Source organism: Pipistrellus kuhlii, unplaced genomic scaffold, assembly GCF_014108245.1.
Source record: "Pipistrellus kuhlii isolate mPipKuh1 unplaced genomic scaffold, mPipKuh1.p scaffold_m20_p_10, whole genome shotgun sequence".
In the NCBI taxonomy this organism is placed as follows: Eukaryota; Metazoa; Chordata; class Mammalia; order Chiroptera; family Vespertilionidae; genus Pipistrellus; species Pipistrellus kuhlii.
The window spans coordinates 25,616,573-25,760,751 of NW_023425405.1; the positions used below are offsets into that span (position 1 = coordinate 25,616,573).

Here is a 144,179-nt window from a genome sequence, read left to right on the forward strand (position 1 = left end):
CAGGCTGACACTCTATCCACTGAGCCAAGCCAGTTAGGGCCTCCCTCTTCTTTTAGACATGAGCAGGCAACCAGCTATGTGAGGATGGTATCTAACATGAGGAAGTAAAAAATAAACAGAAAATGAACTTGGAGGAACCAGATTGTACAATCAGTTATCAGAAAACCTGAAATTATTCTCAGGGAAAATATTTCTTCCATGAAAAAAACAATGAGATGTTATAAAAAGTAATGTTTGAAAATGAAAATAATCCTTGGGTATTGGAAACACATCAGAAGTGAAAAACACAAAAGAAAAGTTGAGTAAAAATTCCAAGAAACTACAACAAAAGAAAATAATTGAAACTAGGAAACAAAAAGAAGAAAGTTATGAGTCCAGGAGATCTAACAGCTGAACAACAAAAGTCCCAGAAAGAAAGAACATAGAGAACATGGAGGAGAGGATACTTTTTAGAGCTTAAGGACATGAATTTTGATATTAAAGAGGCCAATGGTTGTTGAGCACAAGGAATGAAAAACTACCTCCAGCATAATTGTGAAATTTTATTAGCTTGAGAATAAGGAAGATTCTACAAACTTTCATAGAGAAAAGATAGGTTGCATACAAATAATCAGCAATCAAAGGGGCTTTGAACTTTGAAACAGTAGCACTGGAAGGCAGAAGATTGAGGGTGAAATCAATACTTTTCAAATATGTGAAGGGCACTTAATTCCAACCTAGATTTCTAAGTAAATCAAAATATGAGTCAAGTGAGAGGATGCAAAAAAAAAGATACAGTCAAATATTTAAAAAATTGCAGCCCTAGCTGTTATTGCCCAGTGGTTGGAGCATCGGCCTGCACACCAAAGGGTTCCGTTCCCAGTCAAGGATAGGTACCTGCTCCAGTTGAGGCACATGTGGGAGGCAACTACCGTATTTTTCGGACCGTAAGACGCACTTTCCCCCCCCCCAGAAGTGGGAAGAAAAAGTCCCTGCGTCTTATGGTCCAAATATAGCCTACACATATACTTTAAAAAAAAAGTTTTTTTACTTGCCCGGCTCTGTGTGGTCTCTGTGTGCTTGCCCGGCTCTAAAATGGTTCTAAATGCTGCTGTTTACTTTACAGGGCTGATTACATGTGTTTATGACTGTGATGTTGGGTTTTAATGCACATAAAATATTTTCGGACACTGTTTGTTTCAGAATCTTTTTTTCTTCATTTCCCTTCTCTAAAAACTGGTGCTTCTTATGGTCCAGAGCGTCTTATGGTCCGAAAAATACGGTAATCAGTATCTCTCATATCAATGTTTCTCTCTCCTTCTCTCTTTCTTTCTCTCTCTCTCTCTCTCTCTCTCTCTCTCTCTCTCTCTCTCTCTCTCAAAAAAAAAAAAAAATCAATGGAAAAAAATATCCTCAGATAAGGAGGATTAACAAAAAAGAAAAATTGCAAAAAGTTCCCCTTCTAAGGAAGCTTTTAGAAGATACACTCTGTACAAATGAGTGAATAAGCCAAGAAAGAGGAAGGCCTGGAATACAGAAGATCCATCGTTTTGACGAAGGGAAGGGAATCTCCTGGAGAGTGATAAAGGGAGATCCCAGGATGACAATTATGCTTCAGAAATAGAGAGCAGTCAGTGCATATTGGAACAGCATGACTCAGGAGGTAGGTTGAGAGCTGCCATTGCCAAGTCTTCTGCCATACCAGTCTTTTAAAAAAATTTATTATTGTGACAAAAATCACTTAATTTTTACCATCTTAACCATTTTTAAGTATACAGTTCAGTAGTGTTAAGTATTTTACATTGTTGTGAAATATTATAGATCACCCCAGCTTTCTCATTTTACAAACCTGAAAGTCAATACCTATTAAACAACTCAAAAGAAGGATTGAGTAAAAAGTTGAGGAAACTCCACAATTCTACTTTCTGTTTCTGTGAATTCAACTGCCTCATATTTGTCTTCTGTCACTGGCTTTGGTCTCTTAGCATAATGTCCTTAAGGTTCATCTTTGTTGTAGTATATGACAGGATTTCCTTTTTTAAAAAGGTTGGATAGAATTCAGTTGTATGTATATACCACATTTAGTTTGTCCATTCATCTGTTGATGGATATTTGGGTTTCTTGCACTTCTTGGCTTTGTGAACAATGCTGCTCTAAAGCAATAAACACAGAAGTACACATATCTCTTTGAGACTGCTTTCAATTCTTTTGGATATATACTCAGAAGTGGGATTTCTGAATCATGGTAGTTCTGTTTTTAATTATTTAAGATACTGCCATACAATTGCATCATTTTACAGTACACTAATAGTGCACAGGGTTCTAATTTCTCCACATTCTTACTAACCCTTGTCATTTTTTGTTTGTGTGTGTATGTGTTTAATAATCATTATAATAAAATATTTCATTGTGGGTTTTTTAAAAATGCATTTTTTTTATTGATTTCAGAGAGAAAGGGAGAGGGAGAGAGAGAGAGAAACATTAATGATGAGAGAGAATCACAGATTGCTTGCCTCCTCATACTGGGATCAGGCCAAAATGGGCAGTTGGACATCCCTCTCACAATCCAGAACTGCTGGCTCCCAACTGCTCCCCTAACTGCTTCTGTCTGCCAGCCTGATCACCCCCTAACCACTCCCCTGCCAGCCTGATTAATGCCTAACTGCTCCCCTATCAGCCTGATTGCCCCAACTGCACTCCCCTGCAGGCCTGGTCAGCCCTAACTGCCCTCTCTTGAAGGCTTGGTCACTCCTAACTGCCCTCCCCTGCTGGCCATCTTGTGGTGGCCACTTTATGTCCAAATGGGGGCAGCCATCTTTGATCACATGGGGGCAGCCATCTTGTGTGTTGGGGTGATGGTCAGCTTGCATATTACTCTTTTATTAGATATGATTTTGAAGTCAGTAAATATGAGTTTTCCAAATTTGTTCTTTTAAAAAGTTGTTTTGGCTATTCAGGGTCCCTTGAGATTCTTTAAATTTTAGAATGAATTTTTCTATTTTTATAAAAAATGCTATTAAGATTTGAAGGAATTGCATTGAATCTATAGATTGCTTTGGGTAGTCTGAATATTGTACCCATCTTTTTAGTTGCATAAAACTAGTAGAAAATGAGTTTTACCAAAGTGATGGTATAAAACAATAAAGTGGAAGATGAGAGACCATGGGGAATTGATAGATTACCTAATGGGATTAGCTACTGGAATACTGTACTGAGAGGCCATTGGACAGTGTGGAAGAATTATAGGTATAATTAGGTATAAAGGTATTCAAGCTAATTAAAAAACATGGTGATTATTAAATTTGGGGGAATAAAAACAAAAAGGGAAGCATTATCATACCACATTATAGTATTTGGCTATGATTAACATTTGCATGGATATATAGTGTAAATATTGAATATTTAATTAATCAAAAGTATAATGTATATTAAGTTGTGAAAGAAAGCACAGTGTTAGGAGAGTTAGACCTTCATTCGCCCATAATAAGAAGTCAATAATGAGTTGAAAGACAGCAGTATGGTTTGTTTAGTGCTATGCTATGCAATATAATAGTTGCTAGTCAGCACTGGATATGTGACTGGTACAAATTGAGATATATTGTTAGTATGAGCTACACATTGAATTTTGAAAACTTACTATAAAAAGAGAATGTAAAATCTCATTAAGAAATTTTAATTGGTCACATGTTGCAATGATGTTATTTTAAATATGTTGAGTAAATAAGACATTAAAATTCATTTGCACTTGTTTATTTTACCTTCTTTTAATGTGGCTAGTAAAGAACTTAAAATTGCTTATGTGGCTTACATTACATTTCTTTGGACAGCATTGGTTGGAAATAGGTGATGTGTAGATGCACAAGAAACAGGACAGTGAGAAATTGTGGAATAAGAAATTACTGTGTTTCGTTCTAAGCCTTTTAACATAATTTGACTTTTGAAATAAGTGCAAATAAAGTTTCCCCCATTAGTTCACATATATTTATCTGTTCTTTTAGAAACTGCATAATATTCTACTGTATGAAGATACCATAATTACTATATTAATTTCTTTTATTTATGGATACTTAAGTTGTTTTCACATTTTTTGTTTTGCTATTTCAAATATCATTTTAATAAATATCTCTAGACATAGATCTTTGCCATATTACATCTTCAAGATGACTATCTAGAAGTGGGCTTCTGAGACAAAGGGAATGTACATTTAAAGTTTAGATAAATTATCAAGTTTCTCTTCTGAGAAATTATGATATTTATACTCCCAGCAACAATACCATCTACTCAACACATTGAACAACTAGCCAGCCCTGCTAAATTCATGGCTAATAACAAACTAATTTGAAGAAGAAAGTAATTTTGTGGCAAAAAACAGATTATTTTTAATTTTTAGATCTGTGCTACCTCTTTATCCTATTAACATCACTCTAAGTTTTCTTAATTTGTCTTCAATCTTGGCCTTAAACAAGTACTGTATCATCCAGTCTGAGTATTTGCACACACATACTCCACTTTTATTAAAAACAGCTGTGCAAAGTTCCCTCCTCCACATTATTCTTTCCCTTTACGCCCAGCAGACGGCCTTAGGGGAGCGGCTACTGTAAAGACTGAACATTGAAGGATTGATTCAGTGAAAATGGGAAGGCTGTATGCAAAGCCTTGATAGTTCTCATTCTGCTAGGGGAAAGAGTTGTTTCTGATATAGTCATAGATAAGGATAACTTACTTAAACAACTTCCCTTTCTCCCAATTTAATGATAAAATAAAGAAGAAAAATGTGTCACCGACTAGAGTGGTATGTGATGGTGCCAGTCAGCACAGAGAATAGCAGAATCTAAAAAGTATTTATCCACTGTGTATAGAAACGCAGGATCAAAAAACCCCATAGAACGTCAGCAAGCACGTCTTTGTCACTAGGGAGGTTTCTCCTCAGCCACGGCAGGTTTGAGTTCGCACCTTTCTGCTCTTAAACACCTTTGGGAGGGCTTCATTACATCCTCAGAAAACCAGGTGCCAAAACCGCCTGCAAGTCAGAAGGCTCTTGCTTCACTTAAGATCATTTCCGCTTCTATCCTTTATGAATATAGAAAGAGAAGGGACCACTCTTCATAATCTAATAATTTTGCACAGGCTTCTTGCATCACTTCTATTCTGCTTCTGCAAATTAAAAAATATCCTTCTCTGTGATATTTTCTTTATTACATCCCCAAATAATGTCAAAGCTCATTTCTTTGTTGTTGAAAGTACTACATGTCCTCCTTTCCTCCATTGACTCCTTCTAGCCCACCCCCACCCCTGACCCAGGCCGTCACCACCCTATTGTCGGTGTCCATGGTTTATGCATATATGCATACTCAAAGCTCATTTCTAATTTCTCCATCTGTATGACACTAAAATTATTCTCTTTTATTGTTGAAATTTGTAACTGAGCACTTAATTATTTTAATGTAACTGGTGGGAGAAATGGAGAGTGATGGTGTTGTTTTGTCATTGCTAAAACTTCACTTTTTTGCCCTATCCGGTTTGGCTGGCTCAGTGGATAGAGCGTCAGCTTGCCAACTGAAGGGTCCCAGGTTCGATTTCTAGTCAAGGGCATATGCCTGGGTTGTGGCCTCAATCCCCAGTAGGGGGCCTGCAGGAGGCAGCCTATCAATGATTCTCTCTCATCATTGATGTTTCTATCTCTCTTTCCCTTCCCTTCTTCTCTGAAATCAATAAAAATATATCTTTAAAAACAACAAGAAAAAACTTAACCTTTTTCTTTCCTACCTCCAACCTCCAACATCCAGCCAACAGTACCAACAGCCCGATTCCTGTAGTTATAATATAAATTCAACAAAATTTGTTAATGCTGGCATTGTATCAGAAGCTTTTTCTTAGGAAACACTAGAAAATAGAATGATCCATTGCTTCAACAGCATTTTGTGAAGATTTGCCAACCCAGGCACAAGAATTTTGGCGTGAAGTCTGACAGGGCTCATTCAGACACATGGAGGAACCTCTATCTTTAACCTCTGAAGAAAACAAAGGTCACTTGAGATAATGGGGTATATTCCATGGAATTAGAGTGTGATAAAATTGACTGTGCAGTTCACTCCAGCTTAACTACATACCACACATTACCACTGATTTGCGGTAAGGTGCTCATACCAACTTTCTGTTCCTCCTGCCTAAGGCATTAGTGAATTAAGTCCCTACCCAAGAAAGGTTATTCTGGCTTAGATCTCTCATCTGTGTTCTTGTGCTGTGCTAGTTAGGGTGAGGGTAGCCAAGATCTAGAAGGCAGAATATATTCTCATCCTCTGTTTTTATACTCTGTCAAAGTTTTTTCTAGAGATTTTGCCAACCGCGTGGCTAGCCTCCCATCAAAGGAGTGGTAAGCCCGTTGCTTATCACTTATTATTGAGAAATAGCTTCTCTTCTCTTTATACATAGATAGCCTTGTTTTGCTCCTGTCTCTTCCTCTTGTGATCCAGCACTGTTCTGTCCATTCCCCGTGGCTGGAAAAATTACTTCCTGCTTTATTTTCCCTTTTTCTTAAGAATGAGACTTGTCCTCCCTATTTACATTCATAATGGAGAAAATTTGGAAAACACCCAAAAGCACGAGGGAAAAAATATTCATAACTCTTCTCTGCAGAAGTCAATAGTCTTAATATTTTAGAATATGTAGACATATATGTATCGGATGGGGCAAGAGTAGTTTTACAGTTGTGTGTATAGAGAATATTATAATAATTAATAAATAATAATACAAGAATAAACACTGGTTCTGGACAGTATGGCTCAGTTAGTTGGGCATCACTGAAAGATTGCCAATTCCATTTCTGGTCAGGGCACATGCCCAGGTTGCAGGCTCCCTCCCCAGTTGGGGATGTGCAGAAGGCAGCTGATTGGTGTTTTCCTCTCACATCAATGTCTCTTTGAGTCTCCCTCTCCCTTCCTCTCTCTATTAAAAAAAAATCAATTAATATGTTTTTTGTTGTTAATCTTCACCCGAGGATATTTTCCCATTATTCATGTAAAAAATATATTTTACAACATTTTTATTGATAGATTTTATTAGCTCAATTATATGGACATAGGTTATTTTTATTTTTATATTACACTAGAGGCCTGGTACACAAGATTTGTGCACTGGAGGAGGGAGAGTTCCTCAGCCTGGCCTACGCCCTCTTGCAATCTGGGACTGCTCACTTCTAACCACCTGCCTGCTCACTCCTAACCACCCACCTGCTTGCTCCTTACCACTTCACTCGCTGCTCCTTAGCACTGTTGCAGAACTGGGAGAGGCTCCTGCCACCACTGCTCCACTCACCAGCCATGAGCCCAGCTCTGGCTGAGCGGTGCTCACACTGTGGGAGTGCACTGAGCACCAGAAGGTAGTTCCTGTGTTGAGCATCTACCCCCTGGTAGACAGTGAGCATCATAGCGACCAGTCCTTATAGTTGCTCAGTCATAACAGTTGCTGGGCTTTTATATATATAGATAATAGAGGCCCATTGCACAAAGAGATTCCTGCAATAGGACTTCTTTACCTTGGCTTCCAGCACCAGTTTTCCTCCGGCACCTGGGACCCAGGCCTTTGCTCCGACTGGAGTCTGCCATCTTTGTCTTTGCTGCAGACTCTGGAGTCTGCAGTGTTCGTCTTCGCTGCAGCCAGAGTGCCATTCCTGTAGATCCCTTCAGCCCTCCCTCCCTCCTCATAGCAGGCGTCTTGCCCCACCCAGCCACTCTATGCCTGGAGCAGCTCGGCAGCAGCCATCTTTCTCCTTCTAATTTGCGTATTCCCTCCTTATTGGCTGATGGGCTAGTGGAGTGATGGTTTATTTGCATGTTTCTCTTTTATTAGTGTAGATAATGATTGCATAGACATCTTTGCACACACTTGACATTTTCTTCAAAATAAAATCCTAGAAGTGAAATTGTAGGGTCAAAGGCCATGTACATGTTAAGGCTTTTTCTTTTTGCATATTTTTATTGATTTCAGAGAGGAAGCCACACTGGGGCTTGATCCTGAATTCAGGGCATGTGCCCCGAGTGGAATTGAATTGTGACCTCTAGGTTCATAGGTAGATGCTCAACCACTGAGACACACTGGCCAGACCATGGTAAGGCTTTTTATAAACATTGCCCTTTTGCCCTTGCTAAAGGTAGTACCAGTTTGCTCTCCCACCAGCAATGTAGAAAATTGTCCATTTCTCAAGTCTGGGGTTAACAGCAGATACTTAACTTTTTTTTTCTTTCCAATTTGATAAGTACAAAGTGCTATCTCAGTGTCATAACTCTACAATTTACAGTATTAAACATTTTAAACCCTGATTATCCCACTATTGTGTAGTTTATTGCACTTTAAAAAATTGTAACCTGAGGTATTCTCTATAATTTAGATTCTTCCCTGATATTTTCTTTTCTCCCTTCTTTGTTTCCTTTTTTCCTTTTATTTACCAAATATTTACTGAACCCCCAGCAATGTGACAGGCACTGTCCTAAGAAACTCTTAGCTGGGGTAGGATTTGGGGAGAGAGTCTTAGCTCATTTGTTAGGATTGCATGGCACAGAGGGCTGTTGAAGTAAAGAGATGGCGACCTAACACCAACAATTCTTCCTTCCCTCCCAAGAACATAGCACTCACTGTTAACTTGTCATTTTCACTAAAAACCCCATTTCTCAAAGAATACCTCACCCTAAACTGGTTACTAATCCTCCCCCTTTATTATCATAATTAAAAAAATTAATGAATCATGTGAATGGTTTGCTGTCATCTCCCCATCTCTTTGTCCACTTCCTCAATTGTTTTGAGGCCTTTGACACCTGAAATTCATATTCCTACCATATTTTGGGGGAGCACTGGTAACAGCATAGCTGATCCTCCTAATGATCTTTTTCTTAGAGGCCTCTGCAATGTTCTTCACCACTTTTCCATTTCATCTTTTTACACCTTTGGCCCCGCCTTGGATTTGTCATTCCTTAGGGCTGCTTGGCCCATGATGCCTTAAAGGCCAAAACCTCACCCCAATCACAGATTCTTATCTCTCTCCCTGTCACTGTCTTTTTCATTACAGCAGCTTGGATATCACCAAGTCCTTCAGCCCTTCCACTTCAAGTGGATCAGTCCTCTCTTGATTTCACTTCCCGGCCAACATAGGCCTTATTGTGCATCCATTATTTTGTGTGTGTGTGTGTGTGTGTGTGTGTGTGTGTGTGTGTGTGTGTAGGAATGTATGCTATATTTTGTTTTAGGTAATTTGTTTTTACTGATACAGAATTCACATGTGGTAAAATGCACAACTAAGTCTTAGGTGTGTAGCCTGAAGAATTTTTACATATGTGTTATCTATGTAACTACCACCAAGATCAAGATGCAGAACATTTCCATTACACTATAGAATTCTGTCCAGCTACTTTCCAGTTAGTAACCACCCTCGGGATGTAACCACTGTCATGACTTCTAATCAGCAGACATCAGTTTTGCCTATTCTTGAGCTTCCTATAAATGGAAAAGTCACTGCTTCATAGAAACCAAGATTTAAATAATTTTTTACTGGTCACCACATGGTGGGAATTAAATATGTTCCATTAGCTCCCTATCCACCCCTAGCCCCCACACACTTACATACAGCTATTGTAATAAAGAGGAAAAAAAATATTTTTTTGTCTGTCCCTGGAGATTGTCCTGTCACTCTTGCTATCTTGCGTGATTTAGCTCAAGATCTTGATGCTTAGGTCTCATCCCATATCCAGCTCCAGAAAAGGGGATCTTGTATCTTTTTTCTCTGGCTCCACCCTTACTCACAGAGGAATGCCACTGGGCCCAAGCCAGGACATAAAGGGTGCTTTTTTGGAAGCCAAGCTCCTGTATAGACAGGGCAAGTATGTTGTACCTTGATTTGAACACAGAAGGAAACATAGTTTACTGTAATTTTGACTGTGCATGTTCCCTGAAGCCTTCCAATATAATAATGTTCAAGATATTATAGGTCTAATTAGTCCAGGACCTGTGAAAGAGAAGATACAGTGTCCAGATCCAAAGGAGTCATCACATTTATTGTTTTTCTCAGTCTGCGTAGTTTCCGGATGAGTTTTTATGAGCTCTTAGAAACCCACTCTGGGTCCTCATTTCCCCTCCTCTACACAATGTCCCTGTGGAATTTCATCATCATCTGCTGTGGCTTTAGCCATCATGTCTGTGAGTGTGACTCCCACATATGTTTACTTCAACCCAACTTTGGACTGAGCTCTTGACCCCAGGCCATCCTCCTGGATATTTCCATGTGCCTGTCCCACAAGCATCTGCAATCCAATCAGTCCCGAAATGGACTCAGACCCTCCTCTTTTTCAAATGTGCTCACTCTCTTGCAGTCTATGAATTGATGATTTGAGTTTCTCCATACCCTCACCTGTGAATTCTGTCTCATCCATGTCCCCCCTCTCCACTTGCATTTCACTGCCCTAGTTCAGAGTCCACCATCTCCTGCCAGTTCTTGGCTTAAAGCCTCCCTATTCTCTTTTCCCAATTCTATTCTGTTCTTCCATTTTGTAGCAACTATCCTTTTTTTTTCTTCCCCTAAGTGCAAGAGTAGTTCTCAATCTTGGGTAGTTATTCCCCAGGGGAAAATGTGTGGGGATATTCTTGATTGTTACAATGACTGGCCGGGACACTCCTGAACATAGACCGAGTCCTGATCAGTCCAAACCAAGCAGAATAAGACCTTATTTGCCACAGATTTATATTTATTTATTTATTTATTTATTTATTTATTTATTTATTTATTTATTATTGTTTAATTCTCACTCGAGGATATGTTTATTAATTTTAGAGAGAAAGAGGAAGTGGATAGAGAGAGATAGAGAAACACTGATGTGAGTGGGGATTGAACCCACAAGCTTTTGGGGTATGGTATGGGGCAATGCTCTAACCAACTAAGCCACTCAGCCAGGGCTTAAATTTGTTTTTAAATCAAAGTATCACATGTACACAATTTAAGGAGCTGGAATGTTCTACAAGACTTGTTAAGAAAAATAGAAGTTCCTTACTGGAGGACCCTCTTTCAAAATTTTAAAAGGGAATTCTTTTAGAAAAACTTACATCTATATTTTTAAATAACCTCCTTATAGTAGGTATTTCTCCATTTTTTCAGTGTTAGGCATTCTCCATTAACTTCCCACAGTGTTAGATGATTTTGTTCTCTTTCACTCCCCAACCCCAATATACACTCTACCCTTTCAACCTCCTTATTATTCCGATATAATTTAGTATGTAGTGATTTTTGTTAGATAAGTGGTTAGTGTTTATTTATAGTGAGTCATCCCATAAATCATGAGTATTTTTCCTTTCCTACACACCTCTATTTCTTATGTACTGAATAAAAAAATCTTGCTTTTCACCTTTGCTTATTTTTATTCACTTACTAGTAATCAAACCTTCAATTTTCTGGTGAGTATCTGAATTTCCTCTTTTTTTTCCATTAATTTTTAGGGAGACTAGAAAAGAGAGGGAAAGACAGACAGAAACATCGATGTGAGAGAAACACATTGATTGATTGGCTCCTGCATGATTCCCCACCAAGTCCTGGGCGGGAGAGGAGCCTATAACCAAGGTACATTCCCTTGACCCAAATCAAATCCAGGACCCTTTGGTCTGCAGGCCGATGCTCTATCCACTGAGCCAAACTGCCTAGGGCCTGAATTTCCTCTTAAGACATTCATACACATCAGGTATTTTAGCAATTTCATCTCTTTAAAGAAGTCTCTCTCAGAGCCTTCTGGCTTATTCTAATGTGGACTGGTTACCCTCCACACTCTGTGCCCAGGTACCATCTGGGAACCTCCTTTAAGATTGCCTGGAGATGCCCTTCCTTTTTCTCCTATTTCCTGTATCTCCTGTCTCTCTCTTATTTGGTTGACTCTATTGTTTTAGTGATGCTCACCCACAGTAGCTTCTTGAGAAAGGCTGTATAGGAGGTAAAATTATGAGTGTTTTCAAGACTGTATCTTTGTTCTGCCCAGGCTTGATTTAAATCACATTCTAGCTTCTAGTGTTGCTATTGGGAACTTCAGTCATTCTGACAGCTATTTTTTGAATGTGACCCTTTTTGTCTCCCTGAAGCTTCTCTTTTTCTTAAAAAATCTTGTAGAACTAATCAACTCTTTAAATGTGTCCATGTATAACTTTGATTAAAAAAATTAAAAACAGTGTGCTGCCACTGGTATGTTCTTTAGTTCTGAAATGTTTGAGGATAACTTTAAGAGAGTGATGTAAAGGTGATCCAAGCTTCCTGAGGTTGATTGGACACAATTCCTTTAGATTTTCTTCCAAGCCTGCAGTTTGACAGCTAACGATTTTCAGTGATGGGACCATCTATTTTCAAAGCAGTTGATTTCCCATTGAATTGTGGAAAAGTTCTTCCTTAAATTGAAATATATAATACCTACCATTTTTTCTAGTTTTACTAGTTGGGACACAAAGAACAAGTCCAATTTTTCCTCATTATTAGTCCCTTGAAACACGATTAGACTGTCATCATTGACAAACTATCCCTATTTCCCACACCCACTTGGTTTTTGGTCTTCTCACATCCTCTTCAACTTCCTCCAATTGCATTCCACTTCCAAAGAGTATGTGCGTGCTCAGAACAGAAAGGAATATTTCAACTGTGGCTTGACTACAGGACACTTTTCCTTCACTATAAAGCTTAGCAATTAAAAGAGGAAAATTTAGAGCCAGCCTGTCTGGGTTCAGATCCTACTTTGACACTTCCTAGTTATGCATCTTGAAATGAGTTACATAATTCCTTCTGTTCTTTAGTTTCCTTATCTATAAAATAGGACAATGTCAGCATCTTTCTCACAGAGTTGTGATATATGCCCAGCGCCCCGAACAGAGACTGACATAATAGGTGCTCAATGAATGTTAGCTATTAACTTTTTCCCTAGAATCATTCTATTAATATAGCCCCAAACATCCATTAATAAGAAATAAATCAAGTAACAAATTATTTCATGAGTCCTTACTCTGCACTTGATGCTGGAAATAAGGAGAGTAAGACCAATCCCTTACTGGAGTATTTAATAGTCCAACACTGGGTTGACTCATTGAGTTAATTAAAATTAAGTTCTGAAGTTCTTTACACTTGTCTGATTTTTTTTATCTTGAAAAAATATAAAATATTTTTTAAAAATCAATTATTTTTTCAAAGGTACACATGCATATCATTTAGAAAGTTAAATAGTATTAAAATGTTTATAACAAAACATAGTGATTATTTTCCACTCGTCACACTCCTCCAGTGACGAGGCAACCGCTTTTGATTCTTTTGGCCATTCCTTCTGGAGGATAGCAAGTTCTCACTGAATGTCGTGGATAGGTTATGATGGATAGCAAAATCAGTCACCATAGGCAAATTGATAGAGACAAGTGTTAAGTTCCTACGGCATCTTATCAACTTTATAACAAAACGACCTTGAATGAAAGGACATTATTTAAGGACCTGCTGTGTTCCTGTTAGCACTTCCAAATAACACGATTGTACTGTTTTGAATTGTGACTTTTGGACATTTTCTATCACCTCTTATGGTAGATGAGTACCCAACTCTCTTATACCATCTTTCACTCTGTTCCTGTGCCCCATGCTCCCAATATAAGACTCTTTTGATTAAATCAAACTTCTGTGCTCACATAACTTGTCTATGCAAACACAATTTATAGTTGAGCATTGTAGACTATGGTTGCTTCCTTTCTTCTTGATTTTCCTGAAATTAATTGTTGACCCTCCTCCCCTTGCTTAATTTTTTTGTATCTACCTTCTAATAGACATAAAGTCAACCAACATTAGGTAATCAACCAGTCTCTTTCCTTCTCTCTTGGATAGAACCCTTTATCCCCACCATTCTATCTGGTTGAGTGCTCTCCATGTTTTTGCACACCAGTTGTCCTGGGACTTTCCTTCACTATCAACCTTGTAATTCCCTATTTTTTCTACTGCATTGGATTCTTCATCTCTTCCTCTTTCATGGTTTACTCTTTTGTTTTTGTGGAGAACATCATCTAGTAATCCAGGCAAAAAGGATCTTCCCTTTGTCCCCAGTGTTCTGAAATTTCACGTAATGTTTCTTGGCATGGGCCTATTTTAGTCCATTATGTTGGGCTCACTGTATTCCTTTTGGGAAAATTAGAAACTCAGAACACTGTTCACTTGTGAGAAATTTGCTTGATTATTTTACTGATGATTTTTTCTTCTTGATTTTTGTTCCCTCTTTCTGAAACTCTTGCTAATTTGATATTTGAACTCCTGAACTGGTCCTCTAATATATTCTTTTTTCTTTTCTGTTTTCTTTCTGCATTTACTCTCCTTTTTAGGAAAATACTTCAACTTTACTTTCTGATCGTTGTTTTGAGTTTTTCATTATTATAATCATATTTATTCTAATTGCCTTTTTTGGTAACTGAATGATTCTTTTTATGGTTTACCATTTTCGTTTTAAGGGTATAACCATTGTCTCATTTCTTTGAGAGTATTAATGACACTTCTTAACTTGTTTTAATTTCTGAGTATTTTGTTTCCTCCATGTTACTACTTGTTTTGTTCTCTAGTTTTCTTGTTTGTTCTAGACCTTCCTTAAAAATTTGGTAATCATTCTATAGCTGCTTAGCATTAGAGAACTAAAAAGCTAATTGAAAGCTCTGAGTTTATAGATAGGGCTTGTTGACTTCGAGCTTCACTCTAGTGATCTGGAAATACCGTTTGTTGTAGGAAACCTCTGAATCAGTTCTTTTCTGGCCTTTTTTTTTTTTTTTACTGGTTACAATGTCTGGAAGGAAACTTCTAATCTTCCAATGTTGTAGTTAAATGGGGGGATAGGAGCAGAAAAGCAGGGCTGGGAGTCCATTTTATGGTAACTAAACGCCCTAGTTTGTGGTACTCTTCTCAAACCAACAACTGAGCCAGTTGATCACCAATCTGAAAAGAGTGCCTTCGAAGAACAAACCTGGTATCTTTATAGGGTAGGGGAAGAGCAGTGTGGTGACCCACTGGTGAAGAGCAGGGAGGGTACTGAAGGCCTAACCTGAACAGCCTCAGCCCTCTTATGTTTTTTGCTTCATCTTAGCTCTCAGTTTCTAAAATAGAAAGGACTGCCACTTCTTGAATCTGAGAACTCTGCACTGAAAATTGCATTGGTTTTTACTTTTTACCATTTTTTGGCTTAGAATTCAACATTCTGTGACATACTAAGTTGCCTCAGCCTTCTCTCTATCTCTGTTTCTTGATTTTTCTTCCCGCTAGGGCAATCCAGCATCAGAGTCAAGATTCCATACTCTGCGCGCAATGTGCATGACTCTGGGGGTTCCGCTTTTCGCCACTCCCCTGGGATTCTGCCTCACAGCCCCGTCTCCCCCTGCCTGAGCCTGGATCCCCAGGGTCTGGCCCAGAACTGGTGCTCAGCGCTGCTGGTTCTGGGGTTCAGCCCAGTCCGGGGCTTTTATTTCCTTCCTGCTAGGGAATGCCAGGCAGGCACCCAGCCTTCTCTTCCTCTCCTGCTCCGTCCTTTCCGTGCGTGCGCACATTATGTCTCCATACCTTAGGCTTTTTTAGCTCCTCTGATTTTCCTTCTGGTTTTCTCTTTCCTTCTTGTAGAATTTTCAGTCAATCGACTACCTATAGCTCTGGGCAATGTCCATTTTATATTTTGTGTCATTTATGTGTGTGTAGAGTTGTTATCTGGTATGGTCTGACAGTGACCACTGGGTACACTGGCTCTTGGGTCTCCAGAGACGTGCAAAGTCAGCTACTGCCTGGGGCCATCCAGCAGGAGCTACAGAGAGATCTGCAGATTTCTCCTCTTTGTAATGGGTTTGAAAGTGCCCAGATGAGGCAAGGCAGGCTGGTGTTGGTGCCGGGTCTTGGGCCTTTTAATGATAGGTCTGGGGTTCCTTGACTCAGCTGCAGCTTGTTTGACAGATTTTACCCTAAGCAAGGAGAGGCCACTCATTTGCAAACAGCTTGGGTGAGGGTTGTAAATTGGATAAGGTGATGTCTTAGGGAATCACAAGGGAGGAACAAACAGAAATGGCTGCCAGTCAGCCCTGCCACCTGATGGAGGAGGTCCTAGCATAGGAACAATGATTGCGAGCACCCCTATATTGGAGAAAGCCACCCCCAAGTTCCTGCCCCAATGATAGACAATCCAGTTCCTCCTTGTGTGTATCTGTGCTCCCCAGAGTCTTGTCCTGGTGCTAGTGCTCAGTGGAAATAGGCCTTGTAAGTTCAGTTTGTGGTGCTGGCCTTTTAAGAGGAACAGCAGGGTCTCCAGCAGCTTCTGTGTCCCTGAGCCCCAATACACACTGGTTTTACAACTCATAGTTACGGGGACTTCTTTTCCCAGCACTGGAGCCTGGCTGGGGTCTGATGTGGGGCTGGACCCCTTGCTCCTTACAGGCAGCCTGTGTAGAGATTATCTCCCTCCTGATTAGAAAAGTGACACATGTGATGTCAGACCATCCTGTTCAGCACTTCCACACCTCCTACCAGTCTCAGTGTGCTTTCTCTGCTTCTCTAGTTGTAGGACTTCCATCCACCCAGCTTTTTGGTGGTTCTGGATGATAGTTGTTTTGTATTTTAGTTGTAATTTTGATGTTGTTGTGGGAGGTGGCAAGTACAGGTGTTTACTTATGCTTCCATCTTGGTTCTCCTTCTCCTTCTCCTTCTCCTTCTCCTTCTCCTTCTCCTTCTCCTTCTCCTTCTCCTTCTCCTTCTCCTTCTCCTTCTCCTCCTCCTTCTCCTTCTCCTCCTCCTCCTCCTCCTCCTCCTCCTCCTCCTCCTCCTCCTCCTCCTTCTTCTTCTTCTTCTTCTTCTTCTTCTTCTTCTTCTTCTACTTCTTCTTCTTTCTCTCTCTCTCTCTCTCTCTCTCTCTCTAAAGAAATTTTAAATTGATTTTTAGATAAATAGGAAGGGGGAGAGAGAGAGAGAGAAACATTGATATGATATAAAACATTGAATGGTTGCCTCCTGCACTTCCTTAGTGCAGACTGAGCCCATAACCTGGATGGAAATTGAACCAGCAACCCTTTTGGTGCATGGGGTGATGCCCAATCAACTGACCCACACCAGCCAGCTGACTTCTTTCTGTTCATCTGTTTTGGAATATTATTTCAAGGGTACAGCTCTTCTCAAATGTCTTGGTAACTTATTTTTAAGGGAGAGGAACTGAAATGCTGATTGGATGTTTTGTTTAGGTGATGCTAATTAGCTGGTGGGCTTTTCTGGTGAGGGATGTTTCAGGCCTCTCGATTTTTCCATTCGAAGACCTTTAAGTGTTGGTATATGCAGGTGGTTGGGGCAGGCTTCTCTTAGGGTATTTAGTTTCCCAAGAGAGGATTTCTTCAATGTCTTGCCTGGAGGACATAAACCTGTCTTGCACCAGCTGAGCCTGAGAAAGGTTGTCCAAAGGGCGAAGTTGTTATTGTGTATGTATGTACCTGCAAGCGTGTCTGATCATCCAGTGGAGCCTTCACTTAATCTCCCTGTTTTCTGTTGGTATTTCACTCTGCCGTCCCATGTGGCTGAATTCCCTTGGCTACTAAGGGTATTTTTATTTAACAACTCCTTTTTTTTTTTTTTTTAGAATACCATTTTAATGGGTTTTGAGAGGGAATATACAAAATCTTAAATTCTTTAAGTGAAACTAGAAGTTATGCCTTTATATTTATTGTTATCTACTCTGACCAAAACTTGTCTTCCCCCTGAACGTGTATAATTGTTTACATGGAATCTCACTTCCCTGAGTCTTGTTTAATCTAGGAGGGCCTGTGGGATTTGGATTCTGCTATTTAATACAAGAATAAAAGTACTTAAATATTGGACTAGGCTCCTTCAGGAATAGGGACTATGGGTCAATATGCCAGTTTCTGCAGAATAGCTTTGGGGAAGAGAAAGATGACTGATAGAAGGAACAGCACGCATGCTATGTGTGTGCAGCCACAACCAATGTGGGTGGGACCCAAACTGATGTGTGTGCCATGCTCATGCAGCACATGCTTATCTTCCCAGGAACTATCTGTGCACCTCTGGGAAGTTTTATATATCACTCATTTGCTCTTGCAGATTGCCAACTGCCCATTCATCCTGGAGCAGGGTTCCTTCTTAAAATCTTGTATGCAACTGATGCACTAAGAAGAGTTTATAACATAATTAAGATTGAGTGGCCAATTGTAAATATGACAATTCAAACTGGGCAGAAGCCATAGCTTTTATGTTGGAAAGGGAGAATTTTATAAAATGAAAAAGAAAGCTGAAAAACTGACAAAAATTTTGAAGAAAAATGGCTTCTATACTCTATTTGGACATTTTAGAATGTAATGAATGCCTATATTTAAAGTCTTTCTTACCTAGTCACAAGCAAGAGATAGCCTACCTTAGAGTTACAGTATGTTTTTGAAAGTAATACAACTACTTTTAAAACTGTCCTATAAATGATGTTAGAACTACAGGAGGTTTTCACTAATTCAGACAAGGATCCATATTATCAAACAGACTCTAAGCTTTTATATTGAACTAGAGGCCTGGTGCATGGATTTGTGCACTGGTTGAGGGCATGGCCTGTGGGGATTGGCCCACTGTGGGTGTGCTCCTCAACCCTGTCAGCTGAACAGTTGTAGACCCGCCCTCTGAGCAGTTGCTGAATGAGAAAATTAGTCTGAGCTGATATTTTGGGGTAAAGTCTTGGATAAAGGCATGTTCTGTGTTCTGGAGAGCTTTGCAATCCAAAGTCACTTGGTGAATGTCCTTAATGTATGGTGCCAGGTTGGTGACACCATCAGGGATGTCCAGGGCAGCCATGCTCCAAGATCCTCAGCCATCAGGACAGCCTCCCCAGGGGGTCCACAGTCATGTCCCCCTCTTGCCATCTGCTTATGCAGCTCCCCATGCTCTTTCTAGAACACACCTTAGAGGCAAGTCTCTGCATCAGCTGATGGGGTTAGGCCAGAATCTGGATCCTCTCAGGTATTTGATAGATGCAGAGACTTAGCCTCACCCTGGGCTTGCTATTGGCTGTGGCTGCTCCTGCAGCTGCTCATCCCAGTCAGCCGAGTGGTGCACCGAATGTGGGAGCACACTGACCACCAGGGGGTATATCCTGCATTGAGTGTCTTCCCCCTGGTGCTCAGTGCGCATCATAGTGACTGGTCAAATGGTTGTTCTTTTGTTGTTCCGCCGTTTGATCTCTGGGCTTTTATATATATATGATAACAGTGGACACATTAATAGAGCATGATGGATTTATTGCCCACTCTCATCCAGCACACAGGAAGCTGGTTTAATAACAGAGCTGAGCTGAAGTATTGTGAGGTAGGGATATGATAGCACTCTGGTCAGAGTGGCTTTGAGTCCTCTGCTCTCTGCCCCCATCTCCTTCGTGTGTCCACCAATCTTCATCTACAAGGCAGGAAATAATGAAATGTCCACTTGTTCTGGCCTTCAGTGTATAAAACACATCTGCTAATAGAACAGTTCACAGTGAGAAGTAGAATACTTATGACCCTGAAGTTGTGTAGGTGGAACGTGGAGTTTTTAGAACAGTTCCTAAGAAGCCAGTGTACTTTCACCCCATTGTTATCTGCAAGCATGCTATGTATTATTATTAACTTTGTAAATTTTCAATGGATTTTTTGTGTGTGTGGCAGTCACATTTATAGAATTCATTTTCAGTGTTTTACTTATCTATGTTATACTTTAGACTTAAGATAGTTATAAAATCCTTAATTGTTGTGTTGCAAAACTCAACTACTATGACATCATCATTTTTAGACATAAGAATAAAATTGATTTTCAATAATAATAGTTTTGCAGTTACTAATGTCCTTAGAATTTCCCCCTTTTAAAAAAATTTTATTGAATTTATTGGGTGACATTGGTTAATAAAATTACTAGGTTTCAGGTGTACAATTCTATAATACATCATCTGTACATTGTATTGTGTGTTCACCACCCCAAGTGTTCTTCCATCACCATTTACTCTCACTTTATCCTCTTCTACCTCCTCCATACCCTATAACCTTTGCCTTTTTAAGTTAAAAGTAAGAACATCAGAATTCCTGTTAATATATAATTTCCTTCTCGGAAAAAATGAACATTTAATTTTAATCATGGTGAGACAAAGTTCCTTTATGAAAGTATTGATGCAATATAAGATTAAAAAAATTTGATTTCTACTTCTAAGGAACTGAGCAAAATGAGCTTGGATTCAGGGCAAACTCAGAAAGCCTGGAGCTCATCTTTCAGAGGTTCCCTAGTTGTGGAGTCTTAGGTGGGGCCGAAGAGGAGAAAGTGAAATAGGAACTGTGCTGTGTGTATTTTCTTGATCTTTTTGCTACTGTTTATTATGGAAAATTTCAAGGCTACACAAAAGTAGACTCATATATTGAACCACCATTGCAAAATTTTATTTTACTGTCAACCTGAGGGCGGGAGGGAAACAAAGTGGCAAATATAAGACGTCCTTACAAACATGGTAGATCTTCAAAACCATGGCAAGGACATATTTCCTTGGCTTCCCAGGTCTACTCTTTCTCCAACATAATATACGAGCATATATAAATGCCAGCATAATAGAAATGCCATTTTTTAACAAGAAATATACTTTCTGAATTTTGACAGTGACCTATTTTTTAGGGCTCACATTGATTTGATAGAGGTCAGGGCAGGCTTTTGGAATGGATCTGGGCACCTGACATCACCAGCTACCTTGTAGTCAGTCAGGTGTGGATGAGTCAGTAGTAAGAGATACAGCAGGAGAGTCACGTACTAAAAAGGCACGTGTCCACTGTGGCCTGGGGAAAGGTACCAGATAAGGGACATGAGAGCAGGTGGGGTGCAGCTGGAAGCTGTACTTGGGCCTGGAATTCCCATTCACCTTTCAGGCTCTTAATTGCTACTGTGCAGGTGAGGGCTTTGGGGAGCAAAGGCTGCACATTCCTGTTTTAGAGGAATGCTACTGTTTAGTTTACCAGCATGAAAAGCCCTAAAACCCCCTGGGCCTTGCAAAAACAGATGGGATTAGTCAGTAGTGACATTTACTGGGTATTTTTTCTACCCTCCCCCTTCTCAGGAATGACAAAAGTTTTTCTTCTTTCTACTTAGTAAACTTATCTCCCTTGAGGATTTTCATCTTACGAAAGAAAGACAGGTTAAATTCTATACGTATTTACTGAATTTTATTGTAAACTAAAAACAAATCTAAATTGCATAACCAATTTGGGACAGTGTTTCAATTAAGTTGATAATGGAACTGGTATACATGGAAGCTATCCATTGAGGAAAAAATGGGGTTGAGTTAGGAAAGTGTTAAAACGAGTGAATCCTTTGAAGTAGTAAAAGCCTGAAAATTTTTCAGCTCTCTATTTGCAGAATGACTGCTTTTCAAACAGTAGAAACCAAAGAAATTTTTATATAAATACTGCAAAATTCTCGTCTAACCACAGTGGTAGGTATCTAGGACTCACATTCATAGAACTGTGAAATGTAACCACATGTATCTGGTAATAAGGATCTGCTAATTGAAAAAGAAACTCAATGAGAGGTAGGGTGCCAGTAACCAAGGGTAAGGCTGGGATGCCCATATATTTGTCTGCTAGTTTATTCCTTTCTTCATTCATTTATTCACTCACTCACTCATTCATCCTTTAATTTTTTTTCTTCTTCCCCACTGCAGAGCCCTTGGTCTCATGAATACTCCTGGTATAGTTACTGCCTCCTCTTCCTTCAGATCCAGCCAAACTTCACCTCCTTATCCTCCTCACTTCCACCTCCACTTAACAGGTGGGCCAGATTCTTTCTGAATTACTCTCTGTGGTGTATAATAGATACTCAGTAAATATTTATTGAATAAATGAACAAGTTAATCCATTCATCCATGCCCTTTTCCCCTTTGTTGCTTTACTAAGCAAAAATTTACTAAGCAAAAGCTATGTAAGAGTCACTCTGGATGGAAAGCAGTCTTTCAGACTTGAGAGCTCAAGTCAGGACCTACCTTCTTCAAACTCCAAGGGAGCTGAGTGAGGTGGATTTCAGTCTGAGTCTAGGAGTGGAAGGTTATAGAACTAACCCAAAGGGACAGACAGAGATAGAAAACAAGTTTAACACTGTGCCAAGCTCATGTGACTCCTCGAACCTGAAGTTTAATTTTCCTGGTAAGGAAGCTATGACCTAGAGAGAGATGAATGGGTTTACTTTTGAAGTTGGAAAACTGGTAACCTTGGGTCACTGGGATTTCTTTGAACTGATTTGAAGTAATTATAGACTGAATGAACCTGAAGTATGTTTTGGTGCCTTGGATTAGAAGGGGACAACTTATTTCCAGGTAAGTGAAAGGACTCAAGAGTGTGGGCTTGTCTATGCTGGGATGGGTGGTGGGAGATGAGGGAGTAGCAGGAACCCAGGAGGAGAGCATTTGGTGAGCTACTCCTTCAGCAGTTGATTTATCTATTGCAGAATTTTACCAACAAGTAACAGTTCCTCATGGCAGCGAGATACGCATTCCATTTGGCGTGGCTGGCCCATTTAACAGGCTGTCAAGATGTGTGCTTTTGAAATAACTGCAACTCACTTGCAGGGTTTTTGTGGACACAAAGCCCTTTCACATGCATTAGCTTAGTTGGCCCCACGTCATTACTGTGAAGACATTAAGATTAGAGAGCTGTGGTTTACAGGGCAAGTTATTGGAAGAACAATGGTTGACCGTGGTCCCTGACTCAGTCCTACACTGTATACCACAGGTGGCTCACAGGAGAGGAAGTGTCTCTCCAGCAGCCTGGAGACACGTTGAGAAGTTTTGAAAGCACTCAGATTTTATTTTTAATATCAGTCTGTGTGCCCCCCTTCTCAGAGGCCTGCCTTACTTACCTGGAGCTTTTTCTTCTTGTCACACACCACAGCAGAAGGTGATAGAGGTGAGCAGCAACCTGTAAGGGTAATGATTGTTAGCAATCAGTTATACGGCATTTACATGTAGCCGATGCCAAGTGCTACATGTACATCACTTCATTTAAACTCACAATACATCTGTGAGTTACGTGTGTAGTGATCCTCAGTCACCTATGTGAAAACCGAGAGTCAGTGTTTGAGGTGTGTCTTCTTAATCACCACGTGCTTTTTTTTTTTTAACCTATTGACTTTTTACTTATGAGATTATTATGCCGTTTGAATTCAAAATATAAGCTTCACTATTACATTCTGGAAAATATCTTGAAAACTCTGGGTTTCCCCCAAATAATTCTTCTTTCTAAAGTAATTTTCTAGAAAAATATGCTTCTTGAATAGGAATCCACTATGCACAGTACAACGTACAACCCTGAAGAGTGTGTAAAAGGTTGGCCTCCTCCACTCCCCCCAGCTGCTCTTCCCCTCTCTGCAAGCATCTGCCGTTAGCAGTTTCTGTTGTTGAAAATGATACTTTGGAAATTTACTTTCTCGTTTGTGCTTGGACTAGAGAGAAAGGATGTAGCAGGGGGCCCACTCTGGCCTTAGCTATGTCCTACGTCTGGATCGAAGCACATCTGGGCTGTCTGGCATGCTGGCAGGGCAGCTGGTCAGAGGGTGGAGAGAGGGGCTCTTTGGGAAAGATGTGTGTCTCCGGGAGAAGCTTGGCCCCTCATTAAAGCTTTTAGGTTTGGGGGAGGTGAGGGAGATTCTGAGGAAGAAGTTGTGGTTTCCTGGACTCCCAAAGCAGAGGCCCCTAGCGGTCTAACCCCCACCCTATGGAGTCATTTCTGAGATCTTTTCTGGAGGGAACACTCTGGGTTAGCAAGCGCCTGCAAGGGCTGTTTCTTTGAATATTCCGGAAGGCATGGAGCGCTACGTGGGGCCCCTCCCTCATTGCAGGTCCCGATAAAGGGGGGGGCCTTCTTCCTCAGATCACCCCAGATCATTGGACAATGTCGGCGCCCCTGAATGGTGATGGGGGTCACTGGAGCAGTAGTGCCTTGAGGGGTGGCCACACAGTGGGTGCTAGAGGTATATTTCACAGGCCAGCCTCTCTAGGGGCTCCAGAATATGAGAGGAACAAAAGGGCAGCTGCACATAAAAGATGCATGTGGAATAAAAAGGATTGCTCATTGGTTCTTTAAGCATACAATTCTCCTTGCGTAGATTGGTCTTTTCTCTTCCTTTTTCCTGTCAAGTTCCTGCTTACCCGGTCAGGCAACTTCCATCCTACATCCTGCCCCTACTGCCAGGCCCTGGCTCTATGTATCCGCCACTAATTGACTTGTATTAAAATTGTCTGCAGTGGGTCTGTCTGAGACTAGGGGTGGTTTTGACCAGTTTTGTAGTTCCGGTGCCTGGTTTTCAATAATTATATTGAGGAAGTGTTGAGTTCCTCCTTTGAACTACACAAAAGGTACCATTCATCCTTGCAAAGGTTCCTCAATGACAATTTGGGCCATCTAATGACCTTTTTGCATGCTTAGCAGACTAGAGAATCTGTCTTTTGGTTCAGGGTGGGGCTAAAATGTCTGCTAAACTCTGAGTGATTTTGTTTTCAGGTGTAAGTATATCTGGAACAGACTGCACTGGAAAATGGACCACATCAACATGTCACCATAACCATTTTATTATCTTAGATATTCATCAAACTACTGGCTGGATTACTAAGTTTGGGTCACAGAGAGAAAATAAGCCCAATTAAGAAATCTCACTGTTTCTGCGAGGGAACTGGACTGTGAGAGTGTGTTGAGATAGTCTAAAAAAAGGCTCTGTATCATTGTTATGTTTTCACCTTTATGGTATTCTTTTTCTTCTTCTAATGTCTTTCTCCATTCTAGACATGGCGCTTTAAATAATTTGACACGGGGGCAAGATTGGGATATGGAATACAGCCAGTGAGGAGGGACTAAGTAAATGCCTAATTGTTTCTAAGTGACAGAGGAAAAAGCGACCATAACTGGTACAGTTCTGGCAGGTAATCCTTTGTTCCATTAGAAGATTGTCAGGAAAATAGAGAAAGAGTCTGAGTTCTCTGGGTAGGTTCTGCTTTGTATAGTTTCAACTAGATGAACTCAATTTGTGCTTCAAGTTTGCAACTCTACATCTAATGGTGCAGGCTGTGTAAAAAAGGTCATTCCCCCTTTTGGAAGGCAAGGAGATAGGAATGGGAAGGTTGGGTGGGGGAATCAATACGTCGGTCAAAAATTTGAATTTTAAGCGCAATCTTCTTAATCATCACTTTCATTTCTGTCTTCTAGGGAAATCTGACACAGCTAGAAAGCAATGGAAAATACTAGGGTTGCATCAGATGTTGAAGAGGAACTGATCATAGTATGGAGATAAAAATGGTCTCTTTAAGGGGGATTTTTTTTTTAAAGCTTGTTACTTAGAGGCAGCAGCCTTTTGGGGAAAAGCTAACAAGGGTTCCAGAGGCCAATTTGTCCCCTGTTTGAACATGAGTGGATGTGTTTCGATGCCTTTCCTCTTCATCTCAATGTAGATTTGCAAAAGTGGGCTGCAAATATTTTTTAAAATCTCTTTTCAGGATGTTTCCTTGTGGAGAAGGTTCTAGATCCACTAGGTAGAAAAATATCCAAAACAGATTTAATGTAGTTATGGTTTTGCCTTAATTCTGTTGGATAAATGGATTTCTTTTATTCATTATTAACTCTGCATCTAATATTAGCCTACAGTGTTATGGCACTATAGGCGATCTAGGGGAGAGTAGAAAGGAAGTAAAAGATGTGGCCTCCGAGAGCTCATGGGGAGAAACAACACAATACTAACCTTCGTACAACACTTGAAGATGTAAAAATCACTTCCCATGATTTTACCTCATAGTTCTCTCCACAAACTTGTTGTGTAAACTTTACTACCTCTGTTTAACAAGTGAAGACAACTTGGAGTAGTTAAGGGACTTTCCTAGGATCACATTCCCGTAAATGATGGAGTCTCAACTTAGAAATAGTATAAGGTGACGAGACGTCCCGCTTTTGGTGGGACAGTCCCAATTTTTAACAATTCGTCCCACGTCCTGCGGCATTTTAATGAAGTGACTTTTTTAAAATGCCGCGGGACGCGGGATGAATTGTTAAAAATCAGGATTGTCCCTCCAAAAGCGGGATGTCTGGTCACCTTAAAATAGCTTGTCTCTAAAACTGTTAGATTCCATTGAAAACTGGAAATTAGAGACCACTATTTGTACAAGTGCATGCTGATAAGGCTTGAGAAATGGTAAAAGGGGAAAGGAGTTTCTCAGGGTGGTATCTTGGGGAGGATAGTTTATTAGAGTCACAGGATGCCTGGCCAGCATAGTTCAGTGGTTGAGCTTCAACCTATGAACCAGGAGGTCATAGTTAGATTCCGTCAGGGCACATGCGGACTATATCCCAGTAGGGGGCTTTCAGGAGGTAGCCGATCAATGATTCTCTCTCATCATGATGCTTCTATCTCTTTCTCCCTTTTCCTTCCTCTCTGAAATAAATAAAAATATATTATTTTTCAAAAGGAGACCTGCTGTGGGGACAGGGGTGGAAAATGACATAGGAGGAGGACAAGGGGAGAAATGAGCTGAACAAGGGATAAGGGGAAGGAGCCAGCAGAAGAATCCTAGTTGGGAATAATGAGAGACACGTCTAGGAGACACTGGGGATGTGCGTGAAGGGGTAGGAAAAAGTAATGCCTGGAATTTCCTTTCCATGGCCTCAGGGAGCCCAGGCAGAAGGGCTCAGAGCAGCGCTAAGAACATGTTTTGTACTGGTGCCTCAGTGGGTAGAAAAGGGGGTTGCCAAGTGAGTTATATATGGAAGTTGTACAAGGGAAGTTCTTATGCAAAATGACTAAACATGCTCCATTGCTCTGGCTGGTTACTTATAAACATTGTGTATGTGCAGAAGTTGATGGGAGTCCAGACATTTTAATCTCTCAGAGAATAAAATGAGAATAAAGTTCTTCAAAAAGGCAGAGGGCTTCTGGGTTACCTGCAGCCATTTATGACAACCTGTTCCTCTGTCACAGTAGAGACAGTTTTAGCATATTCCATCCTACATTTCCTGTATCTAGCAATGGCACTTTGGATACTGGGGGAGACTGAGTGAGAGAACCTCACTCAAGGGAGGGCCTGAGAGCTTGGGGGTGGGGAGGAAAGAGAGGCCTGATGCAGACCTGGATGCTCTCTACAGTTATGCAACTTCCTAGCCACAAGTCACTTACTAAAGCGCTGCATTCATAGGACCAAGGTCACTGTGCATTTGGGTCACTCCAGTTACCTTGAACTCTGGCACCCACAGGCTGGGGAGACAGCTGATCATCTCAGGGAGATTCCTTGCACAGCATCACAAGCACAAGAGAGATCTCCGAATTTGTGGGTAACAGACCCTGGAACACACAACAATCAAGTGGGAGGTAACCAGACCCTGGAGAGGAAAGCAGGTTACGTAAGTTCTCTCCTTTCTTTCTCTGCAACTTCCAGGTGGGCTCCAAGGAACACACAGTGAAAAGAGACTTTCTGAGAGTTAGTGCTTGACTGGCTACACCCAGAGTCTCATCCAGGGGGGATATTTGTCTAATTCTAGACAGAGATGAGAGTTTGTCTTTCTGTTTTGATTAAAAGCATAGACTCTAGAACCATAGAGTGTGCAAGTGTACTAAAGTGCTTGGAGCTTGAGTTTCCTTGGTAAAATAAAGATAAGAGTAATGCTGGTAAAATTGTGCTGAGGTGCAAATGAGACAATGCATGTGTTGCAAGTGGAGTTCCTGAGGACACAGATTATGAGATGGAGCTTTGCATGCAGGAAGGTTACTGGAGAGTCCTCTTGAGATCAATACCTTTGGGAAAGTGCAGATAGCATTACTGGGCAGAGGGACAAGGTGAACCAGATGCAGTTGTAAGAAAGGCCTCACGGGCGGTTGTACAGCTCAAGATAGTCCTGCAGAGCTATCCTAAATTGAGCCAAAAGGGATCAGTCTGACATCCCCACATTGACCAGTCTCTGGATGTGAGCTGTCCCCAGGAAGGGGATTCAATCTTAGATGAAGACACATCAGCAGAGGGCAATATATTCAGAGGGATTAGCTGCCAGGACTCCCAGCAGGTGAGGGGAATGAGTGCTTGAGCCCTGTGGATGGGTGTTGCCCCACACATCCTCTGCAGTCCTCCCTGCATTGCATCTTTACTTGCTGCATGTAATAAGTTCTGGAAACAGCTCTTCCATTCTGATGGGCTTTTTTTCCTGAGGAAACTTACAAGAGGAAAGTAAATGGAATAAATTAAAACCTTCACCACAGTAGCTGCTGTTAAGGCTGCAACTGAAACTCATTGTCTTTCTTCTTTACTACTTATTCTAGCTTCTCCTTACCCTTATTTGATCCAATTGGTTATTTGATGAGTGCAAATGAGGCTGTGGCTGCTGTACTAATCCATTTCCATTAAGAGACACAAAAGGCCTGGGTGCTAAACATAGTCTTTCCTGCTTCCCATCTGTAGAAGCAACCCTTCACTTCCTGATTTTCAAGGTCAACTTCTTAAAAAATTATATATATAAACCCCCCCCCCCCCCAAAAGAGGAAGGGCAAGGGGGAGAGAGACAGAAACATCAATGATGACAGAGAATCATTAATTGCCTGCCTCCTGAGCACACTCCACTGGGGACTGAGCCTGCAACCTGGGCATGTGCCCTGACCAGGAATAGAACCTTAACCTCCTGGTTCATAGGTCGATGCTCAACCACTGAGGCATGCCAGTTGGGCAGGGTCAATTTCTCATGGCAGAATGTTGACTCCTTTCCTTGTCTGCTATTTTCTTGGTATGAAGAACATGAACAATTTGGTGGCAGCAATATCTTATCACTTAATGGGAAACTTACTGTGTTCCCTGGGGGAAGCAGGCCACCTACAATGATGTGAGCCACTGAATCTTTGTAGGGCTTATCTCCTCCTATTTGAAGGATATGGTATTAATAATGCCTCCAGCATACTTGCCACTTCTTGCTTCTCAGGTGCAAATAATGTATGTCATCAGTATAGTGGACCAATGTGATATTCTTCAGGATGTTCAGGTGGCCCATATTTCTTTGGACTGTATTTTGATAGAGGGTGGGAGAGTGAAGACAACCCTGGAGCAAGACTGTAAATGCCTGCTGTCCTCTACAAAGTGAAGGAGAGCTGATGCTGATCTTCCTTTCCTATGGTGACTGAAAGAATGCATTGGCCATATCCATACAGGCAGCCGATGCACCTGAAGTGATTTAATCTGCTCCAGCCAAGGCATCACCTCTGGCATCACTGCTGCAATTGGGGCTAGTGCATAATTGAGTTTGTGCTTGTCCATAGCATTCCCCAGGATCCACCTGGCTTTTGTAGAGGCCAGGCTGGTGGGATAAATGGCAATGTGATGGAGATCATCATCCCTACATCCTTTAGATTTGCCATTTCCCTAGGGATGTGATACTGTTTTTGATTTACTGTCATGGCTGGAGTCCGGAAGGACAGTTCAGAGGCTTCCACTTGGCTTAGAGGACTGCTGGGACTTGATTCTAGTTATAGAGCTAAAAGAAAGAGGTGTTGTAGAGGTGGGTACTGAGGAGAATCAGTATTGTCTTTCATGGAGCTGCTTCAGAGAAAACATTATAGTTTCTTTGGACAATGCGGAGCCAATCCCCTCAGACAGAGGTGGAAAGGTCTATACTAGGGTGGAGATGCTGCTGCCACTGGGCATGGGGAGACTAATGCCACTAGGAGGTGGAAAGACTTCTTCCATTGGGAGAAAAAAATGATCAGAAATTAGGAGCTCAGTGTCCCTAGTCTTCCCACATGCCCCCATCCCAACTTGCAGGATCCCATTCTTTCCCAATCAATGTCCTCACTTTAATAGTGGACTCCCTGTGAGTTTGAGTGGTCAACTTGTGTTGGAATTTAACCAGTTACAGAATGTGGTCTTATGCTTGATTTTAATTAAGCAATTTCAGCTCTGTGGCTAAAGGAAGTAGGGTTTACTTCAGGGCACACATAGTAGCTCGTAGGTTATTTATGTAGTGCATTAGCAGGGAATTAAAATATTTCACCACTTATCCAGTGACTTTAGGACCAACCAACTAAGGTAATTAAATTAATTGGTTTTCCAAAACGGTTCAAAAGTATCACATACAGAATCACTTGCCTTGTTACATCTTACAAGCGGTTTTATTAGGAGTATTCAAATATTTAGCATATCTCTATAAACTAGGGGTGTCGAACTCAATCAGAGAAGGGGCCAAAATCTAAAATCCAGCCTAAATCGCGGGCCGAATGGTTTACTGAACAGTCATAAACTGTCATTGTGATGGAAACACAGCGGAGTGCAGTGATGACAGCGCGGTGCGGGCCACATTGCAAGGCCTGGCGGGACGGATTTGGCCCGCGGGCCTTGTGTTTGACACATGTGCTATAAACAGTTCATGCCTGGACTATCAGTGCTCTCTTTACTTCTAGTCATTAGCATCTTTAGGTCTAATCCTATTAGAGAGCCATTTTCAGGAACCCTAGAACCAGTTACGGCCAGTGTAATTCCATTCTATGTAATAAAGATGTAATATGCAAATTAATCCTCACACTCTCACAAGGTGGCTTCTTACAACCAGGCCAATAGGGGGTTAGTGAGGGATGACTAAACGACTGAACAACAGGTTGTATAAGACGACCAGGCTGGAGGAGGGGTCGTGAGGGGTGACCAGGCTGGTGGGGGGTGGGGCAGTTGGGAGCAACTAGGCCAGTAGGGGGGGCAGTTAGGGGCGACCAGGCTGGTAAGGGGGTGCAGTTGGGTGGTTGGGGGTAATTAGGCTGGCATGGGGGGCAGTGAGGGGTAACTAGGTCGGTGTGGGGAGGCAGTTGGGGGTTACCAGGCTGGCACAGGGGCAATAAGGGGTGACCAGGCTGGCGGGGGTGGGGGGGTTGGGGAGGGCAGCTAGGAGCAACCAGGCCAGCAGGGAGGGGGCAGTTGGGAGCAACCAGTCTCGCAGGGGGACACTTAGGGGCAATCAGGCAGCATGCAGATGCAGTGAGGGGCGATCAGGCCAGCAAGTGGGGGATGGCAGTTAGGGGCGACCAGGCAGGTAGGCAGGTGAGTGATTAGGAGCCAGAAGTCTAGGATTGTGAGAGGGATTTCTGACTGCCGGTTTAGGCCCGATCCCAGGGATCGAGCCTAAACCGGCAGTCAGACATTCCCGAGGGATCCTGGATTGGAGAGGATGCAGGTTGGGCTAAGGGGAATCCCCTCCCCCTGCTGCCCCTGCATGAATTTCATGCACCCGGGCCTCTAGTGTTATATAATAAAGTGACAATTTGTATTACCTAAAATGAAAAGCACCTATCATAACTGATATCATAATGCCAACTGATCAGGGCCATTAAAATGTAGTGTGTAAGGTGATGAATTGCCAAAATAACTTATTACTACAATTAGCATGTAATTTACACAGATTGGTAGGTCTCTTGTGTGCCATCTTTAAAAAAAAAAAAGAATTGATCCAAAGCATAACTCATTCACTTCAGGCCTTAACTACCTAGAATCACAGGGAAACTTGCATTTTAATATTCAACCCTTACTCAAATAACTCCATGCTTGTTCATCTTCCAGAAAGAAACTGGAATGAGGAAATAAAAGTTTGATGACCATTGGCTAGACAGCTGCTTGCTTCTGGCACTGGTCTGGATGTACTTGCACTAGAGGACAGGTACTTGAACTACAGGAGGAGAAAATAGCCCCAGGGGGGAGGGTGAGTCAGGGTAAGTTTCAGGAGAAGGCACTGAAGAGATCAGAAATGACCACATATAGAAGATTCAGCAGCCCTAAGAGATGAAGGGAGTGAGATGACGTCGATGTGTTAGCCTTGGGTGACTGTTCCTCCTGAATTCCTATGAGATGTTGCTGCTTTGCCTGTGGCAGCTCAGACAGGGAGGTTCCATTCTGCTGCTGTCATCTGATGTATTTGTCACTGCATCTCTCTGCTTCACAGGTGGATACCTTTTGACACCTGTTTAGCTCACAAGCCAATATATTTCCTGTTCTAGAAATTGATCCTTCTGTCCCTTATGGTCCACAAGCAGTTAGGGACTGCTGACAGCTCCTGGCCAAAGCTGGTGAGCGCAAGCGCATAACCCAGACCCAAGCCCGACCAATTGTTTCCTCTTTTGGGAATTTGTAATCTTAACTGTGAAAAACAGGTGTTCCCTATAGTTCCATCTATAGCTGGTGAACTTGGGAGCTATGGAGGGGCATCTTCTGTCCACCATGAAACTAGATAAGCAGAAAAGGCCAGTCTGCAAAAATCACATACACGCAGCATCTGTTACCCATTTTATCTTTGTCCTTCATTTGGTTACTCAGTCACATCCTGGCTTGCATTGACATTACTGTTTTGTATTTGTATTGCTTTTCTCCCCAAATATGTTTGTCCCTAAGGCTTTTATTCCCATGAGTTAGAACTTGCTCTTGTTCACAATCAGCAGTCAAGTAGAATCATCAACTAGGATGCTACAAATGCTGTTATTTGAGCACACAAAGGCAACACTATAGCTGGGAGCAGAGAGGGGCTGTGGTGGCTGGGTTTTTTTTTTTTTTTTTTAAATAAGTATTCTCTCATTTTACCACAGGGGCCCACTGTTCTCACATTCACAAGTTTTGTGTTTCACTGTATTTGTGTTTATTCTCTCTGCTTTTGTTGTGTTGCAGTCTTTGTGTGTGACCTCGCTCTTGTACTTCTCTGGAAGCCCAAGAAACAAGGGAAGGCTCAGGCTCTTTATGTGAAACTCAGTAAGAGAAAGGGAAGGAAAGTTGGCAGACATCAGGTGTGCTTTGGCCTATTTAAATCTGAAATGATTTTTTTTTTTTTATAACATCAAGAAGATTAGGAAGATTGGAAAGGGAGCAACAATGACTAGGGGAGTCCAGTGTTCTGGGCCAGGAGTTTTACAATAATGAGAAAGGAACTGATGCTTAGTCCTTGGCTTGAACAGACCTATGCTGTGGTGGTTTTGATTCAAAGTTTGGGATCACTGGAAACTGACACACACACCTGATAATAGGATGACTGGTATTTAAAGTTATTATAATATTTAAATAAAATTTTATTTTAAGATGGAAATTAGGCTATCATAGTCACATATAAGAGTAGTATCCAACTAAATACCTTAATTTGCAATTATTTCTACAATTTTTAAAATAATTAAAACAATTTCTATTTGTATTTTTTTCTGGTAATATAAACTTCTCAATACCTATTATCCTACTTTACACAATGTGTGTTAAGTTAATACTTGCATCTATATATGAATGAATACCTAAGTGGTAATTTAGAAAAGTGATTTTCAAATTTTAATGGGCATTAAAATCATCTAGTAAACCGATTAAAACACAGCTTCCACTCAGTCAGTCTGGGCGGGGCCTGAGGGTCTGCATTTCTAACAAGTTCCTAGGTGATGCCTACACCATTGCTCCATGGACTATATTTTTAATAAAAGGATTTAGAAGTTTGGGAAGAAAAAGCTTCATACAGACCAACACATTTGGTGTTTTCCTTCCTGTTTTCAAGTCAGTGGTTTGATGAGTTGAGTGGTGAATGTAGTTGGAGATCTGAAGACCTAGTCCTAGTCTCAACCCTGTCACTAATTAACTTCATGTCTTTGGGTAGATCACTTACTGTCTTTGGATTTCAATTTTCAGCCCTTAAAATAAAAGAGTAGGACTGGACCATATTTTATGCTATCCTGAGGAACCCTATAGCTCTATGGAGATGCCTCAGTACTCTCTCCAACCCACACATCTCTCCAAGAGAAGTGTGAGGCTAGTGTGAGGAGGAAGAGGAGCAATGAAGGCAATGGGGAAAGTCATTATTTAGAAAGGAGAACAACCAGGAATGTATCCTGCCACTTAGAAGGTGGCTTGAAAAAGGATGTACTAGTGGATTGTGTCAAATACTCTTGTTCTATTGTCATTCAGCACCGTATTTAAGGTGGCATGTTCCCCACTTCTGGGGTTTTAATGCACGCATAGTTCTAAAGAGGCCTGAAAATTAATTCTGGACCTGACTCTTGACTCATGGTATCCAGAGTATTTAAGGCCATCCTTAAAGGCAAAGGGAGAGGAAAGGGAAATGCCAACTAAAAGAGTCAGCCGCCGCCAAAGCTGCACCACTGTCCCAGGGTCTGACCTACTCTCCCTTCCTTCCTTCTGGTTTTCCCAGGAACCGCCCCCCCTCAGAGGATCCTTGGGAACAGGGAGACAACTGATTCATTCAGCTGTCACTGCTTGGCAGAGATCCAAGAGGAACTTAGGGTCAAGTATGACCTGGGCATCATGCTAAAATGCTTTTGATGTTCTCTATTTCCAGGAATGAGAAAAGGGAGGGCGAAAGGAAGTTTTTCCAACAATAAAACATTTTTATAATTCGAAACCATTTTTTTTTCATTCATAGCTGTACACTAGAATCACCTGACCACCTGTAATATTTTAAGGAAATACTCCCTAGAGGTTCTGATTTCTTGGTGAGAAGTGGGACTCAGGCACTTCTTGTTTGCTTGTCTGTTGTCTAAATATCCCCCAGTAATTTTAATGGATAGCCAGGAATGCAAACTGGTTTAGCACTTAGGCTCAGTGTTTCTCTTGTTCTTTCAGACTATCCAAGGGCAATTTGCTCTGAGTCCAGAACTGCTCAATAAGAAGCCTGTGATGGATTATTTTAAGGTCTCCTTGATGTGGACAGAAATATTAACTTTCTGTAAAAGGAATGTGTTTCCAGGCTCCTGAAATGTTCCAGCCTTCAGCCCTAGGTGATCTCTATCCTTAGGGACTGATGGCTCTGTTGGGGGAACTCCCAGGCAGAACAATAGTTTTTAGGTGGCAATGGTTTTAAGCTGGCGTTGTAGGGACCTAGTAGTGCTTCTACTAACTTTGTATACACAGAAGGTGTAGCTAAGCCTGAATTCCCTGGATGGCAGGGAGTGTGTCTGCCTCAATTTGTCAGACCACAGACAAATGAACTGGAAACTTGCTGCTGTGTTTTTTGCTTACGAGTGTTACTCCGAGCCAAATCTCATTAGGACTCTGACATTAGGCTCCACAGTGGGGCTCAAGCATTGCATCCTATGACCTTATTCAACTGTGGTGTTCTCCCTCTTTCTACTACCTTCTCTCCATGGTATGAAGGAGATCAAATATGCTACCCCAAAATATGCCAATTTGGCTAAAGGATTATTTTGAGCTAAAGACATCCAAGATTCAACAGATGCAAAGACACCTTTCTAGAGCTTCTTTCATCTGATTAAAAGTAGAAACTCCTAAGAAATAATGCTGCTGTAAATTCCTTCTCCTTGTAAGCTGTATGACCATAAACAAGATAGAGAGTTGGCACCAAGAGGCACCTGCACAAACAAGCCTTGCTAAGGAAATCCTATGTGCTATCAGTTCCCTCATATATTTACTATCCCACAGTTTGTAGTCATTGGAAGTCTAAAACCCTTCTACTTTATTTTGTGACATCTCTACGCTTTATCATTCTTTGTGACAATTGGTGTATAAGCTCTAGGGAAATGAAAGGGCCATATCAAATTGGACTTGCAGTCTACCTTTCTTTCCATTCTCCTAGCCACACTCTTGGTCAAGATCATGTAACATTTCATCCAGACTATTTATCTTCTCAACTTTTCTAACTCCTCCTCCTCAGGATCCTTAGCTGACTCTTCTCTTTCTCCTCCTCGCCTGCCACAAGCTTCTCCTGTCTTTTCCAGGTGTGCCACCAAGGCCAGCCTGCCTAAGCTTCCTTTTTGCCTCCGAGGAGCAGAGTGTCTACTTAATCATCTTCCTCCAGTCTTGGCATCTATAATAATAAAAGCTTAATATACTAATTAGACCGGATGTCCTTCCTTCTAGACAAAGCTGCGGCTGGTGGCAGAGTGGTGGCCGGCGCAGGTGGGGGCCAGGGCCAAGGCCCTTACACAAATTTTGTGCATCAGGCCTCTGGTGTTATTATAATTAGAAGCAATAAGTCCCTCATTTGATACAAGGGTTGATTTCCTTTTCACCCTCCTATTCTTCACCCTCATTCTAATCTGTATTTTAGTTTCGATCTGTTCTTCTGAAAAGTGCAGTTTTATTTGTGTGTATTTATTTTAAATGTTGTGAATGACATGTTTTATATCCCAATCTCTCCATTTATTTATTTTTGTTAGGTATTATGTGTTTAAGCTCTATCCATGGGCTGTGCATTTCTAATCTGTTGCTCCTAATAAATGATAATATTTCCTGGTGTACACATTATTCAGCATAGGCCTGGTTATGCAGAAGTAGCAAACTACCCCAAAATACAGTGTCTTAACACGTACGTTTATTTCTCCTTCACATAGAATCCTCTGTAGGTCTGGTAGTTTTCAAGGGCAGCTCCTTTTAAAGCCGTGATTCAGGGATCCTCATCATTTGTATTTCATAGCTATGTCATTGGAAACATATGACTTGCAGTGTTGCTGAGGCAGGGAAGGAGAGAGTATGGGGAATTCATACCCATTCTTACAGTCTTCAAACTACAAGCAGCATATGTCACTGCCACACACAGCATTCTAACCAAAACTGTTATATGGCACTGACTAACTGTGTGGTGGATGGGGAATGCAGGGAGTACCCGGGTAGTCAGTGAGCTGTAAATGTCTCTGATACAGTGAGCATCCACCATATTTCATCTGCATACTGTACAACTTCCAACCACCACCACCAATGCTACAGTGGATATCTTTGGCTTATACCCATGTAAACCCAGGTGAGAATTTCTCTGAGATGTTGTAGTGAGTTGAATGATGACTCCCCAAAATATAGGTCCACATCGTAACCTCCAGAACCTGTGAATGTGGCCTTATTTGGAAAAAGAGTCTTTGTAACTGTAATTACTAAAGATTTCTAGATGGGATATTCCTAAATTATAAAGGTGGGTCCTGAATTCTTGGATAGTATCCTTAAAAGAGACAAAAGAACAGAATACATAGAGAAAGAGGAGAAGGCCATGTGAAGATGAAGGCAGAGATTGGAGTTATGTAGCCACAGCCAGGGACACCTGAAGCCACCAGAAGCTGGGAAAGACAAAGAAGGATTGTCCCCTAGAGCCTTCAGAGGAGCACAACCTTGATTTCAGACTTCTGGTGTCCAGAAAAGCGGGAGAACAAATTTCATTGTTTTAAGTCACCAATTTTGTGATAGGTTGTTAAGGTAGGCATAGAAAACTAACAGATTTTGCTACCTGGCAATGGGGTGCTGCCGTAACAAGTACTTAAAACTAGGGAAATGAATGGCTGTAGAATTGGGTAATAGGCAGAGTCTACAAGAAATTTGAGGCTCATTATAGAAACATTCTAGATTCTGGTGAGGACTCATAAGGAAGTAAGGAGCACAGTGGTGAACGTTTCTGTGGTCTTACAGAACACATATATTGCCATATATAGAATGTTGTTAGAAAAAGAACATTAAAGCTACTTCTAGCAAGTGCTCAGATAAAATGAGGAATATGTTATTGGAAAGTGGAGGAAAGGTTATCCTTGTTATACAGTGGTAGAAAGTCTGGATGTTTGGTGCTTTCATTGTTGCATAAAATGCAAAACTTGTCACTTTTGAGCTTGGATATTTAGCTGAGGAGATTTCTAAGCAAAGTGTTGAAAGTGCAACCTGGTTCCTCTTGCTGCTTATAGTGAAATACAAGAGGAAAGATTAATTGAGGAAGAAACTATTAAATAAAAAGGATTTGGCATGCTGATTAGGGAAGGTTCTTGGCCTACCCAAATTACAAAAGATGCTAAAATTAGAAAATTCACTGTTGGGAAATGTCCCCTGGAGAGAAGGCTGAGGGTGTGGTTAAACGTTCTTTTACTAGAGAAATTAGACATGTGCCTCATGAAGCCACTCAGCCATGCCAATAAAAGCTTGGAACAGAGATAGGGTCATGCAGGAAAGTTCTGTGAAGGACCCTCTTGTCTAATGGCATGGCCTCCACGTGGCATGTACAGGAGGCCCACAGGATTTTGAGGATGTTACAACAGCAGAAATACTGCCAACTTGGATTGAAAAGGGTAGAGACAGAATGAAATGAGAAAAGGCTATCAGGCTTTCAAAATTCTCATGACAGGAAATTGGCTGATAGAACTACTCAACTGCAAACATTTGCTACTCTTCAAAAAACTTGTATGCATATGCATAACCCATGGACACCTTCACCCCATGGTGAAGGCCTGGGGTGTGGGGATGTGGGATAGAAGTGGTCAATGGGGGAAAAGGGAGTCATCTGTAATACTTTCAACAATAAAGAAATTAAAAAAAAAAAAGAATAAGAAAGATTGACTCTGAGTTGCTATCATAGGCCCAAAGGATAGGGTCACTGTGGGCCCAGAGGGTGAGATCACCAGAAGCCCAGAGGGCAGAACTGCCAAGAACCCAGAGGGTACCTTGAATTACAGAGAATTATTCTCATGTCTTGAAACCAAATGAATTTTGCACTGTCAGGTTTTGACTTTCTTGGGAAATATCTATCATATAACTGTCCCATTATCATATTTTGGAAACAAGATAATCCAATTTCACAGAACCATAGATAAAGAGGAATTTTGCCCCAGGTTAGACAATACCTCAAATCTCACATACACCTGATTTAGATAGCTTAGAGATGAGATTTGGAACTTTTTGAGTTGATTCTGAAATGAGTTAAAATTTGGAGGGATGTTGGGATTAGGTGAATGAAGATATTTTGTATGTGGGAAGGACATACATTTTGGGGGACCAGAGGGTGAACTCTATTGCCCCCCCATTTACCCCCCCAATCATATCAACCTGTCAACTGTGAATGTGACTATTAGAAAATAGTCTTTGCAAATGTAATCAAGTTAAGATGAGGTCATACTGGATTAGGATGGGCTTTAAGTCCAGTGACTGGTGTCCTTAGAAGAGACTGAAGAGAAGACACAGAATAAGAGAAGTGCACATGAAGACAGAAGCAGAGGCTGGAATTATACAGCCAAGAAACACCTGAAGCCACCCAAATCTGAAAGAGACAAGGAAGGATTCTTCCCTAGAGAGAGGAGAGAAATCAGAGGCCCTTTGGGAGGGAGAAAGCCCTATCAATACCTTGATTTCAGACTTTCAACCTCCAGAAGTATGGGAGAATAAATTTCTGTTGTTTTGAGCCACCAAGATTGTGGTATTTTGTGAAGGTAACCTTAAGGAACTAATAGAGATGTTTTATCCAGAGATGGCACAGCGTACTTCATCTGACTAATTACCTCCCTGATTTCTCTCCATATTAGTTTTACCAGTTTACACTCCTGCCAACAGTGCATAGAAGTTCCCACATTTCTGTCAAAGCTGGCATTATTCAGCTTTCTAATTTTAACTAACATAATACATATAAAACAATCCCTTATTATTCCTTTAATTTTCTATTTCCTGATTATCTCTTATTTTTAGTATCTCATGGTATGTTTGCTATCTTTTAGGATTTTTTTTTTTGAAATTGCCTGTTCATAGCCTTTGCTGATTTTCCTATGTGAACTGTTTTCTTTTTCTTACTGATCTTCAAGAATTCCATTTATTGATTATAATATCAATAATATTCTACTTATTGCTCTCTAATTGGTTTTAGATATTATATATATATCTTTCCCCATTTTTTTCCCCAGCTCTCCTTTAACCTTGTGCATAGCGGCCCTATTTCATTTTCTCTTTGCCCTTATTGCCAAACTAACACCTTTTACTGGCTGTGTTGGAAAGTAATTAATGATATTGCAATTCACATTAAATGACTTGTTCTGTGTTCACTTGCCTTTCAGCTGTGTATGTTTTTTTTTCTGAACCCAGTCAACTGTGCACATGTGTTTAGCAAATGTCAGGACTGGAAATGGTAGGTCTTATTCTGGAACAGAAAACATTGCAACTGATCAGGAACATATGGGGGTTCAGGCTGTTCACATGTGGATGTGTTGATGTGTTTTTGGGCTAGAAGTTACATCACCCTCACCTCAGAGCCCATTTAGGGAATCTGCTGAGATATGGGAGGGTGAGCAACAAACAACTCTTTGGCCAGTAGTATAAGGGCAGATGTGTCTAATTTCATAGGGAAATTTGTAAGGGTGAGTGTTCATTGAATCATACAATGCGAGAGCTGGAAAGGACCTTGGGGATCATTCTCTCAACCCCCTCATTTTACAGATGCAGGAACTGAGACCCAAGGAAATGAGGAGGCTTATCCAAGATATACAGCTGAGGCTAGAACCCAGAGCTCTTACCTCTCATTTTGTGTGTTTTCATTTTTCTGAAAGCCTTTCCCAAGAGGATGTCAAAAGTCATTTTTTGAGCTTGAGTGTGGGCTCTGGACCAGGCTAGGACTTAATCTAGGAAATCAGAGGCCTCCAGAATTTGAACCCACTCAACCTGTCCAAACTTACTTTTTGCCATTCTAGAATAGTCTCTGCCTAATTCCTCTAATGTTATATGCTATACTCTTAATTTTAAGCCTGTATTCATGGTATGATCATGCACGATCATACTTAGCATCCCCTTCTCTTTTTCTGTCCATCTAATCCATCAAGTGCTCATCCTTTGAGGCTGAGTCTTACCTTCTTCACACCATTGTTAATCAACATTATTCTCTTCCTTTGAGTTTTTATAACATGTACAGTCTATACAAATACAATATATGCAGCTTTTTTTTTTTCCTGGAATGTTTCTATGGTACAACCAACTGAGCAAGTCAGTTGATGTCAATGTACCTCACTGCTTATTCATTAAAAAATAAGTTGATCAAGATCATTTCTAAGGATGCTTCTATACTAACATTCTATATCTACATAAGATTTTAAAATCATCAAGGAAAGGGATTCTATCCTATATTTCTTTTATAATTCCCTTAATCTAGTGGTTCTCATCTGGAGACAATTTTGCTCCCTAGGGGACATTTGACAACATTTGGAGATATTTTTGGTTGTCATGCTGGGAGAGGGAGATGCTATTAGCATCTAGTGGGTAGAGACCAGAAATGCTGCTAAACATTCTACAATGCACAGAATAGGCCCTACAAAAATAGATTAAGTAGATCAAAATATACCATCAATGATGAGAGAGAATCATTGGATTGTCTAGCTCAAAATCTGAGGCAAGGTTGAGAAACTCTACCTTAGTCTCTATTGCAACACCATATAGACATATAGTATACATGAATAAATACTTTCATCTTTCATTCAAAAAGAATTGCCCTCATAAAAGGGACCCTGTCAGATATGGAGGGAAAATAAAAATAAGGGAGCACTCATGCAAAATTAATGCAAAATTAGAGAAGAGAATGAAATTGTCCTTAGTTAAGAAGGAAAGAGAACAATAAAAAAGAAATGTTGAGTGAAAGAGTATTGAGAGCTGAGAAGTTATTATGGGAGATACTGATTTAAATAGCTCATCTAGTAGACATCTTTGTCTACTAGATGAGCTAGCTTTTTGGTAGAAGTGCTTGTGATTGTGGATAGTGATAATAATAACATTGGAAAGATGAAGGAAACTTCTGGGAACTATAATTTATGTTGTCAAAAAGATTTGTGTTTGTAACACCCTCATTCTTACTTTCCCTTGAAATAAAGTCTGGTTGATAAAAATAGTTTAATTAATAGATGAGGCAAGGAGTTTAATTAATAGATGAGGCAAGTTGTTCCCTGTGGTCTGAGCTCCAACATCCAAACATATCTGCCTTAGCTGTGCTCCCAGCATTCTCTTTCATTGTATCGTATCTGTTTGTCTCCTTATGTTGCAACATGCAAGAAAGTCAAGTTATTTCTTTGTCATCCTTCCCTCTTCTCTCCATCACTAAATGAATGTAATAAATATCCTAGACATACAAAATAGAAAGCTCCCCCCAAAGTCGGGACTGGAGTGGAGGGAAGATCCATGTCCTGAAAACTCTTCTGAAATGGGCAGAAGGGAGCTATGGGGGGAAAACAGGAGAAGCAATTGTAATAATCTGAGCAATAAAGATTTATTAAATAAAAAAAACTCTTCTGAGATGGACATCATTATTCTCAACCTCTGAAGCACTTGCAAGGAGATTGCATTATTTGTTCTGGCTACCAGAGGTATTTGGCAAAGTTTTAGTTTAGATTTTGTTTGAGGAAGAAATGCTTAAGTTAAACATTAAAATTCATGAGAATATTTCAGTTCCTTGTAAACTCTTCCAATCATAACTACTTCAAATAAGGTGTCATTTGTAGCTCCTCACTGAGGAAAAGCTCTCCTGAGGGGACTTCCAATAGTTAAATTTCCAGAGCTCTCTGAGTCTATGGTCAAGTGTAATGCATCATAAAGCAGGCTGAAGTGTGTGTGTGTGTGTGTGTGTGTGTGTGTGTGTGTGTGTGTGTTAGCAACACTCATGACCTCTTTTTTATGGTTTAGGTTCCTCTTTGGTGCGTGGACTTATAAACTATGTCCAGAGAAAATGAGTGTTTTTCACCCAGTATGCCTGAGTTCATTTTCCAGTTGAAAGAAAGAAAGAAAGAAAGAAAGAAAGAAAGAAAGAAAGAAAGAAAGAAAGAAAGAAAGAAAGAAAGAAAGAAAGAAATCAGATAAGGGAATGTAAGCACCTCTTCCTCTTTTTAAACTTTTCTGTAAAGGTTTTTGGGAAAATATTCTGGGGCAAGAACTGAGTGTCAGTGTACCCAGTGTAGAGATCTACACATAATAGAAATTTGATCAATGTGTGCAGCTATATTTTTTGGCAGATGAATGAATGTCTTCTCTCTTTTCCTTTTAAAATTTATTTTTATTTAAAAAAATGTTTTTATTGAATTCAGAGAGAAAGGGAGAGAGAGAGAGATAGAAACATCAATGACAAGAGAGAATCATTGATTGGCTGCCTTCTGCATGTCCCCTACTAGGGGTGGAGCCCACAACCAGGCATGTACCCTGACCAGGAATCAAAATCTGACCTCCTTGTTCATAGGTCGACATTCAATCACTGGGCCACACCGGCCAGGTATGGCTTCTCTTTATAGAATAATCGTGGAGGTGAGGGAACAACATTACTGGAAGGAGTTATAATAAGATAAAGCTTGTAAGCATGACTGCACATTTTGTGGCCCAGTCACCTATTCTGTTATTCTGGAATTTCGTTTTTGCATCCATTCTTCAAGGCTGCCTTTTCTACTTGTCATCCTTCACTTCTAGGACACCAATAGCAATATACAAGGGACTGAGTCTACAAAACTTGAATGACCACGATAAGCCCTTCGAAATTAATGCATGCATGAGCAGGCCCCTGTTTGGGATTTTTTTTTTCTCTTCCCCTTATTGATATCATTTAAAAATGCAAAGCCATAAGAGTCTCGGAAGCCTTTTGTTTGGTCTCTGGTTTTGCTTTCATAGGTCTTATATACCTTCTTGGCTGGTTGTAGCTGAGACTGGTTTTACAAGAAGCAACCAATAAAGCCCAGAATGGGGAAAGATGAGTAAACTCTTGCTCTGAGGGCAGGGTTTGTGGAAAGGGAGAAAGGGAGCTCCCCTTTCTATGTTATGAGAACGCATGATTTATCAAGGTTCTACTTAAAAGTTCTCCTGGGTAGCTACCAGTGACCTTCTTGTAATTAGATCACCAGGTGGTTTTTGAGCATCTCACTATAATTCTCACTATAATTCTGTTCTTTCCCTAAACAGGGAGGATAATACTGTTTGCAAACAAGGTGAAGAAGCATGTGGTAGGCAGATTTCTAAGATGAGCCCTGGTTCTGCACTTCTCCCTTCCAGGTACATGCCCCAAGAATGAGTGTGCAGCATTGTGACCTTGTGGACCTTGCTCCTGGGATGAGGTTGTGTTATGTGGCACAGTTGACTTTAAGGAAAATTATCTGATGGGCCTGACCTAATCACACAAGATGTTTAAAAGCAGAGTTTTCTCCAGCTGGTCACAGGAGCAGAAGGCAGAGATTGAAAGTAGGAGGAGAATTTGACTTGTTGCTGACCTGAGAATGGAGAAGCTATGTAGTAAGGAATGTGAACAACCTGTAAGGGTTGAACATGGTTCCTAGTTGACAGACCTCAATCCTACAACTGTAAGGAAATAAATTCTGCTAAAACTAGAATTTCAAATGGGACCCAGGGGTCTAGATGAGAATGCAGCCCCACTAGACACCTTGATTTCAGCCAGGTGAGACCCTGAGAATTGAGACAGCGCCATGTTCAGACTTCTGACGTTTGGAAATTGTGAGATATTAAATGTGTATTGTTTTAAGCCACTAAATGTGTGGCTTGCGCTCTCCATTCTACCCGGTAATGGAATAATGATATGAAGGAGGAGAAAGCCTTTGGGAGAAGACAGCTAAGTAAACCCAAAATTCCTATGTTTGATTTGAGAACAAAGTTATCATGATGGTTAATTACATGTATCCATTTGGCTAGACTGTGGCACCTAACTGTTCAGTCAAACCCTGGTCTAGATGCTGCTGTGAAGGTAGTTTGTAGATGTAACATTTGTAATCTGTTGACTTTATTTTCTATTTATTTATTTATTTATTTATTTATTTATTTATTTATTTATTTTTGTATCCTGTTGACTTTAGATAAAGGCGATTACCCTCCATAATGTGGGCAGGCCTCATCCAATCACATTGAAGGCCTTAAGGGCAAAAACAGGTTTTCTAGAGAAGAAAGAATTCTGCAAGACTGCAGCAATAAAATTCTGAGTGGGTTCCAAGCATGCAGGCCTGCCCTATAGATTTCAGACTTGCTAACCTCCACAATCGAATGAGCCAATTCCTTAACCTATCTTCATACATATCTTACTGGTTCTGTTTCTCTGAAGACCCTTACTGATGCAGTAATGGACTCCGTGCCCTTAGAGGCCACACAGATGGGAGAGGTGTGCTGAGGGTTAATTTGAAGACAGTGTAGGTGCCCTCTCAAAAGCAGCTTATACACAGTGCCACCAGTTGCCACTGGCCAGCAGCATAGGCCTAGTATTATCAGATCTTTTGATGTTTTTCAAAAGAAGCCATAGACCCAGGTTCTTATACAAAATTGCCCAAATTTTAAATGTAGGTTACTAACTCAAAAATATATTTTTAAAAAACATTGAGTGTACCACAAGAAAAAAAATCCAGAATATGGGTTATCCTCTAAGACACACTATGCTGATTCCTTTAACAAGTAGAACTTACTAAAACAACAACAGCAAAACAGCTCCAAAACAAAGGAAAACCAGGGCTGGGAGATTGTTGTGAATGGGAAGGATGAGAAGAGACTTACCAGACCTAACAACCAAATGCAATGAGTGTCTTTTGTGATTGGTTGGGGTGGGGATACGGGGGGTAAATGAACTATAATAGACATTTTGGGGACATTTGTGGGATATGAATTTTAGATGATATTAGGAGTTTCTAGTTAACTTATTTGGATATAATAACGATGTTGTTGTTATTGTGAATATATAAGAGACATTCTTACATTTTAAAGAGATGTATTCTGAGATATTTAGTTGTAAAGTATAATAATGTCTTTAATTTACTTAAAACTTCCTTTCATTCTTTTTCTCAACAGTAAAATGTTCACAATGACTTAATGTAGATAATGGGAACATTTGTATTTATTGTACTATTCCTCATATTTTTCTGTAAGCTTAAAACATGTTTATAAGTAATTTTTTAAAAAGCCACTGAGTCAAGTAGGTAACACGTACGTCAGTGAGTCCCAGTTTGCAGTTGTGACCTATTAGAGGCCGGGTGCATGCCTTTTGTGCACCGGGGGGGGAGGTCCCTTAGTGTGGCTTGCGCCTTCTTGCAGTCCAGGACCCCTCTGGGGATGTCTGACTGCCAGCTTAGACCCATTCCCCATAGGCCTAACCTGGCAGTTGGACATCCCCCTCGGGGTCCTTAGCACTGCTGCGGAGGTGGGAGAGGCTCACAACACTGCCACTGTGCTCACCAGCTGTGAGCTAGCTTTTGGCTGAGTGGCACTCCCCTTGTGGGAGCACACTGACCACCAGGGGGTAACTCCTGCGTGGGACATCTGCCCCTTGGTGGTCAGTGCATGTCATAGTGACTGGTAGTTCCACTGTTTGGTCTATTTTGCATATTAGCCTTTTATTATATAGGCTAAGCTTGGGTCAAAGAACTGCACATAATTTCCAGGCTCACTAGTCTTTCTTTCCCTTGCCTCTGTGGCGGTGGTATGGCCAGCCTGTCATTGTTGTGTATTTATTTATGTATGTCCCTCCTGGTAGATGTGAGTTATTCTTGGGCTGCAAAGGGGTCTTATTCACCTCTGTGTTTCTGTTCCTATATCTGAGCATTCAGTACACCTCTGCTGAATGGACAAAGGAAAGCCCAGAAAAGCTATAACAACAATGACATCAATAATGATAACAGCTAAACCCTTAAAGTGTTCCAGGCTAAAAATCTCACAACAATCACACAAATTAGATTGAATTACATGCTAAAAGTAGTGGTAGTTAGTCCCCTTTTGCTAACACAGAAAGTGAGGTCCTCGGATAATTGAAAATTTGCTCAGGACCACAGCCAGCACCAGAGTCCCCTTTGAAAACAATTCCCCTTCCTGCCTCTGATGTCTTCTTAGCTCTCTAACACACAAAGTTTCACTAAACTGATTTGACTACATTCTGTGTGGCAAACAAGGGAATTTCAGGACTAGTCATGGAAGAAAGGAGTCTGGACTGTGGCATCTTGTGCTCCTTCTGTGGATTTCACACACAGATGAGTATGGGGTATAAGAGCTGGCCAGGCTGAGACCTGTGCAAACTCAGTGGGCAGGAAGGATGAGCATGTGGAGGCAGGAGCAGTGAGAGATCAGGTGGCCTTGACTCCTGCACTTGGGCAACGTGACCAGGACATGGTCATGAGCTACTCAACTTACTGGCCCTGTACCCTCACTGAGTGTTAACTAACATCCAAGGGGACAGTTTGACTGTCACCAGGCTTCCCTTAGGGTGAATCTCCCTAAGAAAGGGAACAAAGACTACTGTAATTGTGCTGTCCTACCCCCCAGGAAACCACCACAGGCACATTTTTAAATCATGGGGTACATTTTTCTAAAGACATTTGTAAGTGGGGCAAATCTGTTTAAATGTTTTGCTGTTGGCTGGTCAGGAAAGAAAAAAAAAAATCAAAATCAGTGTCAGGGATTAGGGTCTCTACCTTGCTATCTGCTGGAGTTGACCTCTTTCACCTTGAATCTTCATTATAGGAGCAGCTGATATCCTACAGTGACATCCTTTACCTTGGATCTCTTCTATTGTAGATATGGTCCCTTGTGCCCATCAATTCTTCCTCCCCCCCTCCCCCAACACCTCCCTCTCCAACTCTGGCCACTAGCCCTGTGCCGTCATCTATCCAGAATCCTGTTACACAAAGCTCCTCACACAGAGGAGGCCCCTATGGAGAGTTCCTTCTCAAAGGGTGAGAATTTGTCATTTCACACTGGGTTTGGATTAAACTATTGTATTAGTTTCCTACTGTAGCTGTTACAGAATGTCACAAATTTAGTGGTTGCAAACAATACAGATGTGTTAACTTAGAGTTGTGGGGTTCAGAAGTCCCAAATCAGCTTCTCTGGGCTGAAGTCAAGTTGTTGGCAGGACTGTGCCCCCTCCGGAGGCTCCAGGGGAGAATCCATTTTCTTTCCTTTTCCAGCTTCTAGCGGATCCATATTCCCAGCTCAGAGCCTCTGGCTGCAAATTCACAGCCAGTAATGCAGCATCTCTGAATCTCTCACAGACCTTAGCTCTCTGCTCCTGTCATCACATTTTCTTCTCCCACCTGGCCTCCTGCCTCCCTCTTATGATATATTGGGCCCACCCAGTTAATCTAGGATAATCCCAACACCTCAAATCCCTCAGTTTACTCACATCTGCACGTTCCTTTTGCCGTAAAACTATCAAGTCCCAGGGAGTAGGACCTGGCCACCGTTGGGAGCCATTATTCTGCCTAACACAACTAATGTTTGATATATTCAACTCCAGAAAAAGGGTTACTATGCTTCTGCTTGGAAACTTTTCAGACAGTGACAAGTCCAGCCAATTGGTAAAGTTGCAGCCTAAACAGTCCTTCTCATTCAGCATTGCAATTCCCCTGCTGTAGTAACTTGGTAACTTTCAAAGATTTTTGCTTTTCCAATTTCTAAGTTTTTACCTGCTCCTCCCCACCCCCATTATAAATTATCTTCCTGTATTTTGTGTGTGTGTGTGTGTGTGTGTGTGTGTGTGTATGTTTGCAAATTTTGAGCACAAAGCTAATTATGAATTTTAAGTACTTGGATAAATAGTAGTGATATTTGTTGAAAGTAGTACCTTTGGTGAAAGACTGGTGCCTAATTAAAATCTGTCAAAGTGTGTCAGATTTTAAAATCTGCCATTGTGTGTCCAGATAGCCTTTTTTTCTGTGAATGAAAGAACACACGGGCTTTAATTTTCCACCATAATGAAGGACAAATACGGTAATATCCTTGCAAAGGTAAAAGCTGATCTGATGTTTTGACATTTTTCAAACAGATTAAAATTTTGGAATTTGCAATATAAGGTCTAACTCCAGATCAATTCCAAATCAAGTTAGTGAAATGTATCTTTTTTAACCTCATAAATAATTAATATCTATGTAGTAAAAGGTAAGATAGAAATGCCTGCTTTAATAAGCAAAAGCGACTATTTGATGTGAGATATATTTCATTTTATAAAATATCTCACCTATTTCTAGAAGTGAAATGCAAGGTCTTCCATTTACAGAAAATAGTAGAGTCCAAATGAACAGACTGGCTATTTGTATATTGGGGGAGAGAAGGGAAATTCCTATGAGAGCTGCTTTTCCCAAATTGAGTATTAACAAAATTATTTGAATTAAAACCATCAGTCAATGATTGACTGATGGTTTTAGTTCAAATAACTCTTTTTCCTGGTCATAAATCACTTGAATGTTTTCCTTGGAATTTGAATTAATCCAAGATGAAATAGTTTTGGTAGTGATTCAAGAAATGGCCCTGGAGCATTTTGAAATGTGTAAATCTACAAGGACTGCAATAAGATAGAGTGATGGGTGACATGGGGACAGATTAAACTATTGTATTAGTTTCCTACTGTAGCTGTTACAGAATGTCACAAATTTAGTGGTTGCAAACAACACAGATGTGTTAACTTAGAGTTGTGGGGTTCAGAAGTCCCAAATCAGCTTCTCTGGGCTGAAGTCAAGTTGTTGGCAGGACTGTGCCCCCTCCGGAGGCTCCAGGGGAGAATCCATTTTCTTTCCTTTTCCAGCTTCTAGCGGATCCATATTCCCAGCTCAGAGCCCCTGGCTGCAAATTCACAGCCAGTAATGCAGCATCTCTGAATCTCTCACAGACCTTAGCTCTCTGCTCCTGTCATCACATTTTCTTCTCCCATCTGGCCTCCTGCCTCCCTCTTATGATATATTGGGCCCACCCAGTTAATCTAGGATAATCCCAACACCTCAAATCCCTCAGTTTACTCACATCTGTGATTCTATGATTTTTCAACTATCTTAAAGTAGTACATGGAATCTGTAGGAATCGAAATGTGCCCATTTTTTAAAAAAGAAGTAGATATAATTCTTATACAGTTTGCCTTCTTTTGCATTCCATAGACCCTCCACCAAACAGCCAGGAATGGAATGCTACCACATTCCTGCCAGAGCAGATTGCCAACGATCTCATTGTTAGTCTGGAATCCAGAATGGGAAGAGAGCTGCTCCTTAAAAAAATGATAAGAGCTTAGTTAGCACATACTTGAGAAAGTATTGCAGGTCTCCGAGAAGTGCTATTTTTCCAGTTAGGCTAACAATTATTATTTGGATTCAGAGAAAGTATGACAAAAATAGAAGGGGGGGGAGGGGCAGAGTTCTATCCTCTTCAGTCTCTTCCCAGGAAAACAATGTTGTCAATTATGGGTGATTTGGTTAGTGCCAATATGCCACTGGGGAACTGTAAATAATGGGCCATCTGAAACACTAAATGCCTTGTGATCTTGGTTGCTATCTTCAGGGCTACATTTACTTTTTAATAAATAAGATATATAACTTTAGTGGTTTATTCTGCTATCTTATAGATTAGAATGTTTAAAATTCTATCTTCACAATAGAGGTGTTAGCTGTGCCTATGATGCCATTACATTGCAATATATAAACATATTAAATCAACATACTGTACACCTTTAACATGCACAATGTTAAATGTCAATTGTATCTCAATTAAGAAACTACAATGAAAATTTAAAAAATTCTATGTTCCCTTGGAATATTAACTTGTTTGTGTTATATCCCAGTAAAGACAACACTGTAGCTAAGAATTTTTAGGAGACTAAACGCGATAAATGCTGTAATATTTGTCTCTCCTCTCCCCTCCCTTTCCTCTTTTTACTAGTCCAGACACACTTAGAAAACACTTCATTGTAGAATTTTACCATTACTACAATCAGAAGCCCCCTTCCTAAGATTTCTCTTATTTTCCGAATAACCTAAGAGAGATGCAAATATTACTATCTATCAGTCAAGTACGTACAGCACATGTGTCAAACACAAGGCCCGCGGGCCAAATCCGTCCCGCCAGGCCTTGCAATGTGGCCCGCACCGCGCTGTCATCACTGCACTCCGCTGCGTTTCCATCACAATGACAGTTTATGACTGTTCAGTAAACCATTCGGCCCGCGATTTAGGCTGGATTTTAGATTTTGGCCCCTTCTTTGATTGAGTTCGACACCCCTAACGTACAGATACAAATTACTGGCTGCCCTCAGAGAGGAGAACATTCCAGGCAAAGCAGAGGGTGCAAATAAGCTTGGATCATTTCTGCAACCTACTTAGGCATTTAAAAATTAGATTAAATAAAAACCAGTGGCCTTCAGGAATAACACAGCCCCAATCTGGGGACCACAGTGGAATATGGGTCATATTTCATTCACTGCTTGTGCCAACAGCCTTGTAATGATATGTGTCCTCCCTGCCTCCTCCTACTTGATCTAAAGTGTAAGAAAAATGAATGTTAGCAGGAAGGACATGTGGGGTGCTGGGAGGAATAACTTACGGAAGCAATATCAGGCCGAGTCTGGCCACAGCCCCTGCACTGACTCTTCATGCACTCATCCTTGTTTTTAGTATTTCCTATAGAATGTAAAAACGCACTCTTTCACTCTCAGCGTTTTGGCAGAGGCCCACGTCAGAGAACCAGAGGAGTATTGGGCTCCCCATCCAGGATATGCTTAGATGCTAATTTCTGTTCTCCTGGCATTAGCTCACAGGCCACCTCCGAGTGCTGTCATGGAAGTGGTGAGACACTAGGTTTGAGCGTGTCTTTGGAGAGAGTTTTCAGTGGGAGCTGCATAGTGAGGGGAGGGAATATTTCTGCCCATTTCAAACCAACGAAGGGAATCTGTAAGAAGCTCACAGAAAAGTTATCATGTGTGATTGGAGGACAAGGGCACATCTAAAAAGTCTGCTGAGGAGAGACCGTCTTGAGCATGCTGCTCTGGGGCCATGGAATAGAGAGCTTCTGAGGTTGGTGGGGCAGGCTGTTTCCCCTGGGTCAAAGGAGGACCCCATGGAAGGACTGGGTCATTATGGACTACCCAAGAGGATTGCCTGGAAAGAAAAGGTGAAACTCGCCTCCCTCGTGGGCGTGACTTACCAGAATCCGTGGGAGTCCAGCTGCTGTCTTTGGGAGATTCTACCTAGGGAAATCTTTGAACAATACATAAAAATGCTTCAGAAGAGAGAGAATTGGCATTTAAATTCTATACCCTGAAAGGACTTTGATGCCACAGTACAGCTCACTTATCAAATAGGCCTTTCTTTAACCCTGGTATGAGCAGAACCCATCAGGTCAGACTGTTCTCCCTTTACTGTTTATCATTTCCTGGAGAGGGATGGGCTAGAGCTGATGGTGGGGAAACGTTCAGTTAAATACATTTTGGAGTTTTGATACTACACTGTGTGCTAAACACAATGTGTTTTTGTAGTTGTTGTAAGTAGCTGGAGAAGCCAGGAAATGTTCTAGAGGTTTTATTCTGGGAGCAGGAAGTACAAGTTGAGAGGAGAGTGTCAGGGGTTGGTGGTGGGAAAGAACAATGTTGTTGTTTCCACCTTTTCAAGTTCCACTTTATTTCCTGAGCCAGTTCTGCATTCAACAGTTCTGCAGAGAAGTATGTGTATATTCCAGATCCCGTTCCCTCTCAACTTCTCAAGGATGTCAACTTTGCTGCAATTACCTCCTGCCTCTTGTACATCATTGACTTTTCCATCTCCACTCAACCACTGAGCCACACCGACCCAGGCTTGAATGATATTTTAAATTAGAGGTCCGGTGAACAAATTCATGCAAGAGACTAGGCCTTAGTCCCTCACAGCTTTGGCTGGCCCTCACAGCCTCAGCCAGCCCTCACAGCTCTGGCTTCATCCAGAGGTCATTCAGAAGGATATCTGGACAGTCATTCTGCTGTTTAGTCTAAGTAGCAAAGTAGCTCTTTATTATATAGGATGAGTATAGAATTCTAGGTTGACAAACTTTTGTTTTGGCACTTTGAAGATGTTATTCCATTATCTCCTGGCTTCCATAACTTAAGTTGAAAAACCAACCATTAGTTTTGTTGTTGTTCCTTTTAAGTTAATGTAACTTTTTTTCCTGTGGCTGCTTTTAAGATTTTCTCTCAATTCTTGATTATTAGAAGATTGACAAAATATGTCTAAGTATGATACTCATTTTATTTATTCTGCTTAGAATTTTCTAAATTTCTTGTATTTGTGGGAGAATGTCTTATCAACATTAGAAAAATTTTAACCTTTATTTTCTCAAATATTGTTTCTGTTCCAATTTATTTCTCCTCTTCTGGTAATCCAATGAAATATGGAAGACTTTTTAACTTTGTTCCATTTGTCTCTAATACTGTTTTATTTTTATACATTCATTCTATTTGTGCTTGAATTTGTATACTTCTATTGTTCTGTGTTATAGTCTAATCTTATCATCATCTTTGTCAAGTCTGCTGTTAAATGTTCAACCTCACTGGCAATCAGGGAAATGCAAATTAAAACTACAATTCGATACCACCTTACACCAGTTAGAGTGGCCATTATCAATAAGACAAGCAACAAGGGTTGGAGAGGTTGTGGAAAAAAGGGAACCCTCATTCACTGCTGGTGGGAATGTAGATTGGTACAACCACTATGGAAAGCAGCCTGGCAATTCTTCAAAAAATTAAAAATAGCACTACTGTATGACCCAACAATCTCACTCCTGGGTGTATACCCCAAAAGCTTGAAATCATTTATATGCAAAGATATATGCACTCCTATGTTCATTGAAGCATTATTTGCAGTGGCCTATGGTTAGAAACAACCAAAGTGCCCTATGATAAATGACTGGATAAAGAAGATGTGACATATATACACAATGGAGTACTATACGGCCATAAGAAAGGATGAAATAGCATCATTTACAACAACATGGATGGGACTTGAGAACATTATGGGAAGTGAAATAAGTCAAACAGAAAAAGCTAAGACCTATATGATTTAACTCATATGTGGAATATACTAGTAAAACTGAAACTTATGAACAACAAACAGTAGTGTGGTGGTTGCTAGGGGGAAGGGCGTGGGGAAAGAAAGGGTCCTAATATGAGGTAATAGGAGATTTGACTTTGGATGGTGGTCACATGGCCCTATATACAGATTTTGTAAATTAGTAACCCACACATGAAACCTATATGTTCATGTTGAGTAATGTCACCCCAATAAAATAAAATAAAATAAAATAGCCAAAATATTTGAACATACAAAAAAAGTATCCAATAGGTAACTTCAGATACTGTATTTTTCAGTTAGAGAATGCACATTGATGTTTTACATAGAGTTAAGTTCTTTGTTACTCTTTATTATCTTTTTATTTATTTTTCCTCTTTTCTTCTATTTCCGGTAACATATTAACCAGTTAAAGTTCTTGTTTGCTAGCTTCAATATGTGGATTATCCATACGTTTGCTTCTGTCTTTTCTCTTTATTATGATTATCAGCCACATTTTTATACTTCACTGCATGCCTAGCAATTTTTTATTGTTTTTCAAACATTGAATATAAAAAAGCACTGCACTGGCTTCAGATTATATCTCACATAGGAGAGGATTTCCATTTTCCCTATTAGGCCATAAGGGGCTTAACTTAAAATTAGAAGGGGTTATATTGCAGCTTTAATAAGATTTAGTACACTTCTGGTTTTTCTCTGTTCCTTAAATATAGCTCTTTTGAGCTTTTGGTTAGAGCCTGAAAGATTTCTGTCTTTTCAGTCCTAAAAAACTGGGAAACCCAGTGCTGTACTTTGGAGATTTTGAACTTGGCTCTTTATCCTCACACTTCTTGCTCCATCATAACTTCAAAATTTGGAAGATGTCCTCAGGGTGCCAGACTCTGTGCTTAATGGCAGGATCTCTTTCTCTAGTTAGAGGTCTCTCTCTCTCTCTCTCTCTCTCTCTCTCTCTCTCTCTCTCTCTCTATCTCTCTAATATATATTTTATTGATTTTTTACAGAGAGGAAAGGAGAGGAATAGAGAATTAGAAACATCGATGAGAGAGAAACATCCATCAGTTGTCTCCTGCACACCCCCTACTGGGAATGTGCCTGCAACCAAGGTACGCGCCCTTGACCGGAATCGAACCTGGGACCTTTTAGTCCACAGGCTGATGCTCTATCGACTGAGCCAAACCGGTTTCGGTTAGAGTTTTTCTCTTTAGTACTATGAAACTGAGGAGATTGTATTATGCCTTTTGAAGCTTTCAGCTAAACTTCCCAGTCTTCTTTGCATATCTCCTCAACTCAGAGGATGTCCATGGGGAAAACCAGTTGTGTGTTTTGTGTTTAGCACTTCTCCAGTTTCTAGTTTCTCTCATTTGCTCCACATAACCACCAAAAACCTCTCAGGTTTTTCTTACTTTGAGAAAATTCTTCCTTACAAGCCAAGTCTGATTCTTGGTTCATGCCCAGAATTGTCAAATGTCCCCAAAGAAGAAAGCAACTGGTGATTTATGTAGCCCTCATTGCTTCCTCATTTTCCAAAACCCTTAAAAATGGAACTTTTGTAACATACCTAGCTCTTCGTAGTTGTTGCAATTGGAATTATAGTCTGCTATGACCTACTACAGTTGAATCTGATACAGAAGTACCCTCACCATTATCTTTTGAGGATAAAGGCCCACCAATATGGTTACAACTTTAAGAATTGAAAGCTCCATAGTCTGCCACTGGTGCTTGGATTCCAGGAGACGAAGGCTTATTTGGTGTTCCAGACTTGTGTTCTCTATTGCGTAAGACCTGAGCAAATAAGAAGCATGACCTTAGGAGCTATTGTTAGACTGGATATGGATAGAACAGCTGTCAGAATTAGAGGCTTTGGAATAAACCATGTAAGCTTTCAGCAATAAGCATTGACTGAACATCTAGACTCTTCCATTTTCCTAGATATAAATTCTCATATGATTAAGAGGGGATAAATGGTGATGGAAAGAGACATGGGGTGGAAAACACGCAATATAATTTGCAGATGATGTATTATAGAGTTGTTTACCTGAAGCCTATATTATGTTATTAACCAATGTGACCCTAATAAGTCCAATTTTAAAAAGATAGGAAAGGAATCCTTCCAATTTTTTTTTTTTCGGATGGTATTTAAAGAGGATTAAATTTGACTCAGAAAATTAAATAAATCTGTATGTTTTCACTGAGGAGAAATACTACACTGTTATTTTTAGTAGTATGACTAGGCTACTTACTGGGTACAAAATTGATTTAGAGCTGTATGACTCTGAATATGAAGTTTTATGAATTCCTTAATAATTTTATTTGCTTATATTGTCCTTTTCATATGTATTTATATATGTATAAATACATACACATATATATATATATATATGCACTTATATAGGTATGCATATAACATAATTTTTACCCTAACTCCCTTTTTAGTCATTATTCATAAAATATGGGGAGTTATTTTTAAATTAGGCTTTTAAATTATATTATTTTTAAAGAACAATATTGACATTTTAAACAAGATCCACACCTTTTGTACCATAATCCTAGTAGTTTTTAGGGCTTTTTGTTTATTTGTTTGTTGCTTTGTGGTTTGATCAGTTGAAGGATAGCTTCAAATTATTTCTTCTAGCCCTGGCTAGTGTGCTTAGTGATTAGGGTTTGATTCCTAATCAAGGACATGTGCCTGGGTTGCAGGTTTGATTCCTGGCCCCATGTACAGGTGCTTGCAGGAGGCAACCAATCGATGTGTCTCTCACACAGATGTTTCTCTCTCTCTCTCTCTCTCTCTCTCTCTCTCTCTCTCTCTCTCTCTCTCTCTCTCTATCTCATCCCCCCATCCTCCCTCCGTCCCTTCCACTCCCTCTAAAAATCAATGGCAAAATATCCTCAGATGAGGATTAACAAAAAAATAAAATAAAACAAAATTTTTTCTTATAGTATTTTATAAGTAATTCATGCCTGACTATTATTATTGTCTTCATGAATGAAAAATAACCTTGAAATCTTTGGGCTACACATTTTTGCTTCCAAACTTCACAATGTCATCTCCTGGGACCTTTAAAAAATACTGATGCCTGGTTCTCATCCCTAATAATTCTGATTTAATTGCTCTGAGATCTGGCCTGGATATCAGGATTAAAAACATAACAACAACAACAACAAAATATGCTCAGACTCCACTCTAGGTCAATTAGATCAGAATTTCTGGGAGTGAGGCTTGGGCATCGGCACACGCTTTCTGTTTTGTGCAAGAAATTCTCACATTTGCCAACCATGCTGTCAGTGTCCGGCAGTGTCAGTTTTGTTTTTTATTACCATCAACGTGGGCTAGAATTTGGCTTTTACATGTTTGGATTTTTGCAATTCTATCTTACCTATCATTTCCCTTTTTATCTTAATCTGTAGTCTCCCTATACCAGCTCATCTCTTGGTACAGCTTTCATCTCTTTCACTATGGAGGGGAGTCATTTTACATCTTTATGAAATCATTTTCTGTATTTCTCTTTGGCACTCTGCAGGAGATAATTTCTGGAGGCTTGCTCTTTCTACCTCCAGAATAATGCTCTCCTTCCTGTTTTTCCTTTAGGATTTTTGTTGGACCCCTATTTTTGTTGTTATTATTATGTTTTGGTTGTACCTGTTTTCTTCTTTTTATTCATCTCCAGAAGGCAAATTTGTTCTCACTGGCCCCACTCTTGGGTGATATGGATGCCATGTGATTTTATTTCTCAATTTTCTTCTATAATAAAATTATAAATATTCCCATCTCCCAGTCCAATTCCAAAAGTCTAGGAGGCTTTCTCTTCTCCTTGTGTTGCTTTGTGAGGAATCATCTTCTATTTATATTTGCCTGACCCTCTCATACTTCGATTGGTCACAATGTATTTAAAAACACATGTCCAGCATTCACTCTTATCATGATGTTTTTCTCCATCACCCACCCATAGGGCCTTTCTTGTGCAATCTCTTTTCTCAAGAAGCTGCGTACTAATGCCAGGACAGACCTCCCACTACTCTGGCCCGGTTGTTTTCTGGGGCTTTTCATATGTGACAGATGGTGAACAATAGCTGCCCCAGAGCATGACCCCAGTGGGCTAGGTGACGACTGATACTAGGCTTCCTTGTGGGTACATGGCTGGCTCCCCGAGTCAGTGGTTTATTAGAGGGGCAGATATGAAGTACCTCCCTGTCCTTACTTAGACAGATGAAATAAGTTGGGGTAGGCTATTCTCAATTCATCTGCATCTGGATCATAACTAGTAATTCTGGCATATCCAGGGTGGAGAATCATTGTTTTTGTCTGCGGTTGGATCAAGCTGCAGGAAGGACCACGGGGCACCATTTCAAACTGGAAACCAAGGAGGAACTTGAGCAGAGTAACTCCAAACTCCAAGGGGAGACCAAGAAAATAAGTGAACAGGTTTTGCACTCATCCATGTAATGGTGTGACTGAGACAGTGACCCTGAGGAGGGAGAGGAGAAGGCAGATGTGAGAAAAACATATACTTACCTGTGGTCACAAAGGTGGTTCCTCTTCACCTGTGTCTTTCTTTTTCTTTCCTATTTCTCTGCAAGGCCTATCATAAGCTAGGTTAAGCCAAAGTGGAAAAATAAAATTTAAAAAATCACATCAGAAAAAAATTAATCCCAACCTTCTCAGGAAACAAGTCTGATGTTTTCCTATTCATCGTTCCCCAAAGCGCCATCAGAATTACTGCAGGCTGATTTCCCCTCTGTTTTAAATATTTTTCCCCCCTACTAAATGCTTGATTTTATTTTTTGGTTTAGTCTGACTTATTTCCTAAGTTTGGGCCTTTATGTGACATAAGCCCAGAAGAACTTCTCTTTTTAGTGTCTACCTTTGCTACTGGGATTCCCAAATCTATTTCTCCCTGTCCCCCTCCCCACTACCTCTGTGTCTCACTCTCGCTCTTGCTCTCAGTCTCTCTTTCTCTTCACACTCCTGCTTTGGGCTTTCACTGTGTTCTTGCCCTAGCCCCTTCTCTCTTTCTTACTCACACTTTCTTCCCATTTCTTTCTTTCACTTTTGCTCTCTTCATTCAGCCTCCCTCTCTCCCTTTCATTCTTTCTCCTTAATTTGCAAACGATCTCTCCACGTTTGTAGTTTCAGCTACCACCTGGCACAGAGGTATCTTTATATTTGTAGTTAGGGGGCTCTTTGAGTTGCTAATAGCAGGAATTAGCACTGACTAGTGTCAAAGGAAGAGGGAAATTTATTGGAAGGTTGCAGAGACATCTCACAGAATCAAGAATCAGGAATTTTACATCATGCCCTAACTGGTTTGGCTCAGCAAATAGATCATCGGCCTGTGGATTGAAAGGTCCCAAGTTCAGTTCCCATCAAGGGCATGTATGCTGGTTGCGGGTACATCCCCAGTAGGAGGTGTGCAGGAGGCAGCTGATCGATGTTTTTCTCTCATCGATGTTTCTAACTCTATCCCTCTTCCTTCCTCTCTGTAAAAAAAGAATACAAATTAAAAAAGAGTTGTACATCATGAACAGAAATGGCTTTAGAGTCCACTACTAATACATTAAATTAACACCATTAATTCCTGATCTCCTGTTCTTCTATTCCTGGTGTCAAATTTCTGGGAGATAGAATTTGACCAACTCAGATCTAACCGTGGATCAACCAGCTCTGGATAAAGGAGCCGAGTTGTGTTACTCAGAGGAGATCACCTTTGGTCTGCCCTTGTCTATTGTGCTGTACCCAGTGTTTATAAACTAGGCAGCAGCCCAAATAGTTGTACACTGAAATGTCAATCCAGTCCTGGCTTTCTGATTTTTAGATGATAGATCGATTTGGATGAACCATAGTAATGACTGAAATTCTCATCTTCCTTCTACCACCCACTGTTCTGTAGGATTTGGTCTCAACAGGTAGGTCTCTTGCCTGGTCCTCCAGTTTTGCTGTTATTACCAGCACCTTTCTATCTTCACCTCACACTACACATACAGTAACAATCATACAAACCCAAATTTGTGTATAAGGAGAAATGAACCAGAAGACCTCATTGTAATTGATGAAGATTTTTCAACTGGAGTTGGACTTTAGGCAAAGTAAATAGAACAGTTTACTTAAAAAATATATGAATTGTTGCCTGGCCAGTGTGGTTCAGTGGTTGAGCATGGAGCTATGAACCAGGAGGTCATGGTTTGATTCCTGGTCAGGGCACATCCCCAGGTTGCAGGGTCAATCCTCAATGTGGTGTGTGCAGTAGGCAGCCAATCAATGATTCCCTCATCATTGATGTTTCTAGCTCTCTCTCCCTCTCCCTACCTCTCTGAAGTCAATAAAAAATATTTAAAAAATATGAATTGCCAAATTATTCATTAGCTACTTTAAATATTTCCAAGTACTGATTCTGTGCTGGTTTCTCTTGGGGTTGATGAGCACAAGGGTGAGCAGTGTTAGACACTCCCTGATCGTGGATCCTCTGCTCTGGTGGGGATGATCAGAAACAAATTAAAGGGCCTTACAGAGCGGTATGTGATTTAGAACTATTTTAAGTGCTCCAGTGGAAAGGGACAAGGCTTGTGAGCATGGTCAATGGGAGGCCAGGGAGTCCTTTCCTGAGGAACTGATGCTTGCTCTGAGATCAGAAGGCTGGGAGTGGGGGTGTCAGGGAGGAGAAATCGAGACAAGCCTTCCGGGCAGGGAGAGCAGGGCGTACGTGGGCTCCTGCTCATTTGAGGAACTGGGAGTCTAGTGTGCCATGGGAGAGCAGAGAGGGATGAGGAGCAGGGCAGGAGGCAGATGGGACAGCAGGCAGGGCCTGCCCTTATGAGCACGTTACAGATTTTGGCGGAGAAGCCATCGAGGGCTTTTTAAGCAGTAGTGTAACAGAATCCAGTTCAGCTTTTAAAATGGTCATTCTGGCTGCTGTTTGGAGGATGAATTGGAAGAAATTAAGAGAGGATATGGGCAAAGTGAGGGACACAGTGAGTGAAATTTGGAAACTACTATTGTGAAATATCTGCCAATTCGTAGAACTGGCAGAAAGCCCAACTTCTTGTATAATTTTATAGCTATTTTCATTTTGAACCTGCCAGTGGCTATAGTTCAGAGGTCATATGAATAAAGTAGCAATAACGTCAAGACAGAAATTTTAAATGACTAGGGTTTGCCCCAGACGATGAAATAATAGCACTGTCTATGAATCAAGGGTAACTCCTTGGTTTATGGTTTGAAAAATTATGTGACTGTCTGATGTGACTATCTATGCTGTCTCCTTTATTTCTCTTTGAGAGTAACTTATCCAATGAGAAGAAGCCTTCTTGGTTATGACCAATTCAACTTGGTCAAGCTCCTAACTCAGTTTATGAGTTCAATAGATTTCCTTTGTCATCCACTGTATTATATGTGTTCTATGCCTTTGAGTCAGCTCCCACTCTTGGCAGCCCTATGAATGAGTGATGCCCACTATGTCCCATCCTCCATATCCCTGCTCAGCTCCTGTATATTTATGCCTGTGGCTTCTTTTTTCTTTTTAAAAATATATTTTTATTGATTTCAGAGAGGAAGGAAGAAGGAGAGAGAGATAGAAACATCAACGATGAGAGGGAATCATTGGTCAGTTGCCTCCTGCATGCCCACCACTGGGGATTGAGACCGCAACCCAAGAATATGCCCTTGACTGGAATCAAACCTGGGACCCTTCAGTCCACAGGCTGACGCTCTATCCAACTGAGCCAAACCAGCCAGGGCATGCCTGTGACTTCTTTATGGGTCAACCCATCTCATATTTGGTCTTCTTTTTTTTCCTGCTGCCTTCTATTTTTCCCAGAATCATTGTCTTTTTGAAGATAATATAATTTTTTTATGCTTGTATTTTTGAGAGAGAGATATGCTTGTATTTTTGTTTAAAAGACCTGTAAGCATCAAATTAGGGCAGTTGCAGGAAATACCAAATTTAGGTACTTAGGTCATTATAAAAGATATCCTTCAAAATTCTCTGGTAGTTTGTCACTCACTTTAATTCAAGTTTATGGAAAACATATTGAGACATTTCAGAAGTAGCATTTTAAACATTGGCTATTGTTTATGATGATGGGAGAGTCAGAAGCAATCCAAGTATCCATGGCTGGAGATTGGGAAGGCAAAATGTGTTGGGTACGAAGGTTAGAAGGAACAAACTAGATGTCCACACAGCAAGAGCTATGCTTAGTACACAGTTATTTCAATGGGGAAGATGAGGCTCAGGCTAGAGAATTTTTCACAGGAAAACTGAATTTTTCTACAAGATTTTAATACTGTATTCCTTCCTTTCCTCTTTCTGTTCCCTCACTCATTCGATGTTTTTTTGAGTCTCCACCACTGTGCTGGACCCAAGCTACTGTGAAGAACAGCATATATATTTATTATTCCTCTCCAAGTGGATTAGGGAAACAGACAATAACAAATAATGACATAAATAAAGATATGAGTACAAATTATGATTAATTCCTTGAAGAAAATATAAAAGTTGATACATTAAAAAGAGTAATACCAGGGTAGGCCTCTTTGAGAAAGTGACATTTGAGACATAAATAATGGTATATTCCCAAGAGTAGCTGGGAGAAGAGCATTTTAGTTCACAGAAATAGCATGGAGAGCAGACCCAAAGAGAAAAAGGGTCCAGCATCTATGAGAAAATGAAAGGAGGTGGTATAGGTATGAAAGAAAAACAACAAACAAACAAACAAACAAACAAAAAACATAGGGACAAAGCCAGTTTATAGGAGAGCTAATTGAGAATAAGATGTGAAAGAGTAGAGGTAACATATGTTACTTCAACATAAAAGCTGGAGGAGATAACATCCATGGATGAACCTTGACCAGAGGTCAATGGGAACTGGTTGATAAATGCTTTCCTCTCTTTTCCCTTGGGTGGATGATTTTGGGACACATTTCATAAGTTTACACAGATGAACCCACGGGACTGAACACCAGGTACCTTTAAAGGTAGTAAAAGAAAATATATATCTGTGTATTGGTTTTACTTCTTCCTCTGCTTTGTCCTTCTTTTCCCCATCCTGGAGTCACTTCTAGATAAATCATCTACCTGTATGCAAGCTTTTGACTCATACATACCAGAGCATGATGGGAAGGATCCAATAGCAAATGAAAAGCTAAGATATAGAAGAGTGAATGGGTAACTTAGAGCAGGGCCTTTGAAAAGGCAAGAGGAGATGGGACCCAGAGTACTTCCGAGAGACTGCCTGGCTGTTAAAAAGGAGGAAGGATATTTCCTTGGTCTGAGACAGGAGAGCAAGTGAAGATGAAGTGGGGTTAGGTCTGCTTGTAGTTTGAGGATTGTACAGATGACAGAGTTCCTGTATTAGTCAGGTTGAACCAGAGAAGCAGATTCAATAGAGAGAGAAGGAGGGGAAAGAGAGATTAATTGATCGCAAGGAATTCACTTGCGTGGTGGTGGGGCAACTCCAAAATCCAAAGGACAGGCGACAAGGAAGGGCAGGCTGGAACTCTCAGGCACAGGCTGAAACACCCACAGGCGGAATTTCTTCTGAGTCAGGGAAGCTGCAGTTCTCTTCTTAGGTCTCTGCAACGATTGAATCAGGCCCACTCAGACTATCTAGGATAATCTTCCTTACTAAAAGTCAACTGATTACAGGTTTTAATCACTGCTAAATACCTTCATAGCAACACCTAGATTAGTGCTCAATTGAATAGCCAGGGGCTATGGCCTCACCAAGTGGACACATCAAAAGACCATCATATTTCCTGTTTTTACCTCTAGATCTGTGCTATCTAATAGACAGTTTTGTAGGGATGAAAATGGTTTATATCTGCATCGTCTAATACAAAAGCCACCAGCCACATGTGGCTATTACATGCAACGGAGGAATGGCATTGAGTTTTATTTAGTTTTAATTAATTTACATTCATGTAGCCATAAGTGCCCAGTAGCTACTATATTGGCATATAGAGTATAAGACATGTAGAGTATAAGGCAAAGTTGAGGATATTATTGCTAGCCAACAGTAATAAATCGGTAGATTAAAAATGGCTAAAAAAGAAAAAAAAAAGAAAGCATAAATAGTTCTCAGTTGCCCTTCAATCTACACAGTAGAAATTTCTCAGTCAACCTATTATCTCTGATACTGACCTTGCAGTTTGCTCATATCACAGCTTGCAAATACTAACAGAAAACATGAAATCATATTTCTGGCTGAGCAGCCCATCACTCAAAGGAGGTGTGCATTCCAGCATGGAGCAAGCAACGGGCTTGATGCCTGTGTGCACAGAGCCTCTTTTGGATGGCAAATTGCATTATAAAAAACAGCAGTCTGTGTACCGCATCATGTTTCTTGGTTAGTGGATTGCATTATATCTTATCAGCATAATAGAAACACTTTTGTAGGAAAATGCCCTTTCTATATAACAAAAATAAACTCAGTGACTTCTTCAAAATAAAAAGTGTGCAGGTCATGTTCCCCAACACAATGTAATAAAACTTGAACTTAGCAATAAAAATAAAACTATATCTAGAAAAATAACATATTATTCAAAATAAATTCTTGGGTCAAAAAGAAGTCAAAACTAAAATTAAGATGTATTTAAATAAACTGATAGTTAGACTACTATATATTAAAACACAGGAGTACAGTCAGAGCTGCATTTAAATACTTTTCTTAGCTTTAAAAATACATTCTTAGAAAACAAGAAAAAAAACCATAATTACATATTTGATTTCTAGAAGCTAGAAGACATAAAAACTAACTCAGAGGGCCCAGGCTCGTGGTGTTCAGTGGTTAAAGCATTGGCTCATGCACTAAAGGGTCACAGGTTCAATTCTCAGTCAAGGACATGTACCTGGTGTAGGTTCAATCCCTGGCCCCTGTAGGATTCATATGAGAAGCAACCAATCAATGTGTCTTTCTCACATCTTTCTTTCTCTCTCTCCCCTACCCCACTTCTTCTCCCTTCCTTCCATTCTCTCTAAAAATCAATGGAAAAAAATATGTTTGAGTGAGGATAAACAAACAAAAATTAGCCCAAAGAAAATAGAACATAATAAAGACAAAAATAAAACAAAAATGTTGACTTAATAAACAAAACTAGCACTTATTCTTTTAAATATACATATTTCTGGACATTTTTATATTAAAATTAGGGGCTCAGTGCACAAATTCGTGCACCTTGAAAGGAACTGTGGGCTGAAGGGTTGCAGTAGGCACAGGGGCGGGTCTTGACCCATCCTCTGTGCCCCTGCATGGCCCCTCCCACTGTGATCCCTGGTCCCCTGTCTGCCAGCAGCCCTTCTCCCATTGCACTTGCTCCCACGTGCTGATGGCACAGAGCAGTTGAGGCTGGTGCCAGCAAGTGGGTGTGAGCAGCTGCTACTGCCCAGGTGGCCCCTCAGGAGCATGGGGAGGTAGAGAAGCCCTCAGGGGCGATTGGGGCTGGCAACCGCCACTCATACCCTCTGATGGCGCCGAGTGATCAGGGCCAGTGCTGGGTGCTGACAGCAGGTGTGAGGGCTAGGCAGGACTATGGTACATGGGAGTGAAGAATTTTCAGTAACCACTAGAGGCTCACCCCGATGACAGCGAATGGCGCCCTGCCTTGGTCTGGCACCCAGCTCACCTGCTCTATCATTCCACTGTAGCCAATGCCCACATGTTCTGGGCTCTGCCACCTGCTGCTGATGCCCTTCATGTTCTGCGCGTGCCCCTGGTGTTCAGTGCATGTCATAGCAATTGGATTTTTGATTGTTCTGTTGTTCAGTGTATTTGCATATTAGCCTTTTATTATATAGGATAAGAAGAGAAAATACAAATAAACAGTTTTAGTTATGAGAAAATGTAAGTAAAAGGATTTGGAAATATTTGCATGGTTACAAATAATAACAAATATTTGTTGAGAGCTTTCTATGTTTCTGGCACTGTTGTTGAAATATTCTGGTTAAATAAACTATTCATATAGTGGGAAACTATGTAACCATTAAATGGAAAAAGGTAAATCTATATATATGACATTGAAAAATTGTCCACAACATACTGACAAGTGAACAAGGCAAGTTACAAAATTGGATGCACATATGACCTCATTTTTAAAAATGTACATATATCTGTATTTAAAATATAGAATAGTTTAGGGATGGAATTGAAATAGGACTCAATTTGTCTTTGCATTCTACTACTTTATCTACTTCTTTATTATTTATGTATTTATTTTTTTTCACAATGGGCATGAATTACTTTTAATAAGTACATGGTGATACTTTTAAAACCACTAAATATGTTTAACATAATAATAGTTCCCGAGAGACTGCTGGTTGAACATCATTTCACTTAGGGGGTGTCCAAAGCAATTCTTTTGTAACAATTTCCCTTTGGCCCTGAACTACTCATCATGCACACTTCAGTGACATCTGCTTTGTCATGTGTGCCTGGCATATTTTGTGGTCATGAACTAATGCACCTTCATAATGGAACATGTTGATACCAGGAATGAAAATTGTGATGCATTTCGGGATACCCTAAGAGGTGAAGTTGAGATATGCAAGGGTCTCGGGCAGACCTTTTGGTGTCTGTAAGGAAGGGACTAAGGGTGTGGTTACCTTCCTCCAAAAGAGCACAGGCATGGGGGGAGCCGGGTATTCAGCTTCAGAGCTACTCTTCTGCAAAGCGTCTTGGCCAGTTAGCCTGGCTTTGGTACCCAGACCTGTTTTAAATTATAACTTAGTTGCATGTTTTTATTTTCCTCTGTGCTAATTTCATGTCTGTCTCTTGCTTCTGGCACATCCATTGTATTTATTAATTTCTGTTGAACATTTTTACAGTTGTGCTGCCAATGACCTATAATTCTTCCTGGCCGGTAGTGACAACTTTTGAAGCTACTAGCAAGCTGTTCCTCCGCACTTGGGACTAAATATGATTAATTACTTTATTGCTCACTGACTGATGGACAGACTTAACAGAATTTTGAATTTAAAAGGGACCATTAAGACTAAGTCATTAAGCAAAGCTAATGGAGGTCTCACTAGACTCCAGATCTCACCTTCCATCCTTTGGAGCCTCCTTCCTCAACAGTGCACTCAGACTTCAGTGAATCAGGGTCCCGTGGAATTTGTTAAACACAGATCTCTGGGCTCAACCAGAGTTTCTGACTCAGTAGGTCTGGGGTTTTGCATTTCTAATAATTTCCCAGGTGTGGATGCGGCTGCTGTGCTAGAGAACCACAGCTTTAGAGTAGCACTATACAACAGAAATTTAAGGATTTTCTAGAATCCATATTAAAAAAGTAAAAAGAAATTGGTGAAATCAAGTTTAACCATGTGTTACTTGACCTAATAGATCTAAAATATTATCATTTCAACATGTAATCAATATTACAAAAGCTATCAGTGATTTTGTTTACATTCTTTTTGGGGGAGCAAGTCCTTGAAATCTGACGAGGATTGTGTACTCACAGTGAATCCTGTTGGGACCAGCACGTTTCAAGGGCTCAGTAGCTCTGTGTTGGACAGTGCAGTTCATAATGCGTCTTCACCATTTTTATGCTCCAACAGACCTGATGGGTATAATACATTTCCAGTGTTAATAGTGACTCATTAAGGCTATGTTTCCTGGAAAATATATGTGCATGCCCTCATCCACTTGAATTAGGGGCTGATGGAGCTCTCACAAGAAACTGGAACTGGTACAACATACTTGACCCAATGAGAATGCTGTAGTTTTGGTGGGAAGGTCAATTCCAAGTACAGCACAATTTTCTGCCCACATTTACCTAATATGTGAATCCTGTGGTTCTATAGGAGACACTGGGCAGAGGGGTGGGGGTCTGTAAGGGGGCAGCAGAAAGAATTGCTTTACAGTGCCTCAAGACAAGTAGGGCATCAACGAGTTCTTCTGGGGCCTCTCTAATTGAGAGGACTCAATAAGGAGAAGTTGTATATTCTTTCAACAGTGTACTCAGAGCACTGTGCAACTTTGGCATGGCAGAGGCTCCAGTATCCTAGCTGTGGCAGGAGCAGCATGCCCAGCAGATGCTTGGGGACAGATGGCAGAGCAATAGATGACTCGAAAGAAGTGTCCTTTTCAGTAAGTACATGTAAGGCAATCTGAGTACTTTTAGGAAAACTTGTACAGTAGAACTTAAATGGGGGCTTAGGTCCATATAATCATGTGGAACTGAGCCAGTGGTACCTGGCTTATTATTGTTAGGGTGACCCCATTATGTGGATAAGTTCTACAGGGGTTCAGAGGAAAGATTAGCTAGAGATATCAGGGAAGGCTACAGACTAGTAGACCAGGGCAAGCTTGAGCAAGGGACGTGGTGTTTTTGATGTGTAATGACAAAGGAATTGGGCAAGGGGACTTCAGGGAGAGGAGCAGCTTGATAAAAGGCCCAGATGGGCAAGAGGCTTTTCGGCAGATGCTGTGTGCCTGAAGGAACATAGGAAGTTCTAAGGTTGCAAAAGATAAGCAGGACTAGGACATGTTGAGCCTAGAATATTGGGATTAGAGCTTTGGACTTTATCTCATAGGAAATGGGGAACCTTTCAAAATGTTTAAGCAGAGCAATGCCATGATTAGATTGTTGTAATGAAAATAATTTGACAGCTGCAGGTAGAATAAAATATTTGAGAAGACACCAGAAGCCAAGAAGACCAGACTTGTTGTCCACAGGAAGAGTAAAAAACTACCTGGACATGGAGCTGGTGTTGGAGGTGAAGGTACAAATGGAACCAATAAACATTTTACATGGGATGAGTGTAGCATTGGAATGAAGAGGGGAAAGAGAAAGGCTGAAAGATAAATGTTGAAAAAGGATTAGGGATCAGAGAAAAAGGAAGGAAAGGAGCAAGAGATTGGGAAGAAAAGGAGACAGAGAGATAGAGCACAGAGGAGAAGGAAGGAAGGCACAGGTGATACAAGGTTTTGAAGCCAACAGCCAGTGCACCAGTGACACCTTAATAGAAACATACAAACACTAAGAAACATTTCCCCAAAGGGTTAACTCAGTTTAGTTAATCCAGGTCTTGTAATGGTCATTTCATTAGAATCATGCATTGGAACTGAAAGCCCGTGGTGAAGTTTGTTCTGACCATGGCCCTTCTCTGGTAGTTATTGGGAGGACCATGGGCAACAGAACAAGTGTCCTTTATGAGACATCCCACGATAAAATGCTAAAATATCTCTGTTGCTAGGAGACATATTCTAGTCTTCTGCTTAGTGAAGAAGAGATGCCTAATTCCTCATCAGGTCAGCTAATGTTCAGAATAACTTTTAATTCTATTCAAGTCAGATTTTGCCCCATTTTAGAGTATTCTTGGAGGGACAATCTAACTTCCCTCTGATTCCTTCCCAAGCCCCACCCAGGGCAGCAACATCCATGTTTTATTGCTGACAGCCATTCCTGGTGGTCTCTCCCTGCTGCATGGCACCACTGGATGTGTCACAGATGCAGCTGTAAAAGCCGCTGATCTGTTTGTTTGATGCTCTCAGCCATATTACAGCAGCCCTCCCCATTGACAGATTTGAACCTAGACTTAGAGAAATGGCTAGAAAAATAGCAAAATTCACCTGCAGGGCAAAAAACCAAGTCCTTCCTTCATACTGTTGAGCCAAGAAAAATGAGAAAAAGTACCCTAAGGACATGCTTTTCCATCTGTGCATTATTGTGTCTAAGGATCACATTTGATTACTTCATAATTATTTTTTTGGCATGCTTTGTAGAAGGGAGACATTAAGGCATTTAAAAACCTCATATAAAAGCTTGGCATTTGTTTGCTAAGAAATTTACCCTTTTGTTTCCCCTAGAAGAAATCCAATAGTCTGGACTGTTGATAAACATTCCCTTTTGGAGTCCCTACTACTTTTAAAGCCAAAATGAAGTAACTGAAAATTTTTAAGCAAATACGTAATTACCCTAATTTGCATACATTTACATAAATGGGAATGCAGATACTTTCTTTCTTTATCTGTGGGAGAAACCCAACCATAAAACCTTGGATTTAATCTTGTATTGAATTTCCTGTCTTAAATACACAGTGCTAAGAGAATTTTCCCAGAAATACTACATATTTTGACCACCCCCCCATCTTCCAGCCTTCCATTAACAACTAAATTAAATTACTCACACCCTCATCCTGCACAATAGCAGGAAACTCATTCTCTTCTAGAATATTCCATAGAATTTCAGACAGTGACTTCTAAGTACCCAGTAACTGCTTCTGAAGGCTTTTGCTTTTCTCTTTCGGCTTTGCTCCAAAAATACAGTTCCTTTTTCATTCCTTAAAACATTGCTAACACAACCTAAATGGCAGTGTTAATCCATTTCCTAAAGATGAAGATAACAAAGAGAACTACAAAACACAAATGAAACATATAAAGCTCTTCAATATCGTGAACCTCTGAGGCAATTCCCCTTTACACTGAGTCCTTTCTTCTTTTCTCCCTGGGTTTTGGTTAGTTGCTGGGGCCATTGTTTCACTCACACCTTTCACTCACCCCCAATTCCCAGGAAAACCCATAAATTAAAGCAAACTAACAATTAAAAAACCCTACACTTCTTTTCCCTGGAAACCCAACCCATAAGTCTCTATTTAAGGATGACTCCTTTTTATTTTGAGATAAAGTTCACCACTTTTTCTAACAATATTCCCCATTTTGGATTAGCCTAAGCCTTATCTTAGACAAACAAAAATTCTTTTAAAGCCTTCCTAACTAAAATAGGTCATTTCCTCTAAATACTATTCAACCTCTCCCACCTAGTAATAGCAGCAATCTATATTTTTCTTCCTAGAACAAAATCATTCTGAAATATTTATTGCTCTACTGCGTACACTGTCCTTAATTATTTTCAATGTAACAGGGGAGGGGATGTGAGGTACTGGGGGAAGGGGGGGCGGGGAGGGTGGGGTGGGGGGGGAGAGGAGAGGAGGGAGAGATGAGGGGATAAGTGAATAATGCCTATCACCAGGATTAGAGAATCTGTGAAGGCAAAAGGGCCAACAACAAAAAAAAAATCATTATAAATATTCAAACCCTCTAAATCATATAAAGGAAGATAGTGTAATGGAAAAACTACATGCTTGGGACTTAGCAGTTGACAGATCTGCATTCAAATCCAAGTCTAGTAACCATTCACTCTATGTTTTGGGGAAAGTTATTAACTTCCGTGAGAAAGGAATAAACACACCTATATGCCACAGGTTGTTATGAAAATTGATGGCAGCCCGTGTGCTGCTGTCTGCCTTTGTAAAGCCCATGAGGTAGCCATGGTTTTTACATTTTTAAATGTTGAAATACAAGTCAAGAGAGCTGTTAGTTCAGTGCTGTTGCTCTCTCTCCCTCTCCCACCTGCATTCTGATTCTCTCTCCAACCTGCATTCTGATTCTTTATTATATAGTTTTCCTCCTAACTGCACACATGCCTCCCACCCCTGTCCTTTCCATCACCTCCCATACACCTGTGCTCTGTGAAGCTGCTGCTTGGTAAAGACAAGCCCACCTGAATTCTAACCAGTGGCTTAACCCTTCCCTCCCTCTCTTGGCCTGATGGTTATCTGGCTCTCAGTCATCTGCTGTTGTTCCCAGGCAGTCCTTTCTTCTTCCTTCTCTTCAGTAGGGAAGGGCTTGGGTAGGATTTCCTCCTCTCTAAGGCCATTTCTAGGCTATCGAAACACTGGTGTCTTCCTTTCCATTTCATCTTTTGCACTTCACGTCATCTATCCATGCTATCTTCTTCAAACCGACGATACCAGAGTCTGCTCATGGTCACCTTCCCATATCTTCATGGTGTGCGTTCTTCTCCCCATGCATGCCACTCCATCCTCCTCCATCACTCGCACCATGATGCCTTGGGCCTCCACCTTTATATTCCATAGCAGAGAAGAAGCATCCTGACATCCTGGGCCTCCTTCTTCTCAAGTCCCTTGGGACTCGCCCACTTCTGAAGTCCACACCTCGGGCTTCTTCCTCTCTGATGTCATCTCTCAGCTGTCTGCTCTTCCCTGTGCTCAAGTCCATGCTCCTCACTCTGATCACCACAGAGAACTTGCTCAGTGCTTTCTGCCTAACCTCCCATTGAGGTTGCCACACCCAGGCCAAGCCCCAGATCTTCCCACCATGCCACTTCTTCATCACCACCCTTTCTATGCCTTGTATTGGTGAAAGCTACAGACTAGGACTATTCTGGGGTCCTGCTGTTTGATTCCAACCTGTAATATGCTATGGCTTATTTGTCTTTTCTGATATCCCCAAGGCATCACCCAAATAGTGATTTCATGCCTGCTTTCCCTTTTACTCTGGTGAAGAGGTTCTCAAACTTGACAATCACCAGAGGGGAGCATTTAGAAGTCCTGATGCCCATGCTGTACTCCCTAATAATTAAAACAGAATATTTGGGAGTAGAAACCAGTATCAGTATTTTACTTTCTAGGAAATTATTGTCTAGGAAGAAAAGGCTTTAAGCCAACAAATAACTATCCTATTTACTTCTACCTGGGCAAACAATAGCTTATTTACCCTGGCAAACAGTTCCCTTGTCCAATAACTGTTTACTTATCTGAGAGTTAACCTTCACCTCATACTAAACTATCATGTCGTGAATTTTCCTCATCCCAATCAGCTCTCCCTTTAAAAGACACACCTTAAACCATGTGAACCCAGACCCCCACACTTTGTAAATATCCTTCCCTTGGTTTTGCTTGACTAACAAATTTTTCTGTGGTCTTCTACAGAGTTGTCTTTTGAGAATGTAGCTTCATTGGCCCTCTAACCACACTCTCATCTCATTCCTTTAGTCTAGGAGAAAGAGGTTTCTGACCTCAGACATATGAATCCCATTCATTCCTATAAATTCTGACATGCCCCCACCCCAAGCCATTCTCTCCTTTGGAACCTTTCTCTCTGCCTAGGAAAACCACTCCTGTGTTTTCCTTTAACCACACCCTCATAACTCTTCAGACATCAGGTGTGTGGTTCTTCCACACACCAGAAAATTCTCTGCAACACTATCTGAGTTTCCTATAGTTCAATTCAATTCTGACACTAGCTACCCATAAGTTAAGGGCTCAGTCCCACAAGACTGGCCCCACTTTTGGCACCAATTACAAGTACCAGGTTGTCACCACTATTTCTGACCCACTGTAAGGGCACACCGTTTTCTCAGCCCTTCCGTGTATTCACAAACCAGGAAGCTCTCTGAATTTAGTACTTGGGAGATTTTTATGGAGCTTTGTGACATAGGCATGATCCATCATTAACTCAGTCTCCGGTCCCTCTCCCCATTCTGGAGGTTGGGGGTGGGGTGGAAAGGTCCAGGCTTCTAATCATGGCTTGCTCTTTCTGGTGACCAGTCCCCATCTTGAAGCTATCCAGCAGCCCACCAAGGGTCACCCCATTAGAACAAAAGACATTCCAAAGGATTTAGGAATTCTGTGTCAGGAACTAGGCGAAGACCAAACGTTAGAACAAGAGATGGTCCTAGTATTCTCATCACTTAGGAAATTGCAAGGATTTCAGGAGCTCTGTGCCAGGAACTGGGGGGATATATATATATATATATATATATATATATATATATATATATATATTTCCACACCCTCTCTTCTGACTCTTTCCCTCCCTTCATCATGTATGCTGATATTTGCCCAAATGGAAAAGATCTTCATTTGATCCTGATGCCTCTTATTATTACAGGTTAATAAGTCTTTTCTATCCAAATTCTTGAATATGTAAACTGCCACCGCTATGTCACCTCTCTGAGCAGCAGCATCCTCCCTAGCTTTCTTCTTTGACTCACCACACAGATGAACCTTTTCTCTCACATCTTACTGATGACCTCTTTATTGCCACATCTAATGGTCTTTCATCAGAATTTCTTTTGATGATGCCACTGGATATAAGTTTCCTCATCCTCTCTCTTTCTCCCTCTCATTCACTTTTTCTCTCTCCCCTCTTCCAGTTCCTCTTACTCACCCCAGTTGCCAACTGTGAGTGTCCTCCAAAACTCCAGCCTACTCATACACCCTCCAGAAGGCATCCAGTCTCATGGTTTCATCTCTGAAGACAATTCTACATCAGCACTCAAACACAGTGTAGAGCAGGTGCTTCACAGACAAACACCCGGAACTAATCAAATAGCTGATAAAGATGAGTGCATTGTTTCCAGGGAATATCTCATAGGAGCAGTTGAAATTGCTGGCAGAATCTACATCTGGATGTGAGCAGGGACGTGTTCCCAAAATAGAGTCTAGAGCAGAGATGGTCCCAGTGGCTCTGCTGTACCTTGGAGACCCTTTGCTCCAGGCCCATGACTGTCCATCCCTCCCAGCAGCATTGCCTACAGGAAACCAGCCTGAAGTGTCTGTCCAACCCTCAACATTATTGGAATGGGTTCACAAAAGGAAAATGGAAATGCCCTCTAGAGAGTGAGGTCTCAGCGTGGGAAGCCCTCACTCTTCTTCTCCCCAATGCTACCCCAGGAAACATGAGGGATTTTTCTGCTGCAGTGGGGACGACAGGGAGACCAGGTAGTCTCCCTGTCATAGGATGTGAATTAGAGGTAGAAGTGACATTCCTCAGAGGGCATGTCCACAAGTTATCTCTGAAAAAGTTTTGGAGACATTCAGAACCGCCCTTGGGCAAATGTATTATGCTTTATCTACCTATTCAGTAATCACTGTCCAGCCAATCTGTTTAAGGCAACATTCTAGTCGGTATTGTATTACTGGTACTACGTGCTGGGGGTGCACATGTCAGTTCAACTTGTTCCCTGCCTCCAAAGAGCTCGCACTCTGGTCCCCAGGCAATCACATTTTAAATGAGTGTGGTAAGAGTTCGACAGGCTTTAAGAAAGATGGGGACAAAGAGCTATCATATCTGTAATAGTGTTTAATGTTTCCCAAAGTATTCTCACATTCATTACTTCATTAAATAACAGCTCAATAAAATGATTAGAGAAAAATAGTGTTGGCTCCATTTTACAGAGGAGGACATTGAGGCATCAGAGCTTATGTGCAGAATCATATGCCTCGCATCTGGCTAAGAGCTGGGACAGGAACCCAGGTGGCCAGATAATGTCCCACTTTTCTCGCCACTTCCTGCTGGCTTCCTACCTCAGTTTCCTTGTCCGTGTAAGGAAGATGCTAGGCTAGAGGTCTTTCTTTTATACTTCCTTTAACTATGAGATTCTCTAACTTTAGAACAGGTGCCTCCCCCAGGGTGTTTGCAGTCCGGGAAGGACAGATAGGCCAAAAAACTAGCGGCATTGCTCACCTGCCTGCCTCCTGAGGTTGCTGTGATGACTACGTTATAGAATGCACTAATCTGTGAAAGCACTTTGTGATCCAGTAAAACTGGATGCAATGATTTGAGCACTTTGCATGGACAATTAAAAAAAATTTTTTTTTATTGTTTAAAGTATTACACAAGTGTCCTTTTTCCCCCCATTGACCTCTACCCGGCCGCTCCCACCCCCCCAGGACATGCCCTCACCCCCCTACTATCTGTGTCCATTGGTTATGCTCATATGCATGCATACAAGCCCTTTGGTTGATATCTTATCCCCCTCCACTTTCCCTCATAGGTTGGATAGTCTGTTGAATGGTTCTCTATTTTTGTTCATTAGTTTATGTTGTTCATTATATTCCACAAATGAGTGAGGTCATGTGATATTTATTTTTTTCTGACTGGCTTATTTCACTTGCCATAATGCTCTCCAGTTCCATCCATGCTGTTGCAAATGGTAAGAATTCCTTCTTTTAACAGTAGCATAGTATTCCATTGTGTAGATGTACCCCAGTTTTCTAATCCACTCATAGGCTGATGGGCACTTAGGCTGTTTCTAAATCTTAACTATTATAAATTATGCTGCTATGAACATAGAGGTGCATATATCCTTTCTGATTTGTGTTTCTGTTTTCTTGGGATATAGTCTTAGAAGTGGGATCACTGTGTTCAATGGAAGTATCACTTTTAATTTTTTGAGGAAATGCCTTCCTGTTTCCAGCACGGACAATTTTTAGCAGGTATTTTTTCCAGGTTCTTATTAGCTTCCCAGGAGACTGCATATTATATCTACCATCACTAAAAACCATGTGTTCAACATGGACTGTTGAGGAAACAATGAATAAGATAAGATGGGTTGATTTGAGAGAAGGCAGTGGCTGGATCCATGCTGCAAGGCAAACATTTTTGTGTTTCTCAAAGTACCTAGTTTCATATGTTGGTGGAAGTTCAGTGACTATGAAAAGGGAGGGGGCAGATTTTAAGAGGAGAGTGAAGAAAGAAAGGAAAAAAGAGGAAGGTGATAGAGCCTCAAATGACGTCAAATACTCCTATCCCCATAGATGCAAGTGCCGGGACTTGATCTGTTTTGCGTGCTCGAATTTTTTCTAACCAGCACGCCAGGTCTCCCCTGGGAGAGGATGTCTGGGAGATCTCTTGACGACATCATGTTCCAGGAAAAGCGGCCACAGCTCCCACAGCATTCCTCTGGAAGGCCGGAGCTTCGCTCAGTGTTGTTTTAGGCTCCCTGGCCCAGGAAGCATTATGAATGGAAACAGGGCACATTCACACCACACACAGCACCGCCCCCAGCTCCCAGTGCTGTCTGGCAAATGTAGTTTGCGCCTGTTAGGAAATGTGGGACAGGAGCTGTGTGGAGCGCTGCCAAGGTGGCAGTGGAGGTGCGTCAGTGGGCCTGGTGACAGGTAGCAGAGGTCAGGGGCTTGAGGAATCACTTACAGTCAAGGAGGTTTCTTTCTCTTCCAGCCTTTGTCCTCTGATGGGAAGAAGGTAGTGGGAAGCCAAGCCACACCAAGGGGGCTTGGAGAAAGACATCTTGAGCAATTTGCATGTGAGTTTCCTTTTAAAAATAACTACAGAGTAAGTTGACTTCCCTGGGGGCATTTGCATATTGGCTGCCTTATTAGGTGTGTGTGTGTGTGTGTGTGTGTGTGTGTGTGTGTGTGTGTGTGTTTAAAGCAAATCTCTTACAGACACATCTCTTGGTTTTATGCCCACTTGCTTGGGCTTGTCTTATTCACAGAATACTGAAGATCTGCCCGTTAGCAGTTAGGAAGGAGCTGGCTCTGAATCTGGGAACAAGAGAGGTGCAAGGTCAAGGAGCCCGTGGGCTCATTTCGTGCACAGTGTGTCGTGAAGGGCACCAGCTTTGAAGGGAGAGAGCTTTGAGGGACCATATCTGCCTGCTCTTGGCCTGATTGTTCAGCTGTAATGTGGAGTGAGGGAGATATCCCAGCTGCTTCCCACAAACTTTCTTCTGCACGCGGACAGTCCGAGCAGGATTTCCTATAGGGGCATGCTTTCTTTTCAGATTAATTTAGTCAATTGAAGGTCAAAAGCTAATTTTATTGTAAAATGTAATTTTTATAAAGTAATGCTTTAAATTTTATAAAGTATTACTTTTACAACTTGAAAAAAATTACATTTAATGTCTCTTTGCCCTTTTTTAAAATTTTCATTTCCATGGGTCAACACTGGTATTTCAAAGATTAGCTTAGAAGAATATAAGGAGGAGAAAGCGTGAAGAATGAAGGTACTGTCAATAGAGACCAGAAGTAGAAAGTAAGTACTGGATAGTTTCAAAATGGTGAGGCTGGCAGGAAATAAGGACAGATAATGCAGATGCTGTGTGGTTTGGCATTGGAGAGGATTTCACAAAATGTGCCACTCGACATCGAAATGACTAATAATTCCTGGCATTAGGAAACAAGGCACGGATGATCTGTTTACACAGGTACAGTAAAAAAAATGAAACAGGAAACTGACTTAGCCTTGTCCTAACATATTCAGTTTTCACTGTTAAATTTGGAAAGGCAGGAATTTTCACTACAACATGATCTTCAACAGGCAGTTTGAATGGGGAGGGCTCTACTTGGCTGTTTGAAACTAACATTGTTTCCTATGGAAAACGTTTCTGTTGGAGGCAGATTGCAGGTTGGCCAATGGATGCCTGAATGTTAAGTGAACTACAGGCTGGAGACAGTGCAAGTCTCTTGTGAGGTAGATCCCAGGAGGGGATCTGCATGTTAACAGTTCCCTCACCGGCCCCTAGAGGGCATTCTGTGGGCTAGGGTTAGAGAGCAGGGCATGGGGGAGGGAGGGAATGAAGAAAAGCTCGGTGTCCTCTGGTAGAAGAAATGGAGGTATCCTTTGCAGGAGTGTAAAGGGTGGGGGACAGAGGGTAAAGGGAGGTTCCAGGTTGAGTGTCCTTACTAACTTATTGGTATGTTAGATAACTGAGAGAGGTACTGTCCCTACTTGCTTTGGACACTGTGCCCATAGTGGTGTTAACCTCTGAAGGCGAGTTTGAAGTGTTACAGGGGTTATGCTTGCTGACTCTGCAGTCAGGTGGATCCTGGTTTGAATCCCAATTCTACCAGTTGGTTACCTGCTGTGTGACTTTGGTCTAATTACTAAAACATGCTGTGTCTTCAAGTCCTCATTTGTAAATTCAAAATGATGTTATGAAACAAAACAACAACAACAAAAAGGCTGTTCACCTGGCACGAATAGACTCAAACATTGAACACCAAGAACTGCAGTGGAGAAACATTCGCTATTTTATGATAAATGGCATAACTCAAGAGAACAGGAAGCTAATACTTAAAAGCCTGGACTCTCTTATGGTGTGTAGGTTACAGATTCTATAGAACAAAATCATAAGACACTGTGGGTTAGGAGGTTTGGGGTCATTTTGGGAACTGATTGGTCAGAAGTGAGGTGAAGGTAATCAACCATTTCTTCAGGTCTTGAGGACAGCTCTGAGATCTGCTCTGTCACTCACCTGTCCAGTTCCCTGGAAACTAGCCAGGGGGTTGTTCCACTTAGGTGAGGAACCGAAACATAACTTAGATCAAGATATTATCATTAGCCTGCCAGAGGTCTAATGTGTGACCATTAGTCAGGTCCGGGCTGCTGTCTTCTGCTGCCTTGGGGGTTGCTGATTATCTGGGGGGAAAGGTCAGGTCTATGAAGAGGGGAGAGAGAGAGAGAGAGAGAGAGAGAGAGAGAGAGAGAGAGAGAGAGAGAGAGAGAGAGAGAGAGAATGGAGAGAAAGAAGGAGGAGGAGGAGGAGGAAGAGGAGGAAGAGGAAGAGGAGGAGGAGGAAGAGGATGAGGAGGAGGAGATTTCTAGAATTAGGATTTAAAGCTAAATGTAATCAAAGTCATAGGGACCCTCAGTTATAATGATGACAACAGTAGAGATTGTTGTGAGAGTTAATGAGATAGTGCATGTAAAGCATGTAATACACAGAGCATTCACTGTATGTTAGATACTGTTATTTACAATTTGTCCCTGAGACACTTTGAGATAAGAAAGACTAGAGTTTAAAGCGGTTGTTTAGCTGACACTTGTAAGAAGTATAGAGAGGCCTTCAACAGTTGCAGGGATGTCCATCTACTTTCTGTCTGAGCTGGTGACCCACATTTGTGAATCTTCACAGAAGATCCTACCAATTGAAAATAATATTAGGAGCATGTTCCAAAGGAATTTAGGAATTCTAGAGAAAATATATGTAGAGAAAATGTTCATAATAATTCATGATTGAAAAGGGATGTTTATTATTATATTGTGCTCTTCCCTTTAGTATGACTGCTATCTGCAGTTAATAGGATTTAAAAACAAAAACAAAGCAGAGCCAAAACAAGCCCTGCGTAATAGTTAAGGGCTGCATATATGTAATCACTTGTCCTGCTCTTCTGAAAGTCCCAGTTGCTGCAAACATTCATATTTGCCTTCATCGTGTTGACTTTGAAATGCTTTGAAAGGCCTGACCAGTCACAGTGATTTGACTCTGACACAGGGTTTCCCAGGGCTCTGGCAGTATGTGGCCAAAGCAGTCCTGGTTATGTGGCACTTTGTGTCATTTAGAGACCACTACCACAGAGAAAGGAGTCTGAGCCACATGTGTGTGTCCCAGGATTTGGAGCACTTCCCTGTGGTGCTCTGACTTTGAGCTGGGAGACTTATGTAGGCTCTGTTGGTAGTTTCTGTGTTTATTGCAAATGATTCTGCATCAGTAACCTTAAAGTCCAAGCATTGACAGAGTGAGGAAACGAAGTCCAAGAGAACATGAGTCCTTGCCCTGGATGGCGTTTGAGAGTTCTCTAGTTCTGCCTTTGGGTTTGTCCTGGTTCGCGGCACATCCTCAGGCACTGTGCGAGTTCCCCAGGGGTGCCAAGATGATGAGCTTAGACTGGAGCGAGCCCAAGGCAGTGGCTGAGTCACGTAGAGACCAACGCTCTGGAGTCAGAAGACCAGGAGTTCTGGGTCTGGCTGACTCACTTGCTAATGTAATCATATGACCACTGCCCTTCCTAAAACTCTCCCCATATTGCTTACTTTGAAAGTGATAACCTTCTCTGCCATCTCTCAGACACACCCTGATAAAAATGGTACCTGGTAATTTTCTTGGGATGTGAACCCTCTTAAGAGTACTCACATTTTGCCCTGGCTGGTTTGGCTCAGTGGATAGAGTGTTGGCCTGTGGACTGAAGGGTCCTGGGTCCGATTCTGGCCAGGAGCACATGCACAGGTTGTGGGCTCAATCCCCAGTAGGGGGTGTGCAGGAGGCAGCTAATCAATGATTTTCTCTCATCATTGATGTTTCTCTCTCTCTCTCTCTCTCTCTCTCTCTCTCTCTCTCTCTCTCTCTCTCTCTCTCTCTCCTTTTTCCTCTCCCTTCCTCTCTGAAAAAATAAAATAAAATAAAAAAAAATATATATATAGTACTCACACTCTGCTCTCACTGGTGTGGCTCAGTTGGTTGGAGCATTGTCCCCTACACCAGAAGGTGGCTGGTTCAATTCCCAGTCAGGGCATATACCTGGGTTACAGGTTCGATCCCTGGTCAGGGATCAATTAATGATGTTTCTCCTCTTTATGTCTCTCCCTTCCTCTCTCTAAAAATAAAATAAGTTAATAAAGAGAGAAAGATTACTCACATTTTTCCCAGCTGAGGTAGAGAGAGCAACCGATTATGTTTTCCCCTCTCTCTAAGCATGTCCTCAGGTGAGGATTAAAAAAAAAAGAAAAAAGAATAGTCACATTTTAAGAAGCAACTGGAGACCTAAACAGATCATTAGCCAAAGAAATAAATCTTTTATGGTAGAATGTTGGGTACAATAGCCATTGATATGGGAAATACTTTTGAATACACAGTCCTGCCTGGTAGTTTTAAACGATTGCCATTGTGCTAATTGGACTGAGTATTCTATTCTGTAATAGGGGAATAGAAGAGAAAACTTCTACAGTTAACTCTGCTGACTCAGAAGAATCTATAATGACAAGAGGAGATAATGGGCATGAACTTTTAGTAGTGTTGACACCAGGGCATTTTACTGTAATTTTTAATAATCAGGAATGTGGCATTAAGGAAAAAGCCTAAGTTTCTGAATCAGGCAGACTCAAGTTCTGTCTTAGTTGTGTGCAAAATTAGTGAGCTTCTTGTATTTTAAATATAAAAGGAGGATGATGCCCCCACCTCCAAAGTTGATTGTGAGAATGAGACATACTGGTTGACATCAATAGATGCTGGCTGTCACCATTCCTCGGAGTACCATAGAAATGTGAGGGTATATTATCTACAGAGGGCAGTATGGCAGGAAATCAAATCTGACTACACTCAGGTTGATGAAAGGCTGAAGGACCTTGGAGGATCCTGGGGAGTATAAGTACCTCACAGAGTCTAGTCTAGACTAAACTGGGAGAGCTGTGTGCTCCATGTCACACCCAGAAGCTGTGGTTCTAGGCAGCCTCCTGGGTACCTTTGGCCATTACTCCCAGCTACTTATCTTTTGGCATCCTTTAAAATGCTAGCTTTGAGTAGATGGAGCCAAGTCTGTCTTATCCCTGAATTTACAGGGCCTGGACAGAGTAGGGGATCTACCAACATTAACTAGATAGACAGGTAGATGACCAAGGACTATGTTATTCTGTTGGATATGTCTGAGATAGTTAATAAAGAAACTGTGTTCTTTGCATCCTTATTCATAATCTTTTTAAACTGGATTGATGTCCCATGCTGTGTCTATGGGGCACACATAGGTCTGGCTGTATTCACATTGGGCCGATTATTCCTGATGCTATAAAGCAGTGCAGATGACCCATTCTTCCATCTGACCCCATTACTAATGTGTGCAGCATTTGTCAACGTGGAGTCTTTTCCCCCAAATCTATAGGAATTAAACATTTTTTAATTTAGATTTTCATATTTATGATAAGCTTAAAGTAATCCTAACACATTCTGAAACTCCTGGGTTACCTTCTTTAATTGAAGTAATCTATACAGTTTCATAGGAGCACTTGCATTGCATTTATGGTCATATTAGTACCAAGTAGAGCCAAATTACATGGCAACATACACTATAAGAAGGTTTTGCAGTCATTCTATAGAGGAAGGTAGTGGGAGAATGGAGTGGCCCATAACATTGGCACGTGAAACCATAAAGACCCCAGAGCTGGCCATCAGTTCATATTCACAAAACCAGTGGCTATGCTGTGACATCTTGTCTTTATGTACACAAATTAGCAATAGTTCCATGGCAGTAAATGTGGTAGTGAAAAACAAAGAATTTTTTTGTTAAACATTATTTCTTAATTTCAATATTATATTTTGACTTTTCAAGATAATGGATCCATTGTTAAAAAGAAAGCTTATTATTATTATTTTTAAAAAGAGAATCAATGAGGATGACAATAATAATAATGGTCAAAATGATGGTCCTAGTTTGCAACAGGTGAAATGAAACACATCAATGCATATTCTGCTGGTGAACCAAACATAGGCAATCTAATGACAGCAATTAATGGCTTCTCATCCCATTACTCTAAATCAATGTTGATAATTTGCACTTTTTTGATTTTGTAACTTAGTTTGCATTTTATTTATAAACTTGACTTAGTTATAGATTTGCATAAGAGCTATGGGCATAAAGCATTTATACTTCATCTTCAAGAATCATTATAATTAAGAGGACTTAAGTCAACATTGATGATATTTAATATTTTTCCTTTGAAGAGTTGTTTCATTACCATGTTGGAGAAATACTAACTTAATGAATAAGCTCCTAGAAATCAAAGAAACAGTCTCATGATATTCTAGGAAAAGATAAAAGAGGAAAAAACCAAACTAATTCTAAGGCTAATTTTTTCTCCCAGAGATATATTTTTTCTTTCATTTTTTAAATTAAGGTATTATATGTGTACATATCTTACAAATTCCAGAGATATTTTTAGGCTTGTAAAATTTAGGATGTTTTGTTGTTGTTATTGTTTATTTTTTAAAAGTTGTTTGTTGGTTTTGCCTGTATGGAACATAGGAAAAATTTAAACATACATCTCTAGGCTTGTTTTATGGTTAGATAAATTTTCTCTTTGTGCTCTGGTTATACCAATTTACTTTCAGTTTCAAGAACATGCCAAGTTATTTGACACTTCAGAACCTTTATACTTGCTGTGCCCTTTGTCTGGTCTATAGCACCTCTCAGCATGATTCATCCTTTTTCATCTTTAGGTTTCTGCTTAAATGTTTCTTCCTCAGAATATCCATCCATGATCACCTCAGTCTAAAGGAGTTCGTCTTACTTTCCTTCATCTCCTTCTTTATTTCCTTCCTAGTACTTCCAGGATCCCTCATGATTTAAGATGTTTATTTTACTCATCCACTTGTCCACTTCAACTTCTCCATCAGACTAAGTTATACGAGAAAGGCTGCATTGTCTGTGTGTTGTTGTGTTTTTTTTTTGCCATTGTAGGATCTAGCGGACAGCACATGGCATACAATAGGGACCCAATAAGCATATTGATTAAATTTGGAAATGTTGTAATTGTTGCTTTTATGATCTAGTGTCTTCCTGGAACCTCTCAACTAGGAAGTCATTGTGAAATTATTGAGAACTTATTCAGTGGTAAAAACTACTCAGTAAGAATTAAAGAAACTAGTAGAAGGTCTTAGTGTATTGGTTGAGCTGAATGGTGCAAAGCAATAAAAAATAGGCATCAGTTTTCCAATACAGTGTAGCTTTGTTATCTGAGTTATAAATACTCAATTGTTCTCCTGATTCCCATGGGTTGCCTTTTGCCATGATTTGTTTAAGAGGTAAGAAAGAGCCCTAGCTGGTTTTGCTCAGTGGATAGAGTGTTGGCCTATAACTGAAGTGTCCCTGGTTCACTTCTTGTCAAGGGCACATGCCCAGTTTGCGGGCTCAATTCCCAGTAGGGACATGCAGGAGGCAGCCAATCAATGATTCTATGTCATCATTGATATTTCTAGCTTTCTCTCCCTCTCACGTACTCTCTGAAATCAATAATAATAATAATAATAATAATAATAATAATAATAATAATTTTTTAAAAAGAGGTAAGAGGGAAATAATCCTCCAAGGCCTGTTTCTGTCAGACCATGGCCAAGAGGAGTGCCTCAGCCAGGGTGAGAACTAGGCAAGTAGATAACTAATGGAGTGATTAAAATAATGATTTTTAAACTTTGCATTTTTAATCTATTCAATCTCAAAGCTCTGTTGAGTTATATAAAATGTCACACAAAAAAAGTATGTACACTTTAACAGCTGATAATTCACCTAAGTTTTACTCATTTTCTGGTTTAAGTGATTTGAAATAATGGGTAAAACCATACTAAGCTTTAAACAAAGAAAACTTATCTTAAAGTGCCACTGGACTTTTAAAAATATATATTTTTATTGATTTCAGAGAAAAAGGGAGATGGACAGAGAGATAGAAATATCAATGACGAGAGAGAATCACTGATTGGTTGGCTCCTGCATGCCCCATACTAGGGATCGAGCCCACAGCTCAGGCCTGTGCCCTGACCAGGAATCAAATCATGACCACCTGGTTCATAGATCAATGTTCAACCACTGAGCCACACCTGCCGAGCTAGACTTTTTATAAATGGGGATACATAAAAGATAAAGCTTATGATACAAACTGGCAATAGTTGATGAATTGAGAGCACACACATACAGAATAAAATGATTCTTGATGTTTATGATTCCATTGCAATGCTTGGACCAAAATTTCATCATTTTGAAATAGGCATTGACAAAAAAATTAATTCATTTCTGTAGATTATTTTTTTTTAATTTAAAGTATACTGTCTACTTTAAATTACACTAAACAATTTATTTTCACAAAAAGCCCTTTTCTAATTTTGGCATAAGGAAAATTCAATCCACTAGAATCTTCTGGTATGTCATCCTATAAATCCAGGATCCATGTCCCAAACATTGTAAGAGGTGATAACCACAGCCAAGGCTAAGGAGATTGTTATCCAAAGTACCACGATGAAAACCACTGGATATTTAAAATTATATTTATATGCAAGGTTTTAGGAGCTTAGTGGGTTCTTCTTTTGTTTTGTCCCAAGGATAGTCCTTGTCTTCCTCACAAGTGATGTGTCATCTGATGACAGTCACTAGCTCTACCAGTGCATTCCCATCATAAAGACCATACATTGCCACCTGCAAACTTTTGCAGAGCACCAACAAGGACCTTAGATGCATCTTTGAACTGCTCAGAATCTTCTCTGTAATGCTTCCCAATTTCATCCAAACCTGCCAGCTCCAGTGAATGTAAATGAGGAGAAGGATGCTTGGCTAGATACTTATGCTGAGACACCAAACTTGAAGTATCATGCAGAATCTGTGGTTCAGAAAGAAAGAGAAGATCAAGTTCATTGTTACTACTCAGAGAACTGAGGGGAAGTGAATTAAGAACACAGTTGACTTGAAACAGACATTTGGGGGGCTGTTCTAATGTTACTGAAAGAACTTCAAAAACTGAGTTTGCCTTTCCCACCATAAACACTTTCCTCAGTGGAAGCCAACAGTAAAACTACACGAGTTTTTTTTTTTGAGAAAATAAGGAGTGAATGGAACTTGCAACACTGTCAAGACTAAAAGGAACGGCATTCTCCAAAGGGTAAGAAATGACACCATCACCGTAACAGTAGCCTGAGGGCGATGGAATGGGTTACCCACAGCAAGTCCCAGCCAAGAAAAGTTATTTTTTCTCTGAGAAGCCCATGGCTCATGCAGCCATGTCAGGGATTCGTTCTCCTGGTGAGGCCAATTTCTACTGTGAAAAACAATAGACTCTGGTGATCTTAACATACCAAACTCATCCTCCAAAACACACACCACCAAGGGCAGGAGCAGGATGAGTGTGACCATGGTTCCCCACTGGCCACACAGTGCAGGGCAACCTGCAGCAGGCCTGATCGCCTCTGCACTTGACTCCCAGAGTCCGCCCCATCGTTCCCTCCCAGGGGCAGCGGTCTCTTTCTCCACCAATCATCAGCGTGCTGGCGCTTTGTCTTCTTTCTTACTGAACTGGCATGAGATCGGTTGGAACAGAGAGCTTGTCTGTGGTACCCTCCAGAGCTGTGGAGATCCTTAGTACATCTAGAATCTAGAGTGGCATTATGATTTCTGGGATGATTTCTATCTGTTTCTTTGGCTCTTTCATCTTATACAATAGTAGGTGGCCTGCCTGTCATTGACACTGTCACTTCAGGGTGCCAAGTTTTCGGAGAAAGCTTTGAGGCTTCCATTTGGCCTTCCTCCACTTTTCTTAAGTTAGCTTTGTTAACTTCTGAGGTACATTTATAAAATCACAAAAATAAAGTTAGCTGGAGTACTCAAAGTGGGGGATATTCTCGAGTCCGGCTTCACTTTTTCCACCCTCCATACTTGATGATGCAGAAACCAAACTAAGCTATTTCTGTGGCAATGCTTAGCTTAATGGGACCTTTGCTTCTCCTTTAGCTGGCTTTGGTCTTCCTGTGGTCCAAAATAACACACGTGCAGCTTACAAAGATGAAATGATTGAGGGGAAGAATTATAAGACTGCTTTTGAATGTGGCCTGTTTCAGTCAGAAGACCTCCCTAGATTCTTTTAAATTTTGAAAATGAACCTGGTTGGTATAGTTCAGAGGTTCTGACAACATAAATTATTCATTTCTGTAGATTCCTGTGTACAATCCAGACTTTAATAATTTAAAGTATGTATACATTTTTTTGGGACACCATGTATATAAGATAATTACCATTTTTCATTAACTCTACTATGTACATTTTCCCTACCTTTTAATATATCTGAAAGTAAGATGGATCTTAAAAATGTCTGTCATGTCATAGTTTATTTGGTGGCCTTTTTATTTTTAAATGACACACAGAACAGTGTGCTTTGTTACATGGTAACAGATAATTGAGAAGGCAACAGAATTAAGATTTAAGTCCTATGAACTGTTTTTTCTATTTCCCCCATTTTTAAACAAATATTCCTCCTCAAATAAAGGAATTTCCTTTAAGAAGATGAGCCTTAGAAAACTTGCTCATATTTCTCCCAGTTCTGATTTCCCAGCATGGATAACGAAACAACCCATGAAGTGCTATGAGAAGTCACACATCAAAAAACAAACCCCACTGGCATCATCATTTTCTCAAAAACACCTTCTCACTCACAATCATTTCTACTCGGTGCGAAGGTAATTCATTAAGTGCCTGGGATTCCTCAAATATGTTCTCGTGCACCACGTAGGATAAAGCTGCATTATCACTAGGGAAACCTCTAAAAATGCCTGATCATGGCAATTCCATAAGAGAACCAACTTTGAATGACAACTGTGGGTCAAGGCCATGCTTAGTCAGAGAGAGTGATTTGGATATGACAATCCACAGAACTGTAAGGACATAAGGCATGCCCCCCAAAGCAACAGTCAGGGGGGAATAGTGAAGGCACAGCTCTTGAGAATTGGCTTCAGAGCAATTGGCCCTGCTGACCAAACAGGATATCCTCAGAGTGTGCAGCAGTTTCTCAATAGGAAGTATGGAAATTTGAAACATTGCAAAAGGGAGGACAAGAACTCTGAAAGATTAATATCCGGTGAGAGTGAGAGGAAAACTTCAATTACTTACTTTGCAGTAACAGCCTCAGAATAAAAAGCTATTCTGATAGCCAACAGTGGAACGTTAGCATTTTAACTCAATAAAGCCAGGGGGTCACAAATCCAGGAATGTACATGAATTCATTAGTCTGGTTTTCCTGAGTTTATTTGCTCTTTCAGAAGAAATTTTCCTCTATTGCTCCATGAACTATGAGTGTATGTGTGTTTACACATTAAAACAAACCACATTACCTATTGGATCCTATTATTCCTATTCCACAAGTTAACCCATGTGTACAATCCAGTAATTACCATTACTTTAACACTTCTTTAAAAGTGAACACAGTCCTTTCTTTCCTTCGTGTCTGCCTGGATTTCTTAATGGGACACTAAAATTGAGGCTATATGCTGCAGCCTTTGATTGGCCCAGAAGACTTCCTTCGGGGCTTAGCTGGGGTTCTGAAACCTTCATGGGTCCAAATAATCTGTCTTCCCAGAAAACCCAGACAGCCAGTTCTACTTTGTATGGGACTTACCTAGGCAGCAATCTACTGATGGACACAATCAAGATGAGGGTCAACACAATTATTAAGACTTCGTGGAGTATCATATTTTGCTTTGGATTGCTATATAACATCCGGGAGAGACATCAACCCAGAAAGAAAACTATGAAATGGAATAATTACCCAGAAAAAGCCAACCACCCAGGAAAGGAGAGTGTGGTGTCAGAAAAGTTCATTCTGACAGATATTGCAAGAAGTCAACGAGTTGCTTTGGGGCAGAAAGAAAGGTATTCTTCCCCTGGGAAACGCATTGTCATTTTGTCTCTGTATCATTGTTGCTAAGGCACATTGATCCACACTCAGTTGGCAATGCCTACTGAGGCTTCCTAGCCTTTTCTGTAGACCCCATCAGCTCACCTGGGCAGCATGCCAGACCTTATAGGCCTTGCATTAAAAATCCTCATTTGGCCCAGCCATTGTGGCTCAGTGGTTGAGTGTCGACCTATTAACATGAGGTCACAATTCAATTCCCAGTCAGGGCACATGCCAGGGTTGCAGGCTCAATCCCCAGTGGGGAGCATGCAGGAGGCAGCCGATCAGTGATTCTTTCTCATCATTGGTGTTTCTGTCTCTCTCTCCCTCTCCCTCTCTGAAATCAATATTTGAATTAAAATATATTTTTAAAAAATCCTCATTTGAAGCTAGGAGAATGACTATTGGTTTTTCTTTCAATAAATCTAGAAAAACTATTTCACTCTTTTTTCTAGCAAAGGGAGTAGGGGAATTCAAAGGGAGTAGGGGAAATCAGCGACCCAAGGTTAAGTTTCCTGGGGTGTTACCCTTCTCTCTTGACAGGAATAACTTAAAGTAGCTTTGAGGGTGGGAGTGTGACAGGTCCTCGTGACTTCTCCCCAGTCCCGACCATTTCCCCTCACATCACCTGAGTGTTTTCACTTCTCTTTGTGACACACTACTGATGGACTACCTATCACACCTACTTCTAAAGATGCAAATGGCCCTGACAAAGGAGGTGGGGTGTCTAGAAGACTTCTTTCACATCAGGGCTAAGCACAGAGAAGAGGGTCAGGGCAGGCAGGGCTCAGGAAATGTGTACTGAAACCTTGAAGGTTGAATGTACATAGGACATAGATTTTGTTGGGATTCCTGGGTGAGGCACCAGTTTGGAGAGTGAGGCTAAGGAGAAGGGAAGCTGAGATAGAGGAATAACATTGGGAAATCACGGACCCAAAAGATATAGGACAAAGGCAATGGGAAGCACTGGGCACTTAGGAAAAGGAACTTCCGAGGGGACAAAGGGTGTAAAAGGTTGGTGGGAGGAGGGCCTTCAAGGTAAGTACAGTCTAGGGTCAGCCCTATTTTAAGGAAGAGGATGAAGGCATTCTCCTTTTTCTTCTCCCATCCAAGTACTAACCAGGCCCGGCCCTGCTTAGCTTCCAAGATCAGACGAGATCGGGCGTGTTCAGGGTGGTATGGCCGTAGACTCCTTTTTCTTCTCATTTCTGCCTTCTGTTCCTACGTTCTAAGAGTCAGGCTGGAACTATTGGTCTCAAGATTTAACTTCACGATGGGTTTCTTTAGCATTTTGGCATGCGTGGACCAGTCCCTTCAAACTCAGTCACCCTTGTTAACCATGTTCACATGACATTCTGTAAACCACTGACTTAGCAAAACAACCCATGGGCTGTTTTCAAGGTGAGACTGTCTATCGCTTGGTTGAGATTTGTTAACGGTAAGTTGTGACTATACCCAGAGTCTTAGGGTCAAGCCCTTTGGTCAGCACAGACAAGCCACAATTTGCTAATCAGGGTTATGTTTGAAACAGTTGGGCAAGGAACCAATTTCATTTATATTCTTTTGCATTGTCATGGTCACTTATGATTCATATAACACAGTTCCTCAAAAGACCAAAAGAAAAAAGACAAGTCAGCAGAATTAAATTCACAAAATAATTTCTTATTGCCTTTGGTTTATGGATACATATTTTAATATCATTTAAATGCACAGATCTCACTGTGAATAAACTAAAAGATAGCAACTGTTAGCACAAAGCTGACTTCTCAAATGTGGTAATAAGAGTTAAGACTTTGTGGGTATGTACATGACACAGACAAATTTACATATTTTTAATATTATGGATTAAAATCTTGAGGTTTGAATCTCCTTGTAACGTATAGTTAGTAGAGGAGGTCCCAAAAAGATGGCATAAGATATTAACTATTAGTCCAATAGTAAGGCTGGAGGGCCTCTGGGGAGCCCTGGGTTCTTTCTAGGAGATCCATGAAGTCCTGACATTCACAACTCCATGTCTTTGTAAGGCAGGATTTTTCTTCATATACTTCAGCTAAAACAGCATAACTAACAGATTGAATGCAAAAGTAGATACAAAATTCTAGCTGTCTTCTCCAAGGTCGGACATTAAATTTCCAAAACTATAACACAGTGACTGTCTTCTCACTACATATTTTGGGGGAGAAAATACAGTTAATTTTCATGAAAAATGTGTTAGTTATGTTAACATGTAAAGGATTCATTATTATTACCTTGAATAAACACACTACAAAGTTTTTTCGCTTTTAATTTCTAACAGAGTAAATATAGACATAAACCACAAAACCACAGAAGCAGAAGCTCTTTAAGCTCCTCGGTACTTTTTAACCCTGGAAAAGAGTCCTGATACTAAGACTTCTGAGAGTTGCTGCACAGATCCTGGCTTATTTTTCTCAAGCTAATTCTCTCACCTCTATAGCCATCTACAGTGGCTTAAGCTGGTCACCACTTCACTCCTTCCCAACTTCCTCCAACAGCATCTCATATACAAGGGCAGTATATGAAGAGTTAGCAGCTGGTATAGGGTGAAATCCACCAATCAAAACGTTTGTGGCAGAAAGCCACAGATTCCATCCCCGTCTCTGAGCTTCTAGGGCCCCCCGCTTAAACCACTGTAGTTAAAAACCAATTTAGCATATTACATAGAATGTAGCAGAGTGAGCTTCTCACCAGAAATGCATGGAATGTACTTAGATGTCTATTTTGGTAGGATGAGATTGCAATAATTAGGAAAACCAGATCCTGGGGATTTCCAAAGGTCGGAGGCTAAGCTGCTGCTTGCCAACTCTGCACACTTAGAGGGAGGTCTCCCGGAACATGGACTTGAGCACGCACTTGCTCTTCCCCTCCGACTTGTTGTTATGGGTTGATTTGTTCTTTCCTATCTCCCCAAAAGTTCATGTTGACACCTCCAATGCCTCACAACATGACCTTGTTTGAAGACGGGGTCTTTTCAAAGGCAACCAAGTTTAAAGTGAGTTCATTGGTGTGGGTGTAACCCTAGTTATTACCTATGTCCTTATAAAAAGGAGAAGTTTGGACACGGAAGACAATGTGTAGGTACAGGGAGAACACCACGTGAATTTGCAGGGAGACATCTCTAAGCCAAGAAGAGATCCTTCCCTCACCATCCTTGGAAGGAACCACCTTGATTTCAGACTTTTCACCTCCAGAATTGTGAGAAAATAAATTTCTGTTGCTTAGGTCACCCAGATTGTGGTACTTTGTTATAGCAGGCCTAGCAAACCTGCCTTCAGGTTTCTAAGTCACAGCCCCACTTTCTCTCAGGGAAGAATTGTAAGGAGTTCTTTATTTGAAAAGTTCTTTATTTGAATAAGTTCTTTATTTGAGTAAGTGAGGCATAAAAGAGTTAGGAGCATGCTCCTCTGGGAAAGCTCTGACAACTCCCTCAGCTGCCATGGCTTATGGGATGGGCCTCTTCCTCCACCTGAAGACTGGAAGGGGTTTTAGTACTAATGAGTGGATGTGTCTGGTCCCCTCAGTGGTGGGAAGCGGGGAGTATGGTCTGACATCCACAGAAGCCAGGCTACCACAGCCTCAACGGGCCCCTCATTTAGGGAGCTCCCTCTTAAGGACTTCTGCTCTTCAGCTCAGCCAGAACCTGACCCCAGTGTGCACTGGGTTCACATGTCTTGGGGCATCCATGCCGTCTCTAACCTGCAACAGAGGGAAGTTACTCAGGGCTTTGATGTTGCTACTGACCTTGGCATGCCCTGCTGCGTACTCATCCTCTTCCATACGCACACTTTTGCTCCCCACTTCCTCATTGTCTTCCTTCTTTCGTCACATGCTGACAACAGTCATCTCCAGTCACCCTCTGCCTTCCTTCTGCTACATCCATTTCATTTCCTTTCACTCCGCCTTTCCTTATATGTTCACTGGAAGCACCCTTGGCCAGGCCATGGTGCCCCATGTGTGGACAATAGGTGACACCGTTTGGAGTCCCAGAGATATTTTGATTTGGGGGCACTTGGAAGGAAAGGGTAAAGGATATAGGGAGTTCTAAGGAGGAATTCGGTGAGAGTCAAGGATGAGCTGTGGATGGACTAACTGGGGGTGGTGGTGAATGAGCAGTAGGGTGAGGGCATCTACTGCACATATTTCATGCTAATAAAAGAGGTTGAAAATTCAATAATTTGTTTCGGGGGTTACATATCAGTATGGATGTCAAAATGGCAACAACTGCCACAGAATGTTGGCATCATAGTGTAGTGGATCATTGCAGAAGCCTCTTCCTGGTGACTTGAGTTTCCTTCACTGAAGGACTGTTCTTCGAACAGCAAAGTTCAGTGGGTGACTGGAACTGCTCGTCTGTGATTACAGTCTTCACCAACATGCCACGTTCAAGTAGATTCCCTTTCTCACTCTCCTGGCAACCTCCGGAACCAGGCCAGAGTGGTGGTGGCTCCATGCCTGAAACCTGCTTTCCTCGTACAATTTGAAATGTTTGTTTCTCTGTAGCTTCTACCAACTGTCGTTTTTTTCCTTTAGGGACAGAGAAGGATGTATGACTTCCAGATGATGTTATTATTAATTCCTTCTGCTTCCAAAGCCATCTGCCTATTGCTTAGAATTCATCCTGTTCAGCTGGAAATCGACCCACAACTTATGGGAAGCTGACTGGCCTCCCATGTGGACCATTCCTGTGTAGTTTATCCTTCTTTGTTAGTCACCTCTCCTCTTCTTTATCCTTCAGAGATCCTGTGCCCATTGTCATTTCCTAAAGTTGGCCCTGTTGTTCAGATGCAAGGGTTTCTCAGATATTGCTGAGGATTTCCAGGTTATTCAGTTCTGTTCCTTGAATTACCTATTTTTTTGAGAGTCAACTTTTCCTTACATCTTAGGCTTTTGCTGCTGTTGTTATTATAGTTAAGCCTTTCTGCAAATAAGGATTTCATGAGCTGGTGGTGGAGGTCAGCCATCCTGCCTGGAGCTCTGCAACTGCCACCAAGTTAGTTGTGACAAATACGTACCTGTGGGTGGATGTTGAGAATCACATAGGCCTGGGTGTAGGGGAAGTTCAGGTGCAGCTGCCCCGCCAGGGCTCAGAAGGTGAGCAGCGTGCATTTGAGATCCTTGCTGAGGGCCTCCTCTGAGCGCTCAGAACTCCCCGCCGCCAGACCCCACAGGGCAATCACTGCTGCTGTGGGTCTGGTGTGGCCTTCCATACAGTTCCCAGAGCCTACATAGCTTCCAGTCTTTAATTCTGAAAGGCAAAGAGATAAACAGCTGCTTCCTTCCCTCTCCCAATTCTCCTTCTTCAGGTGCTCCAAAGCACAACGATGTAGGCACTTCTACTCTCCTCTCATCCAACTGCAAGAAAACAGGCTCTCTTTCTTTTTTCTCTGAAGTAATAACCATACATTTTCAGAGAAGTCAGTCATTTCAAAATATCATATGGCATTAAAAAAATAGTTCTCACACAGATCTTGCAAAGTGGTCAGCAATAATACATTGTACACCGCTGGCTATGTTTTGGATTTAAATCAAGGACATTGGAAGTTTGGTTCAGATTAGGCAAGCATGAAAATGAAAGTCCTCTGAGATCATGTGCTTGATTCATCAGACTACTAGTCTCCTTTCGCCCGTCCCTGGCTTGTGCAGATTTGGCGAGGGCCCCAGGGAGGAAGTGGGGGTGAGCAAACTCCTGGAAAATGCCCAGTGTTCTTGGTCAAGTCTCCTTAAGACTTGTTTGAAAAGGAGAAGTTCTGGTTATAGAAGCAGGGACTTATCTAAAATGTCCCCTGGGCCATGGGAAGGAGAAGACAAGCTAGAAACACTGTCTGTATGCATAAACATGAGGACACGTGGGGATAGAAAGATAGGTCCCTGGAGATTGAACTTTTACCAGGACATCTTGCCTTCCTCTCCAGCCCTGGGACATTCTGGGGGCTTAAAGTCAACATTTACTGAACGAGTCTTTCTGGGTGCCAGGGCCTGACGTGTGCATTTGGCAGGCATTGTCTGGTTTAGTTCTTTTAGGACATAGGGTCTACTCAGCCAGGAGAGCCTCACGGAGCAGATGGCATTTGATCACAGCCCTGATGGAGGTGAGAACAGCTAGCACTGTGGTCCCAAAGTGGGAGGTGCCCGGTGTACTTGGGGAACAGCCAGGAGGCCAGTGTGGCTGGAGAGGGGAAGGAGGCGAGGTCAGAGAGGAAGAGCCTCATTAGCCCTGTAGACAACTAGAAGACACCAGCTTTTCCTGAGAGTGAAACGGGGAGGGCAGTGCAATGAAGGGACTGAGGAAGGGTTTGATTCAGGATGCATTTTGAAGCTAACAGATGTTTGGGGCAATGGGGTAGAAAGAGAGGGGTCAGGACACCTCCAGGGTCTTTGGCTGGAGCTTCCAGGAGGATGGAGTGCTGTTACTGTAATGGGAAGACTGCCTGTGGAATGGGGGGAGCCCAGCCTTCTTTCTAGACCAGTGGTTGGTAAACTGCGCCTCGAGAGCCACATGCAGCTTGCGAGTCGCGGTTTGCCGCTCTATTGATTAATGAGTTTGCCGACCACTGACCTAGACTCTCAATTCCGATAATTATAGTCTGTTGTTGTTCATTGTGATTAAGCTCCTATCCCAGTGGTCGGCAAGCTCATCAGTCAATAGAGCGGCAAACCGCGACTCACAAACCCCATGTGGCTCTCGAGGCGCAGTTTGCCAACCATGGTTCTAGACTAACTAAATTAGGAGAGTTCATGAGGGTCAAGGTGGAGAGATGTGGGCTGGTGTGCAGAAGAGGGCCTGGCCTTCGGTACAGGTCCGGGAGTCCTTGGCCTAGAGATGGTCTGAAAGGCCACAGACCAGATGGAACCACCAGAGAGTGAGATAAAGAGGAAAGGGCAAGAACTGAGCACTGGCCCTCAGTGTTAAGAGGTTGAGGAGAGGCAGCTGAGACAGAGGAACGGCCACACAGCCTCAGGCAGAGTACGTGATCCTGGTCTGTCTGCTTGTCCACAGCTGTCGCTCACCCCAAATGAAAGTCATGTCTAGGAACCAGACATTAGTCAGGCAAACATAGTTTTAATGGAGACAAATAGCTCTTTTTCTGCCAGGAGGAGAAAAAAACCACTGTTCTTGCAATTTGCATCATAGGGTCCTCTGAGGAGGACCGGCGTGAGTGAGGTGAAGAATGGAGATTTCAGCAACATCACTTAGTCACTCACCCACTTCTTCATTTGCTGTGCACATGTGGTTTCTAACTAGGCTGGGATTTGTTTAACCAAACAGTCATGGTCTCCATTCCCCCCAAATCCTTGCCTTGAATCTAAATGTTAGATTTTGAAATGTTAGGTCATGCTATAGTGCACTCCTAGAGATGTCTTATTTTCCTGATTTTATAGGAAGAAAAATATACATGGGTTCTCAAAGAACATATCTGAAAACCAAACCAAACCTCTTGTGTTTATCAATATCTTCCCCTTCTTATGAGGCCAAGCTGCATTTTCCAGCCAACTGTGGTCCTTGGTGCCTCCAAGCTCTTCTTACAGGATTATGATGTAAAACAGCCCATTCTTTAAGCTGTTTTAACACTTTTCCATGCATGCTCTTCACACTCTTTGGTTTGGACTGGATCCCAAAGAGCTGGGCTTGGCTCCATCACTATGTGGCCTTGAGACAAAGGGAAACCGAAGTCTGAGTTGTGGGAAAACATTGGCAGGAGACATGAAACCACCTTCTTTTCTTTAATTGTTTTTTAATCCTCACCTGAGAACATGGGTGGAGAGAGAGAGAGAGAGAGAGAGAGAGAGAGAGAGAGAGAGAGAGAGAGAGAGAGAGAGAGAGAGAGAGAGAGAGAGAGAGAGAGAGAGAGAGAGAGAAAGAAACATCAACATGAGAGAGAAACATTCATTGGTTGCCTTCCGTACATGCCCCACACATGCCCTGACTAGGAGTCAAATGGGCAACCTTTTGGTGCATAGCATGACACTCAATCAGCTGAGTCACATCGGCCAGGTTGCATGAAACCACCTGAAGCCTCAGTTCTGCAGGGTCCCACAAGGTCAGGGCATAGACGAGGCAGTTTGGAACACAGAGCCTGAGGTCATATCATGGTCATGTGTTCCTGTGGGCAGAGAGGGAGCTGATACACACTCAGTCTACTCATCCACTCTGTTTATTTACTGACTGACTCCCATGTCTACTGCACTTTGTTGCTTCATGAAGTAACAATATGTTTATTTTATTACATTTTCAGACATAGTCTAAGAATGAGATGTCTAGAGAGAATATACACTGAGTGGCCAGATTATTATGATCTCTGAACGCATAATAATCTGGCCACTGAGTGTGTGTGTGTGTTAGAAGCCCAGTGCATGAATTTGTGCATGGGTGGGGTCCAGCCATCCTGGCCAGGTGGAGGTGATATGGACGGTTGGCCAGCCTGCCTGCTGGTTGAACTGGTCGAGGGGACAATTTGCATATTAGCCTTTTATTATATAGGATTTACATGGAGTGGCCAGATTATTATGCGTTCAGAGATCATAATATTATAATCTGGCCACTCAGTGTAGAAGGTTTAGGTAGGAGCCAATTGCTGTTGGGCTGGCTTGGGCTCAGATCCTGGGCCCGGACATGGTTACAAGATGTTGCTCACCCTGTTGGGTCTCAGTGGTCTCCTTTAAAGGAGCCATTAAGGTGTGTTTCCTGAGGAGTAGTGAAGATCACAGGTGATATGTAGGAAATGCCTGATACAGTGATCCTCACTCAGCAGGGACTCAATACATTGTAACATTATCAGTGTTTTATTTGTTGTAGGAAAATGTGCATGAAATAAACAACCCAAAGGAGCATTCCTGTTCAGAGGCTGGGCCTCTAAGAATCATCGCTCTAGAAAGGAGATGGTAGTGTTCTGCATTGGGGCTATTACTGTTCTTCACATTTTTCTTTGGACAGAAATTGATAGCCAATCACTGCCCTCTGTTCCTTCCAGGATGGCTTCTGAGCTAGGGCTTCAGGCCAGGACCAGGAAGGAGTTTGCTTGTGAGTTGTGACCTCCCACCCTAGTCATCAGAGTAGGAAGCCCAGTGTGGTGGCATCCGAGACCTTTTGTGTTGATATTTTTTTGAATGACGTAAAGGGATTTGACTGGAAGACAGCCCCCAGCAGCAAAAACCAAGCTGAGTCTCTGAGCACAATACCCTCCAGGTCCACCCATGTTGTGGCAAATTTGAACTCAAAAAACAAAACTAAACACAAAAAGACTTGCAGAAACAGAGCTCAAGCGGATGGTTGCCAGGGGCTGGGGCTGGTGGAACCGGGAATGTAGCCAGAAAACACAGCCAACAATGTGATAAGTTGCCATGGTGACAGAATTGCTAGACTTCACTTAGTGATCCCATTGTGAGATATGTAAATGTCCTGTCACTATATCATACACCTGCAACTAATATAATGTGTGCCAACTGTGCTTAAAAAGGGGAGTCTTGCCAGGACCGGTTTGGCTCAGTGGAGAGAGCGTTGGCCTTCGGACTGAAGGGTCCCGGGTTCAATTCCGGTCAAGGGCATGTACCTTGGTTGCGGGCACATCCCCAGTGGGGGGGGGTGCAGGAGGCAGCTGGTTGATGTTTCTCTCTCATCGACGTTTCTAATTCTCTGTCCCTCTCAATTCCTCTCTGTGTAAAATCAATAAAATATATATTTTAAAAAATTCTTCTTAAAAAAAAAAAAAAGGGTTATTCTTTGAGGCTCATAAGCAGTTTAGACCACAGAAGAGGACCCTCAGTCAGGAACACATTTAGAAAGAAGTTTAAAAGACTTGATTTTCTAGGAAGTCAGCCTTCCCCGCGTCCCCAATGGAGGTGCTGCCTTCTCTCCCTCGCTCACCAGAAGCCCAGCCCCGGCTGGATTGGGGAAGACAGGAAGGAGCAGGGTCCCCAATGCCGCCAAGCACATAACAGTCAGAGCTGACAGCCAGGAGGTGGGAAATGAGTTCCTCTCCTCCCTGTTCCTCGAGCTCTCCCTCTCCCCACCCCCGTTACACACACACACACACACACACACACACACACACACACACTTCTGCAGGTGAGGCCCAGGGTTCTACTGCTCACCTGAGCTCCTGTGGGCACGAAATCACTAGCACCAGTGATACCACCCCTGTTCTCTGCAGGTTCAGATACCACCCCTGTGCAAAGTAGTTCTTTGGTGGTAAATACTCCCTCCCTGACAGAGGAAACCAGGGATTCTTGGTTTCAGATTCCTAATTTGGGAATCTGATCTGGGTGTTTCTGTTGACTCAGCCCATCTCAGATCCCTTGGCAATGATGTTTCCTGATACGTGACTTCTTCCCCACGACACTCCTGTGGGGCCTCAGGGGGAACCACAAGCCAGGCCTGCTGCTCCTGGACCCCAGGGGTCCTCCCGTGTCCCCAAGTCACAACTGAGTCAGCTGACAGCCACGCGATGAAGGCAGCTCTTGTTTTGTGAGACAGACTCAGGAGAGCACAAATACCAGGCCAACTGGTTTCACTTGATGGAACCAGCCTCTGGGGCCATCATGTGAGAGGCAAGGCAGGCAGGAACCCTCCAAAACCAGGGAGGAGTTCACGAGTTCAAACCTGATTCAGTAAGACCGAGGAGATAAAGCTTTAATGAGTCAATTAAGCAAGAATGAAGATTAGATGACTTGTTGTAGATTCACGTTTAATTATAGAAAATAAGAACTTTCCATACAAAACAAGTGTGTCGAGGGCGCAGATAAGATAACACGGACCGAGTGATACTGCGGGAGCTGAGGTCCTAGCGTTACTATCATGTAACCAGTCTGCACCAAGAGCCAGGGGCACTCTTTAAAAAATAAAATAAAATAAATAAAATAAAATACACACACACACACACACACACACACACATATTATTGATTTCTGAGAGGAAGAGGGAGAGAGAGAGAGATAGAAACACCAACGATAAAAAGAAAAGAAAAAGAAACATCAATGATGAGAGAGAACCATTGACTGGCTGCCTCCTGCATGCCCACACTGGGGATCAAGCCCTCAACCCAGGCATGTGCTCTGACCAGGAATCCAACCAAGACCTCTGCTCAACCACTGAGCCACACTGGCGAGGCCATGGGCAACCTTTTCCATGCATTAGTTCACTTAATAACCATACACAGGATGTATTAATTTCCTCATCTTCCAGATGGAACAACAGGCTCAGAAAAGTAACTACCCCAGGCCACGCAGAGGGGAATGGAGCTTGCCTGTGACCCCAGGTAGTCCCAACTCCAAAGTCTAGTCTAGTCTCCTAAATGGCTCACCACACAGCTTCCCAATGACAGCAGGTGCAGTGAGAGAGCGATGGAGGGCAACTCCCATCCATTACTTTCAGTGCCCTTGGGGCTTCCCTTTCTATGGCCTCCTCTTTCTCTAGATCATTGGTTCTCAGGTGCATCCTATGGACAAAAGAAGGGATTCTATGAAAGTAACCTCACAGGGTGATCGGATATTAAACCCATAACTGGTCAGTCATGGAGGGTAGTCACAACCCACAACTATAACTTCTTCAGTAGAAGGTTTTCAGCCATCCTGTCCTTTGTTCTTGTGCATCTAGGTTGACACACATTTGAAATGCCAGTAGCAATACCCCTCAAAGAGGGTACTAACCCTCAAGACAGCACAGATGTTGGTGACTATCCTGTAACCCAATCCCAGCCTTGTTTTCTCCCACCTCCATGAAACCTTCCTTATGTTCCAGCCTTAATTTCAAATGCATTAAACAAAGCTTCAGAAGGGCTCTCCAACGGAGCATCGGGGATCTTGCTCCCAGCATATGTCCTCAGTCTAGCGGAAATAAAACTCTTGTAAAGCTTCTCTGCAGATTCAGATGTTTGCAAATCCTGAGGTTTGGGGTGGGACCTGAGATTTTGCATGTCATGCCATGTTCCCTGCTGAGGCCGGTGCTGCTGGCCCGGAGGATTCTACTTGATCGCTGAGAAGGCCAGCTCTGCCTTTCTTCTTGGCCACAGCACTGGTATATCAGGGTGGCTATTTGAACACACTCTTTCTTATTCTAATAACGAAGTGAACAACAGATACCGTTTTGTTTCATTACCAGCTGTTTTTCTTTATTGCGAAAGTCCAATAGTTCAGCTACGGTACTAGTCAAGCAGGTCCCGGTGGGTGGCCCTCACACACCTACAACCATTCGTAGCAGCCACACTCTTTTCCTCCGTGAGATTACGCTCTGCGTTCCAGCCAGTGGCCAGCTCCCTGCCTGCTCCACACTCAACCTCTTGGGAGAGTGGACGTTCCCCTAGTGTTTGTAGTTGGCTTGGACTCAAGTTGGAAACTCAGTCATGAATGAGCTGCCGCAGCTGTGCAGTGGCTGCTGGCTGAGGGCGTCTGCTCCAGGCGCAGCTGCCAGGAACGCAACTAGAATGCTGGGGGTCAACACGGCTTCCCCCCACCCCGCGATGCTTTGTTCTCCACTCCCCGCCCCCTGTTCTTGGTACTTACATCCTCTAACCAGTGCTGCCCAACAGAGACGGATGGTGAGCGACAAAGTAATTTAATTTTCCTAGTAGCCACATTAAAAATACCTTACATTCTCTCTCCCCCTCCACACCCCCGAGAGTTTGAAATCGGATGTTACTTGACACTGATTCACACATCTCAGCTCACAGCCCAGTTTCAGGGGCTCGGAGCCTCCGGTGGCTGGTGGCTTCTGGGCTGGACAGTGCCACTCTCCTGCTTTAGGAATGGGACTGCCGCGACACCTGGACCTAGAAAGCCCCTTTGTGAACGGTGGGGATGTACACATATTCATACCTGAGCACCGGTCGATGTCTATTTAATATACACGTGCAAGTGGCCAAAACGTGGCTGTGCCTCAGAATTGACTGGGGTGCCAGTTAAAAACAGGTCTGCGCCCAACCCAAGATTTGCTTAATTAGAACAGGGGAGTGGAGGGAGAGGGCTCTGTATTTTAATGAGCTTCTTGGGTAATTTTGCAGCATCCAGCCCAGGACTTTCCACAGAGGGACATTTCCAAGTCAGCAGACAGAGAAGTATGAAATCCCATCTAGGGGCGTCAGGACAGGGACCCAAGGCAAACCAGCATCCGGCTTCTTTTTCTGTCAGGCGGTGTATTTGCTCCTCCCTCAAGCCTGATTTAGATGGGTGTGTATTCTTAAGAGATAAACATTTTGATCATTTGTCAGGATTGGGTTATCAGTCACCTTGGAGAAAAACGTAGTTCCCTTGGCCTTGGCTTTCTTATCTTGCTTTTGTGATTTTTATTTTATTTTTTTTAATTTATGGGAGATCTGAATGTAGACATTTGTGTGCAGGTGCTGTCACCTAGTGGTGAAATACTCTATTGACACCCACTGGGCTACATGTGGGCTTGCCCTCTGCTGGTAAAGACTGGAGAGTTCAGCCCATTTGGTTCTCAAATGTAGCTTCTAGATCAGCAACAACAGTGTCCCCTGGGTACTTGTTAGAAGTGCAAATCCTTGAGCCCTACTCCAGATATGCTGAATCAGAAACTCTGTCCAGTAATTTGTGGTTTAATAAGCCCGCCAGGTAATTGTAACAGGTGCTAAAATGAGAGAACTACCGCTGCAGCCTGAAATACACTGTCCTTGGTCTTTTGGAGGCATGGGCAGTTGCCCTGGGGAAAAGGGTACAAGTGCATATGCACCCAGACTTTGGAACCACTTTAGGGAAGTTCATAGACCACATGAAATTGGATCCCTGAGGAAGCTGGGGTGCGGTAGAGGTAAAGAATGATCCATCCTTCTCATATGTGGTGTCAAGAAAGACACTCTGGTGTAAGGATCTGTGTCTTGGTTAGACTGGGTTAGTTTTAGAATACTGGTAGCCTTAATTAGTGGCTTTGTCTAGATTAGAAATGAGCATGTTTTTAATTTTTATAATACAAATTATTTCAACAATATTACAATATACCAAAAAGTTTATATTAGTTCTGCATAAATTAAATCAAATTATTGATAATCCAATAATAGAAAGCCTACAATTTTCATCAGAATAATTAGGAATTCGATATCACTATTATATAATACTTTGTTTGAATATACCTGGTTGCTTTCACAATTTGTTTAGAATCAATAACAGACCTTGGATAAACATAATCACTGGTTTCTCGGCCATTTCAATAGTTACTTGCTCCAATAGCTCATTTGCTATAGAGATAATGGTTCTATTTGACAGTATTTCTGTGATAGTAGAATCTCAGATATAGTATTAATTTTGGTAGTTTTTTGAATAAAGTGTAATTTTAAGAGGTTATATTCCTCATGGACTATATTCCCCACTGTCCCAGTTACCTATAGCCTAAAAGTTACTAAAGTATTAGAACATTCTTGGTGAATTATTGCTGTGAATAAACTGTAATGCCTAAAGTAGATGCATATTAGAATTTAGACAGTAATTTAAAGTTTTCAGTCTCTCATGCATGGTGACCCATCAATATCACATTTCCCAAGTAATAAGTTAGTTTCAATTTTATAAGTTAATTTCAATAACAGGTTTGACATTCAAAAGCAGTAGTATACTGTATAATTAAAGTAGCTTATCTCTATCTTACTTTTTCTAATTATACATTATCCAGAAACCTGAGATATCTGTGCTATTCTTTCATTATTATAAACCTGTCTTTAAAAATATATATATTTTTACTGATTTCAGAGAAGGAGGGAGAGGGAGAGAGAGCTAGAAACATCAATGATGAGAGAGGACCATTGAGCAATTGACTCCTGAACACCCCACACTGGGGAGTGAGTCTGCAACCCAGGGCATATACCCTGACCTGGAATCAACACTTGACCAACCATTGAGCAGCACTGGCTGGGCTAAACCTTCTTTTAACAATGACATTACTATATGTAATATAGAAGAAGAAATTAATCCTAAAATTGAGTTTTGGGTCATGGAAGGCCTAATCATGCGATTTTCAAGGGAAGATCTTTCTCTATTTATTGTTTTCATAGTGGAGAAGTTGGTGTCAAAATCAAGAGAGTCTGCAATTTACTCAGCATCAATAACAGGTCTTGGGTAAACATAATCACTGGTTTTCTTCAAAGAGTTTTTTAATTGCTTTGATGCTTTCAAGGACATCATTTGTCTTGTATCACTAATTTTACTTAATACAGCATCTAAATTTAGTACTGAGTAAATGAAATTTGAAATCCGAATTTTCAGAAGCATGCCTTTGGCTTGCATTTTAAAGTCCTTATCAATAAAACCAACAGTTTTAAAATGAGTATTACATACTTCTCTTTTAACTCAACCATTCCATTGTGCCTTCAAAAATGGCCCCGGGGACTTCCTATTTCAGGTAATCTCTGACTTGTGAATCACCCAGAACAGACTGGCTCAAGAAAAGCCTGTGGGCCATCTAGTTGCTCGGGTCAGGCCTGAGCAGCTTGACAGGCTTTGGATGATCTAGGATGCCACATCCGGGCTTCAGCTGGGATGATGGGGATGCCTGGAGGGGCCGGGGTCTCACTTCTTGTGGACTCATTCCCCAGGAGGTTGGCTCAGGTGTCATCACATGGAGGCCCAAAGGCTGCCAACAGCAGTGAGAGAAGGCAAACCCCAAATGTCTGCAGCCTCTGTTTGTCACATTTGCTAATAGCCCAATGGCCCAAATATCCCTGAGGCCAGAATCAGGGTAGAAGAGCACACTACTTCTTGATGGAAGGAACTGCAAATTACAGTCCACTCTTGAACAATGCCAGGGTTCAGGGTGCCAACTCCCAACCCCTGATAGGTGAAAATCTAAGTAGGACTTGTGATTTCCCCAAAACTTAACTGTATGATAGCCTACTGTTGACTAGAAGCCATTGATTAAAACATATTTTGTATGTTATATGTATTATATACTGTGTTTTTACAATAAAGCAAGCTAGAGAAAAGAAACTGTTAAGAAAATCATAAGAGAACATACATTTGTAGTACTGTACTATTTATTGAAAAAATATTGCATATAAGTGGAACCACTTCAAACCAGTGCTGTTTATGAGTCAACTGTATTGTCTACTCTCTGCAGTTTTACTGAGATATAATTGATATATTGTATAAATTTAAGTTGAACAATTTAATGATTTGATATGTGAAATGATTGCTACTTAAGTTATCATCCATTACCTCACATAGTTTATGATTTTTTTCCTTCTGATAAAAACTTTAAAGACCTCTCTTAGCAACTCTTAAATATACAACACAGTATTGGTATGAACTTCCCCAGAATGTACCTTTTCACCATCTTCACTCAGTTCTCCTTCCCACCCCATGGCAATCACAAATCTGATTTGTTTCTGTGAGTTCATTTCTTTTTCAATCCACATATAAGTGATACCCTATAGTATCTTTGCTTGACTTACTTCACCAAGCATAATGCACTTAAAGTCCATCTATGTTGTTACAAATGGCAGGCTCTCCTTCCTTTTTATGCAGGGAGAGTATTCCCATGCCTTTGTGTTGCTGCTCTACCACAATCACCGTCTTTCCTGTGGTCAGAAGGACCACAATCGCTAGCCTTCCTGATGTCTCATGCTCACCTGTACCCCACCCCCTGGGAGCACTGGTGAATGACTCAGGTAATCATGGCCGCACTGCAGGGCACGCATTTCCTGTGTCCTGTTTCCCTCAACATGGGAGCCAGTCCTTGGAGTCCTCAAACACACGAGCACAGCATTCACACAGCTGCATCTGGAGGCCATTTCCCAGGACCACTTTCTAAACTAACTGCTGAGTCAGGGTCCTGGCAGGCCAAAGAGGACACTCAAACTGGAGACTGTGAGGAGAGTTTACTGAGGGAATTGTTTACCAGGGCGTAGGCAGAGTTGGCCCTTGCATGGTGCGGTTACATCCTGGACCTGAAGGGCCAAGGGGAGGCCAGAACTGCTGGAATTCTGAGAGGGTAGCTGAAGGTTTCTATAGATGCGGGCAGCTCCTCATGACCTAACATCTCTTCGCCTGCCCTCTGATCTCCTGCTAGTGCCGCCCCGCCCCCGCAACCCCTTGGCTAATCCCAACTGATAGCAAAATGGAATGGGGCCAGCCCAACCAGTGTAGCTCAGTGGTTGAGCATTGCCCTATGAAGCAGGAAGTCATGATTAGATTTCTGGTCAGGGCACATGCTCAGGTTGTGGCCTTGATCTCCAGTAGGGATTGTGGAGGAGGTAGCCAATCAATGATTCTCTCTTATCACTGATGTTTCAATCTCTCTTTTCCTCTCCATTCTTCTCTGAAATCAATAACATATATATATATATATATATATATATATATATATATATATATATATATAATTTTTTTTTTTTTTTTTAGAGAGAGAGAGAGAGAGAGAGAGAGAAAGGGGCCAATGATGCATTTCCTACTGGTCAACCTCCCAAGGCATACAGGAAGGTGGCTGTAGGGGCACATAAGTGACCTTGTCTGAGCAGGGTTTGTATATTCCTGGGTCTGATGATATTGTATTCCTTGTGATAAGACTGTGTAACTGTCACTCTTTCCAATTTATAGGCCATGCTTCCATGCCTGTGCTCATCACGGATGCATATCAACGCCGAGGAGAGTGGAGTTTCATTTTATAGACAAGGCAATGAGGTAAGTTGCTGAGCATCATTGAGCTTTACATACACACAGCTGGTTAATGCTCTTTGGTTCTATCCCATGGAGGCTGCAATATAAGCAGATTCATCCCATTGCAATTGATGTCTGTATTAGTTTGCTAGGGATGCCACCACAAAGTCACACAAATTGGATGGCTGAGGGTAACAGAAAGCTATTGTCTCCCAGTTCTGGAGTGGAGGGATGTGGGGGAGGCAGCAGGGTTGGTTTCTTCTTGGATAATGATCTGTTCCATGCCTCCCCCTTTGCTTCTGGTAGTTTGCTGGCCATCCGGGGCCTTTTTTGGCCCCTGCCTTAATTTCTAGTCTAGTCTAGTCTAGTCTAGTCTAGTCTAGTCTATTCTAGTCTATTCTATTCTATTCTAATTATATCCTATTCTTTTCTCCTTGTGCACATGTCTGCCTCCAGGTCCAGATTTACCCTGGTTACAAGGACACAAGTCTTACTGGGCTAGGGTCTACCCTAACAACCTCATATTGACTTGATCATCTGTGAAGACCTATTTCCCATCAATGTCACAGTCACGGGTACTGGGGTCTAGGACTTCCACATCTTTTTAGAGGACACAACTCAACTCACCACAATGCCCTACTATTACATATGAACTATGTTTACTGAGGGTCTACACCCTTATAGAGAGTGGAGGGGTCAATTTACAGTACGAGGAGAGTTTAATTCTGTTTAAGTATTATCCTTTGGTTATATTACACTCTCTGAAAACTGCTTCAAGAACGTTGTAATAACTAACAGTAAAATTACATTATTAACTAGAAGAAGAGCTTCCAAAATACTGGAAACCCCAAAACAAGTAGAAGATAGCAGCAGGTGATTCTGTATTTCTGGAGTATTCCCTTGTTCTGCTTTCTTTTAACAGGTTTGAGCCCGTTCTGAACGGCAGGTGGCACTGTTGCCAGTTCCATGAATGTTCATTTTCAATAAAAAGCCTTGGGTAAGAAGCAGCAGCAATACATGGATGAGAAAACATGTCGGAGGTCCTGTGACCCAGGACTCGGCAACTGCTCACCATCTTCCCTTTCACTCAGCTCCGCAGTCCACTTGGGTACTTGTCCCTGACAAAATGGGAGAAGCTGGTGGGCTTTTCTCCATGTCCCCGCTTAACTCTGCCTTTGCAGGTGCTGGCCCGGGTGCCTGGGAAGTTAGGGGCAGGCCTGGGCAGTTCCAGCTGTGTGTCCTGTGTCCCTCGCTGCTTCTGCCCTGCGGGCAGCAGGCGACAGTGGTTTCCTCTCACAGGTCTGCCGGGATGACCTGTGACAATGCTGCCGCGAGCATGGTGAGGCCTGCCGTGAGCCTCAGTTCCCATCTCCTTCTTTTGCCCCAGCAAAGGGGTTATTTATTTTATTTTTTTGCAATATCAGTTGAAATACAATATCATATCAGTTTCAGGTGTACAACATTGGACATGCACAATAGTTAAGAAGTGATCACCCCCATAAGTCAAGTACCCACCTGGCACCATACACATTTATCAATATGTTATCGACTCTGTTCCCCAGGCTGTACCTTGCAGCCCCGTGACTTTCTTTAACTGGCAATTTGTACATCTTAATCTGCAAAGGGGTTTATTTACCCCCCCACCCCGGCTCTCCAGTTTAAGAATGAATTTAAAAGAGGGCGAAGTGTAGCACCATGGGGGTGAGGAGCAGGAGGGTAGGGACTCCTATTCAAACACTGACCCCACCGTGCATAGGCAGGAGCCACTCAGTGACCAGGTTGTCCACGGGCAATGGCCTTTGCTCAGGCTCCTGAGAGCGCAGATCAGGAAGGTGTGTTCCTGAAGGTGGATGCTTAGAGATAATGAAGCCCTTCCTTTCTTTTTACCAGTTAAACATTTTGAGATGGATGGCCCCACAGGAAACCTGCAGAAGGAATTCCCCGCTGCTGGAGGATGGGTGGGGCCGGGTGTGAAGAGGAAATCGAATCTGCTTGGGCAAGCGGGAGGGCCAGGGCCGGAGGCCATATGCATGAGCAGCTGGTCCTGGGAGGGGAGCTGAAGAAGGGCCAGGAGAGGAGGGAAACAGAGGTCAGGGCCAGCCACCTGTTTCAGCTGTGGCGGAGGCCTATGCAGTGTCCCCGTGGTGGCCTGTGTGCTGGGGTAGTCCGTCTTTTTCATGGGTTTCCAACCTCAAGGGTGGGTTAGGATGACTGCAACTGCTTATGGGAGTTTGAGGGGGGTGTTCTGGGATAGTCCTGATCCCAATTGCTCAAACAGGCATCAGTATTGGTATAATTTGCTCAGTTTTTTTATTTCTTTACCTATATCATCTTTCCCTTTTTGGAATGCAATATGGTAAATGTATAATGAGATGTGCTTTGATTTTTATTCCTACGTAAGAGTTTCAAACAACCATGTAACCGAAAGATCTCCTATCAAGGGATCCATTCTGATTTTCAGCAAGGGTTAGACCTGGGCTTGTGCTGACCAATCACGTGTGAGTTCCTTGCAGCCAGTCATGTCTTCTCTTTCTTAATCTTCACTTGATCAATGCAGTTCTTATTATCAATGACCCATGGGTGTCTTTTTTCCCCTTCCCCTGCGTAGTTGGAGAGAGAAACCAATAATGATGATGACTTTGTATTTACAGCCTTTATACCCTGGCCTAACGTTAGGGAGGGAGCGTGGCTGCAGGGACCTTGCCCGGGAGAAGCTGAGAGGGCTGCTCAGGAGTCAGAGGCAGGTGAATCTCAGTTCCCGGGCGCCTGTCTGCCTGGGGGCCCAGGAAGGAGGGCCTGCACGTGCACGTAGCCAGAGTGGCTGGAAAGAACAGGTTACAATCCAGTCCTATCATTTACTCTGTTGCATGAGAGGTGAGAGCAATTGCCTACGCATTTAGCAGGATAGCTCCTTGGCAGGGGAGAGGTGTATGGGAAGGGACAGTGTAGGAAAAGTTCTAGACATGAGGTCAGAACCAGTTAGGACTTGCACATGGTGGTGCATTGGGATGGAAAGAAGTGAACTGTCACCCAAGCTCTGGAGGTGGCTGGGGATGAGCCCTGAGTGCCGAATGCAGGGCAAGCTACTGCTGGCTTTGCTGGAGCCCTGGAGGGGCTTTTCTGATCCAACACCACCTCAGGGGGTGGGCTGAGGCTGTAGGCTGTGCAGAGAGGCGAGTGGGGAGGGCTGGATGCTACATGGAGCAGGTTGGGAGAGGTGGGAGGTGGAGAGAGATAAAGCTAGGTCTGTTCAGAGGATGTGAGGACCACAGATGGTGAGGTGGGAGCAGGGCGTGATTGGCATGCTCATTAGGCTTGGTGTGTCCTTCTAGCTGGGTGGTGCTGGTATCCCTGAGCCTTTTTCTCTGCTTTCTCGGAGGCCATTGGAATTTAGAGAGTGTCCTGTGACTGTGAGCCACTCTCTCAAGCATTTTCTGGTTCCTATTGAATCAGGCTCTGAGAGTGGGACCTATCAGTTCATTTTAACATGGGACTAGGGTGAGAATTATCCCTCTTTGAGAACTACTGACTTAATTCAAAGGAATAACTCTCTAATAGTGGAATTCCAGGGGTCAGTAAATGTGCTGAGGAGAGAAAGACCCTCTCATTGCCTCTCAAATAATACCAACTCTTGCTAGTAATTGGAGGAAAGTGCGCACATTCTATCTGTATCCCTCATCCTTACGTGGAATATGGCTTTCTTCTAAGGTGAATTTTTCTTCCAGGTGTCAGAGTGAGTATGATTGATCTTGTCCTTTCTCTTCAGTGTGAGGTATAGAGTTGGACATTATTTTTCCCAACAGTTTTTCTTCATAAAAGGCAGAAGAGGGATGTTCTCACAATTCCTGAGCCTGCAGGACCCACTGATAGGTATCTCTTAGGTTACCAAGAGCTCCCCCGTGTGGTAGCTTTTGAGATTACCTAGATGCTTACCACTTCTCTCTCCAGGATTCGGCTTCCTGGGTTGGATCTAATTAGGAATGAAATCTTGGTGGGAACAGATGCCAACAGATTTTATTTTACTTAATGATGCTTCCTGCCCAGCCCTCATGGAGTACAGGAACTGTACTGCTAACCTTCCTCATTGACATAAGTCCTCACAGCAACAATTTAGCTTCATCTCCTTGTCGTTCAACACAGGAATCCTTTGGTTTCACGTGGCTGTGTCCATCTGAGGAACACCTCAACTCTCTAAGTGCACATGCTAAGTTGAACTAGACCTGTGACAGGTGTGTGGTATGAAACCAACTCATCTGAGAGTCTTATGTATCTTAAAAAATAACTCATTGCAGTGCACTATTTTTTAGTGTATGATTTCAAATGTGCAGATAAACCTGGTGATCTTGCTGAAATGCAAGTTCTGATTCTGTCAGTCTGCATTCTGAATGCCCTCAGCGATGCCAGATATCAATACAGTGCCCTCTTTTTACGGAGGAAAACCAGCCCAGATGGTGTGCAGGTGGCTAACAGCACAGCTAGGACTTGGACCCACGTGGTCTAGCCCCAGAGCCCGTGTGCTTGACCACTAAATCAGAGAATGGAGAAGCCAATTAAAAGACTGGACAAGCTGGATTGGTACGTAGATGAATTCCCAGGACACCCCCAGCAGACTTGCAGAAACCCATAGCAGAGGTCAGGTTACCAGAGTTCAAGTTCAGTAACTACCTCTCCCTGGGTGAGCTCAGATGTCACTTAACTTGTTTACAAATCTGAGAGATGGGGTTATGACAGTGACCCTCAGAGCTATTGGAGGGCTCCCTGGCAGAATGCATGGGAGTAAGCCTGTGAGTAAACCCCTAGCAACGAGTGACTGTGATTACCACTCCAACCTCAGACAGTTGTCCTCATGCAAGCAAGGAAGGCCCTGTGGTCACATGGCCAGCATTCGGGCCCCAGCCAGGCCCAGCGTGGACGGGACACAGTCCCTTCCCTTTTACTATCTGCATTCACTCTCCATCTCTCAGTAGCTTCTGCTTCTTTTGGGTGGAACCTAAAAGGTGATACCTGGCCCTGCTACTCCTGGGAGTCTGTGTGGGCATGCCGCCTGGCGCCTGGTGAACACGGATGAAGGCTTCTACTGGCAGGCGTGTTCCCCTCCAGCGCTCACACGGAACAGCAGCAACCCTTGTGCCATCGAAAGGCATGGCATCGCTGGGGAAGTGAAGGGGAACCTCACACCAGTGCAGACTGTGTGTCCAGACAACTCGTCCCCGAGTCTCCCGGGGCAAGCCATAAATTACCAGACATTTAATTTCTCCCGGGGCACTGCCCGTGTCCACCTGAGCGCCGGTCCCCACGCCTCATCACCTGTGTGGCGTCACTGGGTCCCAGCACATAGACACCAGCTCGAGTCCTGGACCAGCGCCGGTCTCAGGGAGCAAACACAAGTGCTGTGCATGTGGGAAGACGTGGCTTTTGTTTCCAGCTGTCAGTGTTGTGCAATATTGTGGCTCTGGATTATGATCCTTTAGGATTTGAAACAGGATGAGGCTTATTCTCATTTACGTATAAAATTAGTTGTTACTACTCTTAACAATCAAGGAAATAAGGAAATGGTCATTTAAAACACTTTTCTAGATGTGCACTAACTAATCCCCCCTTTCTAGAACAGCACTGTCTGATGGAACTTGCTGGAAGATGGAAATGTCCCATGTCCATTCTGGGTAGGCAGTAGCCCGATGTGGGCTTATGAGACTGAAGACAATTTTAAATTTTAATTAATTCCACTTCAAAATGTTTTAAGAGCTATCCATAGCTGGTGGCTACTGTCATGCAGAAAACACGTGTAGAGAGAGAAGGGACTTTACGCCTCAAAGCCACAGGAGGCTCACGTAGCACGTGGAATAGTAGGAAGTCTGAGGTCAGTGCACAACATGTGGAATACTGGCCAGCCAGCATGATGTTTCCTACCTGCCCACACCCTCCTGCATGCCACACTCCCAGGATGATAATGTGGTGGGTAAAATGTCTTTCACTTGCCTCGCCGAGGAATTAGTTGTTACAGTTCAGAGGCTCTTCATAACAGGGCAGCAAGCTGTAGAACACTGTGCTCTATGAGGCTATCCGTTCAGGGAAGGCAGGGGAGTGAGTTCTCGGGGTGGGCATCTGGATTACCGCCATCCGGCATGGTGCTGTGTTTACCCCCTTCTGTTTCCTCCATCTCCCTCATCCTGTCTCCCACCCCTTGTGTGATTCCGTCCCACTCAGAACTCTGGGGATGGCTATTTGCTGGTGGAAATGTCAGTACAGAGGAATAGAGGTGACATCACAGTCCCCTTTCCGCCCAGTGGGCTCAGGGTGGCTGAAACCACAGAGTAAAAGTGACATCGTCTTTGTGCCCTTGAGCTCAGGAAGCATAATGGCCTGGCCTCCCTCTCAGACAGACCTGAGGAGGGCAGAAATTCTGAGAACACAACCCAGGCTGGCCACGCTGGAAGTGCTCAGCAGCAGCCAGTACTGGTCCAGACTAGTGATTTTCAACTGGTGCCCCAAGAATTTTTAAAACGTACAGTACCTGGCTCTTTAGTCAGGGCGCTGGCCTCTTTTCCCTTAGATTGTAAAAAAAAAAAAAAAAAAAGGCAACAGCCAACACAACAATGCCCATCAGGTGTGAATGAATCAAAATTATACTCATTTTTTTGTCAGATCAGCGAAAAATATATTTTTTGGTGAGCCACAGAATTTTAGTGTTTAGTTGAATTGTGCCATGAGATGAAAAAGTCTGAAAATCGCTGGTCTAGACCAAGCCCCATGCATTCAGCCTCTTAACTCAAGGAGTAGTAGGTTCTCATCTGAGGAAGGAGACTCAGAGGCCCCAAGGGGCTGAAGGGGACCAGGTGCCCAAAGGCCCAGTTGATGTTTCCATCCGGGCCTCTCTGACTCCTGATCCCACATTATCATTAGGGGTTTACGCACAGGCTCGGTGCGAAGCACTTCACATGCATTCTGCCGGGGAGCCCTCCAGTAGCTCTGAGGGTCACTGTCATGACCCCATCTCTCAGTCATGTAAACAAGTTAAGCGACATCTGAGCTCACCCAGGGAGAGGCTGCTCCCCACTGCAGCGGGGCGGCTGTCTTAAGACCTCGCACAAGAAACATGTACAGGCTACCCTGTGGGAACTCTGCGATTAGAGCGGATAGATAGTACTAATACCTGGAGGAATGGCTCCTTATCTTCGAGGGGTAGGCGTACCTGAGAGAGGCATTTCTGCCTCGTTAGCGACCGGTCTCAGCGCCAGGGGTGTGGGAATCTCGCTCTCTCCCCGTTGCCTTGAATAACAGAAGATAAAGCCCAGACGTCTCAGACAAAGGCGCGATTGTTCGCTTCTCAGCTTTTATGAACAGCGTCAGTTATCCAGCAAATGGAAGCCTAATTGTGACCAGATTCAGGTCTCACCAGTTTGGTGCTGTAATAGGGACCTGCCTGGGCCTGAGTCTCACATCTTCCCCACAGCCCCCATCCCAGACCCCCCAGCAGCTTCAGCTCCCAATGACTTTAGAACTCTGGGCTCCGATGGGCAGCATGGCACCCAGAGTGGGATGGGAAGGGGGCCTCTGGGCTTTCCTTATAGTTTTGGATATCAAGGGAGGGGTGATGGTATCTGAACAGACAGCCTGCTTCTCCCAAGATCAGTGGCTCACTTATGGGAAATCACAGGTATAAATAGGAAACCTGCTGAGAGAAAGCAGAAAAGAACAAAGGAAGACTGAGACGTGGAGATTAAAGATTGTTTTCTTTGATTAATCCCCCTCCCCATCATGCTTTGTAGGCTAAGCATTGGATTATACTGGAAGCATTTAAAAAGGTTTACCTCTTGTTAATGTGCCACAAAGCTATGTAAACAAAATTTTGCCTAGTCGTGGGGTTTTCAAAGGGCAAATGCAAGTGAAGATCTATTTTGTTAAGAAGCCCAAAATCCGTGCTTTTACTGAGTAGAATTAATAAATATTTGCATAGCACTCTTCAGTTTGCAAAGTACTGTCCCATGCATTATTTCATTGTCAGTTTTGGGAGGTCGATGGGATTAGTATCATTACCATGTAGGCTAGGCAGACTGGAAGGTCATGGGATCTGGAGCTAAACAGAGCCAGGTTCAGATTCCGTCTGTATTGTAATCTGAGTGACCTTGAACAAGACACTCAACCTTTCCCAACCCATTTCCTCTGAGGTTCCATGACATTTGTCAAGGCTGATTGCTACCAACATGTACAGCTGCAGCATCCAAGAGCATCTGGAGGGAGACAGAATGGGCAGAATTAATGGGAAGCAGTCAGGGATAAGTACCAAAAATGTAGGTCAAGTTCAGGCCTGGCAAGAAGGATCAGAGAGGAATTCTAATCCTGTAGTTTGTGTCAAACACAAAAGCAAGTGGCTGAATTTGATAGACACACCCTAAGGTGACCCCCAAAGAATCAGATTCTTGTATGTCCCTCTTTTTGAGTGCGAGTGGAACCTGTGATCTCTAACCAATAGGAGATGGTGAAGGCTTTTGGTGCCCCTCCCTTGATTGGATTACATTATATGGTAAAGGTGATGGATGTCCTCTCTTGATTGGGTAAGTTAGCGACTGGAGAAGGAAACTCTCCCTTGGTAGCTTTGAAAGCTGCTATGTTGTGAGATGGCCACATGGTTGGAAACTGTGGGTGACCTCTAGGAGCTGACCCCCAGCAAAAAGTCCTCCAGCCTCTAGATTCTAGAAGATGAATTTTGCTAACAACTTGAATGAACTCAGAAGCAGATTCTTCTCTGGTCAGGTCTCCGGATGAGAACCCAGACCACTGACAGCATGATTGTGGCCTCTGAGGCCCTGAGTGGAAGACCCAGGCAATCTCTGCCCAGATTCCTGACCCTCAGAAACAGGGAGACTATAAATGGTGTTGCTTGAGCTACTAAGCTTATAATAACTTGTCAGGTAGCAACAGAGAACACCAAGGTTTGGGAGAGACTCCCATCAGCTGTCTGAGTGGTGGATATGAAGTCCAGCTACTCAAGGCCCGTGTGGAAGGCAGCCTTGGAGCCCAGCCTGGCCACCCCTGACTGCATGAGGTGGGTGGGGGCACAAGGTTGCCTTTGAAAGAGCATGACTGGAGCCTCCAACCTTGGCTCCAGGCAGATGTGGCTCTTGAAGTCACACTATTTAACAGGCTGATGTCCTGACCACCTCCTACCTGCTGACTGAGAGGGAGATGGCCCGATGCCCTTGGAGCAGCATCACACAGCCAGGCTGGGAAGCCCCTTGTTGGGGCAGCGGTGGGGATGAAATGAGTGGCTGTAGAAGTACCCTGCCTTCCAGCCAGGCTTGCTGGATAATCAGAGACAGAGGACCAGGGAGTTGGTTTTACTTCCAAATGTGAGAGTTCATTTGAAGGATATGTGACTCGTTGTTTGGCAATCGGGAGAGGTTTCTAATTTGGACTCAGATCCATAATTAGAAGCTCTCTGTCATCTCATAGGGCACATGTTCACACAGCCATCTGTCTGGGACTTCGAGGCTCCACTGAGATGGGTGAGCTGGTGGGCAGAGGCGTGCAGAGCTCTCTAGCCAGGTTCCAGATGCCCAGATGCTACAAGTGACACAAAGTTCACGCTCTTCAGCTGACTTTATCATCTTGTTTGAGTTCATGGCCACACAAGTTTGAGGCCTGTTCTAACATCTTACCCAGACTGAAGGCCATTGGCAGTGGCAGCCTGTAAACAGTGGAGATTTAGCTTAGCTTTGACAAGTACCAAAGCAGGGTAACATCAGCTGCGTGAATATTTCCCTTCCTGGGCCATCAGCAGATCACACTTAGCCTCCGTAGCAGCCATCTCACATAGGATGAGGCTCTTACTGGTTTCCCACAGAAACTAACAGGATTTGAATTGGGCATTTAGAGTCTAAATAAATGTATGATTCTCAAGCTAGGATGCACATTAGAATGCCCCAACCATCCTTCAGATGAGTAATCTCAGAATCTCTGGAAGGGATAATAAGGCATCAGGAATATTATTAAATCACCCGGGTGATTCCAAGGTACAGCCAAGGAGAGAACTACTGAAGTAAAGGGTCTTTTCTATCTCATCTTTAGCATGTAGACCTGCAATTGATCCTTGGACATGGTATATATTTAAATACTATGTACACACACACACACACACACACACACAGTATGAAGACATAGATAGATATATAGATCTATCTAGATCTATAGATACATAGATTATAATCTGTATCTCCCTTAAAGTGATAGGCAGTGAACTTAGCATCCCATAAATGTTCAGGTTACTCTTTTGAACTTTAACAATAGAACGAATTATTCATTGGTGACCAATGAGTTTATATACGTATCTCTTGCCTTTGGAGTTGACTCTCAACATGTGTCGACAGAGATGGTCACTTTCTAGTAGGTTCTAGGCGGACTGGGAGCAGTGGAACAGACCTATGCTTTCCCATTGTTCTCTGTGAGCTATCACACCCATCACAGCTCCAGGCTCACACTCCTGGTCTACATGCTGCTCCAGTATGGGCATGACAGGGATCCTGGAGCACCCAGCCTGCCCCCAGGACCTGGGCCACCTGCAGGACATTCATCCTAGGGATGTGGGGCTAATGCTGGGGGTTCCAGCCCTAGTTTTGCTTTACAACCAGCTCCCACTTTGTGGAGCAAAACCACCCTCTTAAACCTGAAGAATTCAATCTTCTGCCCACATCCATAGAGTCGTCATTCTTGGAGTTGGGGATCAGGAAGTAGAATGATCTTTGGAAAAACTCAAAAACCTATATCTGAAATGTTTTAGAATTATGTAGTTTCCATTCTGTCATTGGACTCAAGACCCAGAATCCATGTTGTCTTGTTGCCCTTCGCTGGGTTTAGAAGAAGGAAGGTGGTGGAAATGGCACTGGAAGGTCACAGGCTAAGTGGAAACCCTATCACCTTCCCAGAGTCCTCGGCACTTTCTTCTTATTTGTCACCTCACCCATCCCATTTCTCCCTTCTTCATATTGATGGAGAGGAAATGCAAAGGTTTGGAGCACGGACTATGGTTCTCTGAGGGAACACTGAGAAGCTGGAAGATGCAACCCTTGATCAGCTGGAAACAAGATGGAGCGAGCCTCCCTCCCCCAATTCGAGGGAAAATCCCAGGGTGCCCAGTGTGCCTCGTAAACGTGCTGCTTAAAAACCTGCTGTGATCAGATTGCAGCAGCCACAGCCACCATGAGGCCTCGAGAGGAAGGGACCATTAGGCTGGGCCTCTCAGTAGAGGCGCCAACAATCCCTGAGCCTCAAAGATCAGTAGTTTCAGTGTCTCCTGAACCCATTGAAGTAATCCCACCTCGATGGTATCTCCTGAGTTTCTGGTTTTTGTTGTTGTTGGTTTATTCCTTTTTTAAAAAAATTTTATTTTATTTTTTTGGTAGGTAGCCTCTTCTTTCATTATCCAGAAACATATCTTTTTTTCTCTCTCCAAAAAAGTAGTTATGCTTAAGGATTCATATTATCAGTATGCAAGCATTTTATAGTATATGTTAACCACAATTGACCTTTACCTTGTGAGCTAACTGAAAAGTTAGGAACCAGTCTATTTCTTATAAAATATCTAACAACTTCATGAGATAAAATATCTGGTTTTAGGTAAAACAAACAAACAAACAAACAAACAAAAAGCTCAGCCTTGCATAAGGATGGAAGGTGTAAACAGGCCACCCCATGAAATACTGGGTTGGGCAGCATCTTCAGGCAGCAGCAGATGTTTTTCACGTCCCCCACTATTGGTTTATTTATACTTTCAGGGATGGGAGTCACTTTCCTACAAAAATGAGGTTGGTAACTTGGATCTGAGCAGGCGCTGCAGTTCTTGCTTTGAGTGAGATTGCTCTGCCTTGCTTTCCTCACAGGATTCCGGTAGGGCCTGCAGACATTCTAAGGGCACATGGTGCCTCTGGGTCCCACTTCCCTCCAAACCACAAACCACAAACAAACAACAGTAAATACAGCTGAGAGGGCACAGCCCACGATTGGGTCTTGTCACTACATCAGGCGCTGAGCTGCACGGGAGAGGGGCGTGCCAACTACCTGCAGTGGGCAATCCTGATTTAGAAGTTGGAGGAAAAGAGACTCTTTAGGATTCCTGAACCGATTTAAAGCTGAAGAGAAGACCAGACAAATTATTGAGTACCCAAACTGTGGTGGCTTGGCCCTATTGTTGCAGCACAAAAGGCTTTTTAATAATATTTCTTATCTTTTGCTAGAGTAAGGGATTGTGTGTGGGAGAAGTGAGGGTGTTATGTTGTGAGGGCAATATTTTACTTTTAGATAATTTTAGACTTGGATGGATTGCAAAAATAGCACAGAGGGTTGCTATGTGGGATTCACTCCCTCCCCCGGAGTAGCATCTTACATAACCATAGAATATTTATGTAAATTAAGAAGTCAACCTTGGCATAATATGTTAAACTATAGACTTTATTTAGATGTAATTGCTTTTCCCATTACTGTTCTTTTCTATTCCAGGATGCCACATTTCATTTAGTTGTCCTGTCTCCTTAGTCTCTGTGACAACCCCTCAGTCATCCTTGTTAATGACCTTGAAAGAATACAACAGGAAATTGCCCTTCTCTCAGCGCATGCTATCAGGGGCACATACTTTTGATACATGTTACTGTGGATGTTAACTTGGATCTCTCGGCTAAGGTGATGCTTGTCTGGATTCTCCACCATATGCTTACTATTTTACTTTTATAATTATTAAACACTGGAGGAAGGATACTTTGAGACCATGCAAGTCTCTCCTTTCTGCTTAAACTCCTGCCCCTGATTTTATTTTTTATTTATTTAACTTTTATTTTTATTTATTTATTCGCCACCCCTGATTTTAGCCTCCTTTGGTGGATCTTGCTTTTGGCAGTTATTACCATGACGGTCTAATGGTGATTTCTACTTCCTTCATTCCACCTACCTTGTTATGTAGAATTCTTCTGTAAGGAAGCCTTGACAATTCTCCCTCATTTATCCAGATATTTCCTTGTGGAGCTGTGGATACTTGCCTTATTCTTTGAGTTACAATCCAACCCTGTTGCTTACGTTGTTGTGCAAGTGGTTCCAATGTTGGCCTTTGGGAGCACTTTCCCCCTTTGATACGCCCCATCTTTTCATTTACGTTTTAGTGCTTCCTTCCTTTCTGGCTCCACACCGTGGTTCAGGCTCATCTTATGTTTTCTGCTCCAATTCTGGAATGAACTATCAATAGTTCTCCAAGGAGCCAGTGATGTTAGAAACCAAGATCTGGGCAGTCAGTGCACTCATTGCTCCTGGACCGTCATTGCTTCTAGTCTTGATGAGAAGAATAAGGCACTAGATGGATATGTGCTAACTCATGAATATGCACCTGTTTTTATTTCTGTATCTGGTTTTCTATATGTGTGTATCTTTTAAGACATAAGTCAATGTTGAGTGTGTCTAACTCCAATCCAGCTGCTGAGGTTTCATTCCAGCCTGCCCCCTCCTTATTTGTAGCTTTTTTCCAATAGTGGGACATTGCTGTAGTTATTTGCAATACGTTGATTTATTTGTCCCTCTCTAGTATACAAATAATTTCAGAACTCCTAATCCTGCCCCTATGCAAAAACACATATACCAACTATAGTGTCGTATGTGTGTAGTTCTTTTTACTTTAGCTTCACGATATTCAATCAAACCTTTCCCAAAGTGTTTGGTAATAATATTAGACAGAGGATCTCCTGGCAGGTGTGTGGTAACTTTTAAAAAGTCAAATGATTTCCCAAGGTGACTACATCATTTTGCATTTCCACCAGCAGTGTAGTTGCAATTGCTCTGCATTCTTTTCAGTACCTGATGTTTCCAGATTTTTTTTAGGCAAATTACTTAGTCTCTTTTCCTTCTCCAAAAAGTGGAGGTAATAATAGTACCTCTCTTTTTCAGTTGAACCAGAGTTCAATGAATCCATATGTGTAAAACACTCAGAAAAGTGTTGTCAGATAAAATCAGGGCACCCAGTTAAATTTTAATCTTAGAAAAATATATTTTTAACCTAAATACATTCCACATAATATTTGACATAACCTTATACAAAAAAAGTTTATTCAAAATTTGATTTTAGCAAATAAAAATGTGGAAAGCCCACTTAAATTTAAATTTCATATAAATGAGTATTTTTTAATATAAATATGCACAGAGATTATTTATCTGATGTTTTAGGAGCCCCATTTGGAGGCAACCCATTCTCAGGTCTCAGTTTAGCCCCTAGCAGATTGGAGCTTTGCCAAAGTAATTTCCAATTATCCATGAAGGAGAATGTGGAAGAGATTCAGAGGATGAGCTTGGACTGCATCCTGGTAGAGTGTTAATTTCCAGGAAAATCTATATCGAAGGTGAATATACAGACAGAAGTGTGAACAAAACACAGTGCACAGCTGGATCCGTGTTCATACAGTGGACACACTCAGGGAGCTGGCATCAGACCAAACAGCACATTGCTGAGCCACTAACCCGACCTGTAACCCAGCAGACTGGCTTGGGGCTGGTTGGCTTGAAAGCAAAATTAAGATACTGCTATTTTTACCAGGCAGATGACTTGGGAATTTTCTGAGGGTTTCCTCTCAAGTGACTTCCTTGGGGCTTTCTACTTGAAAGTAGGTCATTATCCTTTAGAATAAAATTGGCCAAGGGAGACAAGTCTGAGCTAAGGAAAGTGCTTATAAATAAGGGGTCTTATGGACTGCAGGCAGGTGCTTAATTGATTGGAATAACCTGTAATTATATTTCCTCTTAAGTTTTTTTCAAAGACCAGGTAATAATAGCAAATACTCCCATAGCACGAACCATGTGCCAGATGTTTGAAGACCTTTACATATGTTAACTCATGAAATCCTTACAATGTGAGGCAGGTATTATTATAATCCCTATTTTTTATATGAGAAAATTGAAGCACAGACTCATAAAGTGATATGCTCCATGCAACACAGCCAGCAAGTGGCAGGGATCTGAACCCAGGGCCCTTAGGCTCCAGAGTTTACGGTTTTCAAACCACACTCTGATGTGGTGAGGTTCCATCTCACAGCTCTGTCCTCTAAAGGGGAATGATCACTTCACTTTCCTGGAATATGATGAGCATTCTTTTCTACCACTGGTCAAAAGAATGGTAGAAAATTCTTTTTCTTTGCCTTTCCTTGTAGTGTGAATTGGCCTCAGAGGTGGGTGTCAGAGGTGCAAAGCGAGTCAGTAGAACAAACCCTCAGTGACCCCAACGTCAGCTGCCCACACAGCCTTGGGGGACAGTGGGAGAGCGGGGCTGGGAATGATCTGGGCGGAGGTCTCCAGCCTCACGGAATTGGGGGTTGTCGCTAATGGAGCCCTGATGTCTCGTTGCGGGTGATAAATCCTCCTAATGGCATTTCAAACACATTGTTCTAAATTTAAATGTTTTAATGTTAATTTATTCTAATGCCACCCCGAGTGGATAATGTACAATACCATCCACTGAATTAAAAAGAGAAACAGGCAAATCCTTACAAATGTCCTTCTCTGGGAGTGAATCCAGGGGGCAGTGGAAAACATTCCATGAAAACACGTTTCTAGTTGGGCAATGATGACAAAGAGGATCCTAATAAGTGTGGAAGACTTACGATTGTAGCTGTCCGCTGGATCATATTGACTTAGAAATGGCCTTGTCCAGACAACCAGTGGAGAGACTGCCCCGGATCATTAGGCATGAGCAGTGCAGGTCTGGCTGGGCCAGAGTTTGGTCGGGATGGAAAGAAGCTGCAGGGCTGGTCCCCAGCTGCTTCTCGGGGGCACAGGACCTTCTGATGTCAGTGGAGAGCAACCCCAGTGACCACCGTGCCTTCCTCCTGGTCCACTTTCTTTCTCTAGCACCCTCAGATTTCCATGGCTTAAAACTTTCCTGTTGGTCTGTTAGGCCTCCGTACTTGACCTAAGCCCTGCCGGCAACTGCCAGAACCACCCACATGGAAACGTGGGTTACTAATGGAAGCTGGCATTAGCAAGACACATGTGAAGAAAACTCGGCTTCAAAAATAACTGGTTCTTTCTTCGCATCTTACCAGTAATGTTAGCATATAATTGTAGGCTTTTCGGGTTGAGACTGACTCTAGGGGAAGCCCCCTCCTCCAGGAATGAGCCCCGAGTCTGCAGAGGTATGTGTGGTGAGCGCCACCCCCCTGTAAGGCAGTCAGTCTCCCTCCTTTGGCGTTCAGGGCCTCCACGCTCTGGTCATATAAATGTAAGTAATCAACAGACTAGGAGATGATACTTGCAATATATATGTCTGATAAAGGACTCATATCCAGCATATAAAAAAAGCACTCATATAAATCAATAAGAAAAAGACAACCTAATAAACATTGGGCATCAGACCTGAGAGAACTCTTCAAAAGGAGAATTTCTAAATGTCTTTAGGCATGTGGAAAAGGTCTGACATCTTCACTCATCAAGAAAATGCAAAGTAAAACCATAATGACATGCCACTTCCCAGTCACGAGGCCATCTAAAATTAGACAGACTGAGTGTCCAGGTGTGGGCAAGCACAGGAAACAACTGGAATTCTTGTACATTGCTGATGATATCATAACTTTGTGCAACCCTTTCAAAACGGGCACTAAAGCTGAACCAGCAGCAACTTGGTGACCCAGTAGTTCTTCTCCCAGGTAGATGCCTGGGCTAGTTCTGGACTTACTGTCTCCCAGGTTAATGCTTGTAGGCTGCTCTGAGAAAGTGGGTCTGGGCCCCTGAATAAATATACATTTTGGAAGCTGATACCGAAGCTCAGTCAGTAGAGGTTGATGGTGAGACATTGCAGAAGGAGTTTTGCTTCCTGGTCCCAATGTGCTCGCTCCTTAGGGTTCTGCAATGTGCTTCCCAGCCCAACTTCTCTGTACAGCAGCCTCCCTGCCCTGCACTGCGTCTAGGCCCATGGCTTCTCCAGTTCTTGGCAACTGCAGGGCATGGAGGTCGGCAAGTCAGAACAGTAGTTACATCTTGGGGTGGAGTGGACTTTGACTAAGAAAGGGCCCAGGGATTTGGGGGCTGACATTTGAACTATTTATATCTTGATCAAAAGGAAGATACATAGGTGTATATTTATGTAAAAAGCCATCAATATGTGCACTTTATTGTATGTCTATTATTCTATATAATAAAGAGGTAATATGCAAATTGACCCTCACACCCTCACAAGATGGCTGCCTATGACCAGGTCGGTGGGGGGGTTAGTGAGGGATGACCAAACCACTGAACAGCAGGCTACGTGGGGTGACCAGGTCAGCAGGAGGGGGCAATTGGGGGCAACCAGGCTGGCAGGAGGGGCAGTAAGAGGTGACCAGGTCAGCGGGGGGGGAGGGGGGAAACAGGAGTAACTAGGTCAGCAGGGGGGCAGTTGGGGGCAACCAAGTCAGCATGTGGGAAAGGGGCATAAGGGGTGACCAGGTAGCAGGGGGGGGGGCAGTTAGGAGCAACCAGGCAGGCAGCAGGGGGCAGTTGGGGGCAACCAGGTCAGCGGGGGGGTGGGGGAGGCCATAAGGGGTGACCAGGCAGCAAGGGGGGGGGCAGTTAGGAGCAACCAGGCAGGCAGCAGGGGGCAGTTGGGGGCAACCAGGTCAGCGGGGAGGGGCATAAGGGGTGACCAGGCAGTGGGGGGGGGGGGGTGGCAGTTAGGGGCAATCAGGTAAGCAGGCAGGTAGGCAGGTGAGTGATTAGGAACCAGCAGTCCAGGATTGTGAGAGGAATGTCTGACTGCCAGCCAGACATCTTCCAAGGGGCCCTGGAATGGAAAAGGTGCAGGCTGGGCTGGGGGGATCATGTGCATGAATTTCATGCACTGGGCCTCTAGTACCTTAATAAAATAACAAGAACCTCACTAAAAAAAGACATGTAAATACAAGGTCATAATGATAGGCTGTGGGTCTGGAGTTATGTGGTTGAGATCTCCCCTTGCTGATTGGTCCCATCCTCCTGATGACGCTTGATGGACACGGGGGTGGCCTTTTCCAGTCGTCCCCAGGCTGACGCTGTCCATCTGGTCCTGGAACCTCCGCAGTGATCAGCACGAGAAGCTGAGGGAAGTGATGAGAAACCCAGTGATTTTCTCATGAACTTGGTCAGTTAATGGTGGAAAAAGGAATTCCTTAGCCTTTTTGTTCCCACCAGGACAGTTTCCGCCCATCCTGTGGCTTTCAGAGGGTTTCTTTCTGAAGACGTTTCAGATGAGTAATGGAGTGTTTTATAGAATATGGCAGCAAGTTTCACACAAGGAAAACCAATGGAGGATGATTTTGAACTAAAATCCTGTCACAGTTGGTTGGCACTGACATGATTTTTTAAAAACAATGTCTTCTTGACTGCAGAGATAAAGACCCTAGGGGAGCTGGTGAAAGGGGAACTCGGTGCCAATTTGGTAGCTGTATGAAATCATTGCACTTCAGAATGGAGAGCAGAGATGTGAGAAATCAAAATACATAGAAGCTCCCAGCTCGCTGCCTGCCTACTCTTTGTGGTCAGGAATGAAAGGAGGAAAAGCTCAGCAGTGAAGGCGTCGCCAAGGACCCAGATCAGGATGGGCAACTGTCATAAGACATAGAAAACAGGCTCCCTTTGCACTCACACAGAAGCAAAGCCACAGTTTGGAGAACTGGGGTAAGATTCCCAGTCCTGGCCATCACTGTGAGGGGGTCACGTAGCTTCCGGCCACTCTCTACAAAGAGCAAATGTAACTGGGGCCAGCGGAGTTAGCTCAGTATATAGTAGAGAGCCTATCCACCCATTGATTCCGGCGGAAAAGCAGATGAAAAGTCCTTTCTCCTTTCTCTGGACTCATGTAACCCTTTGACTGTAATTTTCTCTCCATGCTAATGCCTACTGTTAGTGTATTGCCTTTCGGCTCCAAACGCTCCCTTTTCTGTCTGCTTTGCGGTCCTGGAGCTCTGGACTCACAGCATGGTGGAGTTGGCCTTCCACAGACGTTCAGTGTTTCACTCTACCAATAGAGGGCGCTGCAAAGCGGACGGAGAAAGAGGGAGGGACGTTGTTGTCCCACCTGCTGCTGTTTCCCACGTCCTTTGGAGCAGTCGGGGTGCAGAGGATCCCAGCAGTGTTCACAGCAATGGTGAGGGCTCGGGGGGGCCCTCAGATGAGCACCCTCTAGCAGCCTGTTTCTTTCTGCTGCAGCAGCCACACCCTCTCTCCAAGGGTCTGCAGCTCAGCTTTGTGGGATCCTCCTCCAAGTCTTCAAGGTCCTCACTGACTTTTCCTCATCCTTAGGGAGGGTAGCCGCCCTCTGAGTTTCTGCTTCTAGTATTCTTTGCAGTTCTCTTTTATCCCTTTTAGTAGTTAAATCTTTTGCCTCGTTAACAATTCTTTATATGAGATTCCCCCTGTTCGCGTTACTAATAGGGCTTGTCTCTTGACTGATCCCTAACAGATATGACACTTGACCCCTCTCACTCTTTTCATGGTGGTTTGCCTAGGTGCCCGGTGCCCCCCGTGCGCCTCTGTGCTTCGGCTCCTGGCGAAGCAGCCTTCCTGCATGGGCATGATAGATGAGCTATGTCTCAGGAAATTCGTTTTTTAGATTCCAGACTTTCACCTCCACTCTTTCCTGACAAGATCAGCCTGAGAGCACACTGGCAGGGGGGACCCTAGGGAAAAGGGTCTCCTTTCCAGCTCACCTACTGCTTTTCATAGGAAGGTACACCTCTCACTTCTCCCTGACTTCATGGTGCGTCTAAAGCTGCAATATATTTATGTTTGTTTTGATTAACTTTCTTCTAATAATTTTAACAATAACTCAATCCAGGGAAACATTTTCAGCACCTAAAGACTTAAGATTACAGGAAATTAGAAAATTATTTTGATTTATATTATGGTGTCGTTACATAGAATTATGCTAGGGTGGTTAGAGATTTTCAAGTATGAAATGTATTACGAGAGGGTAAAATTTAGGCAATGGAATGGGAATATGAATTCAAGCAAAAAAGGAAACACATTATTCTTACCATTAAAAGGTTAGTTATTTGTGTATTTTTAGGTTTGGGATGATGATAAATATAAAATTACTATGGGATCCCCATCCCTTTGGATACATATAAAAGCGAACAGTAACATTTTTTATTTCAGATTGTCAATATTGACTGCATGTCAGAATTACAATAATTACCATGCAGGAAGAGAAACTTTTTATTTCATCCTTGAAGAGTTCAAGAGGATATGTAGTTTTCCAAAATTGTTTTTGAAGAAAGACATAGCTAAACAAAGTTGCCTCACTTATAAGAACCATAAATGAATGAATGAAGTCTGACCGGGTGAGTAAGTGAATGAATCAGTGAATCAGTGACTGAAAGCAGGAAATCCCATTTCCCTGCTGAGTTTACAGCACCCCCTCTTGGGGGAGATGTGCATGTGGAAATGGCAGAAACCAGCTGGCCCTCTAAATGGGGGCCCAAAACAGGAGCCTTTGAGCCCGGGGTTCTCCTTTGTCTATATTTTGAATGACCTATGGCTGAATGAATGGCTTATAATAATGTATTTCCTTAATGCCTTGTGTGTGATAAGGCCTTGTGAGCTGTATACTTTATTTTGTCATCTGTAAAATGGATTTAGAATTCCGTAATTGGTGGCGGTTGGAACATTCATTTTACACATTCTGACATAGTAGAAAAACCTGTCTTTGAGACAGAAGACCCGTGTCGACCGACTGGTTTTGTAGTAACTGGCTGCATGCCTGTGTGAAATACCTACATGTCTGCACCTCAGATCCTCGTTGGTAAAAAGTACGTGGATGTAACTGTTTGGGAGCCTCAGATGAGACTGAATATATAAATGTGCTCAGCACACAGCATGTCCTCCGTAAATGTTTGTTGAAGCTAAGGCTACAGCACTAGTTGGCGGTGAACTCTGGCTGTATCTACCTTTCCCTGTGCTAAGGGCTTCCAGTTACTCTACCACAAATTAAATTAGCAGGCCACCCAGGGTGCATGCTGCCACAGGGCCTGACCACGTGAGGACCTTCCAGCCCGATGCTGGGGAACGTTTGATCATTGCACGCTCCTGGGTTTGCACTTCACTCCCACAGATGCAGCCCGTGTCGGCTTTCAACGGTGGCCTGGGCTTCCGTCATGGCCTCGGGGGCAGGCATGTTTGCAGGCATTGTCAGAGTCTGTGGAAGTAGTCCATGTCGAGTGTTTATGTAGGGTCAATAAAACCATTCTGTGTTATCTTTAAAATATATAATAAAACGCAGGCAGCATAGCTTCATGCCAGAGTGGTTACCAAATCTGCTCTCTTGTAAATAAATGCACAGTGCTGGCCGATGTTCCAGCCAACTGCATTGCAAACTGACTCCTCTCTCTCCCCTCCAAACACACGCACATGGTGATTTCTTCACGCCTGTTGATGACAGATCCCTGTCACCAAGATGGTTCAGCTGGCACTTTATGAACAGTGGAGATCAACTAAGAAAGTGAGATGCTTGTGCAAAGTACCTGATAATAATATTACGAGGTTTTGCCCGTCACTGCAACATACAAGTGAAAGAAAGCAGCTATGGTCGCAGGGTGAAACCAGTTAAGCAGCCTCCGAACTGCCTCTACACTCCCACCACCTGCCTTTAAAATCAGGAGCGCGCATGGAGCTCTTCCTGAATTTCACTATGAGAGAGGTGAATTTTAAAATGAGCCTTTTTATGCTCTCTGCAGAGTAAACCCTCAAGTCATATTTCTATAAAGATTAAGGATTTCATTCCAGATCCCAATTAGCTAAGGGAAATAACAAGGAGACACAGAGGAAAATCAAGTGCCTACCATGTGCCAGACACTGGCTAGGAGCTTTTCCAGGTCTAACCTCATGACTCCTCTTGGCACCACTGTGGGCGGTCACATTCCTTCATTTCACAGCAGAAAACACGGAGGTTCAGGGAGGTTAGATTTGGGACCAGGGCCGGAGTCCTTGACTCTCTGAAACACAGCCCACATTCTTTCCCCTTCACATCCTTGGCTCTAACCCAGGCTAGTGCTCAGGCCCTGGCCGATATGCTTAGTGGTTAGAGTAGGGGTGTCGAACTCAATCAGAGAAGGGGCCAAAATCTAAAATCCAGCCTAAATCGCGGGCCGAATGGTTTACTGAACAGTCATAAACTGTCATTGTGATGGAAACGCAGCGGAGTGCAGTGATGACAGCGCGGTGCGGGCCACATTGCAAGGCCTGGCGGGACGGATTTGGCCTGCGGGCCTTGTGTTTGACACATGTGGGTTAGAGCATCCGCCCCTGCATTAATGGGTGGAGTGTTCCATTCCCAGTTAAGGGCACTTACCTGAATTGCAAGTTTAATCCCTGACCCTAGTTGGGGCGCATGTGGGAGGCAACCAGTCAATGTGTCTCTCTCACATCGATGTTTCTCTCCCCGCCTCTTTCCTTCCACTGTCTCAAAAAAGCAATGGGATCCAGTGCTCTGGACCTCACAATTGACTCCATTCCACACCATCTGCTGGGGCCACACGCACTACGATCCTGGGTGCCCCCATGTGATGACTTCTGAGTGCCTATGTGCAGCTCTGGCAGCCAGGAGCCTAAAGTTCTTAATTTCTACTATTAAATAAACATGACAGAAAAAAAAAAAAAAAAAAAAAAAAAAAAAAAAAAAAAAGCAATGGGAAAAATACCTTGGTAAAGATTAACAACAGCAACAAAAAGTGCAGGGAGAGGGGCTGTGGAGGTGGGAGTCACAGCTTGCAGTTTACTCCTGTGGGCTCCGAGCAGTGGCCTCGGTCTGGGCGGCACACTACGTGCCCACTCACAGCTCCAGGTTTGCCCTCCTGGCCTGTAAGGAGTCTCGTGAGGCCGCGTTTCTCAACCTTGGAATCCCAAACGGGCGGGCGTGTGAGGGCAGGCTGCTGGGCCCTGCCCCAGGGCGCTGATTCTCTCGTCTGGAGTTGGCCTGAAAACGGGCATTTCTGCCAAATTTCCCGCTGCCGCTGGAGCTGACGGGGCCTCTCCTTGTGAACTGCTGTGTTCAGGCGCTGCCCCTCCAAGTGCATTCCCCACCCGAGTATAAGAGTCAGTCATTCCCGGACTCCAGGGCGGATTCTGGGCCCGGGCCCAGCCCCAGGTTTACAGGTGGGCACCAGGGACCTGTCCTTTAAGGAAGTGTCACAGGTGGCTCTTCATCCACGGTAGCGGGAGCGCCGTCACCCAGTGGGTTTCAAACTCCCCCTCATCTCAGATTCAGCCTGGCTTTCAAACCCAGTCTCACGTCAACCACCACACAGCAGAGCCCCATTTACAACCGACTGTGGCTGAGCTGGTGGTGTGCCCTGCGTCTGGTTGCTTAAAGCGCCCACAAGGGATCTCTTAGCCCATGCTTTATAAATAAAACCCCAAACAGGACGCTTTCACTAATTTTTTACAAAACAGTTGTCAAGTTTCCACCTCATGAGGAAAGAGGGGTGGCTCCCTGGCGCCTCCCCACACAGGGCCCATTGGAGGAGAAGGGTGTTTGGGGCGAGGCTCGAGGCTCAGGGCAGGGGTCACCGCCTGCTCCTTCGGGGCTGGCATGTGCACGGAAGTGCCGCTGGCCGAGGAGGAGGAAGCCAGGCCCGGGCGGATGTGCCCTGAAGAGAAGCAGGTGCTTCCCCGGCCCGGCCCTGCAGCTGTGGCCCCTCTGAGGAGCCAGACGCCACCCAGAGAATGGATAGCCGCCCTGCCCCCCCCGCCCGGTGCTGGTTCCTGCCTGGTGCTCACAGCACAGCCTGCGGGTCCCAGGCCTCCGCTGACAAGACAGCGGGGGGAGTGGGAGGCTGGGGAGATGGCCCCACTGTCCCCCTGAAGGTGCAGAAATCAGTCCCCTTATCTTAAGTTACAAACACAGTGGAATTTCAAGTGAGGGCAAGGGAAGGTCACGGGAAAAGGGTCCCCATTGTTCTCCCAGGGCTCCCAAATAAGCTGTGAGAACCCCGTGGGGAGGCCTGTGCCGCCATCGCACACCTGGGGGCCGCCCCTCTGCTCATCACAGAATAATGAGAGCGGGAAGGCCAGGTCCTCAGCCCCGCTGTGTCCCTGCCCCCTCCCCGCTCCAGAGCCAAAGCTGCCGGCACAAACAATGGCCCCTTTTCTCTCACAGCCTCTCATTTGGGCCAGTGGGTTGCAAAAGAAGACGGATGTGACCCTGTGCTCCGTGCGGCTGTCTCCTGCCGGAGGACAGGTGACAGGAAATGCACACCTGGAGTGGGGGAGTGTCCAGCTGCCAGCTTAGGGGAGGGGCCACCGTGTCCCACTCACCCCGGAGAGTCCTAGGAGCCCACGGAACCTCGTCCGGGCTCCACTCTGTACAGGGCACGGCCCCTCAGCTGGAGTTCCTAGGCAAGATGGTTAGGTCTCCGGGGAAAACCAACAGAACAGCAAGTGTTCCGGAAAGGGTTTCGCTTCCTAACTGGCAGCGGGCCCGAGATCAAACCTGTTCCTCCGCCACAGGTGGGGCTCCTGCAAGAGCACAATCCGCCCTATTGTTCCGCCGGAGGCCCTGGCTTCTCGCAGGGGCGCTGTGAGTGGGCGAAGCAGGGCCCCCAGAGCCCAGCTCAGCTCAGGGAGCTTGACCGGTGTCTGCAGAGGGAGGCCAGCGTCTGTGGAATCCTCTCGGGGCTGTAATTTCAGGAAAGTTCCTGAAGGAGGGAGGGAATTTATAGTTTAGTTTTCCTTTTTATTTTTTATTTCTTGAGGAAGTAAATGAAAGTGGATGGATACACAGGCAGAGGCAACTGAAGTTAACGTAATGGCTTGAGCCAGGCACACGGGAACAATAACCAACTGTTATCACGCGCTTTCGAGTTGCTTGCATGGGGCTGAGTTCTTCCTAGACATCATCTATCCTTGCGGTGGCCCATGAGGGAGGGGCCGCTACTCTCCCTCTTACAGAGAGGAGACAGGCCCGGAGCAGCTACAGGCCTTGGTCTTGGTCAGGGGATGGGGATGGCAGAGCCAGGATTCAAACCACTCCCTCCCCATGAGCTCCAGCCTCACCTCAGGTCTGAGCAGGGCTCCGCCTCATCGCACGCCCCCTGGCTCTGTGCTGTCTCCCCCAGGAGGCCTCAGGTTGCAGGCCTCTGTCTACCCACATCACACAGCTGTGTGTGTGTGTGTGGTGGTGGTGGTGGGGGGACTGGTGGGGGTGCAGGCTGGGGAAGTGGGGCTCAGTCAGCATCCCCCTGAGAGCCAGGTTACAGCAACAGCCTCAGGTGACCCAGGACTCTGCGAGGCCTCCCCTCCACCTTCCGCTAGACGGGTCAGCTCCTCTGGTCTGTTCTGCCGGGTGACCCTTGGGGCACATTCTGTAACCCAAATTCCTGGTGGCTCCAGCCCAGTGGGCATGCTTTGCTGACTCTCAGGTGTGGGGGGTGAATAGGGACTGTGCTGTCGTCTTGCCCTGGATGGGCTGCTGCGCTTCTCCAGGGCTCTGGGGGTGTCCCTGGGTGTGTCCCTAATGGAAGGGGCGAGGCTGCAGGCCGTTAGATGGCGTGGGACTATCACTTTCTGTCTGGTGGGTGGGCCAGTCACTCGTGTGTTTTGTCATCAGGTCGGACATACTGCTTCTAGCTTTCAGCCCCACCCAGTCGAGCTTTTCCTACCCGAACCCCTCCCCGTCTTTCATCTTCCAAGCTGCCTGGATGACGGTCACTGTGTCCTCCTTGCTTACTGTCTGTCCCGGGGGCCAGCGCAGCTCCTGGCATCTGGGGGCACGGGATTAATGCCTGGTCGCATGGCTGAGGAAGTGAATGGTAATTGAATACGCAAATCAGTAAAGCATTGATGTTGGGCCCTGGATCCTGGGGAACATTTGGGGGTGTCAGGGCGGGCCCTGCACGGAGCAAACCCTGGCACAGGATGACAGTGCAGGTGTGCTGGGGGAAACATCTGTGAAAACTAAAAGAGGAAGAAGCAGGCCTGGGCGGGAAGCCCTCTGTGCAGCTCTGATCCTCTTGAAAAAAAGGGTGAGTGGGCTGGTTCGCAAGCCTGGCTTCCCCGGGTGGTGGTGGTGGTGGTGGGGGTGTGACTGAAGCAGCTGGAGCCCCTCAGCCAAGTGCAAATTCCCCTGAAGCTGCATCTGAGCACTGAGCGCGCTCAGGGTGGAGATTCCCGGGGTGTGGCCACAGCTATGGCTTCTCCTTTGTCCGACAGTGTCTTCTCACCCAGGTTCTTCCATTTGGGGCACCCACTCTCCATCACTTGCGCACCTTCCTTCTTTCCAACAGCACTGAGGTCCCCACCGGGAGGCGAGCACACTCAGGACACATCCTCTCCGTCTGACCAGTTTTCAAATGGCTCCAACTCAGCAAGCCCGAAGCTCCCTGGCGTGTACTCCTTTCCGTGACAATTTTCTTTCCTGATTCCAATGCGGGCACAAGTGCCTTCAGGTGCTGTCAAGTGCTGCCATAGACTCTGGCATTCCTGCTCAGCTGCACTCTACTCAGACTCTGCCCCCTCTTTTCATCCCTCCTTGCCACCACCCCTCCTCTGAGGACACACACAAACTGAGGACACTCCTCAGGACTTCCCTGCCTGCCTTCACAGGGGCCAGAAACCCAGGCCTACCAGAGCAGGCCACAGCATCCTCGTTTCCTCAAAGAGCTGCTGGTTATCCTGGTTATGGGACCTACGTCAATACCCGCGATGGGGTCTCTGTTCTCAGCAGGGGGAGGGCATGTTTGTTTTCTTCACTGGCATCCTGGCAGCTGATGTGCTGAGTAAACAATCTTGTTTACTTAAGCCCTGTCCCTGGAAAAGCGCTGGTTCTAACTCCAAACCTTTCAGCCATGCAGTGGATGTGAACCTGTGTTAGGCTCTTCCTCTCACTGCGACCTCTTTACCCATCACAGTTACAATGACTGCCATCGCCTTCCTCCTGTTCATCCATTCGTTCATTCACGGTTCATTCGTTTTTTGTTCATTCCACAGACATTTACTAGGAGAACCTCCTGAGATTGTAGTCCGAAGCAAGGGCTCTGCAGCCAGGCTGACTGGTCTCAAGTCCCAGCTTACTACAATAGTAATCACAGTCTATGACCCGTGACCAGAGCCATTTGACCTAACCTCTCCCCACCTCAGTGTTCTCTTCTGTAAAAGGGGGGTAATTAGAATGCGCATCTCAGAGGTTAATAAGGATTGAAATAGTTAAACAGTGCCTGGCACATGGTGAGATAATTAAAAGGATACTGAGTCAGTAACTTCAAATCCTTGCCTCTAGGAAGTTCTTTCTGAATGATGCATGGGCAGTCAGGACAAAGGCTGTGTGAGCTAGGCGTAGGGTGACCTTATTTCTTCTCTGACCTCAGACTTGGCCGTTGAGATGGGGGAACTAGAATAAGGAAAACTATAGTTCTTGGAATTATTGATGACACTAGTTTCAGCAGAGTAGTGCAAGTACAAATCGTTCTCTTCAAATGGATCCAGGAAGCATTTGAGATCTTGTTCTCCACACTCATTAGTTTGGCTTAAACTCATAAAAAATGAATATAAAAATAAAATTATTTTTAAAAAAGAGAAAATTACTTTGTGCATACACATAAATCAAAGTTTTTAAATAAATAATTTCCTACAAATTAAGAAAATGTAAGCAAAGTATGATAATATTGTACACATATACGCATACTTTCATCACTTTCTCAGCCATAACTGTACTGAGGTAATAAGTCTTGCATTTTTTTGAAGAATGTATTTATTTCAATGTCTTTCTATTTTTAGTATTTAAAACAAAATTGAATGCTATATCATTTACAGTTGCATTTAAATGATTCATAAACTTGAAATTGACCCTTCTCTATAGACTAAAATATTTTAATTGCAAAGATACTCTCCCTCGAGGTGCTGAATTATTTAGTAAGTTCAGAGCAAATACAGCTAAATGGAAGATAGTCTCAGTTCTAGTATTTTTGAATTGGCCTGTGCTAATATTTCAGCCCAGATAATTTTGCAAGGCATGCCTCCTGCTCCCATTGAGAGCATCTTTGTTCAGCAAATATTTTTATAAAGCCTGAATTGTCAAATAATTTCTCGCTATTCACGATTCTTTTGAATGTTTCACGAAGATTGGGTATTGTCAAATTGCAGACCTTTTCAATTATATTGCATTTCAGTGCAGATTATAAATGGATCCAATTAAAAACAGGAGCTTCATCCATGAGTCCAGGTGTAGTAAACCTTCTTCCCCCTGCTTTGAAAGAGAAAGTTCTGACATGTCGCAATGTAAGCATGTTTTAGATTATTGCAATTACCTGAATTTTTACTGTGCTCCATCTATTGAATAATTTATTAAAATGTTCCAATTGATTGACATGGACATGTAACCAACATTTAAAGAATTACTTCAGGACACATAAGTTGATTTACAAAGTAGTTATTTGAAAGTTTAAAAGATTTTTAAAGCTGGATTGCTGGTGGGCAGCAAGGGAAGGGAGCACACACTGCCACGTGGAAGCTTTTGTTGACACACGGGGCTGGCTTGTTCTGAGAGGGGTGACTGGAGACTTAATAGAAGCTCTGCCTCAAGAATTTTGTACTTTACTTTGTTTATACATAGGAACAGTTGTCATTTCTGACAGTGACAGTTTCTATTTCCTTGGGTGGAGTGTCACAGTTGTTAAGATATGGTCGTGAACTACGTGCTCACAGCCGTTTCCCAGTACATTCCGTTCCGTAGCTTTCTTAATTTGGTAAGAACATTGTTTTCCACGAACCTAAGCATTCCTCAACATTTGTATTCCTGTTATTACTGCAAAAACACATCTTATCTTCGGTGCTGAACTTTTGAACTGAATTTACAACAGTATTCCCAACCATATCAGGTGGTTTACCTGAGAATACACTTCCAACAATTTAACTTTGATTTCAGGATATGTATGGGGGGGAAATCCCACCATCACTGGCAGTAACCAGTTTTCTATTTGAAGTGTCTGAGAATGCATATGTAAGGGGCTTCACAGCGATCAGTTCACTTTATGTATATACAGACTTGGAGTAAAAATGGGCAAAGCAAATTGAGAAGAGCAGCCCCTTGAGCTAAATGAAAAGTCATGCTTCACAGGATGATGCATAAACATATTTCCTGCAGCTGCACATGTGAAATCGCCGTTTGAGAGCACAGCCTTCTTAAAATAGTTCTAATTTTTGAAGTAGGTGCTGGATTCCTTTGGAACATTTGTGTGTGGTTTTATGTGGTCAGTGATGTCCCCGATGGTAGATGGTCGATGTCACCAAAGGATTTTTACAGGTTACATATTTATCATCTTTCTTTATATATAGAGATTCAGCACTTGGTTTTTCATTTAGCATGCATGTTTTTTGTTCAGTTGGTGCTGAAAACATTTATTGCCAAATTAAAAAGTGTTACCATATTATATAGTAAAATAAATAGTTGTACTATTACGCCATATTGTAAATGAAAAATTCCTACCTCAAGCGTATTCAAATGACTCATCACGCACTTTATTGCAGGACCTCTCAGTCTCTAACTCTTCACATACTCGACACAGGCATCTAACTCCCTTATTTTCCAGATACACTCACTGGAGGGCCACAGTACTGGCCAAAACATACCTGGCTGGTACCCCACATGGCCAGCAGGAAGAGGGATGCCGAATACATCCCATCACCTTCCAGTGTACCTATATATTCAATCAGCAGCCAGTGCCCTGCAGCTGTCCTTGAAAGGGAGATGTTAGTTATCCTCTGTCCAGAAGCTCAGGAAAAGGCATTCAAGTGAGAACCATCCCTCTGATATTTGCAGACCAGGCCCTGATGGAAGCTGGAAGGATAAAGGACATCTACCAAACTCACCCCAGCTGGTTTTAATGCAACCCCCACTGACAGTATTTTACAGAAAATAGAGCACCTGGGACAAATGCTAAATGCTTCACGGGACGCCAGACACATGCTGGTACTGCTCCAGGTGATGCAGATGCGTCATCTCCCAGGCTGTGAGGTAAACAGGCATGCTTTGGGGATGGATAGCCACAGCAGGGGAGGTCAGAGCAGGTTTCTCAGGTAGGTTGGGAATTAGCAGGTAAAGTATGAAAAGCGTTTGAAAAATTAGAGCTCTGTGTAAGCCTTCTATTTTTCTCAGGTATCACAAAAATCCTAGAGGTGGGTAACATTGCTCTGGTTTTACACACCCGGGGATGAGGCTGAGAGGGGATAAGGAATTTGTGAGGTCCCCACCCAGGACCTAATGAGGCTGGGATCCAGCCCCAGGGGCTGTTCCTGGCAGGCCCACCAACGCACCAGTTCTGTGCGTACGATGGCTCAGCGCAAAGGTGGCGCACACCCTGGAAAACTGCAAGACACTTTGGCAAAAGCAGGGTGGGTGGGTCTGCTGACAGACGCTGCTGGAGTGGGGCGGGGGCCAGGCTGTGACAGGCTTGGGCTGCCGGGCTAACTTAGATTGAGTCCTGGTGTTTGCAAAGAGCCTAGTGAAACCCTCTTCTCCATAGAGACCTCCAGGTGGCACAGCCTGTGTTGCCCACCACCCTGTCCACCTCCCCGCCCCAACACCTCCCACTTGTGCTGCTTATTCCTCACAGGTGGCTTTAGCTGTGGCTAAGGGACATGCAGTTTAGTGCTTCACTGAATACTGCCTTGCATAGTTTTTGTTTAGTCTCTTAAGCAAAAACTTCAGGTTTTTAAGGCAGAGATTGATGCCTTATACACACTACTGGTTTCTTAATAACCCCCTCTTGGTGCTGAGCACACAGGAAGTGTTCAGAAAAACATTTGTTGATGAAGGAGGCTTGTCAATAAATGGGTTTGGATTGCATTTCATTGATTTCCCTAATACAGTCCTGTTCCACCTTCACGAAGTTGGTATTTTTAAAAAATATATATATTTTATTGATTTTTTACACTTTACAGAGAGGAGGAGAGAAGGATAGAGAGCTAGAAATGTCGATGAGAGAGAAACATCGACCAGCTGCCTCTTGCACACCCCCTACTGGGGATGTGCCCGCAACCAATGTACATGCCCTTGACCAGAATTGAACCCGGGACCTTTCAGTCCGCAGACCGACACTCTATCCACTGAGCCAAACCGGTTTTGGCGACGAAGTTGGTATTTTTGAGAAATGGGTCAAAACATCAGTTTTGTTGTTGTGCAAACATCACAGAGTTCACTTACACCAGCCTCGACGGTGTCACCCGCCACCGAGACTGTAAGTGCTGTACTTTCCCAGGACTGGCTGTGCTGTGGTTTGTTTTTACCGGCGTCACCACAGGCACGGCAGGAATGTGTTGTGCCACGACCTTCTGGAGTCTATGACATCACTAAGCAATAGGAATTTTTAGCTCTGTTATAATCTTATGGGACCACCATCACATAGAGAAGTTTGGCTTGCATTTGAACCTGCTTTAAATCTGTTTCTGCCATCACCCCAAACGAACTCTTTGGTTGCTCTAGCCTGGGCTTCCACTTTAGTTGCTTAGCCTTGTGTTATAGTTGCATTCTCCACCTTCTTTTCTGCCCCATCTGAGGTTCAGGCTCGGATTTGTGCCATAAATTGTTTGGAGAGTGGATAAATAAATGCTTAGAAACATCATTTCATTTTCTCTCTTGCTAACTATCACTATTAGTCTCACAGATTATAATCTGAGGTGCACCAATTTTTTAAACCTATTTTCACTATTTTTTTATGTTGTATATTCTGAGACTATGAAAGAAAAAGTTCAAGAATGACATACAAATTTATTTGAAATATGAAAAAATCTATGATTGGGTTCAGAGAAGGAAAAGATCCCCAGTGACCCAGGTGGGATCAGTGGAGGTCTTACTGTGGGGGAGACATGACTCTCATTTGCCTTTTCTGGGGAGCTGGCAGGAGCCAGAATGGGCCATCATGATTTTTATGGCCACAGGTGCCCTGTTCCCTGTCAAGGAAGCTGCCTTGAAAACCATGAAAAGTCAGCTTCCTGTCTCCTTTCTTTCCCTGGAGGGGGCCCTCTGCCAGGACCTGTGATGCTTATCTGGGCTCTGCAGATCTGGGAGTGAGGTCATCCGGGAAGTCGAATCTCTTTGATACAATTATCTCTGCATCCTCTGCCCTTTGTTCTCCTGGAGAATGACGAGTGACCCTCATGCTTCTTACGTGGTTGGAACAGCTGTTGGGAGGCGGAATGCCAGGTGCAGGCTTCTGTGTGGCTGCGCATGTCCTTCCCAGCTGCCAGGGCGGGGCCTTGGACATAGGTGACTCCCCCAGCTGGAGAGGAGAGGAGAGGAGAGGAGAGGGGAGGGGAGGGGAGGAGAGGGGAGGGGAGACTTTGAAGGAACTCTCTCTCACACAAGCACATGCACACATGTATAGACACACACAGCTGTCCTGACAAAGCCAGAGGCTTTTCAGTTCCTCCTGGTTGGCAATCATTAGACCTGCTCTAAGGGCTCACCCTTTCCTGAAGGGGTGGAGTGGGGACCTTTTGGATTGAGATTTCCTCAGTCCTGAGCCCATCTCTACACGTGTTTCAATAGACGCTTCCCTGTTGTATGTGGACACCTTACAGCATTTCTACCCAGGAGGAATTCTGTATCCCAGCCTTTCCAAATGCCACAGCTTGCACCCATTTCCTATATACTCTCCCCTCCCAAAACATGTGCGGCCTCACTTGTCTGGCATGGCTTAGTAATGATGGGGGGAACCTCCAGGCATTGCTGAACTCATCAAATAACCAGGAGATTGTGAAGTGAGCATTTCTTATGGAATAACTCAGTCACTGAGGTATTGTTGTATCCTGAGAGACCCTGTCCACTCCCTCTCTCTCCTGTTTCTCTATTTCATTTTCTTGTTGATTATTGAAACGTGCCGTGAGCAATCAGGCAACCTTTGCTGGCAGAAGCAGCAGGTCTGAGATCTTAGAATTTTTCTGCCTGGGGTTGAGCTAGTGAAGCAACTGGAAGTCCTTCATGTGTGGGCGTGGGTGTGTGTAAATGCTTCATTGTTCATATCATCAGTAATCCATAGCAGAGTAACAAGCTAGAATGTTAGCCCGCCTGTTAGACACCACTGAAGGGAAGGCTTCCTGTTTCCTGTTGGTGCGGGAAGGGGGACAGGAGTGGTGCTGACAGAGGGCATTAGCTGCTTGGGGCTGCCTGGTATCCTTCTCCCTTTCTCCTGTAACATTTCCCCAGTCTTCATTCAGATACTGTGCTAATCAAGGAAGGAGACAGGTGGCACAGCCTCAGAGTCTCACAAAAGGGCTGGTCACAGAGATGGGTGGGACAGGGATCCAGAGAGGACAGAGGAGACAGGACTTGGCAGAGCAGAGAGCCATACCACTCCGGGTCTGCTTGGGCCAGGGCCTGGCCAGAGCTGGAGCTGGGAAGGTTGGGGACCTGACCCTTGAACACAGCCGCTGTCAGAAGCACAGCAAGGCAGGGAGCAAGCCAGGGAGGCCATTACCCCACCCTCTCTCCTCCCACCTTCTGAGCTGCTGGTGGTACGCCTAGCAGCAAATCCACCTAGAAGCCGGAGAGCACGTGTGCTGAGTGATGCAGGCTGCAGTTTGCCCCTGAGGGTCTAGAACAGAGCAGAGAGAATGGATGGGGGTGAGGGTCAAACAGCACAGGTATTATGCCTCTTCCACCAGCCCCAGGCCATGGGCACTGGGACAGGAGACTTCACCCCAAAACCACAGCCTTGGGCTCTGATGATCCAACTCCCACTCAGCAGATATACCACATTTTGTTCATTCATTCATCCATTGGTGGGCATTTGGGTTGTTGCTACCTTTTTTTTTTTTTCTATTATGAATAAGTTTGCAATAAACATCCACATACAAGTCTTTGTGTGACACACATTCTTACTTCTCTTACATATATGCCTAGGAGTGCAATGGATGGGTTATATGGTGAATTTATGCCTAACTTTTTAAGAAATAGCTAATGATTTTTCAAAGTGGCTGTGCATTTGCATTCTCTTCAGCAATGTTTCAGCTTTTCCACATCCTTGCCAGCACTTGTCATAGTCATCACAATTTTCTTACACTACGCTCCTTCACTCGTCTCTCTTTTGTTCTGCCCTATAGTATAAGTAAAGATTTAAAATAATTTCCCCTTAACCATTTATTTGTCTTTTTATTATATTAAATTTATATTTAATGAAATATTTTATAAGCTTTTCCTCCCAATATATCCTTTTCATATTCTTCAACATAAAACTTCATCTTTTCCTTCTCAAAGATGAGCACTTTTCTCCCTGAAATTTGGCCACATGAAATACTAGAATAAACTAATGTGACAATTTAAATGATTGATGACTGTCTTAAACTTTTTAAAAGTAATGGGATAAAAATAGTTTTAAAAATACTGCAAAGAGTATGTTTATCCTCAATGTATTTACCTTGAGTATGATGAAGTTATCTCTCAAGCCATTTTGGAGACAATTCTTTTGAAATTGTCCTGCAGAGTGTGTGGCATATTATTTTGGCTCTCCTTAGTGGTGACTGTCTGTGGAAGGTGGAGTTTATTTTTAGAAAGGGCATAAAGTCATTTATAACCAAACATATCCAGTAAGGTAAGTGATTAAATTGAACCAGAAATATGGACTGCATTTTAACACACACTTGCATGCGTACACACATATGCACACACACACACACACACAGAAGATTGCTTTTTCTGTGCGTTTCCTAGATTAAATCAGAAAACAACTCTAACCATAGGGCTATTAATATTTTTGAGTGAAAATTAAACAGGAAAATAACTTTCTATAGGTAATATCATTAAAGACAAAAATGTTCATATAGATGTTCAAGTTCTCACCTATTGGTTGAAAAGTTTATCCTACGCTTTGATGACATTTAATTTCAAAGTTAACTTTGATAATCCCAAATTCAAAGTTTTGCCCACACTGAAATGTTTTCTTAGGAAGTTCTAATCACAAAGCCAGGCATATTGGAAGAAGAGGTCTGTACTTCGCTTCTAAGCTCCCTTTGGAGCATGTAATGAGTTTCTAGTCTTGTTGGCCTTGGTATTGAACTCGATGAATATCAGAACTGAATGTGAACATGAACAGAACTGCCTAGCTGTGGTGTGAAGTTGGTGTAGAGAAACTTTAAAGGGTCTAACTCTACTGCCTTATAGACAGAATGTAGTCAGAATGACTTAGATCGTGAGCTCTTTGATGTACTATGTGGCTTATGACACCTCCCTGGGCCTCAGTTTCCTCAACTGCAAAATGGGCACAAAGTGAAAGTATTTATCTCTCAAGGAATAGCAAAGTGTAATGTAATGACACTTGGCACAGTTTGTGGCACATAGTAAGCATTCAAATGATGGAAACTCATATTGCTGTCATTATCATTAGTCATCATCATCGTCATCCTCATACCTTCTTCAGCTCCCACCAGGGCCTGTTTAATGAGAGCACAATAAGTGGTATCTCATATTACTATCATCCTTTTTATAACTTAGCACAGAGGTTGGCACACAGCCAGTGTTCAATAAGTGAATATTAAATGATTTTAAAAAGTCCACTTTAACAACATGGTTGCCAGACATAATTCATACTGGGTATTCAGAAAAATGGTGTTTAACATCATTTTTTAATTAACAGAATCTTCCTATTTTTCTATTATGTGCTCTGAGAGTGAGGCAGTAGAGTGTGGTTGTTATAAGCATGCATGCTAGAGGTGGACCACCTGGTTCAAATCCCAGTTGTATTCTTAATGGGTGACCTAGAACAAGTTATCTACTCTCTCCATGCCTCCGTTTCTTCATCTGTGAAATAATAGTGCCTTCCAACAGGGATTCGAGCGTTTATACATGTAAGTGATGGCAATTTAAGTGCTTTCTTAATGTCACCAAGACCCCATGGGTATGTGCCAGGGCAAAAGGAATTTTCAAAAGGTTTAAAGCAGAGCCATCTCCTCAGAGACACTCTTCAGTTCTCAAAGACCCACATATGCCAACAACATAAGCATGAAAAAAAGCCAATCATATATGAAGAATTGAGAATAGAAAAAAGTTTCTCAGTACATGTTTAACAACCAAGTCTCTGAGAGAAAAAGCGCTAATTTATAGCTTTTCCAATTATTGTGGTGTAAATATTCCTACCGTGGCCAATCTCAAACCACCATGTAACATTGCTGAAGGGAACACCGGGAAATATGCACACAATCAGTTCTTGCAAACTGATGTGAAGGGCTCCAGGACACTATTGGGGTCAGGATTCCAGAGGAGAACTCCACATATTGATGATATGGACTGAGTGTATTCCCTGGAGAGTTCTTCCTAATTTGGGGGACAAGATGGTAGGCCAGAGACAGAGGACACCTTTTTTTTTTTTTTTTTTTTTTTTTTTACATGACCAACTGCTTTAAAATAATCCCCTTATTACCTAATCCCTCAATTCTTCCAGTAAGTCAGTTTCTTTGACCATTCAATCCTCCACCTTGAGATTGCCAGTGGGTATGAGTTTGCTGATTTTGAGAGTGGGATAGGAGAGGGATGGGACCCTCATTGTCCATGTAGTCTTTTTTAGAAGTCTCAGGGAGAAAGACCACACTAGAATCCTAGGCCCGGACTCCCTTGGTGACATTAAGAAAGCACTTAAACTGCCATTTTTTTTAAATGTTTACTATAATATAGTGGGTAGAATAACATGGTGGTAGCCATGACTTGTATACAACAATGACTTCCAGCTGCCTGCTTTCCAGGTGCATGATAGGACTAACACCCTGACCACATGACTATATCAGTGACCTGTGAGAGGAATGAGGGTGACCCTGAGCACAACATTCAATTGTGAGAGCAGAAAAGCCACCTTCCAGATGATGCCTGCTTGGTGGATCCCCTGGTGAGTCATGAGAGAGCAAGAAAGAAATCCGCATTTGTTAATTCCCTGATGTTCATTATGGAGCACAACCTGTCCTATCCTGATACAAGGGCCAGACATGAGAATTGAATGCAGGTATGCAAGTTGGATGGAAATACTCTGACAACATCGAAGCACCCCCAAAAAAGCACCTGGCACCTCTAAGTTAGCAAATGGGTGGGACAACTTGAGCAAACTCATTCTTGGAAACTTACTTGCAATTGAAGTAGAAACTGAACTCTAAGGAACTACATCTGATATCAGGTCTAAACCATGGGCCAAAGGTGCTGTGAGTTTCCTGGTTCCAGGCTGGAGAGCAGTCAGCTGCAAGCCTTGGGGTTCAGGTTTCCAGAAGGGTTAGTGAGGAGGTGAAGAGGTTTAGTTGTTTAGGAACAGGAGAGTGCCCATTAACAACGGCACTTCTTGGGTAAGGAGTAACAGTAAGAGTGGCCATTTCTTGAGGGCCTGTGCACCTTCTTATGAAACATGTCTATCCCCTGCACCACCTTCCCCTTTACAAAGAGTGAAAGCTTGTCCAAGGTCTTACAGAAAGAAAGCATGGGAGTGGCATCCAACCAGGTCTGCTGTTAGCTCTGCCTCAGTCATGTTTCACCAGAAGGACACCCTGAGATAAGGATTTAAGGGCAAGGAGTGTATTAACCAGTGGGAAATAATTTAGGAATGGGAAGGCAGTCGATAAAGGATACACTATTGTATCAGCTACTTTGAGGGCAACTGTGATTTAACCCCCTGGAGAGAAAGTACAAAACTCATGCCCCAGAATCATCAAGCTCAAAGGCTGACAGAGCTGGGGTTCATTGGCAGAGTGCTGCTCCCAGGGACACAGTGGCCTGCTGTCGTTTGGGGAAACAAAAGTCCCCAGGTGCAGAGATGCAGATCCTGGCAATTGGAAGCATCTGGAGCCCATGAATGTCCATGAGTTGTGGGTAAAGATATGACAGCAGTTGCTCCAGGTATCTCTGCACTGCAACACCCTGCTTAGCCCCTGGGTCCCTGAGCCATGGTGGGCTCCTGGGCACACCCCCCCATGGCCCTTCTAGTGTCAGGGGGAAACCCCATGGCCCCAACAGGGTCATCTAGAGGCCACGTGGTACCCAGTGAGTAGAAGAGACAGCTCTGGGATGTAACTAACTTTAAATGGAGAGAATGGAATCCACTTGCTAGGGGGCTGTGAGAATTAAATGAGAACAGTGTCTGATGCAATAAATGCTTAGCCGTGCTGGTGTTGAGGACAGTGTATTGGGCAGGACAGGATGAAGGGAATTAAAACAGGAAGAGGAGGGAGAGAGGGTCGGAGGAGGAAATAAAGAACCGAGAGATGAAAAGCTCTTATCTCAGTGTTCACACTGGCTGTTGTCTTTCCTCTCCTCAAGGTTTGGGGAGATATACTTCCTTATCAACTAGACCAGTCTGAAATAGCTTTCTGCAACACCTCCTGCTCCCACTCCCGCTCCAGGTTA

General features: G+C 42.9%; 2 long non-coding RNA genes and 1 pseudogene across 2 annotated transcripts in view; 1 reads left to right on the top strand and 2 right to left on the bottom strand.

Annotated features, from left to right (window-relative positions):
• Nucleotides 1–1,126, bottom strand: part of LOC123652004 — a 10,675-nt gene extending 9,549 nt beyond the window's left edge. Inside the window, exon 1 of the long non-coding RNA XR_006741023.1 lies at nucleotides 1,116–1,126. This is a non-coding gene — a long non-coding RNA (uncharacterized LOC123652004). The remainder of the gene's footprint in view (nucleotides 1–1,115) is intronic.
• Nucleotides 1,127–21,687: 20,561 nt separating this feature from the next.
• Nucleotides 21,688–108,095, top strand: LOC123651912. The gene is made up of 3 exons (XR_006740900.1): nucleotides 21,688–21,790; nucleotides 105,791–105,874; nucleotides 106,773–108,095. It is a non-coding gene; the product is annotated as an uncharacterized LOC123651912 (long non-coding RNA).
• LOC118711250 lies at nucleotides 84,709–85,713 on the bottom strand (annotated as a pseudogene).
• Nucleotides 108,096–144,179: the final 36,084 nt, after the last annotated feature.